The sequence below is a fragment of the Lygodium microphyllum genome, chromosome 9 (assembly GCF_053477565.2).
Source record: "Lygodium microphyllum isolate KBCC chromosome 9, Lygodium_microphyllum_v1.1.10, whole genome shotgun sequence".
In the NCBI taxonomy this organism is placed as follows: domain Eukaryota; kingdom Viridiplantae; phylum Streptophyta; class Polypodiopsida; order Schizaeales; family Lygodiaceae; genus Lygodium; species Lygodium microphyllum.
Window position 1 is genome coordinate 116,625,179 of NC_141143.1, and position 144,179 is coordinate 116,769,357.

The 144,179-nt window shown below is 40.3% G+C and overlaps 1 protein-coding gene across 1 annotated transcript; it reads right to left on the reverse strand.

The window, feature by feature from the left end:
- Nucleotides 1-23,181: 23,181 nt before the first annotated feature.
- LOC148031465 (ubiquitin carboxyl-terminal hydrolase 7-like) lies at nt 23,182-94,768 on the reverse strand. Its single transcript, XM_087685005.1, has 18 exons — nt 94,613-94,768; nt 93,966-94,111; nt 91,251-91,286; nt 91,051-91,161; nt 73,197-73,297; nt 72,519-72,642; nt 72,358-72,420; nt 72,196-72,266; nt 71,977-72,027; nt 44,984-45,092; nt 44,779-44,867; nt 44,296-44,365; nt 44,127-44,207; nt 43,930-44,022; nt 24,310-24,343; nt 24,060-24,182; nt 23,891-23,965; nt 23,182-23,803 (listed from the first exon to the last, which is right to left on the reverse strand). Exons 1-18 carry the CDS (start codon nt 94,620-94,622, stop codon nt 23,745-23,747), a joined length of 1,446 nt encoding a protein of 481 aa, XP_087541131.1. The 5' UTR covers nt 94,623-94,768; the 3' UTR covers nt 23,182-23,744.
- Between the last annotated feature and the right edge of the window lie 49,411 nt (nt 94,769-144,179).

The following is a 144,179-nucleotide window of genomic DNA, read 5'->3' on the forward strand; positions in this document are numbered from 1 at the left end:
TAAGTGCAAGGAGAAAGACCAAGGAGCCTTACAGTGCAGTGTACAAAACAGAGTGACGTGTCCTGTGCTGATGGCAGAAATCCATCCCATGCATGCAGATAGAAATAGGAACGTACCGGACTTCAATTGTCGTAACGTCCCTAAATCCTCACCTCTCAATAATTAATTGAAGAAACACCAGTCATACTCAGCCCACCCTTTGTCCACACTTTGTTGAAAGATTACAGAGGGCAACCCATTCCTGAAACCCATTGATGTAATCCTCACTATCACTTGTGCAAAGGGCGTTATGCCTTGTGCGCATTTGATGGTGCAACTGTGCATCCCACCCTGTGCCAACATACAGTGCAAGAATGAAGGCTAGGGAGCCTTATGGTGCAGTGCACATGAACACATCGTGCATTGTGCATTGAGAGGCCCATCCCGTGTGTGCAATACTCTGTTCATACATCTCACCTCTCATTTGATTTAAAGGGAAAGACTGGTCACTCACCCCACCCTCTGTCTCACTCTTTGATAGATACAGAGGGCATCCCATACGCACATCCCCATCCTGTTAAGATGAAAGCTCGCATCACTCAAGGGGTTGGTGATGAAAATCATGTCGGCTATTGTTATCATTAGGATTTTGAAGACGAGGTGTACCCAGGGAGGCAGCCTACGAATCTCATACTTCAATGATTACTAACAAAGATCGTCTGTTAAGAAGGGCAGATGGACTGATATTGCAGAGACAGTGTACCAAGGGAGGTGGCTTCAAATTACTTGCTGAAAAGGTTATGCTGGTAAGTCAGCTATCCTAAACTGTGGGGTGTCACCACCTTTTCCACAGTCAGCTTCCTGCCCAAGGGTATTTCCACATTTTCTTGGAACGAGGCCTGTTATGACAGGGAATTTCTTCCTTTTCTTCCATAACAGTTTTATTCTGGTTTTTTTTCCTCTCTTTTTTTCATTTTCCTTTTTTTTCGTTTAAGAAAGAAAATGGTAGAAATACCATGTGTCAGGACCAACCTCGCCAGCGTTGTTGGATTAGACAAGAAGAGAACAAGGTCGGGTTGAGAGGTATCTGTGAGGGGCTAGCAGAACGAGACGACCTCAAGAGGGGAATCATAAGGGCTATCAGAAGCACGACGAGTGCGCTACCCAAAAGGGAGAGGGTAGGTCGACTGTGATTGTCAAGATCCCCAAGGAAGGAAGTACATCTTCAGGCGATAGCCATTAATCAAGAAAGGATCATCAGAGGCATCAACGATCTGCACTTGAACAGAGCCGTTAGGATTGACAGCAAGTACCTTGTATGGGCCCATCCACTGTTGTTGAAGCTTGCTAGGAAACTTGCCAAATCTCAAATCATAGGCTAGGACAAGATCACATTCTTTGAACTCCTTGTGCTTGATGAAACTGTCATGATAGGCTCTGCATCGTGCTTGAGTGGTTTCCATGCACTGTAGGGCCATCTGCCGTATCTCATCCAAGCATTTCAAGTGCAAGAGACGGCATTGTAGTGACTCATTATCTCCCAAGCGTTCTTTAACTGCCACTCGCAAAGAGAGCAATTCCAATTCAACAAGGAAGACGGCTTCTGTACCATACACTAGCTGAAAAGGGGTCTATCCTGTAGCTGCCTTATGGGAGGTTCTGTATGCCCAGAGGGCCTCTATAAGTCGATCATCCCAGTCGTGACGATGTGATTGGTGACTTCAACTTGGTCGTTGGCTTTGGGGTAATAAGGAATGGACTTGTGATGGCGGATTTTATATAGCTTGGTCAGCTCCTCCATGATTTTGTTAAGGAAATGAGTACCTCTATCACTTACCAGCTCAAGGGGATTGCCAAAACGGGTGATAATATTCTCGTGCATGAACAGGCCTATGCTGTTGCCATCATCCCGTTTTAGAGCTTTAGCTTCACACCACTTTGTGATATAATCCGTACATACTAAGATGTATCTATTATGCTTCTGTCTGGTAGGTGGATCAATGGGACCCACAAAATCAATCCCCCACTTCTCGAATGGCTTTAGGGGAAGAATGGGTTGCAGTGGCATGGCACTTGTTTTGGTGGGTTTCCCCATTCGCTGACAAGCATCACATCTCTTGTAGTAATCATATGCATCCTTGTGGAGGGTCAGCCACACCAGTGTCCTGCTAACAGAGCCTTCCTGGCTGTCACTTCCCCTGCGAAGTGTCCACCACATAGTTCATCATGGCATGCTTTCAATATGATGCCGATTTCATCCCCTGCAACACATCTTCGCAATGCTTCATCTTTGCCTCTCTTGTACAGTGCACCGCCTAGCAAAGCGTAGGGGGTTGATTCTAATAGAAGCTTATTCTTCTCACAGCTTGAGATGCCAGGAGGATACTGTTGAGTTGCTAGGAGGTTGGCTATATCCGCATACCAGGGAGTAATTGTTTCAACTAGAAACAAGGAAGCATCAGGAAGGTCTGGATCATCCTGTTCTTCTTCTGCAATTTGAGGGATCCGACAGATGATCAGCTACTAGGACATGGGAACGGCTAGGCTTAGTGACCACTTCAAAATTGAACTCTTGGAAGAGGAGCAACCATCTCATCAATCGTCCTTTAACATCTGCTTTGTTCATCAGGAAGAAGAGGGCTTCATGATCCACATAGAACTTGAAATGTGTTGACAGTAGATAGTGTCAAAACTTCTCCAGTGCAAACACCATTGCCAAGCACTCAAGCTCTGTCACTGTGTAGTTCCGTTCCCTATCAGTGACCTTCCGGCTTGCATAATAAATTGGTTGATCTAATTTAGAAGGACCCTTTTGACAGAGGGCAACACCTAGCCCTTCAAGTGATGCATCTGTGTGCACATGGAACTCCTTCGTCCAGTCAGGAGGTTGTAAAATAGGTGCTTGGATCAGGCAGTGTTTTAGGGTATTAAAGGCCTCTTCACAGTCATCAATCCAAAGAAAATCTGCATCTTTCCTTTAGGAGCTTGTGCAGAGGGGCTGCCTTGGTTACAAAATGTGCAATAAATCTTTTGTAGTAGCCCACATGGCTAAGAAATCCTCTCAATTGCTTGAGGTTAGTTGGTGCTATTAAAGCGGCAATCTTTTCAATCTTTGCTGGGTCTGTTGCAATCCCTTGTGCAGAGACAATATGGCCCAAAAGAGCTCCTCATGAGACGCCAAAGACACATTTGTCAGGGTTGAGAGAAATCCCATACTATCGGCATCTGTCAAAACATTGCTCTAGGTGTCCCCAATGCTCAAGGATTAAGCTATAGACACAGAAGTCATCAAGATACACCTCAATGAAATCATGAAAAAAAATCTAGAAGGCAGCCATCATTACTCGTTGGAAGGTGGCAGGAGCATTACAGAGCCCAAATGACATTGCTCTATAGGCACAGGTCCCCCATTCTGTGGTGAAGGTTGTTTTGGATTGGTCCTCTTCTGCGATTTGGACTTGGTTATATCCGCTAAACCCATCCAAGAGGGAATAGAGCTCATGGCCTGCCACTGTGTCCAACAGTTGGATGGTAAAAGTGATAGGGAAATGATCCTTCATCGTCTTCGAATTGAGCTTCCGAAAGTCCACACATATTCAAAGTTTCCCGTTGTTCTTGGATACTACCACAATGGGCGAAACCCATTCACTGTTAGCCACGGGATAAATGAACTCTGCTTCAAGAAGTTTCAATAATTCAGCCTTCACCAGAGCAGAGTAATTAGAGTTCATATGCCTTTGTCTTTGCCTTACAGGTTTGGCATCAGGCTCTAGGTCAATGTGATGCTGGCATACTATGGGATCAATCCCCTTTAGATCTTTGTATAACCAAGCAAACATGTCTAAGTTCTCTTTGAGTAGGTCTCGCAGGACCACTAGTTCTTCTTTTGGAAGATTGAGACCCACCTTCAGGTGACGTTTAGTACCATCAGTATCCAAGAATGTTACTTGCCTTTCACCTTCCACTTCGCGGATAAATTTCCCACGGATGGCTTCTGGATAAAGATCTGACTCTTTCAAGAGAGTAGTGTCCTCGTCTGATGTTCCACTAGAACCAGTGTCCTCCTTCTGAACAGATGACTCATTCGTCTGTTGAGGTTGCTGGAAGGGTATTAGAGCTTTGTTTGCTTCTGTGTGAGTGGTGATTTCTTATGGACTTAGGGATTCATCTTCAGAGAATGCGTCCAAGAATGTTACATAGCACGGACCTTCTAGAGGCTGTGGCTTTGAGGGCTTTGGCTTCTGTTGAAAGGGGGTATCATCATCATCTTTTCTCTGGACTGAACGGTCAGGGCGACAGGAGCCACTGGTGAACTTAATTTTTATGCCTTTAATCCATTTCTTATACAGATTCTGCATACTTTGTGGTCCATTGGCCAACCCAAATGGAACCATAGTCATTCTATACAACACCCTGAGATCTTCGGCCTCTGAGGTCTGTGTAGGGACATCAACAAGATCATCCGTTATCAAAGAAAATTCTTCATCTGTACTTTCATAACCTGCTTCAGTTTCTTCCTCATCATTTTCATCCTCTTCCTCTAGAGGCTCTGTCTCTACTTCTGTAGAGGCTCTGTAAGAGAAGAACATATCTTTTGCCTCTGCATCTACTTCTGCTTCTATCACAACTTCTGACTCTGCTTCTACCTCTGTCTCTGGCTCTGTGTCTGTTACTGTCTCTGTGACTATCTCTGTATCCGCTCTGTCTCTATTCTGCCTCTACTTTGTCTCTGTATTTGTTACTGCTCTGTATTTGTTTTGCCTCTGCTCTGTCTCTGCGAGACTGTCATGTAACAGGGAGAACAGTACATCCATGCTTCTATTTCACTGTCAGAGGTGATTTCAAAAGTTAATTCTAGTTGAGACAGGAGGTATTCTCCCATTGACAAAGATTTTACTTCCCTTGGCAGTTGGCTTACAGTGCCCACTATTAGGGACAGTGCCTCTGTTTTCTTAGGAAAGATTTGTTTGACAGCCTCTTCGTCTCCTGATGTACCATGTGTTACATCATTGGAGGAGTCAGTTATGACTTCAATGGATGTGGATCCATTGCCTTTTTGCGATCCATACAGCTTCAACACCACTTTGTTGGGTCCTCTGCCTAGGGTTAAGATTCCTTTGAACCAGTCTCTCCTGGCTCTTGCTTCAAAAAGCCAAGGTCTTCCCAACAACAAAGGGTATGAGGTCCCATAAGAATTTGGTTTGACCACCAAATATGTCAGCCAATAGTCTCTTCCTGCAAGGGTTGTTTTGACGTATGGGAGGATGCCCAATGGTTTGATTCTGCTTTGGTCGGCCAATCTAATAAGCCACTGTGAAAGTTGAATTCCTTGCAACCCTAAGTCCTTCATTGTCACATCTATCATTATGTTCACTTATGAGCCTCTATCAACCAATGCATCTGAAATAAAGCATCCTTCAAACCATACACTAATCCCTGGGGTTCCAGGATTTAGGAAGGCGTTGGCCACATCGACTTCCTTTATAAGCTCCGAGGCCTTATTGGTCTTGTTCGCTGTTGAAGGAGCGATCCTTAGTCCACATCTTCTTGTCAATATGCTTTTAAATTTCTTTCGACAGCTGGGAGAGAACATTAGTAACTGTCGGAATGTAAAGTCTGGTTTAAAGGTGTCTAGGTCTTTGACCATGTCATATTCTTTGATAGGATTCACAGGCTTCTCCAGCCTATTGGGGAATGGGGCTACACTCATTTTCATCTTTCATTTTTCTTCTAGTAATTGGAGCATCGGCACTTCCTCTGTTTCTGGAGGTACTTCTGTATCATCTATCTCCTGGGCCTCTGGTCCTGTCTCTGTGACTCTCTGTGGCACTACAGTGCTCTGTACTGCACTATTTTGCTATATACTGCTATGTCCCCCTGTTGGCAGGTTGAATTTGTTAATGTCGGAGCAAATTTTACGTCTCCTTCCACTTGTTGGCATTGCTAGACCACTAAGGCTGAGATTGATTTTGACCATGCTCCGCTCATATATCCTATAGTCAAGCTCTCTTCTACCTTTGCATTGAAAGGTTTGATTTCTATTGAGCTTGAAGGAACCCTTGCATGCCTCTATTGTCTTTTGGGAGCCCTATGCTCCATAAAGATTTTCTACCTAGGATTGCCCACTACCTAGGACTGCCCTCTACCTAGACCCACTTCCATCACCATTTAGCAAGTGTATACCCCAAAGTAACTACCTACCTAGGCTTGCCTTCAACACAAGGTTAGAATCTATCTCTTTTAGAGTGGTATCTCATTGATAGCTTAGACCCCTTGGAAAGCAGCCTTCTTGACCTTCCACCTAAGCTATGTAAGAGGAGCCTAAAGGCAATCCCAAAGAATAATGAAGCTTCATAGGGTCCTTTTTTTGTTTTATTTAATCCATATTTTCATAAACATGTCCATTTCATAGACTCTTTCTTTGAGACAATGCCTAGATCGTTACACCTTCAATGTGGGTTGTAAGTTACCTAACAACAAATTTCTCTACCTTAGGATCCCTATAGGTTCATTGAGGCTTTGGTTATTTACTATCCCATTGCAAGGTTATAGACTTAAAATTTCAACACTAGGAGATATTAGGCATGCATCAATCCCCATATATGGACTTATGACTTTGTGGGGGCATAAATAATTATCTAGCATTGGTCACTAACCTCCTTTTTAGAAGTACTGATAGAGCTAACTACAATTACCCTTTTTATGCCTAACATAGTGCTAACTATAGTTGACATAATCTTTAACGGACAAGAATTAGTTTTAATTAAAAAACTCAATTCTTATGGTTGAACAGATAATGCTTACATCTCACTATTTTCTATTATTACTTTCTGTAAAAAATTTGGAAAAAATGTCTTATCATTATGCATAAAAGACACAATGTGATAGACCACATCAATTATGAGATATCAATCAATGTCTCATAAAAAACTATCCCAAACAGCATTGCATCACAACTTACACCAAAGGCTTAATTGTTCTCATGTATTAATCCAATAACTTGAAATTTCATGGGGGGCTATCACATGATGAAGCATTACCAAGAACTTTCATACCTCACCATTATTTTAGGCTTAAAGCACATCCATCTATATAACCATGCAAGTTGTCCGTTGGATAATTCATTGTATGTGGCTTGCTTTTGCTCTAACATGCCATGAAGAATGTTCAAGAGTCTAGCTCTATATGGTTAGAAAAGAGCTATCCTTGATTATTATCGGTATGAGAATATGAGCTAATGAGTGATGGTCTACTAATCAAAATGGTGTGTTTATTACTTAAAAATGAGCAAGAAGAAACCCCAAATCAATGCTTCATATTGCCTTTTTCATCCCAAGATGTGTCTCCATTATCATCAATATAAGTAACTTGCTCAAATTGTTTATCTTTTGTGTGCAAAGCTTGGGCAATCCTCTTTTGATCCTTAATGTTTTCATTTGGTATATTCTAGATTGTCAAGATCAAAGGGAGGACATTGAACTGATCTCAATAAACATAAAGATTTATGAAATGGCATATCTCAAAGTCATGATGGAAGTGCTCATTCCTTGGACCAACTCGCCCTAATGGAGCACTAATATTGAAAAGAATACTCTTAAACTATATCCTCATCTTGATGAAACATCCTCTTTCAAACAAAACTTATTGCACTTTTAATTCCATAAGCACCATGGCACTTGGGGCTATCACTACCTTGAATTGCAACCATAAAGTGCCTTGATGATGACTTGAATTCCTCTAATAAAATCATCTTGTGAGAAACAAAGACAATTAGTGCTTTAGATCCATAGCACCTCCCAAAGACTTTATTAACTATTTTTTCCACTATACATTACCCCTACATCATCTTACATGACCTCTCATTGTCCTTCGCATTGGCAAAACACAAGAACATAACAACAATTCTTCACATTCTAGGTAAAAGTTCTACTAGTCATCCAAGATGACATTGGAAGAGGTTTCCTAGTAAAAATATTCAAAAAATTAACTTCTTAATCCCTCAAGATCATGCCTACCTTAAGGCACAAAACTAGATCCTTTTATCCTTGTCATTACATGTGGAAGTGTCAACACATCTTTGTTAGCCCATTTCTAATCAACTTATAATGCTCCATAGCATGACTGCATAGAGAGGAGGGAGAGATGAGGTTTACTTAAATCATCAAACCTCACAATCACTTTCAAAAAACGCTTGTTTTAGAAAACCCTCTCTTTCTCTCTCTTTCATGTCATGTGCAAATGTTTGCTTAGCCTTGTTAGCCTATTTGTAACTAACTTATAATGCTCCATAACATGACTGCATAGAGAAGACAGAGAGAGAATGTTTAGTTAAATCTCCAAAACTCACTATCACTTTCAAAAGAACTTTTAGAAAGATCTCTCTCTCTCTCTCTCTCTCTCTCTCTCTCTCTCTCTCTCTCTCTCTCTCTCTCTCTCTCTCTCTCTCTCTCTCTCTCTCTCTCTCTCTCTCTCTCTCTCTCTCTCTCTCTCTCTCTCTCTCTCTCTCTCTCTCTCTCTCTCTCTCACGTGTTTGTGTGTGTATGTGCACACAATACAAAACATCAAACAAGTCAAGATTTGTTAAATTTATTTTGGGAATCTAAGTACAACTAAAGAGCAAATTTAAACGTCTAAAACCAAGATAAGGAAACTTAGAGAATAAAGTAACTTGCATAATGATTGTTTGGCTAAGGGGAACGCTACAAATATTTATTCATGGATAAAAAAATAAATAAGGTTTTAAGTTTTGCACTTATAACTCTATCTTACCATGAGAAGATTGATTGTATAGAAGTTAAGAATCTTGCTCTCTTTCCAAAATTTCTCTAGAATTGTTTAGATTCTAATAAATTTTGTAAACCTTATTTTGAGATAAATAAATGTTGCAAACTTGTCCTATCTTAATGTTTTTAATTTGGCATTTTCTAAATGCGTGTGAATCATGGGCTCCAATCAATTTCTTACATCAATGCTATGTAACGGCATCAATTTCTTGCATCACTGCTATGTAATGGCAGGTTCTTTGAGTTTCATTGAATCATGTAATCATTAATATCCATATGCATGGCATCTATTGATCATATGTACCAAAATTTAAAGTTTTTAATATTTCACCAATGGTCACAATGTTACAAAATTAAAAATATGGAACAGTATAATAGAAGATATTATGAAGAATTTGAATAAATAATATCACTACTTTGATATCATTGTCTTTCTTGATTACACAAGGTGATTACAAAGTCAAAGTTGCTTAATGGGAGACTGGTCTGAGCATTGAAAGAATGGGATTTTATCTTTCAAAAAATGTGATGTGGATTTGCTCATTTTAATTGAAGTAGTAGTCCAACATTTGTTTTTGCACAAATAAATCCACATTGATTACACATTAGTAATTCAAACTTCTAATAGGAAGTTCCCTTATAGCAATGATATATGGTCAAGATTGTTTTAAACGTTCCAACCCAAAATTATCAACATTACTTTTTTGCTCTTTATGATATATCTACCAAACATCATAGAATGGCAAGACAATAGTGCTTATCTAGTGAATTAAATATTTTTGAAGTGGAAATCGATCATCTACCACAATTTGGATGTACAACTTGTCTAATGCAAATCCATATTTTTTTTATAATGTATCTATTGAAAATTTCTAAAACCCTGCCATGAAGCCAAGCACATGCTCAAAAAATATATAGTCACATTGGTTCATCACAAAAATTAGAATATTGATGCACATGTTCAAGGGGTATAGTGACTATGGTGTACGAAGATATATGGAGGATCCAAAATAGACTATTTACACTAAAAGAACAAGATGTTTAGTGTATAATTACCCATGATAGTGGCTACTAAAGGTTGTACACCTTAATCTTAACTAGAACCAAATGTATATAATTACCCATGATATATGCTATTAAAGGTTGAACACCTTACTCTTGACTAGGACACTTGAGACAATAGAGCTATGGATGTCAAGGTTCAACACCATACTCTTGACCAGGACACTTGAGACCATAAAGTTTTGGACATCAATGCCCTTTTTCAAAAATGTGAGTCCCAAATAATGTGGATGGAGGATTAGATATCATCCAAAAGAGATGGTGTAGCAATGGACAACCCACTTCCTACTTTTTATTTAAGCAAGTTTATAGAAAGTTTTGAAACCAAGGTGGCAATACAATTACTACTCAAAAATGTCTAGCTCCATATATTCTTGAAACTTTGAAGTCATCGTAAACAATTATCAACATGTCTAGTTTTGATATCTCATGATTGTAGTATTTTTTTTAATTTGATTTGTTGAAGTAAATGCATTCTAGTGGTTCCCCTTGCTTCTAGAAATCTTCAAGTTCATTCTTCAATCATGGTTTAACGATTTATTCTTTTTCTTACTTAGGCACATGATATTTTATTGTAAAACCCATGCATGGATTGCATAAAAACAAAAGATAACTTATCCTTTTACATGTGAATGCAACCCCCATAGTTTAGAACTTATGATTTTGCATGTGAATGCATCCTTCAAGTTAAAGTTTGAAAGTTTCTATGTTAAAAACAATGAGTCTTTAGTTTATTGTTTCGCTTCATACTCGATCTTCAACCCCTTGTCACACATATAATTCTTCTTTCCCACCTTTAATGGATGGTTGTGAGCACTCGGATGACACATGGATTAATGAAAACCACCTTGCTAAATAAAGAGACACTATCTTCATGGTATTCTGATATGGCCTTTGTCCTACAAACATGTGCTTATACTCTTGGATCCTTAGTACCCACCAATGGAGTTCATGAGCACCTTTTGTTCTCAAAGTGATGAGAGAGACTAGGGGAAAGAGAGTACGTGTAAATCAAAGCATCTATTATCCTTTTAGTGAATAATGTTGTCTATACTAATGAAATCAAGATTGGTAAAATAAGAAACTACATTCATGTCTTGGTTGGATAGTATAAAACAACCATGCCATAGGTGGCACTTCAACTTAATATTTATAAAATAAGCACGATTCCTCATTTCAATCATTACCAAGAAGGTTCCAATGATACATGCCAACCAAAAGATTCTTCCAAAAAGAAAAACATACTTATTGAAGTAACATATTATTTCAAGTATGACCACACCTTGTTTGAAATAGAATAATGATCCCCCTTTGAGCACAATGTATCATATATACATACAATGTCTATGTAAGCATAAAATCTACAAGGAACATGCTTGTGAGATCTATGATTTTCCTTCCATATTAATGCATGCATCTTTATGAACAACTTGTTGGATACAAATATTACTAGGTGTTGTAATGCATTCAAGCTTGATTTATGATCACATTATGACACTAATGACAAATACGTTAGCAAAACATACATGCATGTAGAGATCTAAAAAAGTCAACAAATGAAGTAAGATGCACAATGACACATCCAAGATATGGTTCTTGAATTACATCATTTAAGGTGAAATTCATATCATGTACTTACACTTCCCTTTATAAAAGGACAACTTAATATCATTAGGATGGTTACATGTAGCAATATATGATGAAGGAAATTTGTAATAGCAAAGGTACATGGCTCCACCATTTTTGCTACTTGCTACTTTGGAAAGCAAGAGCTCCTATCCACATGGAAAGTATGCACACATCTCTTTATCAAAAAGCTCATGTATCATTAGACTTCAACCATCCACATTGCATGTAGGCAAAAAATTTTGTGAATAATATTGATTTGGTAGACATAGCAAGGCACAAACCTCTCCATTATGAGATATAGTTATAGAACGGACAAGATAACTAGAGCTCATGAGATTAAATTTTTAGAAGGATAAACTTTAGGATGTTTCTGTCACAACTCTATAGAAACAGAATTTGTATCCTTTTTCATTATTTTGTCTATATAATGATTTATTAAATTTATTTCCTTTGCACTAATTAGATATAAAGAAAAGTGCATTGGAGCTGGCCACTGATGAGTGGTCACAGGTTATGATGGACCAACACGGTGGGTTAGAGAAAAGATAGTTCACACTTCCACCTATATGACCCGATTGGGCGCCTGTGACTAGAACTCACGCATATCAGGGTTAGACTCGCACACAGAAAGGATTGATGCCTTGAAGTGTGGGCTAGATCCACCAGAACAGACAGTTACAATCAACAAGATGGCATGATCATGAAATGCTTGTATAATGTGCATGTGTGGGCTGAAAGCTTGAAATGCACATTTCTTTGCATAGGAAAGTCACATGAAGATTCGGATACCATTTTTGCAATGTACACGGAAAAAGCTTTCATATGATACCCATATTGGGGGGGTCCCTAAATTTTAGGAGGTCCCTAAATTTTAGGAGCCTCGAATTAGCCTAAAAATGCCAGTCCTAAAAAATAGGGATGTCATTCTAAAAATAGTAAGTTCTGTACTCTGACTGTGCTTACTAAATTTGGTTGTTTCTATTCTTGACAGTATTCAACCCAAAAAGGAAGGCCATAGAGAAGAGACAAGTGTCAAGACACTTGTCACACAAGTTTCCAAGTGTCCCACCACTTGTCACATCTCATGACATGTGGCTGGACACTTGTCTTGTGCTACTCCACTTTCCCCTTTTGTACTAGCTCTCCCCTCTCCTATAAATAAGAGCTCGTTTTTCTTCATTGATCATCATTTTTCTTTGCTGCAAACTCATGTACAGCACCCACAGATAGCCAGAAACTGGCCCCATCCATCCCATCATCATCCCCCACTTCTCCATTATCAAATTCCTCCATATTCCCTCTTCTATCACTATTGTTTTACAAGACAGCAAGCCTATAAATTCATTACAGCACCTCCTTCTTGAGCTCTTTCTTCCATTTTAACTACAAGAAGCAAACTCTATCCATGTACTGCTGATCAACGATGGAGAAAGGCTGAATTCCCCTTTTTCTTTTCTCATACTGTAAAGAAATCAGTTCTTATCATTGCATAATAGATAATGCATGTGTGTTTGTACATCTTTGCATGATCTTGTGAGAGTGAGAATTACTTCTTCTCACTCTCAGGTTGATTGTAACTGAGCTCTTCCCTAAGGGACTTGGGTTGAGCAAAAATACATTCCTTCGGGGGGGGGGGGTTGCCCATCTTCAACCCTCAATCTTGTCTTCATTACTTTTACATTTTCATGGCTGTCATTTTGTGAGTAATTTTCATTTTCAGCTTTAAGTGTTCATTCTCTTTTATATTAAATCTCGAAAACAAGCAAATATCATAATTGTTAAGCATACTACGTTGTTCGGGGCATTTACAATGGTATCAGAGCTTAGCCAGAAACTGGCCCCATCCATCCCATCATCATTCCCCACTTCTCCATTATCAAATTCCTCCATATTCCCTCTTCTATCACTGTTGTTTTACAAGACAGCAAGCCTGTAAATTCATTACAGCACCTCCTTCTTGAGCTCTTTCTTCCATTTTAACTACAAGAAGCAAACTCTATCCATGTACTGCTGATCAACGATGGAGAAAGGCTGAATTCCCCTTTTTCTTCTCTCATACTATAAAGAAATCAGTTCTTATCATTGCATAATAGATAATGCATGTGTGTTTGTACATCTTTGCATGATCTTGTGAGAGTGAGAATTACTCCTTCTCACTCTCAGGTTGATTGTAACTGAGCTCTTCCCTAAGGGACTTGGGTTGAACAGAAATACATTCCTTCGGGGGGGGGTTGCCCATCTTCAACCCTCAATCTTGTCTTCATTACTTTTACATTTTCATGGCTGTAATTTTGTGAGTAATTTTCATTTTCAGCTTTAAGTGTTCATTCTCTTTTATATTAAATCTCGAAAACAAGCAAATATCATAATTGTTAAGCATACTACGTTGTTCGGGGCGTTTACAGTGGTATCAGAGCCAGGGCTCGGTCCTCACCCCCAACACTGGTAGTGCTTACAACTATAAGTTTGTTTGTTTTCAGCCCTTGCATTGAGTGCTTGAGCATATTTTTTTTCTTTAGTCTCAATGGATCAATCGAGTGCTATCCTTCAAGCCATTCAAAGTCTTAGAGAGGAGAATCAGCAAATTCGTGAGCAACTTCTCAAATTAGAAAAAGTTGAGAATCCCAAAGAATTCAAGGAAAGAAGCCCATCTACTTCAAGGAGACAAAGCCATACCAATGAAAGGAGCCGATCAAGAAGTCCAACTACTTCTAAGAGGCAGTCCCATTCTACTTCAAGACAAAGAAAGAGATCGCGTCGAAGCTCATCCTCTTCTTCAAAGTCATCTGGCGCCTATTCTGATGGATCCTCTTCTAGTAATGAAGAGTCACACCCTTCTCGTGGAAGACCTCATCATCGTCAAAAGCGTCGACATTCTTCACCCTCGTCTCCATCTTCATCCCCATCAAGCACTTCATCATCTTCAACCTCAAGATCCGAGCATGGACGAAGGCATAAGAAGAATAAGAAGACTAAGTCACTATCTCAACTTGAAAAGAAGATCAAGTTCAGTATGTATGATGGTTCCCGAAATCCTGATCTTCTTCTGAAGTTTATTCGTCAATTTCAAATTTTGTATGGTCGTGACAAGTATAAAGAAAAAGAAAAGATTAAGTTTGTAGCTTTACATTTAACCGACTTAGCCCATACTTGGTGGACGGGGTTGGAATATGATCATGCTGCCCCAAAATCATGGTGGTCCTTTGTTCGCCTGATACAAAGCCAATTTCTTCATGTTCATTTCAAAAGAGATGTAAAAATGGAATGGGATCGGCTTTGGCAAAGGAAAAATGAGTCACTTGGTGACTATACCAAGAGATTTTGGGAGCTACTTTTGAAGGTCCAACATTTCAAGAAGATCAGCAGTTCGGAAAAGCTTAGGAAGTTTCAAGGAGGTTTGCATTTTAAACTTCGTACTGCTCTTAATCATTATCATTGTTCTAGTCTCAGGGAACTCATTGACCATGCTGAGACATGGGAAATGGAGCACAATGGCAACAAATCATTCCAAAAGAATGATAAGAAGAGAGTAGCTGATGATGAGGAGTATTCAGCCCCAAATGAAGGACAAAAACAGTGGCAAAAGCAGCCATCAAATCAAAAGAAGATGAAGCCCTATGCACCTCCTAATGCTCCTCAATTTCGCTCCAATCTATACCCACAAGCAAAGCAACTTTCAGAAGAAGAAAAGCAACGCTTCATGAAAGAAGGGAAGTGCTTTAAATGTGGACAAACAGGCCACATAGCGAAGCAATGTCCAAACAAGGGACAAAGCAAGGTTTCTGACAACAAGCCTAAGTCGCCAGTGAAAATCAATGCTATCAGTGATGTAGTTGCAAACACAACTCACACTCCAGAGACGCGCAAATTATTAAAAGCTTGGGGACAATTGCAAGGTAAGCAAGCACTATTCTTGATAGATCTTGGGGCGAATGAAAATATTATTTCCTTGCAATTAGCTAAAGAGCTTGGATTAAAGAATGAAGAGATGGACACTCCGGCAGAAGTTCGCCAAGATTTAAATGTTGATGAAGGTGACACAGTGAAGACTGTGATACCCTACATTGGTAAGCTCAAGTTTCAAATTCAAGGCTACAGTGACGAAGATACCTTCTGTATCGGAGACCTTGATGGTTGCGATGTGATTCTTGGCATGCCCTGGAATCATAGAGTAGATTCAACCATCTTCTCTCAGAAAAAGAAGGTAGAACTCACCAACAAAGGCAAGAAGTACGAGATCCAAGCTGGAGTTTCTGGAGACACCATACCTATGGTAAGCCATATGCAAGTCTCTAGAGCAATTAAGGATTGTGTTCAATGTTGTCTGCTTTATGTCACTGATGTAAAAGATAATATGAATGTTGAAAACCAAGAGCAACTTCAGCTCTTGGAAAAGTATAAAGATTGTTTTTTGGAAGATCTTCCTTATCAGCTTCCCCCAGAAAGGCCAGAAGACCATCATATTGATATTATCTCGGGCAGTTCTCCTCCTAATATAGCACCATACCGTGTGAGCCGTCCTCAACAAGAAGAAATTAGAAAGCAAGTCGAAGACCTACTCAACCGTGGGCTAATTAGGCCAAGTAGCTCACCATTTTGTTCAACGGTTCTTCTTGTTCAAAAGAAAGATGGCACATTCAGGATGTGCATTGATTATCGAGCCCTCAACAAAATCACTGTGAAGAATCGGTTTCCTATTCCCAGAATTGATGACATTTTGGATCGTCTAGGAGGCTCAAAGGTTTTCAGCCGTATTGATCTAAAGAGTAGTTATCATCAAATTAGGGTAATACCACAAGATGTACACAAAACTGCTTTCCGCACTTCATACGGTCTTTATGAATTCTTGGTGGTTCCTTTCGGATTAACCAATGCACCAGCCACCTTTAATCGAATGATGGAGCGCATCTTTAGAGAGCATCGACAATATGTCGGTACTTTCTTTGATGATATTCTTGTCTTTAGCAAGAATGAAGAGGAGCATCATCAACACTTGGAAATTGTTCTACAATTACTACAACAAAATCAACTCTTGGTAAATGGTAAAAAGAGTGAATTTTTCATGCATAAAATAAATTACCTTGGGCATGTCATCTCTTTTGAAGGGATTCAGATGGATCCTAAAAAGATCAGGATAATCCAAGAATGGCCTCATCTTCGTGATGTACATGAGGTGCGATCGTTTCTTAGCTTATGTTCTTATTACCGCCGCTTCATCAAGCATTTTGCACATATGGCTTCTCCACTTCATGACCTTACAAAGAAGAAGATCTCTTTCCAATGGAAGGAAAAAGAGAAGGCGGCCTTCACAAGGTTGAAAATAGCTCTTACTTCTGGACCTGTTCTTATCATTCCAGATCTGGTAAAACCATTTGTGCTGGAAGCAGATGCTTGCAATGATTGTATTGGTGCAGTGCTAAATCAAGAAGGCCATGCCGTAGCCTTTGAAAGCCGCCGTCTAAATGATGTGGAGAAAAGGTATGACATTTATGAAAAGGAGCTCTTAGCAGTGATTCATGCTTTAAAGATATGGAAACATTATCTTTTAGGCAATGAATTCCTTATTAAAACCGATCATCAAAGCTTGAAGTATTTCAAGACTCAAAAGCATTTGCAGGAGAAACATGCAAGATGGGAAAATTTCTTGTCTATGTTTCATTTTCAAATTATGTACACTCCAGGGAAACAAAATGTAGTTACTGATGCACTTTCTAGAGTGCCTCGCATTGCAACTATTACAGTGGCTCATCATGAAGATTTTCAAACGATGAAGAATACTTATGATGAAGATACTGATTTTGCAGCAGTTTTGTCAAATTTACAGCAAGGAGGTTCTCATCCAGATTATTCCATCAAAGACGGTTACCTTCTCATGAACAATCGCCTTTGTGTCACTCTTCCTGTTCGACAAAAGGTGCTTAAAGAAAGTCATGAACCCCCTTATGCAGGGCATAGAGGGAGGGCAGCCACTCTAAGTGCAATTGAGCGCTACTTTTATTGGCCAACATTACGAAAAGATACACATAACTTCATTGAGGCTTGTCTGGTATGCCAAAAATCCAAATATGATAGGCAGAAGATTCCAGGATTGTTGCAACCTCTTCCAGTGCCCAAAGATCTATGGGAATCTATCACAATGGATTTCATCTCAGGTATTCCAAGAACACCTCAAGGTCATGATATGATTTGGGTTATAATTGATAGATTCAGCAAACAATCACATTTTATTCCATGTCATAAAACATTGAAATCCGCACAAGCTGCAAGACTTTTCATTCAACATATCTTCAGATTACATGGTATGCCTTCTGAGATCATTTCAGATAGAGACTCCAAATTCACAAGTAACTTTTGGCGTGCTTTATTTGAGAATTTGGGAACCACTTTAAAGTTCTCCTCAGCTTTTCATCCTCAAACCGACGGCCAAACAGAGGTGATGAATCTCACTCTTTTGGATATGTTGAAAGCTTATGTTAGTGAACATAAGTCACAATGGGAGAAATATATTCCATTATTGGAGTTTGCTTACAACAATACAGTGCACTCATCCACAGGGAAAGCTCCAAATGAAATAGTACAGGGTAAAGTGATTCCCTCTCCAATTATTCGCACTAAAGATAAGATTTTTGCTGCTGATGAGTTTGCTTCAGATTTAAAAACCGCAGTGGATCAAGTTCCAGCCACTATCAAAGTTGCCCAAGAGCGACAAAAGAAGCAAGCAGATAAACGAAGAAGACATTTGGCTTTTGAAAAATGTCAATATGTCTTGCTAAAGTTTGATAAAAGCAGGCTCAAACAAGGTTTTGGTCAAAACTCATCTTTTCCAAAGCTCTCCAGTAGATACTTTGGACCCTTCAAAGTGATTGAGAAAATAAATGAAGTTTCTTATCGACTTGAGCTTCCTACTCATTGGAAAATACACAATGCTTTTCATGTAAGTTTGCTAAAACCTTACATAGGACCAGAACCAAAGGAACACATTACTGAAGATCCCCCAGAAGTTGAAGAAACAGAGCAACTCTTGGAACCTGAAAAGATTTTGTTTCTCAAGGATCGAACCACGAGAAGTGGCCTTGTGACACGAAAATTCTTGCTAAAATTCAAGAATCTACCCACAACAGATACACAGTGGGTAGATGAAAAATTCATGAAGGATTACCCAAATATTCTACAACAATATCAAGAAGCTTTTCAGCTGAGGACACCTGAATAAAAGCCAGAGGGCTGTCACAACTCTATAGAAATAGAATTTGTATCCTTTTTCATTATTTTGTCTATATAATGATTTATTAAATTTATTTCCTTTGCACTAATTAGATATAAAGAAAAGTGCATTGGAGCTGGCCACTGATGAGTGGTCACAGGTTATGGTGGACCCACACGATGGGTTAGAGAAAAGATAGTTCACACTTCCACCTATATGACCCGATTGGGCGCCTGTGACTAGAACTCACGCATATCAGGGTTAGACTCGCACACAGAAAGGATTGATGCCTTGAAGTGTGGGCTAGATCCACCAGAACAGACAGTTACAATCAACAAGATGGCATGATCATGAAATGCTTGTATAATGTGCATGTGTGGGCTGAAAGCTTGAAATGCACATTTCTTTGCATAGGAAAGTCACATGAAGATTCAGATACCATTTTTGCAATGTACACGGAAAAAGCTTTCATATGATACCCATATTGGGGGGGTCCCTAAATTTTAGGAGGTCCCTAAATTTTAGGAGCCTCGAATTAGCCTAAAAATGCCAGTCCTAAAAAATAGGGATGTCATTCTAAAAATAGTAAGTTCTGTACTCTGACTGTGCTTACTAAATTTGGTTGTTTCTATTCTTGACAGTATTCAACCCAAAAAGGAAGGCCATAGAGAAGAGACAAGTGTCAAGACACTTATCACACAAGTTTCCAAGTGTCCCACCACTTGTCACATCTCATGACATGTGGCTGGACACTTGTCTTGTGCTACTCCACTTTCCCCTTTTGTACTAGCTCTCCCCTCTCCTATAAATAAGAGCTCGTTTTTCTTCATTGATCATCATTTTTCTTTGCTGCAAACTCATGTACAGCACCCACAGATAGCCAGAAACTAGCCCCATCCATCCCATCATCATCCCCCACTTCTCCATTATCAAATTCCTCCATATTCCCTCTTCTATCACTATTGTTTTACAAGACAGCAAGCCTGTAAATTCATTACAGCACCTCCTTCTTGAGCTCTTTCTTCCATTTTAACTACAAGAAGCAAACTCTATCCATGTACTGCTGATCAACGATGGAGAAAGGCTGAATTCTCCTTTTTCTTTTCTCATACTGTAAAGAAATCAGTTCTTATCATTGCATAATAGATAATGCATGTGTGTTTGTACATCTTTGCATGATCTTGTGAGAGTGAGAATTACTTCTTCTCACTCTCAGGTTGATTGTAACTGAGCTCTTCCCTAAGGGACTTGGGTTGAGCAGAAATACATTCCTTCGGGGGGGGGGGGGGTTGCCCATCTTCAACCCTCAATCTTGTCTTCATTACTTTTACATTTTCATGGCTGTAATTTTGTGAGTAATTTTCATTTTCAGCTTTAAGTGTTCATTCTCTTTTATATTAAATCTCGAAAACAAGCAAATATCATAATTGTTAAGCATACTACGTTGTTCGGGGCGTTTACAGTTTCCCATTTGGTAGTTTATATTAAACTTCACTCTTTTTTTTTTCAAGTAGTAGTTTACCTTCATCTCCTTTATCTCTTTTCACAATACCCTCCCTTTATTCTAACACCATGTTTCACTCTCGTTATCTGGCCATGTTTACCTCATGCAATGTAGATATAAAAGGAGTAGATAAGAAGTTGAAGACAAAGGATTTGTTGCATTCTTACAACCCTTCCTAGCCCTTTTGATTCTCAAAAGTTTAGAGCAATCTCACAACCATGAACTTAAATTGTAGGCATCACGCATGCAAATAAGGGTGCATCTGATCAACCCCTCAAGTTATGGCAAGTAGGCAATTGAGATGAGGGTCATATTAATGCAAGACTACACAAATATTGGTCTTGATATCAACAAGTAAGAGGTATTGTGATAAGAGGGGTCAATGGCTAAATGATGTACTATATGAGTAAAGCTACATATATTGTTAGCAAATGATGAGATAATCTCTAATGGTTGTCCAAAATATATCTAAGATTGGGATACTAGCAAATACAAGGTGTAAGGAAGTCCACTATAGATTAAGTCAATAACCTCAACACCAAGGTATGATCACATACATAGTATTAACTCTTGAATCCTATATTATGAGGCCATCCACAAATGCAAGAACTTCAATATCAACTCACTTTCAAGCACTAGCATAATTAATTCACTTAATTTGGTTCTATCATATGCAAAGCAATCTCTTAGTTTGGACCTCTAGGCACTTTGGACATCCCAAAAGACGACTTTCCCTCTCTTTGATGGCAAGAATGAGAACTAGGGGCGAGCTTCCATTCATTGTTTATATTCATGGCCCTCGTACGCCTTAAAATTCAAGATCAAGATTGTATGGATAATCACACCTTATAAATGATTCAAAATTGATTAAATATTTGTTCAATTTGATGCATTTAGTAACCACGAGTTTTTGTTAATATTTAGTTGCTAAATATATTGCCTATGTTGTCATCTAGCATTGTTCAATAAGGTTTCTTGCTTTCAAATAATAGTTTGATTAAGCTTCCATTCATTGTTTTTATCAGTAGCCCTCATATGCCTTAAAATTCAAGATCGAGACTATATGACTATTCACATCTTATGAACAATTCTAAATTGATAAAATATTTAGTAATCATGAGATTCGATTAATATTTAATTGCTAAATGTATTGCCTATGTTGTCATTTGGCATTGTTGAATAGGGATTCTTGCCCTCTAGACTTTCAAAGAATAGTTTGATGGTCCCATTGCAAGCCTCTCGTACCTCATACAAAGTTTAGGAAGGTCCTTTAATTGGGCCTTCTTAAAACATGACAATACCCAATCACTCATCATAAACTCTAAATCTCTACAATAACAATTACTTGCTTTATGTCTTTGCTTTAGTGTCTCAATAAACTATTCACTTTAGCAAATGCTAGATCCATACTATCAACATCCATGTATGCAATACCCTTTGTATGCAAGGTGACTTATAAGATGAACCTATTCACTAGAAGGCTCCTAATGCTTTTCACATGCTTCTTATGCCTTTCCTTGGATAAGTACCAAAGAATATCATTGATGAGATACAACCAAAGATTAAGGAACTAGACGCTTGGTTCCTAAATTAGATACACACACAAGATTAAAGTCAAACAAGTTCCTAGTCACTATTTTGGGAAATTTCAAAACCATGCAACAATTCATCCCAAACATATGGAGGGTAATTTACCAAATTCACCTTGACTATTACACCTTGACATCAAAGTTCAAGTAGAATTTGATAATGGCCCGGTCATGCTCAACAAAGTTTAAGTCTAGAGCATCGCATGAGACTCACAAGGGAGACCATGCTTCTACTTTCTTGGTATAGACCAACTCCAATATATAGAATTCATGGATTTGTTTATTAAATTTCAACTGAGGTATTGTATGTTAGTTTAATGGTTTTGACTAGGAGTCTAGATCATCTATTTTAATTACAATCACCTATATTTTACGTTGTATATCTTATTAACAAAATAGCTTTTTCTTTAATGTGTACTCAAATCTTTACATCTATGGATTTTAAACTCTTAATTTTGAACTAGAAACACTAGCTTGTCTACAATAGACAACATAGGAGAACACATTAGTAAAACAAAAAATAACCCAAAAGAACAATCGATCAAAACACACACAAGCACATGCTACTAGCAACTCAAGCAAATGTAGAACCTTGATAAAACACAAAAGCAGCATACTCCAAAGCACCATGTGCAACATAGTTTGTGAAATATATGGTTTCTATTCTTGGAGATTGCACAAGCAGTGCTAAGGCCTTCCCGCCACTATTCAAAAAGGCTCACTAATTTTCTATGATTGATTAATATGACTAGTTCAATTCTTGCCACCATGCTCAACTCCTTCAAAATGTCACACCATCCCAAAGTCTAGGGTTTTTCCCAACACTATTTACAAACGTTCGCCAATTTAAGCATGACTAACTAATATAACTAGCTTAATTCTTGCCACCATACTGAGCTCCTCCAAAATACTACACCTTCATCCAAAAGGTCTAACTAGACCCAAGTAGCCGGGTGGTGTTTTCCAGATGTGTGTGCCAGAACACTTATCTCCTTAAGTTTTTTGAAGTTTCAGAAGCACCTAGCCAAAGCAATTAATGTGAAGTTTAGTGAGCCAAGAGCCCCTCGCCCAAAAGTTTTCAAAAGCCATGCCCATGCCTAAAGATTAAGCAATACTCTACCAAGCACCTGCCGACATTTGCATGAAAGAAGAGGTATAAAACATGCTTTCAGGTTGCTCCACAGACGTCGTGTCAAATTAGCCCTACACCATCTTGTATCCAATCATAAATCATATTCTTGGCATTCCAGACATCAAGACAAACAGTGACACATGGGTGTAGAGACATGATGACTGATATTTTGCTAGTTGAAAAATTCAACAGAGACGATAGAGTTACAAAACCTGTCATACTTTGTCCAGAAGTAAGCACACAAGGAAGGAGGAAGAAAAGCTTCAACTGTCCAAATTCCTTAAAATAATCAGGCAAAATTCAACTTTCAAATCATTTTCCGATCTGACTGAAAGTACATCAAAAATCAATAGGCGAACTGTTACTCGTTGCCTGCAAGTATTATGAGGCGATTGACCCCACATACATTCTGCAATGTTGATTGAGCAAATATCCCCCAACCCTTCACTTTCTCCACACATTGATCTGTTGAATATTCACTATGGCAGTTTAGAAAGTATTCTATTCGACCCCTGTTTGGGTGTGCTTTCCTAAAAAATTTACCTGTCGTTTGACATCCATAAAATATTCATACAGCATGTCAATGCTCTTCTTCAGAAACCTATCTGCTATGGAAACTCTTATTCCTCTTGAATGCACAGTCCCGACAATGTCCGTTGATACATGATTTGAAATCACAAAAGTGTTGTACCCCTTTCAAATCCAGCGGCCTTGGTAGCAAACATGTCCAGCTTCTCATTATAATGCCGGAAAACTTGTCAGAAATAATTAGAAAAATGTGCAAGAGCTATCCTCTGGGTGAGATAATAATGCACCATGTCATGTAAAGCAAGGGCGACCCAACTATGTGGTTTCCAGGTATCTAAGAAGACTCTACTGTCCTGGCTTTGTAAAGCAATATGTATGCCATATGCCAGTCACCTACAATGAATGAAAAGAAGACTCTTTCAACAACAAGGCTGCAATTGGGTGATTCAACTGCTTGACAAGACAAGACAATGAATTTACCTCCCCCTGAAAGCCTGGTAATATCCTCCTCTCGTTGAGCTATGGGCTGATGATCATCAAATTCAATCCACTTACCTGAAAACAATCCAGTTCCAGAGAAGAAGGAAAAAATGTAAAAGTGTTAATCAATTGAATGATACAAATACGAGGAGATAACTTTTGAGTTTACCATCCTCTCGCTTAACCCAAGCGACATAATGCCCTGAGTCTGCACTGCGGCCCTTGTGAGTCAATACAGCAACCAAGTCATAGTAACCTGTCAACTTTGCCTCAGATTGTGATTGCCCACTAGCTGTGTCAAAATAAACCAAGGATAAACTGAAAATAAGCTGTATACTTTGAAGATAGTGCATTACATGACATCTCATAATTTATCCTATTTTATTTCTCATCCTCTGGACTTAAGAATATCAGCAGACCTGTGGATTGTGAAGCACCGGTTTCATCAGTTTCCTGTAACACCAATGGTGAAACATAGTATTCAGTTAAGTGCTTTCAAAAATCCTAATATAGCATAACATCATTAAAACCAAATATTTGAGTGAAGGTAAATGTTCCTTTCAGCAAAAGGAATGATTTGACATGATGGACATGGGAGCACCACAAAACTGCTTGAAAGAAGTTACCAGACCTCTAAATTTCTGTATACTAGAAACTGTAGCATCTCCTGTGTTCAAGATGATCCGATGATCTCACAAAGGTGATGTTCCTGCATATTCTACTTTTGATAGGGAATATAAAGTGATGATCTAATGTTTGTGGTGGATAATCTTTTGGGAGAATCCTATGAACTTCAGAGAGTTAATCTATGGACAACCATTGGATATCTGTGTGCCCACAAATGCACATACCTGCACAACAGGCACATTTGCATATTCTTGCACACTTTGCATAGAAAGATTTAAGAATAACCAGTGACCAAGGTACAGTGACAGGAAAATACTTGGGTGACTTCCTTGGCAGAGTATGCAAGTCCACATACCCACACATGCCAACACAAGCACATGTATGTACTTCCGTAACAGTTTGCACAGCACAACAGAGATTAAGTAGTTGCACAATGTACAGGCACGGTTGTCAGGATTGAAAAGTATGATACAATACGGTATGATTAAATACAGTACTAAATGGCACCTTATGATTTTTTTAAGGTATGGTACGATAAAAATACATTAAGCTCTCCTAAGAGCTAACGAAGACCTTTTGTTTAAAAACAAAAAAGGTAGGAAAGTTGTTTACATCTCAAATAATATCATCCCATGAGAGCAGCCGGTGTAGCTCTATGAGATCAGCAAATCACTCAAGCAAAGAGATTATGCATGTCACAACTCCATAGAAACAGAAACATTGATTTTGACCAACCCAGTTAATATTGTCAAGTGATTGAGTTGTTTATAGAGGACTAGTGGGACCCACCTTGATAGTGGATCACAACAAAGCTAGTGCAAACTTCCACTTACATGATTAAGCTTCTATCAATGCATGCTGCATACAACTCTCAGCTACTAGCCAAGCCTTGTAACTCTGCAATATACCACCAGAGCCAAACCTCATTTCAAAGTCCCAATCCACTCCAAGCATTTGTCTAGACTCTATCCATCTTGGTGGACACTTCACACTACTCATCTATATAAAAGGGTCTCTCTACCAAAACCCATGTATGTTTCTGTCCAATCTGATCAGGCTCTTCCATGGCCTGTCTCGACTCATGCATACATAGGGCCTAATGAACAATAGATGGAATCATCTGTCAAGGAGAGTCCCTTAGATGTTGAAAGGATGCAAGTGATGCAAAAACCTCACAAAGTGCTCGCAAATAAACAAGTACATCACATATTGGAGCACAAATTTGTGCAATTAAAAGAAAAATGCCTCTCTAGGCCTCCTTTGATGTGATATCATTGAGTGTAAATGTAAAATTCCACCTGATAATGTTTACAACAATTACCTCCACGCAAAACTACATACATCTCACCTCTTTTAATGCTCACAAATAAACAAGTACATCGCATTTCAGAGCACAAAACTGTTAAATTGAAAGAAAAATGCCTACATAGGCCTCCTTTAATGTGATATCATTGAGTGAAAATGTAAAATTCCACCTGATAATATTCACAATGAACTACCTCCACATAAAACTACATGTATAACACAACAAAACAGTGATGCAGTTCTCCCACTTGACTACGCCATTTAGTAAGGGATATAGGAAACAAGGAACACACATGCACATGGTGCACACACACCTGTACACAAACTCTCTCCCTACCTCTCTAAGGATCACACCAACAGAAACCCTGAACTAACTTGCCAAAATAGCATTCCTTATCATGGCCCACATGAGAATGAATCAAACACGAATGGATGTGTGTCCACCAAATGTACCAAAGACTAATCCAACATAGATTACAAAAGAGACAGCTAGGTGCCAAGTATAAAGCGGCCATGAACAGCATCTTGCCCAAACGCCAACAATGGATGATTGTACATTGACATGTAATCGACATTCATACTCAAGAACTGAAACCCCAAACTTGTCTAGCAACTGGGCGAGAAATAAAAAGATGAGTAAGAGTCTCACCATATGTAGTACGAAAGACACATCTATCACTAGAGATCTTGCGATTGCACAACTTTATCCCATGTGGGGAGACCCCCAATAAGAAGCATATCCCCTATGGGAGACCCCCATATAAAAACTTTCCCATGGTAGGAAAGCTTAGACCTCCACAACTAAAGTGACTAGTCACACCACTTAGCTTTACTATCCCAAGAAATCCAAACTTTATTTACTTTCTCAATCACCCATCTCTTTCCTCAATCACCTTACGATAAAGCTAATTGGGTGATCATTTTAGGAAATCATATAGGTGCACAAAAGCCTACTCCAACCATGGGGATGAAGGCTGAAAAACAAGCAAAGAGGAATGTAACAATAGACCCGAGATTGGCCATGAATGACATCTCCTATAGTCCTCAAACCTTGTCATGACATCCTTTTAAACTTACAATGTTCCACGAGCTTATAAGGCCAGTCAACCAACCTTGATGTGACCAGAATCTCAGCTTCAGTGAGCTAGCCTCCAATCTAGAGTCGGGGGGATGCCAAGGTAGTAGGATATCTTGCCAAGAACCAATCAAGTGTGGAAGAAGAGACAATAGTGGCAATTTTTATTTCTTGAGTGGAGTTCAAGACATGCCAATAAGATACCTACATCCTAGTGTGACCATGTGAGATCACAATTTCCTCAATCAAAGCCAAAGCAATGTCTACCCAAGAATGTTGTTGCTAGCATAAAGAGTATAACAAGGCCCTCCACAAAGTGATAATACCAATCTTGACATCCAACACAACAGCACCATCCAAAGGCTTTGGCATAGTAAAATGTTGGCAATGGCTGACCCAAACAATTTCCTTGTATTATCCATAGCATAAAATGGGTGGGTTGCACCAACTTTTCTAATGGCATCTATTCCCAAGAAAGAGAAGGCAATCAACAGAAGATCGTACTTATCATCACCATTTGTGTAGCTTTAGGGCAGAAATATAAAGGCCAGCCTTGAGATTTCCAACACATAAACTTCTCATTAATGCATGAACACATCCAATTGAGAAATGCCCAAGGGACCACAACCACCCCAATGGGATATCCCAAGTATCTCGTGATCTCTCCCCAAGCACAATTGCACCCTAATCACCAAGGTATGCATCTCTCTCTCTCTCTCTCTCTCTCTCTCTCTCTCTCTCTCTCTCCACGCATGCCCCTTCCCCCCCCTCAAGTGTGTGTCAAAGTGCAGCAAATGCAGAAGCGTATGGACAAGGCTAAAAGAAAAGTGAACACGAGAAAAGGAGAGAGAAAAGAGACAAAAGAACACAAAAATCTGCAATCAATGAATGCTCAAATGAAGAGGGCAGATATACAGGGTTGTAGACGTATCTCCTCGATCCGTCTCTCTCCCACCAGCACCTAAAAAGCAAGTGAAGAGGGCAAGCCACCAACCAAGCCTAAATAGGAGGAAATAATGAAAAATAATAATGTGGTAGACTAGCAAAACTGGCTGACCTAGTCAAAAACTTGACAACTGCTGTACAAATTAATAAAATAATCAGTGATCAGTCCTCCAAGTGTGCCATGTGGCATCATCACTTCCCTGATAAATTGCTCGTACACTATGTCTGCTGAAAATGCCCACTGACTAATGGGAATAATGAATAATGCCCTTCAAGGGTACCTCCAAGAGAATTGATTGCACCAATGGTAACCAGAGAAATGCTAGTCCAAGGGATGACAAATCTCTAACACCCCCTCTCAGATCTTGGACACAGCATAAGGCTCAGGGATGTGGCTGAGAAAAAGCTAAGGAAGTGCCTTCATGAACAAATCTACGAGATTATCCTCCATCTTGCAATAAACTACATCAATGGTCTCATCTAGGATCTTCTCCTAAATAAAATGGTACTAAATCTTAATTGGTTCGATGATAATCTGCATGGGCCATAGCCTTCCAATTCTGATCCATTAGAGTAGAAATGGCCTTACTGTTGAAGTCGATGAGACACAGAGATAGAGGTAGACAGACCTTACGCTCTAAGAGAGAGACAGCGAGAGTGCGAGTAAGCAGAGTAGAGAGTGAACATGTTTTTGGATACAAGGACGAGTGTACCACTTTAGGTTTTAGATAGATATATGTATGAAAGTACAATGTGCTAAGGGTGCGTTCACACCTGTGCACATATAAAAGACACGATGGCCCTTTATTCCCAACAACCTCCCACCTAAAGGCAATGTGCCTTAAGAGGAGAAAAGAATCAGCTAAGTCTAAGTATGTACAAAGCTGAAATAAATATATCTATCCAACTCCCATCATCTGTCGACAATGAGCAAACCACTCTGCTAGAAGACCCTTCATGAGAAGGTCTGCAGGATTATCATCTATATGCACTTTGACAAGCTCAATGCTCTTGCTATCAAGTACATCTCTAATGAAGTGATATGTCACATGTATGTGCTTTGTCTTTGCATGAAAGACACGATTCCGTGATAGCATGATAGCACTCTGACTATCACAATGGAGAACAGGTAACTCTGTGATGCCAAGCTCTCCCACCAAATGTGAAAGCCATAAAGCCTCCTTGCATGCCTCAGTGGCAACTACATACTCCACCTCTGTAGTAGACAATGCAACACACTTTTGAAGCCTGGAGATCCAAGAGACTGCTCCTCTTGTGAAAGTAAACACATACCCAAAAGTGGACTTCCTGCAGTCCGCATGACCGGCATAGTCTGCATCCGTAAAGCCAACAACAGATACCTTTTGCTTTCCAAAGCAGATGCACAACTCATTTGTGCCTTTGAGGTATCTCATTATACCTTTCACTGCATCCCAATGCTTCTTGCCAAGGGTTGCCATGTATCTGCTAACCACTCCCACTACAAAAGCAATATCAGGACGTGTAGCAACGATAGCATACATCAAACTGCCAACAGCTAAAGCATATGGTATCTTGGCCATTTCAACCTTCTCATCATCAGATGTAGGACTGTCCTCTGCACTGAGTTTCACATATGGAGGCAATGGAACCCAAATTGTTTTCCCCCCTTCCATATTGAAACACTGCAAAACTTTGGAGATATACTCTTGCTAAGATAGATAGAGTAAACCTTTAGATCTATCTCTGAGTATTCGCATGCCAAGAATGTGATTTGCATCACCCAGATCCTTCATGTCAAAGCTGCCATGAAGACTTTGCTTCAATGAATCCAAGGCATGAGTATCCCTGCCAACAATCAGCATGTCATCAACATACAAAACCAAGATAATCAAGCTGTCATATGCTGCCTTCTTGGTGTACAAGCAGTGATCCACTTGACTTCTATGAAAGCCTTGGGACTGCATGAATGTATCAAACTTATGATACCATTCTCTTGGTGCTTGTTTCAGCCCATACAAACTCCTTTTGAGTTTACAGACCATTTGTTCTTTCCCTTGTTCAACAAACACTTCAGGCTGCTACATATATATGTTTTTATGCAAATCACAATGTAAAATTGCATTCTTTACATCCATCTGTATGAGCTTCATATCCTCAACTGCAACCAAGCCCAAAATGGTTCTCAATGTAGTCATCTTGACTGCAGGAGAGAAAATCTCATCAAAATCAATTCCATGCTCCTGCTTGTACCCCTTTGCAACCAATCTTGCTTTGTACTTTGGTGAGGAACCAGAAGTGACCTTCATTTTGTAAACCCATTTGCATGGAAGGGTTTTCTGTCCTTTAGGCAACTACACCAAGTCCCAAGTGCCATTTTTGTCAAGAGATTCCATTTCTGACAGCATGGCTTTATACCATTTCTTGTTATCCTGTTTGTCCATTGCTTCCTTGAAGCAAGACGGTTCATCACAGTCTGTTAACATGACATACTCGGCCACATTAATTGCACCAGGAACAAATCTGTCAGGTTGTCTAGTAGCCCTAGACGATCTTCTAACCCAACGGTCATTGTTTGCTGGCTGTTCCTGCAAATTTCCATTTTCAGCATGCTGTCCTGGCATTTCAGCCTACAAATCAGCATTAACAGCTTGCTGTCCAAGCTGTTCTTGCACATGTAATGGCTCATTTTCATGGGCAATAGCTGGCTGATCATTTCCAGCATCATTTCCTGCATTTACAGGCTCATTAACAGCAGGTATTTGCTGCTGTACAGCGGGCACATTTTGCTGTCTCTGGCTCAAGTTTGCTGTGTTTTTCTTTACGAATGTGCACAAAAGCCTCGCAGGCAAACACTTTCAGATGAGCATATGAAGGTGGCTTGCCTGACCACGCTTCTTGGAGAACTCCCCCCCCCCCCCCCCCAAAAGACCTGTTTGGTGATCGATTAATCAAGTGAACGGCTGTCATAACAGCCTCTGCCCAAAAACCATGGGGTAATGCAGCATAAGACAACATCGTACAGACCTTATCCTGTATGGTCCGATTCATACGCTCGGCAACTCCATTTTGGGGTGGATTATGAGGGGCAGTGAGCTCCCTCTTTATCCCTTTGCTGTCACAAAATACCTGAAAGGCTTTGGACACATATTCCCCACCATTGTCAGAGCAAAGACACTTAAGTGTCTTATCTGTCTGATTTTCAACCAATGCCAAGAATTTTTTAAACTTGTCAAGCACTTCATCCTTGCTACGAATAGAATAAACCCATACTTTCTGTGTAGCATCATCGACAAAGGTGACAAAATATTTCTTTTCCCCTAAAGATAATCCTGGCATTTGACATACATCTGAATGTACTAACTCTAGAGGAGAAGATTTCAAAGAAAGAGACTTTTTGTGAGAATTCTGTGCATGTTTGCCATAAATACAATGATCACAGTGCTCAAAATAAGCATAACGAAGACAAGGCAAGTAACCCAAACGAGAAAGCACTTTCATTCATGTTTGACTCATGTGTCCCAACCGGCCATGCCACAAAGAAACACTTGGCTGCTGGGTCACGGCAACAACATGGTCATGCACACTAGATACATGAAGTGAATACAATGTATCACTCTTGCAACCTTTGGCAATAACCCTAGATCACTTAAAGATCTTCCATTTTCCATCACCAAAGGTGGTATAAAAACCATCATCATCTAGCTGCCCTGTGCTGATCAAGCTCTTCTTGAGCTGAGGTACATGCAGTACATGTTGAAGTGTAAAGACAGAGCCATGCTGAAACTGTAACTGCACACTGTCAATACCTGCAATCTCACATGTATAGTTGTCCCCAAGATGGACAACACCATGTCGACCCCCTGTATATACGAAAAACCACTCACGATGAGGGGTGACATGAAAGGAGGCACCTGAATCAAGAATCTAGGTATGCATGTCATCATCTGTATCTGCAAGTAGAGCATGTGTACCAAAATGTGAAGAGACAAAGAGTACATCACTGCCACTGTCACTGTCATGAGTAACTACATTCACCTCTTCAATTTTTACATTGCTTTTCTTAGGCTGACTGTCATTCTTCTCTTCCTTACAATCATCTGTCTTATTGCCTTTTCCTATCTCTTTCTTCCATTTGTAGCAGTCATGTTTAAAGTGACCCTTCTTGCCACAATGATGGCATTCAACATCTTTGCCACGTGATTTACTGCGTCCCTTGCCATCATATTTGCCCTTTTGCTGTGATCTGCCCCTAGTATGCAAAGCACTGAAAGACTTGTTGGATGCATTGTTCTGCCGATTCATTTCTTCCATAAGTAGAGCATACTCGACATCAGCATACAAAAGAATCACATTAGAATTGCTCATGGAAGTCCTGAATGTATCCCAACTCTCTGGTAGAGTGCAAAGCAAGAAAGTAGCCTTAAATTCCTCATCAATCATGAACTTCAAGGCAACCAGCTCGCTGAAAATGGAGTTAAACTCACTCAAGTGAGTAGGCATTGCTGTACCTTCTTTCATACGCAAATCCATAAGCTTTTTCAGCCAATACACTTTACTTGCAGCGCTCTTCTGTGCATACAGTTCTTCCAGTCTAGTCCAAATAGCATATGCAGAATCCAACCTTCAATGTTGAAGAGCAAGGCATCAAAAATCGATAGCTCTATGGTTGAGCGTACAAGCTCATTCAACTCATCCCAGTCATCCTGATCCATGTCCACAAGCTTTGCACCTTTAGTTTTGATCGGCTTGGCCTGTTTCTTTTGTAACAAGATATTGTAGCACAGTTTTTGCCACACTGCAAAATTATGTGCGCCTTCAAGCTTCTTTATATGTATCAAATTACTGCTGTCATTGCTGCCAGCCATGGTTTTCAGCTCAAAAGTGACCAAAAAACCAGTAAATGCAGGCCCAAATTGTCACCCAAGTGACCAAGGTACAGACAAGTACCAATCAGCAATAAATGACCACGCAGAAGTACAGATTTTAGATCTGTAATTCAGTTTTCAGAAGCACCAAACCAAGTGCTACAGCATTATCCAACTGATTACAGCTGTTCCAAAGGGCATGTGCATCACATTACATGAGAAATCCCAAAATTTCAGCTGCAATTTCTGTTGTACGTGTACCCACGGGCCTAAAATTTGACACGAACGGTCAAAAGCCCCAAAATTTTGTGCTCAAAAGCCTCAAACACACATCTGCATTTCCTCTGTCATGCATAGGACTGTCCAATTTTGCCAAAATAAAGCAATTTCAGCAAAACCCCCAAATTTCACCAAGTGTTGATGTCCAAATTGCGCGGAATTCAACTCGCATGTACATAAAATGACCAAATGCTACACAAATTTTGCCCAAATTGCAAAAGCCCCAAATTGCATGGGGTCCAATGTGCCTCAATGTCGAGAAATTGGGTTAATTTCAGCCCAATTTGTACATGTAAATGAAAAGCCCCGAATGTCAGGAACAAAATGTCACAAATTCCTGCAATTTCTGAGACAAATTTGCTTGTCTTGCATCAAATTTCCCAAATCGGGAAAAAACCCCAAATTTTTGGGCTAAATGTTGAGAAATTTCACTCAAATGAGCAAAATTTCAACAATTTTGGCGAAATCCCCAATTCAAATGCGCACAATGTCTGCAATTCCGACGCAAATGCCTCAATTTTCCACGAACAGTGCTCAGTCTAGCAAAGCCCCAACTTTCTGGGCCAAAATTGCACAAACTTGATGTTTTGTGCTTGCACATGCGAGCCCCGGTTAGAGGAAGGAGTTTGAGAAAAAGATACGGTTTGAATGACGGGTCCATTGACCCATCAGGCCTCCCCATCGCGCGCTCGCCCGCTGGCTCTGTCACGCGTTGCACGCCCCATCAGCCTTGCCCGCTTGCCCGTTGGCATCGAGCGTTGACTACTGCCTACTATCGCCCGTCAGTTGCAGCCGTTTTGGTCCACGCTCTCGCAGCCCGTCACACTACTGCCCGTGCAGTCGACTGTTGCCCGCCGGTCTTGCTCGACTTCCCTGCAGACGTCGCTTATTGCTCGACTACTTGCTGGCGCCGTTGGTCTTCTACTCAACCTGCTCACTTCACTTGTCGATTGGACTTCTGTTAGTCCTGCGACCTAACACTCCTTGGAAACGCGAACCTTGTAACCACCGCTCTGATACCAGTTTGTTGAAGTCGATGAGGCACAGAGATAGAGGTAGACAGACCTTACGCTCTGAGAGAGAGACAGCGAGAGTGCAAGTAAGCAGAGTAGAGAGTGAACACGTTTTTCGGTACAAGGACAAGTGTACCACTTTAGGTTTTAGATAGATATATGTATGAAAATACAATGTGCTAAGGATGTGTTCACACCCGTGCACATATAAAAGGCACGATAGCCCTTTATTCCCAACACTTACATCCCTCCATCTCAAACATGGCCAAAAGCTCCTACACATACTGCTATTGAGAGAGAAAAATGTTTGATAAATTTTATGGCCTAAAAGAAATTAAGAAGGCCCATATCTGTCATCTCGAACACCTCGTGTAGTGCCCTGCCCCCTTAGTCTCCTTGACCTTCTAGGCATGGTCACCTGTCAAAATAAGATCATTCACATAAAGCACAAACAACGCATGCCCTCCAACTAAGGTGTGGACATGCAACTGGGGATCGAAAGGGGAACGTCGATATCCCAACTTCCCTTGGAGAGACAAGTCTATCTTCTTGTTCCAAGCACATGAAACCTGTTTGAAGCCGTAAAGGGCCTTCTTCAACCGGTACACCTATCCATCTAATGAAAAAAAAACATGAGACTACTCAACATAGATCTCCTCCTCCAAATCACCATTGAGAAAGACACACTTCACATCAAGCTGATAGATCGGCCATCTCCTATGGCTCGCTAAGGCCAAAACAGCTCTAACGGTAGCAATCCAAGCTATAGGTGCAAAGGTGTTATGGAAATCCACCCCTAACTATTGTGTGAAGCCCTTTGCAACAAGTCGTGCCTTGTGCTTATCCAAAGTACCATCACTGTGATATTTGGTCTCGAAGACCCATTTTACACCAATCACCTTCTTATAAAAGCGCCAAGGCACAAGATCCCAACTACCATTCCGCTCAAAAGCATCCAACTCTTGCTCCATAACCTTTTTTCAAGGATCTGACTGCAAAGCCTCTTGCACGAAGGTGGGCTCCCTATTCTGTTTCTTTATGGCACAAGTCATCAAACAATAGTTCGTACAAACAAGCTCAATAGCATATGTCTAGTTCATCCAAGACCACCACAAACCATCTTATAACTGCCACTACTCAAGGACTCCCTCAATCCCCAAATCACGGAGTATGTCTCATGCCTAATGAGGAGGTGACCGGATCTCTCCTCTGTGCGTACCATCTACCAAAGTCTCTGAAACATCCACTAGCAGTGCCTCAATCAAGGAAGCCGATGGGAAAGAAATATCCTCATCCGAAGAGGAAGCATCTCCACGAAGCCGAGCTCCAAAGGTACAGTTGTTGACGTCCAACTATCTCATGGATCTCCAAGCACAAGGTGCTCCTCACCCCCCTTTGAGGCTAAAACCTCCACGAACCGAACATCTTGACTCATATAGACTTCTTGCTTAACGAGGTCATAAAATCAATAACCTTAGGACAACGAGCTATAGCCCACAAACACTTGTCTTTGAGAAGACACTTCAAATTTATCACGCAGTGTCTTCAGGATATGGACGTAGTGTTGAGCTCCCTGGTGTGAGGATCGAGACACATAGTGCTTACACACAACAGCAGAGAGAGAGTGCAGAGTACAGAGTACAGAGTGAGTGAGCACGACTTGTGGGTACAATGATGAGTGTACCTCTTTAGGTTTTTAGATAGATATATATATAAAAGTACGTGTGCTAAGGTGTATTCACACCTAAGCACATATAAAACACATGAGGGCCCTTTATTCCCAACACATAGGCGTCACACCCAAAAACCCTGAAATAAGAAACATCAAGCTTAGACCCAAAATAAACCTCATAAGGTGTCATACCGACAAAGACCGAAGTGGAGGATCGATTAAGCATGTGGATTGTAGTAGCCACAACCTCGACCCAAAGACACTCAAGCGTCTATCTATGCTCCATCATGCTGCAAGCTATCTTAATTATACTTCAGTTCTTTTGCTCCAATATGCCATCTTCTTGAGGTGTGTTTGTGTTTGCAAACTCCTCATGGATACCACAATCTACACAAAACCTAACAAGCTCATGAGAAACAAATTCTCCTCCCTTATCCGATCATAATGTCTTCAATGTCCAGCCTAATCGATTCTTCTCAAAGAGTAACCAATCCTTTAAGTGGGAGAAAGCCTTCAAATTCAGCTGCAAAAAATAAGGCCATGTCATACTACTAAAATCATTCACAATCAGCATGAAATACAAGCTCCCCTTACAAGACTCCATCCTCATTGGGTCCACAAATCTATAGAATCAAGCTCCGAGGATGCTAATACCGCCTCGAAGCCTTACTAGGAATGGCATCACGATGTTTTCCACGAATGCAAGATACAACTGCTGGCTCACCACAATGTCCAACATACATAAACCAAGGTGTCCCCTAGACCCCTTCTAAAGGTAATCATAACTTAAGTGGCCAAACCGAGCATGCCAAAGTTCAAAGTGTGTCTAAGAGGTAAAAAGAAGAGAGGTCAAGGCAAAAGGAGACAGTAGCTTGTCGACTTCATTCTCCTCATAACTAGAAGTAAGCACATGTCTCGATCCACGATAAAGAATCCAAAAGAAATCCTCATCAAACTCAACCAAGAGACCGAGGGAACAAATCTTATATACCAAAAGCAAATGATAACCCAAGCTTGGCACATAAAGCACCTCTATAGTATGGACACCACCGACCCATCTGGAATAAGCTGCATATTACCCCTCCCCTAAATAGGGATAGAAGAGCTATCGTCGATAAGAATCTGCCCATGTGAAGGCCACAAATGTGCAACACCTGCTACAAAAGGGGTCATGCACTAAGAGGCACCACTGTTAACAATTCACTCACGAGGGTGTGGGGCCATCAATGCAACATCAGAAACCCTAGGGGTCAATGCCTCGATCACCTTTAAGTGGAGGAAGGCAGCTAACAAGGGAGCAATCACCACTCCTAAATCCTTTGAAGACTTCTCCTTCTTCTCATTGTCCTTCTCCTTCTCGTGGCAAACCTTCTTCCAATGACCTGTCTTGCCACAAATATAACAAGTGGAAACCTTCTATTTGTCCTTGAATTTTTCCTCCTCCTCCTTTTGGTCCTTCCACTTTTTTTGAGAGGACTAATTTGTCAATGCCTCCGATTTGGAAGAATTCTATCCTTTCAATTGCTTCTCCTAGTCCAAAACCAAACAAAGAGTCTTTGACTGCCCTAAAGAAGTCTCTGACCGCCCTGAAGGAGTCTCTGACTACCTTGAAGCAATTAAGGCGGAGTAAAATCCACTGAATCAAGGCGGTAACTGAGAAAAAAGAGTTATCGCCATGTCATCCAAGGTAATCAATTGCCATGCCTTCTGCAATTCAATCTACAACTGTCAAAGCTTATTGACATGCTCCCATATAAAAGAAGACTTGTTAGGACTCAAAGTCCTTATCTAAACCTCCAGAGACACCCCCTTCATCACAATCATCCAATTGTACATATATGATCAAGCTCCAACCATATGTCCCAAGCCATGGTCAAGTGCTCGATGTGAGCAATGACGGTTGGAGTGCAGGAGAGAAAGAGGAAAAAAGCAATGTGAGCATTCAATTTATCCCAATGCATTTGTACCTCTATCAACTCAGCTTTCTCATCTGAAGAAAGCTTGGAGGCATCACGAGCTATAGGACAGTCTATAGTCTCAATAGATTAAGAGGAAAAAAGCAATGTGAGCATTCAATTTATCCCAATGCATTTGTACCTCTATCAACTCAGCTTTCTCATTTGAAGAAAGATTGGAGGCATCACGAGCTATAGGACGGTCTATAGTCTCAATTATAAGCTTCATCAAATCATAAGACTCAAAGATGGCAAGCATAATTGTGCACCATATGCAATAATTCTCCCCATCAAGCTTTTGATCTGAAGGAAGAGCCGGCAACATGGAGACCTTACTGTCCATAATAGCCTGAAACTTCATGTCAATTTTGGTCAACATTGTAAATAGAATGACCTACACAAAAACAAGGGTAGCCCCCTCTGACTTTGTGCACGATGATGGTGCTTGCTAGGGCTTTCTCCACTCGTTCTCAAAGAGTTTAACCCGCTAGAGACAATGAAAACTCAAAATCTGCAGCAAAAGGCTGAAAACATGACCTTTCCTCCTTCACGAACAGCAAGGACCTGTAAAAAATAAAAAGGCAACTTCGCTCCTCCGCGCACAACCTGTTCACCGCAACCTCCAAAGAGGGAAAACTCAAATTTCTGTTGCAAAGAATCCTCTTGATCAAGTCTACCCACGATCAATCAACCCTTCTACACTGCTCCGATACCATATCAAAGTGCAACGAATGCAGAAGCGTATGGACAAGACTGAAAGAAAAGTAAATGCGATAGAGAGGACATGGAAATCTGCAATCATTGAATGCTCAAATGAAGGGGGTAGATATACAAGGTTGTAGTCGTATCTCCTTGAGCTCTATCTCTCCCACTAGCACTTCAAAAGAAAGTGAGGAGAGCAGACTGCCTAAATAGGAGAAAATAATTCACTCAATCAGCAAGACTGGCTAGCATAGTCAAAAGCCTGCCAACTGCTGCACAAATGAATGAAATAATAAGTGATCAGTCCTCCAGCTGCCACATGGCATCATCGCCTGCTTAATAAACTGCCCATACACTCTATTTGCTGAAAATGCCCACTGACTAACAAGAATAATAAAAAATTCCCTCCAAGAGGGCCTCCAAGAGAACTGACTGCACCAATGGTAACCTGAGAAATGCTAGTCCAAGGATGACTAATCTCTAAAAGTGTGATGGTAATTGAATGATGCTACTAGACTATCCCATGAGACTAAGGGATTGTCAGCAAGTGATGTTTTCAAAGGTCGTGTGACTAGACTAAAAAAGAAATAGATGATTCTCTGTTGAGTGAAATCTAACTTGGAAGTTGGTTTCGCTTCCATGGAAGCAGAAGGTTATTGGTGTGAAGTGGGCCTTTGAGACCAAGTATCTAGGTGATGAATCCTTGGACAAGCACAAAGCTAGGCTTGTCACCAAGGGATTTGCATAAAGGACAGGATTAGATTATTGTGAGACATTTGCACATGAGGCTCGGATGTCCACTACTCAAGCTGTCTTGGCCCTTGAAGCCCATCACCCTTGGCTTGTCTTTTAGATGGACGTCAAGTCTACCTTTCTAAACAATGTTCTAGAGGAAAGTATTCATGTTTAACAACCTCCTAGGATCAACGCACATTAATTATCTTAAATCCATGTTGTTTGGAAAAGAGAATACATCATCCAAGAACAAAGGCACAAGCACGATTCTTCTTACCGAGAGACTTCCATCGATCGAATCATGACTTCAACCTTTATTACAAGGTTGTGGGTGACATGTATTTTAGTCATCTTGTATGTGGATGACTTGATTATCACAAGAAGTGACTCATAGGAGGTTGATCGAACTCATGAGATCTTGTAGCAAGAGATTGATATGACGGCGTTAGCAGTCATGTTTGTCATGCCTTGTCATCTCCTGCCTATGAACCTCAGTTTGAGTTAGATGAGAACTTCAGGAGCTCTGACTTGTCTATCACTTGTTTTGACACAGGAGGTAGCTCATTCTAGAGCACTCAGTTTATTGCATTTCATTGCATTTTCTCCTCCAATTGGGATTTTATGTGCATTTCTCAAGGGGCAATTTCTACATTCTTCAGCCTACCTCACTTGTCGAACAATGTCAACCCTTTTCGTGATTTTTTCGAGCATGTCTGGCATTTTTACAAGCATTAAATGCTGGTAGAAATATTTTTGGCCCCAAATTTCAGGTCCGCCAGTTTTTGGGATTTTTAGCTATTTATAGCCATTTCCCACTTAGTAGTCAGTTAGGTTATTATCTTCCCTCCTTCCTTGGTAGGTGCACACTTCAACTCCACCATCTTCCTCTGTCTTAGGTGCTGCCATCATCATCAGCCTAATCTAGTGCCCTCACTAACATTGTGGGCTACGTGCAAGGACTGATCAATCCTCCTTCCATATTCAGCATTTGTTCCTTGTTCAATGCAAGTCGAGTTCCTTCTTCCCTTGCACTGGCATCTGAGAGCAACATAGAGTTCGTGAGGCCATCCACATCTGCGTTTGCTGAAAACACAAGCTCCTAGTAGCTCACGATTGCATCTAGTTCTCAAGCATCACCATCTGGGGCCTATTGGGTGGAGGTGACTGTCTGTTGACCAACCAAATAGCCAATACTGAGAAAAAATGAATGAGGCATCACCCCACTGACTAGCATCAAGAGAATAAGCTATCAAGATGTAATCATCGTCTGACTTAGGCTGCACTACATTTATCTCTTCAATCTTTATATTGGACTTAGTAGGGACAATGTTACAATCATCAAACCTATCCTACACTTTGCCCTTGCCTTTTTCCTCGCGCTTATCATCGCACTGTGACCTAATATGACCTTACTTCCCATAGTAATGATATGTAAAAGAGACTTTACGATTACAAGACTTACTGTGAGACTATCCGTGAGACTGAGATCTCTGTGAGTCTCTACCACGGTAGTCATTATCACTCTTACCATCACATCTATCCCTTACAATCAATACATGAGAAGTACAAGCTGCATCTACATTTCTTTTGTCTATCCCTTACAATGAATGCATGAGAAGTACAGGTTGCATCCACATTTCTTCCGCTTATCTCTTCTATGAGTAAGGCACCCTCAACATCCTGAAGTTTCAAACCATTCTATTAGCACACATGACACTACAAAAAGTGTCCCATGACTCGGGAAGTTTCACAAGCAAGAATAAGGGAGGAAGATTATCCTTAAAGTCAATGCCCTGCGAAGTCAACTAGCTAAATCGAGTGAAACTCATTCAAATGCATAGAGACACTAGTCCCCATGCGAAGGTCCATGAGCTATTTCAACCAATACATCTCTAAAGTAAGACTTTGCTTATCATAAAAAGTACATATCTTCTTCCATAACTACCAAGCATTATCCTCGGATATCACAACATTGAAATAAACATGTTCAATGACAATATAATAGTAGATTTACATAACTCATCCAATTCATCCCAAGTATCCTGATCAATGCCTTTGATCTTGATACTCTTGATTTTTAAAAGTCTGACCTACTTCTTTATGGCAAAACAAGAGGGAATACCAAAGTATTGAGCTAACCACCAAATACAAGCAACAGACTACCAAAGTACAATATCTGCTCTCCAAAACAATACTAAAATTTGTAATTACAGCAATGTCGAAATAAGGACAATAGTATATACCAATCCAACTATGGAAAAATAGCTAGAAAGCAAGCTCCCACTACCAAGGATATCCAAGTAGCAACCAGGATACAATGAATGTAACTAAAAGTGATTAAGCACAAACCACCAGTACCAAAGATTGTCACAAACTCAAATTTTCAGCACACCATACATCCCATAAGCATATGCATTACTAATAAACTATTGACAAAGATAAGTATCAGTGTTCAAAGCATGTGTAATCCAATTAGCCCACAAGCTAAGGTAATTGTGTCCGATAGTATACAAGAGAGCATATACATGAACCAAAGATCCCACCATCTCAAAGAACCAAGCTCTGCTAAATAAGTACAAGCGTGTCCCACTGGAAGTGAATCTGAAATACAATGTGAGCAAGCAAAGCTCAAGACATATACATCAAAGTATCTAAGAAGCCCAAGCGCATCACAAATACTTCCAAAAGCATAAGTGTCAAATGAAGCTTTAACACCCATAAGTGAGTAAGTATAAAAGCTCAAAGCAGCTAATCAAAGCCCAAGTATATCAAATATAGCTCAAATCCAAGTGCCAAGTCATATAATAACTGTATTGGAGCTCCTACATCAATGCTAGGCATCATCATAGACATGTAACATACCCAAAATACCATGTAGATACAATAGACATTCAAAGTATGAAACTTACTATTGTGAGCTAACTATTATGGCACCAATAAACCTCTACAAAACTAAGCTAACTAAGATCTAAATAATTTAAATAGCATCCCAAAAGAATAACCATACCATTCAGGCACCAAAATAGCATGAAACATGCATTATGAAATTTACTATTTACCATCCAAACCAAAACTGTTTTGTTTTGTGTGAAACAAAGAACCGTAAATAAAATTGAATCAACTCTATGAGTGCTCAGATCTGTAGGTCTCGTCACACTCTTTGTTTCTAGCTATAGAATGTCTGAATCTAATACCGTGTGCAAAAGTTACGGCCAAAATACGACAGTGCCGTCAAGCTGTCATAGTTATCCACAACTTCTACAGCATGCTCTATATCCACTCAAAACTGGATAGAATGTTGCTTCTCAGCTTAATAAGCACTCAACAAGGCTTAGCTAAGCCCTAGAAAGCTCATCGACAAGCCAGGAGCAAGCTGAAACAAGCCAGGAGAAGGGAAGACTCAATACATATCTTGGGAGGAAGAAACAATGGCTACCATGAAACCTTAAGCTGAAGCTTTAAATCCGAACTGAAACAAAGGATGAAAAAGCTCTCAAATGGTTAGCTCCAATACCAGTTGAAAGGTAGAGCTTAAGCAGAAACACACAAGTGGAAGCAAGAGTAAAGTAAGAGCTATGGCGGATGGAATAAGAGAGCAAGAGAGAGATACACCATATGTGAAAACTCCAATAGTCGCAATTTGTAATTGGCATTCCCTTATTCAATAGTCACTCAAAGAATAAAGAATAAAGTGACGGTGATGTACAACCTACAATGTACAGGTGTGCGGTCGCAGTGTGTGAAGTAAATACAGGGCGGCATAGGCACGGGCGCCTTAACCCCCAATAGTGTGTTCACACACCATCTGCAGCTATTTCTCATGTCCTGCCAAAGGCTAAGCAGGCCCTTTGTCAGCAATTTGCTACAAATGGCTGCAATCAGCCGCAGACCTGTCACGTTAGCATTTCATACTGCATTAAATGCAGTCAGCCAGTTTCAGCATTTTGTGGCTATTTAATAGCCACTGGATGGCTGATGTAGATCACTCTCTTCTGTCTTCTGCAGGTGCTCTCAGATTGCAGCATTCTTCTCCATCTCCTTGGAGGACTGCTGGCTACACACTCCATCTCCATCACCATCCCTGCTGCTGTCATCATTTTCCAGCCTGATCTGGTGCCCTCACTGACGCTTTGGCCTGCATGCAGGGACTGATAAGTCCGCCATTGCATTCAGCAGTCATTTCAGATTCAGTGCAGATTTCTCTTCTCTTCCTGCTGTCTTTTCTCTTCTCCTTTTCTCTCCATGTTTGTGTTCCTCTTCCACTGTGCACTCTTACAATATCAGTGTTGTATAATGTAGAACATCTCTTATGTATCCAATAATCCAACGTTCTCTTCTGTGTCTTGCCCATTCTCTGCAATGTCTACTGTTTTTCTATTTCCAAATAGAATTTGCAAAGATTGGTTACAATGATAATATAATGTATTAATGCTGATAATTACATATAGGATACTTGTTGACAATGTCAACCATCAACATGCCAACTACTGCAAATTTGAGAAACGTTGTCTTCAATGATTTTAAGTATGCCCACATGTTTCAACAGGGACACTAAAAAGACCTGATCTAGCATCATGTGGGATAATGCACATTCAAGCAATTAACAAACTATCCTAAAATATTCTGAGAACTTGGAGGCACAAGTGCAGCTGCTCCAACAACTTGCCGTCCTTTAACCTATGGAGTTATGAACGTCTTGTTTTTTCCCCCCTAATGTGGGTGAAGAGATCATAACATTGTCCCAAAATGAGAAACTTCAAAATATGAATAAAAATCATAGACTTAAATAAGAGAAGCCAATAGTGAATAGATGCCATATGCTGTCAATGTTTAGGATGTATTTCTAGCTTTCATCATAACTGCTTCATCAAAAATAAATTCTACCTTAACTTCTTGCACAACAGTATCACCACCTTTGCTGCTTTCACTTCCCTTCTTTGTTATACCTACTTTGGCATCATCTTTCTCCCTGAGAATCTGGAAAATTAAAGCATCAAGCCACCTGTTGTAAATTCATTCTTAACAGATGTTCACAAAAATAGATTAAACATCACTCTGGCAACATTAAGCACCAGAGTTACCTGGCGTGGTTCCTTGAGCTTACTTTGCAGATCCTGAGAACAGAGATCAAAAACATCCAGTAGCACAGGATATTCTACTTTCTGTTTCAGGAGTATACATCAATCATAATCCTGAACCCAAAACGTTATATAAGCTTTTTTCAGATCATTCAAAGAATCAAAGGTTTACCCGTAAAATTTTTGCTTTTTGATTAGACTCTCTCTTCCAGAAAAACCTAACAAAATGGACAGTCAGATACCTGCAAAATAAACAGTATTCTGATCAGAAATCCTAAACACAAAATACTACCCTGTACACTTTTGAAGTACCGTGTACTTGAACAAGTTGGGCAAAACATATAATGCTATAAAGCTAAAGAAGGTGACACGACATATTAAAAGTATCAATGTTGCAACGTCAACAAGACACTAATTCAGTGCTGTAATAAGGCCCACTGCTAAGTTTTATTGCATTGTGATACAATGGCTTTCCTTTCATTCAATGTCCTTAACAAGAACACGGTTTGACATTCTTCAGAAGAAAGAAAAACAACAGTTTTAAAAATGTGGGGCTTAATGCAATTCATGCAATGATGCCTGCAATTCAAGGTGATCATCTTGCATTGACAAGCTGAAGAAGGGCATTCTAAGTCAGCTGCACCACAGAACTTACTTCGGCAAGTCACTGATCTCTGATTCTTTTACATAAACAGCACTTCTTCCTAAAGCTGATGATACTTTTTCCAGCTCTGACTTCATCGCCTGCATTTGAAATAAGATTAACAATTATGAACAGCAATGAGCTGAAACTGAATGTTCTGGCTATCTTTAAACCAGTATTATACATATTAGGATGCATTGCATGAAAAGAACCTTACTATTTTCAGCCCATCATGTAAATGGTTGACATCCTGTGAAATGTGGCATTTCAAAGAGTACACTCTCTCTTTTTCTGTTTCCTGCTCTCCACTCTCAGCACAAGCAATCCTGCAAAGTATATTTGGAAGATCAAACCCAGCAAACATACTATTTAACTGAGACACAAGGACAAACTCGTAGCATGGTAGCTCTTAGGGGAATCGCATTGGAGTAGATCGACAAGCAGTTACTTCTGAACCAGAAAATTAGCAGCCAGCTAAGAAAAATTTATACGGGTGAGAACACTTTAATGTTGTGGATGCCCTTATTCTGTGGAAGCATTATTTGCAAGAGGCTTAATTTGTTAATTAAGAATGATCGTTGATATCCTAGAATCACAAAGAATACTTCAAAAAAGCATATGACATGGGCAAACCTTCTACCAATATTTCATTTTCTGATTGACCACAGTTCATTTGAAAAAGAATGAGATAGCATATGATTCATGTTGAAGATCAGAAAGTCAATGCCACAAGTATCAGTTATGATAGTTTCATTGTCTATGGCATGGATACTCCTTGCCATAGACATAGCAGCCAAAAACGTCAGAAACATTAAGAAACGAAACCTCAAAAACGTGTTTCATAAGTTTCTTTTAAGAGGGGGTAAAATGAAAAACGTGGGTTTTTAACCTAGGAATTTTTTATAGTTTTAACTAGGGAAAGAAGTTTTAAACCTCTGTGGAACTCTCTCTTAAACAAGAAAAAAGGCCAATCGAGCTTGAGTGATAATACATGAGAGTCAATTGAGAATAATACATCACATATCCATGGTCATTATTAAACTCATGTCAAAGTTAGTCTTTGGACAAGCAATACTATCATTCAGACCTCAATTGTTGTGATTCATGCATACCACACAAAGAAAATTGAAATAAACATGCAAATAACTCATAAATGAGACTAAAGTCATATAATAATCGACTCTTAAGACAAGAATAGATACTAAATTGACGGAGTCCAATAACTAAACATAATCCTAAAAAAGTAAATCTCATCCAAAATCTTGAGTCCTCACGAGTCATTACTCATCATCATCATGATGTTTAACATTAACCAACAATTTTTGTCAAAAGAGCCAATGTTTTTTGGTTTCCCAAACCCTCCCCAAAAAAAAATGTTTTTTACTATCAAAAACGTTTCTTACTTCAAGAAACATTTTGTCAAGTTTCGAACTCAAAGAAACGCGTTTCTTTGCTACTATGTTGCCCAAAACCAACAAAAGTGATGTGACAATGAGAATGGAGAGTTGATGCCCCTTTCATTGCAAGGACAGATATTTTCTTTGACAAAGAAGAAATGATGGATTTCCATCACATGGCCTGAGCCAATAGGTTGTCCTTTTTGAATGGCATCATGGACTATGTATTGTGAAGGGTTCAAGGTGAAAATTCATCTTGCAGTACCAAGTGTTGTTCAGAAAGGTATTCTTATTGGCCTCAGATGCAGAACGAGATAAAAAGCACATGCAAGGATATGCAGCCTGAAATTTGATCAATGCAAATGTCAAAAGCTTCACAAAGCCCTAAACAGCTATAGGACAGCATAGGCTTGAATTTCATCCCACATTTACACAAGCACTAAGGGCATAATGCCATTTGGACTATTACGGATACATCCAACAAAAGGGCACCTTTCAGTACTAAGAGTGGGGCTGAACAGTGGCTGAAAACTTCTAGATCCATTCTTTTAAGAAATACAATCTTCCAATTGCATTGCGGGACATATGTATTCTGGACAACTTTGTTTGAGAACTTAGGTACCAAGTTGAAATCAAAATTTTGGACTTAAGCAAGTGTTACAAGATTTTCCTCCAAAAGAGTTTCTATACAAATTTATACTGCACTCAGACAAACCCCATATGCTAATAGCAATATTTTTAAAAATGTTACCAAGTAACCAATGAGCTTGTCAAGGACATTGGTCCATATTTAGACAAGACGTGTTAACAAAGTAAAAAGGTGCATTACAAACTTTTGGAGACAACAAAGAACTCTGAAGGGAAGATGGCTTCCAACACATCCACACCATGTCAATCTCCTGAACAGCCTTTGTCGAAAACCAAACAAAAGTGTACTCACAACTAACTCCCAAAGATCCGAACACATGAGAATCATCTGACTACCATGGGCACTTCTATCCATGTGTGATCTCATAGGCCAAATACGACTTGCTTCTCATGTATCAAGCCCAACAAGCTATTGAAGGGTACCATTCTTGCAAGATCGTCAAAGCCTTCCGACTCGGATGGACCCCCCAATTGGAGATGGGACACCAGGAACATACCATCCTTCACCACCCCTTCTCCTAATCTAATGCCAAGTACACAAGTTTATACTTTTGTTTCCATTTCTATTGCTCCTACTTCTATGGAGGATTTTCAAAATAAAGAAAGTAACTCCCAATCTGTCCACATAACACTTAAAGTCCTAAAGTGGACAGATTCTTGTATGATACAAGAAGAGGTGCTTATAAAAAGCAATCTAGTATTTCTTTCTTTCGTTTTCCTTCAAGTTTTGCATCTTCTAGTTAGTTTGGTGATGTTTGTGTTTCATCTGCATTCATTCCATCTTTTACATTTCGATTTCCAACTGCAAATCAATCAAACTCATTCACTTCAATCCCGTCTACATCATAAAGTGAGCGATGCACAATGGCGATGAAATGTCCTACGATGAAAATGTCAAGTAGAGAGAAAAACGTGAGCAAGAGTAGAGCATGAGAGTCAAAGAGAGAGATGCACAATGTTCTTGGGTACAATCTTTTTGTATATGTACCTCTTTAGGTTTAAGATAGATATATATGAAAGTACAAATGTGCTAAAACATATAAAAGGCACGATAGCCCTTTATTCCCAACAACCTCCCACCTAAAGACAATGTGCCTTAAGAGGAGAAAAGGATCAACTAAGTCTAGGTACGTACAAAGCTGAAATACATAAACCTATCCAACTCCCATCATCTGTCAGGGATGAGCAAACTGCTCTGCTAGAAGACCCTTCGTGAGAAGATCTGCAAGATTATCATCTTTATGCACTTTGACAAGCTCAATGCTCTTGCTGTCAAGTACATCTCTAATGAAGTGATACTTCACCTCTATGTGCTTCGTCTTTCCAAGAAAGACGGGATTCCGTGCTAGCATGATAGCACTCTGACTATCACAATGGAGAACAAGTAACTCTGTAATGCCAAGCTCTCCCACCAGACGTGAAAGCCATAAAGCCTCCTTTCATGCCTCAGTGGCAGCCACATACTCTACCTTTGTAGTAGACAATGCAACACGCTTTTGTAGCCTGGAGATCCAAGAGATTGCTCCTCCTATGAAGGTAAACACATACCCAGAAGTGGACTTTCTGCAGTCCGCATGACCATCATGGTCTGCATCCATAAAGCCGATGACGGATGCCTTCTGCTTTCCAAAGCAAATGCACAAATCCTTTGTGCCTTTGAGGTATCTCATAATACCTTTCACTGCTACCCAATGCTTTTTAACAACGTTTGCCATGCATCTGCTAACCACTCCCACTGCAAAGCCAATGTCACGACCTATAGCAACCATAGCATACATCAAATTGCCAACAACTGAACCATATGGTTGGTATCTTGGCCATTTCAGCCTTCTCATCATCATCAGATGTAAGGCTCTCCTCTGCACTAAGTTTCACATATGGAGGCAATGAAACCCCAATTGTTGTCCCCCCCTCCATATTGAAACGCTGCAAAACCTTGGAGATATACTCTTGCTGAGATAGATAGAGTAATCCTTTTGACCTGTCTCTGAGTATTCGCATGCCAAGAATGTGATTTGCATCACCAAGGTCCTTCATGTCAAAGCTACCATGAAGACTTTGCTTCAGTGAGTCCAAGGTATGAGTATCCCTGCCAGTAATCAGCATGTCATCAACATATAGAACCAAGATAATCAGGCTGTCATATGCTGCCTTCTTGGTGTAGAAGCAGAGATCCACTTGACTTCTATGAAAACCTTAAGACTGCATCAATGTATCAAACTTATGATACCATTCTCTTGGTGCTTGTTTCAGCCCATACAAACTCCTTTGGAGTTTACATATCGTCTTCTCTTTCCCTTTTTCCATAAATCCTTCATGTTGCTGCATATATATGTCTTCATCCAGATCACCATGTAAGAATGCAGTCTTCACATCCATCTGTATGAGCTCCATATCTTCAACTGCAACCAAGCCCAAAATGGTTGTCAATGTAGTCATCTTGACTACAAGAGAGATCTCATCAAAGTCAACTTCATGGTCCTACATGTACCCCTTCGCAACCAATCTTGCTTTGTACTTTGGCGAGAAACCAGAAGTGACATTAATCTTGTAAACCCATTTGCATGGAAGAGTTTTATGCCCTTTAGGCAACTGCACCAAGTCCCAAGTGCCATTTTTCTCAAGAGATTCCATCTCTGACAACATGGCTTTATACCATTTCTTGTTGTCCTATCTATCCATTGCCTCCTTGAAGCAAGACGGTTCACCACAATCTATCAACATGACATAATCAGCCACATTGTTTGCATCAGGAATGAATCTATCAAGTTGTCTAGTAGCCCTAGATGATCTTCTAACCCAATGATCATTGTTTGCTGGATGTTGAGCCTGCAAATTTCCATTTTCAGCTTGCTATCCTAGCATTTCAGCCTGCAAATCAGCATTAACAACTTGATGTCCTGGCTGTCCCTGCACATCCAATGGCTCATCATTATGGGCAATGGCTGGCTGATCATTTTCAACATTATTTTATGCATTTGTAGGTTCATTTACCAATACCTGCAATGTCACATGTATAGTTGTCCCCAAGATGGACAACACCATGTCGACCCCCTGTATAGTCAGAAAACCACTCAAGATGAGGGGTGACATGAAAGGAAGCACATGAATCTAGAATCCAAGTGTGCATGTCATCATCCATATCTGCAAGTAAAGCATGTGTACTAAAGTGTGAACAGACAAAGAGTACGTCATTCCCACTATCACTGTCATAAGTGACTACATTCACCTCTTGAATTTTGACACTGCTCTTCTTAGGCTAACTCTCTTTCTTCTATTCCTTGCTATCATCTATCGTCTTGCCCTTTCCTTTCTCTTTCTTCCATTTGTAACAGTCACGTTTAAAGTGACCCTTCTTGCCACAATGATGGCATTCAACATCCTTACCATGTATGTTGTGATCTGCCCCTAGTATGCAAAGCACTGGAAGACTTACTAGATGCATTGTTCTGCCGATTCATTTCTTCCATGAGTAGAGCACTCTCTACATCAGCATACAGAAGGATCGCATTAGAATTACTCATAGCAGTCCTGAATGTATCCCAACTCTCTGGCAAAGTGCAAAGCAAGAATGTAGCCTTAAATTCTTCATCAATCAAAAACTTCAAGACAACCAACTGGCTGAAAATGGAGTTAAACTCACTCAAGTGAGTAGACATTGCTATACCCTCTTTCATACGCAAATCCATAAGCTTTTTCAGCCAGTAAACTTCGCTTAAGGCACTCTTCTGGACATAAGGTTCTTCCAATCGAGTCCAAATAGCATAGACAGAATCCAAACCTTCAATGTTAAACAACAAGGCATCAGAAATCGATAGCTCAATGGTTGAGTGTTTAAGCTTATTTAACTCATCCCAGTCTTCATGTTCCATGTCTACAGGCTTTGCCCCTTTGGTCCTAATCGGCCTTGCCTGCTTCTTTTGCAACAGGATGTTATAGCACTGTTTTTGCCAGACTACAAAGTTATGTGCTCCTTCAAGCTTCTTAATGTGCATGAGATAATTGTTGTCACTGCTGCCAACCATGATTTTCAGCCCGAATGTGACCAAAAATTCCAGCAAATGCAGGTCCAAAATGTCACACAAGTGACCAAGATATAAACAAGTACCAACCAGCAATAAATAACCATGTAAAAGCAGAAATTTCAGATTTGCAAATAAATTTTCAGAAGCACTAAACCTTGTGCTACAGCACTCCACAACTGATTACAGCTGTTCCAAGGACAAATACATCACATTACATGAGAAGTCCCAAATTTCAGCTGCAATTTATGTTTCACATGCACCCACGGACACAAAATTTGACATGCACAGTTAAAAGCCCCAAATTTTTTGTGCTCAAAGCATCAACCATACATCTGCACTGTCTTTGACATGCATAGAATAGGCCAACTTTGCCAAAATAGAGCAATTTCAGCAAAACCCCCAAATTTATTCAAGTGCTAAATGTCCAAATTGCATGGAATTAAACCCACATGTACATAAAATGACCAAATGGTGCGCAAATTTCACCCAAACAGCAAAAGCCCCAAATTGCACACATCCAATGTGCACGAATGTTGAGAAATTGGGTAAATTTCAGCCCAATTCTTGCATGTACATGAAAGCCTCAAATGTCGGAGGCAAAATGTCACAAATTCCTGCAATTTCTCAGACAAATATCACTGTTATGTCTTACTCGCATCAAATATGGACAAATCCCCATATTTGTGGCACAAATCTGCCCAAAATTCTGAACTGTGCTTACACGCGCGAACGCCCGTCAGTGAGCAAAGGGCTTGCTTGCAAGGAAGCTTTGAAAAAATTTAAAAAATTTGCAAAAGAAAAGTGGCAAATCTGCCCCGTTTACAGCCGCAAGCCCACCACTTGCTCACATGACCTGCTCGTGACCTGAAAAACGACGTTTTGACTTGTGCTTGAAGTGCATGACCTGCGCGTGACTGCGTCTGACCGAGAAATGACGATTTTTACCTGCATGCAACTTGGAATTGTCGCCTAACTATCCAATGAAAGAACAATGACGAGCTGACCTGAGCGGACTCCGAGACGTGCAAACAGCTTAGCCGCAGCTCTAATACCAGCTTGAAGTAAGAGAGGTGCAGTGGCAATGCAATGTCCTGCGATGAAAATGTCAAGTAGAGAGCAAAACGTGAGCAAGAGTAGAGAGTGAGAGTCAAAGAGAGAGATGCACGATGTTCTTGGGTACAATCTTTTTGTGTGTGTGTTTTAGATAGATATATATGAAAGTACAAATGTGCTAAGGGTGTGTTCACACCCGTGCACATATAAAAGGCACGATGACCCTTTATTCCCAACACACCACAACTTCTCATTCTACCCAGCCCACCCTTCTCTTCCAATGGCTCAACATCTTCATTCATATCCTCATTCACATCTCCATTCACACTTCCACCCCATTCAACTACACATCACACTCGGGGATCTTCACCCATAGGCATAACCTTTCCCTATAAGTCCTCTACTTTTGCACAACCAAGTAGTGGAGGTGCATCAATGGTGAGGGTTTATCTCCAAACCAAGCAGCATGGGGACCTACATTCAAGGGTATTTCACCCATGCATATCAAGCCCTTGCATTCTCTCCTATCTCCTAGGTAGCTACACAATTTGCAAATATGTTACTACCAAGTGGACCAACCTACACCTTTTCAGCATTTGGACCACACACCTAGAGTCACCGTGCCAAGCACTTTGATTCCTCATGTAGCACCTAGTCACACCAAGTTCTATCCCACGCTGCCCACTTATCCCCCATCTCACACAACCATACATCCATCTACATCAGCCAAGCATGTATTCACAATTAAGACTCATTTTAAACGGGTCTAGCTTTATGACTTGATCTAATTTGATGCGTCATGTCTTGGATTCCCAAGGCTTGTGGAAACTTGTTTAGGGGCAAGAATCCTTGCTAAGAAATGCAGCAGGTATTGTCAGGATGCAAGGTCTTACGCGTAAGCTTCATTCACAACTTCAACACTTTCACCTTGCATCAAAGTATTGGACACATCTAGTCAGCTGCAAAATGCATCTCATCATCGTACCCAAGAAATCAACCTCGACTACAAACTCCAAGATTTCAAAATCACTAAGAGAGATGATTCGATTGTCTAGTTGGTTGAGTATCACTAATTACTTGCTAAATTTGACACAAATAGCTTACCCAAGTCACCTAATAATCAAGTCACTTTGTTTACGAACAAAATGCCCCAAAAATATCTCAATTTGATCCAACTACTTATTGCACAACCCCAGTTACCCAGCTAAGAGTTTGAATGTCAACTTTTGTGTTTCACAAGGTCCTTTCAATTTCACAAGAAACCTTATCGTCCATATTCAAAGAGGGACTTAACTTTCCAGAAGGTAAAGCAAGGAGGTGAAAAGAGCAATACCAACATTGAGCCGAATAGTGAGGAGCAAAGAAGCTCCCATCCATGATTGAAACCAAGTTGGCTAGAAACCGGGTTCACAAGATATCCCTAAAAGGAATAGGTATTATCAACATTGCCAAAAGACGATCATTTTAAGAAGTGTTGCTCAAATGCCAAGGGCAATCCGGACCCTCTTCCCTACATAGAAACTTAAGAACATCAACTTCTACCCCATTGGTGACACTAGAGAAGTGACATTTAATGGTACCTAACGCCAATCTGATGGTCAAAAATGGCGCAGAGACACTCGGGAGTAAAAGATGCCTAGTCAATTTAATTATTTGCCAGTCTGATTATTTTCTAAGACACCGAAATAATTATTAGATTAATTTTCAGTATTTAAAGACTAATAATGCTGAAAAAACCATTTGGGAAGGTTACCACTTGTCAAACATGCCCATGCAAGACTGAAAAACGTCTTTAGAGGCTGAAGAGAGATATTTTTAGTGTATTCAGCTTGCAAGAGAGAGAGAGAAGATATTGCTGGTTTGATTTGCACCCATTGGAGGACCTTCTAAAGCAATCAGGAACAAGAGAATACCAATCAACAGCAGGTGACAGCATCTATAGGCTGTTGAGACAGGGCAACAACAGTAAAGAACTGATTTTCTTCAGTTCTTTGCATCTATAAGCTATTGTGGCAGGGCAATAACTGCATTTGACTAATTTTCAATCATTCTTCGCAACAAAACTCTAAATTTTCTCTCTCTATAGCTTTCTCTCTCATCTCCCCACCATTTCACAAACTTGCTCCGAAGATCTTAGCATTTGGACCCTTGGAGGCTGAGAAATTGCAAATTTCTCTACTATAAACCCTAATTTACAGCAGAAATTAGGGTTTAGCAACAGCCTCGAGAAGCGTGCCAAAAATTGGAAGCTCCAAGACTTGGATTCAACAAGACTCAAGATGAATTTCAACTAAATTCAGGTGCAAGACTAGCCAGCCATTGAATTTGGGGCATTTCCATCGTCAATGAAGTAGTTGAAGGCCAATTAAGTGCCCGAATCAAGGGGCAAAATAGATTAAAGACTTGCTGGTCACTTTGGACAGCAAGGGGAGTTTGGATTGCGAAGGGGATCGAGAGAATCCCATTGTAAATCAACTTCTTCTTCAATAAAGCTAAAGAAATACCAAAAGGGGCGCCAATTTTGGGGCCAATCAAGTGTGCATTGTCCAGGATCATTAGGTAAATTTGTATTTTCAGATTTGCATTTATTGTTTGCTACTCAAATTAAGTTGTAATCAGGGAATTACCACCCATCCACGGAAGGAAGGCTGGTTACACACACCCTATGGTCTATCCATGCCAAAACCATTCAATTCACTTATTTTTACTTTGAAGTCTCCCTCTTCATTATCCTCTACCTACACAAATGGGACATATTACATATTAGTAATAAGAAAAAGATAACAATGCTTAAAATTAGAAACACATATAAACATTAGAAAAACACAATCTCAAAGATTTCCACACTACAGTAAGAACCAACTTACACTAAAACTAAGAGTGTTTCTTCTATATCTTCAAGTGCTATACAAACTATAGCCATTGCTCTAGCTCTTAGAGAACAATGTAATCTTATGAAATAGTGATCTCTTAGTGCTATTTCTTAGATTAAGTCTTCATTAGGGACTAGCTAGTCATCAACATGTTCTTGTATCTTATCATCCAAGGAAGGGAGACAAGATTTAATAAAGTCTTTCTCTAGTTCAAATATCATTAACACTAACTACAATCCAACCATTCTTCTCACTTGCATATCCTTTGATTTTTGCAAGGCACATTCTAGCTTGTATTCTCTCTTTCATTGCACATTGGTACTCTTACTTTTCTACATATATAATGTGCCCACCTATTGGTAGGGAAATCCCTCCAAACCCAAGACATGTAACCCACAAGCATTTTTCGCTGAAGTTGAGTTATGTGTTTTTGATCGTTTCACATGGTAATTTTTACCCCTTACTTGTATTTTCAATTTGATACTAACCCCTATAAGACTACCAATTTAGTCAGAGTGAAGACGTGGATCGTTCAACAATCCCTATGTTGGTGCCCCTATTTGGTGAGGTGGCACCCTTTGGATCAGCATGGAGTCTTCTTCCCCCAAGGCCTAGTTTTTGCATTCCTTAAGGCTGCCTTGGAGGCCATTCGTTTCAAAGGTTTTCAACTAGACATGCATCTCATTCTTCTTCTTCGAGTGCTTCTCCTTTTTCCCCATAGATATCAACATCTTGGGGTGAGGGATGCTTGCTTCTCCTTTCATTTTCTCTGGTGCTTATAAGATTTTGGTCACCATTCTTTCAATGACATTTATACTTTGTATAATCATCCGTTTGCATCTTGATAATCATGATTGTAAAAGGGCGCTTCGGCAAGTGAACGAATTCCCCTATGTATAATCATTCGTTTGCATCTTGATGATCATGATTGTAAAAGGGTTGTTGAGAATAAAGGACCACCGTGCCTCTTATACATGCTCAGGTGTGAACACACCCTTGCACTTGTGCTTAAGTCCTTTACATATAACTATCAAAAACAAACCTAAAGAGTGGTACATCTTTAATACCCACACATTGTGCATCACTCTCTACTCCTGCTCTCTCTCTCTCTCTCTCTCTCTCTCTCTCTCTCTCTCTCTCTCTGTGTATCTATATTGAAGCATAAACTCAGTGAGTGGGCTGAAATGCAAGGCAAGAGAGCACAAGGACTATCATGATCGATCATACTTTGGCCAAGATATATGGATCTATATTGGAGCATGAACTCAGTGAGTGGGCTGAAATGCAAGGCAAGAGAGCACAAGGACAGGTAGGTTTCAGACGAGGATATACCACGCTGGACCATATTCTCACACTTAGAGCCATTATTGAGAAGGATCGAGCCCGAGACAAGAGGATCTATTGTTGCTTTGTAGACTTCCACAAAGCTTTTGATACAGTGCCTCATACACACATCATACAGAGATTGCAGAACATTGGAGTACCAAAGGGTATACAATGGAGTGTCTATGCATTATACGAGGCAGTGATAGGTCATGTACAAGCACCTGGGGGGCTATCAGAGAGGATTGACAGTACCATAGGAGTGAAACAAGAATGTCCACTTTCACCCACATTGTTTGGTCTATACATAGATGAAGTGTCTGATTGCATAGACCGACGAGGAGGAGCTGGAATCATCTAGATGCTTTGCACATCTTCTGTAGAGATAAAGACCTCACAATGAACCTTGGGAAGACCAAAACCATGGTTTTCAATACTTCAGCAGCATGGGTGACTAGATCTATGTACCAGTTCACATTTGGGGAAGACATACTGGAGCATGTGAGGGAATATGTCTATTTGGGAGTCGCCTTCTCTCGTCAACGTTTTTCGTTGAGAGGGGCATCAAAGGCACGTCTGGCACGTGGATACGCAACACTAGGGGCACTCGAGAGTCAATGTGCTCACATACAGTTCCAAGAGCCCCGCACTAAACTCTAGCTATTTAACACCCTAGTCGCACCTACATTACTATATGGAGCAGAGGTATGGGTTTGCAGCTTGTACCACAGGCGTCTTAGCCCACTCACTGATCAGATTGGAGTAGAGAGGGGTTATTATGATGGTTGGGATAGCATGGAAAGGCCATTGATGATGATGATAGCACGCATGATAAGAAGTAAGCCCTCCACCCCACATCCCATTGTCAAAGCAGCGCTAGGGGCAACATCTATAGTTACGGAGGCACCCTTCACGGCAGTGACCTTTTGGCACAGACTATGGGAACTTCCACGCCATAGATACTCTAGATTGGCACTAACCTCATCTAGACAACTAGCAGCAGGAGGCAAGAAGAACTGTTGGTTTTCACAGATGGCTATTTGGATGAGCCTACATAGTTTGGATATTGACCGTCTTCCACCTTTGGATTATAGCCTTGACTGCCCTACACTTTCTCTTAGCCGATCAGAGTTGAACCAGGTGATCAGAGCTGATATTTTGAGGATTGAGACAGCAAGGACATGGATCCATCCACTACTCCCTCTAGGATCAAGGATGGAGTTCTACAGGAGTCATTTCTTGTGTCTCTCTGATGATGGTTTCACTATTCGACCAGCATATATGGACACCCATCTCTCCCATAGCGTACGGATTGCTATTGGACAGACTCGCACATCCTCACATAAGCTTTAGATGGAGACTGGCAGATGGACAAATACCCTAACAGAGGATAGGACTTGCCAGCTTTGTGGTAGAGAGCCTGAGACGGAGGAGCACTACCTATGCAGATGCACAGTATACTATGACATACGAGGACGGTACCACTGCCTCTTCCATGATGGATTTAGACCCCTTCGTCGCATCATGGAGTACGAGGACCAGAGATGCCTAGGTCTTTTCCTCCTGGAGCTGGATAGACATCGAACTACACTACTGCGAGACAGGAGGCCAGCTCACCCAGAGGAACACACACAAAGAGCAGTGACAGACTTCTTCTATAGAGCCGACCCTACTAACACTACCAACCTAGCAGAGATAGAGCCACCCCGCCAAACACCTTACAGGCCACACCATGGAGTCACATTGGATGGAGTCATTTTCCTTCGTCTAGCACAGCAACCCCATCTACCAGGACCACGTTCGAGGAGGCCACACCATAGGCGGATTAGAGCCATTATCACGAGACACCATAGACTCACCACCAAGCATATCAGTGAAGCAGCTAGGGACCACATCATAGCTGAGATCATGTGCAAATCTTGAGATCAGCTATAGCCCATAGTCTCCACCACACTTTTGTACATGGTTCTATCAGATCTAGTTCTCCTTTCCTTTCCTATTCTTTTCTATCGATGGAACAACACTACACATGGTTCAACCCTAGTATAGTCCCATCGTATAGTTATTTTCAGTACTGTTTCATAGGCCACCCACTTATTTGTAATGTTATCTTTACCTTACTGATGAGATGGCATTAGACATGGATGTACTCAGGATTTTGTCTCATAGGCCACATTGGCCTTATGTAGACGTTAATCTCTCTCTCTCTCTCTCTCTCTCTCTCTCTCTCTCTCTCTCTCTCTCTCTCTCTCTCTCTCTCTCTCTCTCTCTCTCTCTCTCTCTCTCTCTCTCTCTCTCTCTCTCTCTCTCTCTCTCTCTCTCTCTCTCTCTCTCTCTCTCTCTCTCCCCGCAATCGCCATTGCCTAATATTGAACCTCCACTGCTCGTCCACCACCACAAACTAGTATCAAAGTTGAAGGTTGCAGATTGCTAAAGATTGCAAGTCGCAGTCAAGTTACAAGTCATCAATCCTAGTCAAGCATGCCGCAGCTGACAAGGCAGACAGGTCAGCGCAAGGCAAACAGGCCCTCGACAAGGCACAATGTGGCAAGTCGACCAAGTGGCGGTGCGACAACTCATTGACGGGCAAGTCAGTGCAGGACAGGTCGTCGATGGGCAAGTTAACGTAGGCATAGGATTCGACGAGCTGACAGCTGTCACGCCCTTCTTCTTTTTTAAGAAATCAATTATTTTCCATCAAAGGTTTATCCTTCGTTTAAAATTTGTGGGCCTTCACATCCACACAAGCACAATTCAACAAATCTCACAGATTGGACAAATGCTTTTAACCCCGAACTTTGGGAATTTTGGCACATGTAAGAAATTTTACTCGTTAGTAAAATTTGTGCATTCTTAAATACTCTTGGATCTGAAAAATTGGGGCTTTTCACGTATGTGGAGAAATTGCGACGGGACAAGTGCAATTCTTGGAATTTTGACAACATTGGACCTTGTACAATTTGAGTCTTTTGCAAAATTTGCAAATCTGGTATTGATATGTACTTGCAATGCAATTTCTATGCAAATTGAGCACATACGACCCCGGACAAAGTTAGGGATTTTGCAAAATTTGTGAAATTTTGGCAAAATTGGCTTGTGCAATCCATTCACGAGTTATGTTTGATGTCATTTGAGCAGTTTGAGCAGAGAAATTTTGGGGCTTTTGTTTAAGAGAGTCAAATTGGTGCCTGTGGATGCATTTAGAGTAAAAATTGCAGCTAAAATTTGGGGCTTTCTCATGTAACTGATGTATTAGCCCGTGATACAGCTGCAATTGCTTGCAGTGTGCTCTAACACACAATTCGTACCTCTCAAAATGAATTTGCAGATAAGAAATTTATACAATTACTTAAATTTTCATTGTTGGTTGATCCTTGCTTTGTACCTTGGTCATTTGTGTAACACTTGGGCTCGCATTCATTGACCTTTGAGTCACTCTTGAGCTATAAATCATGGCTGCCAGCAGTGATAGCAGCAATCTTTTGCACATTAAAAAGCTTGAGGGTGCACAGAACTTTGTTATATGGCAAAAGCACTACTATAATGTCTTGGTGCAGAAGAAACAAGTGAAGCCCATCAAAACAAAAGAAGTAAAACCAACAACCACGGATCAAGAGAAATGGGATGATTTAGATGAGCTTGCACACTCTACCATAGAGCTTTCAATGTCAGACACTTTTCTTTTCAACATCAAGAAACTGAAATCTGTCTATGATATGTGGCAAAGACTTGAGGAGTTATATACTCAAAAAAGTGCAGCCAGCAAGGTTTATTGGTTGAAATTTTTTATGGACCTTCATATGAAGAAAGGTACAGCCATGTCTGTACATTTGAATGTGTATAACTCTATTTTCAGCCAGCTGATTGCCTTGGAATTTCACATTGATGAGGAGTTCAAGTAACTTTGTTGCCATGCACCTTGCCTGAAAGTTGGGACACTTTTAGAACAACAATGAGTAACTCGAATACTATGCTGTTATATTCAGATGTGGAGTGCTCTTTACTCATGGAGAAGCTCAATAGGTAAAATATTTCAGCCAACAAGTCTTCCAATGCACTGCATAATAGAGGCAGATCCCAACAGAAGGGCAACTCTGACAACAAAGCACACAACAAGTCTCGTGAGAAAAATGTGGAGTACCATCATTGTGGCAAGAAAGGGCACTTCAAGCGGGATTGCTTTAAGTGGAAGAAAGGACAAGGCAAAGGCAAAAACATTGATGATAATAAAGATGAGAAAAAAGACAACCAACATGCAAAGAAGAGTAGTGTAAAGATAGAGGAAGTCAATGTACTCAATCACGAAAGTGATAGTGGCAACAATGTACACTTTGCTTCCTCTTTTAGTGCACAATCATTGATTGCAAAATCTAATGATGACATGCACAATTGGATTCTTGATTTGGGTGCCTCATTCCATGTAACACCACACTGGGAGTGGCTCTCTAACTACAGTGGTAGCAAACATAGTGTTGTCCACTTGGGGGACAATTATGCATGTGACATTGCAGGGATTGATAGTGTGCAATAGGCATTTCAATATGGTTCAATGTTCACTTTGCACAATGTGACGCATGTGTTGAGACTTCAAGCTCAACGGCTCATATATATGTGTCTGTGACTGACATTACCTACAGCTGTGTCCAACTGTACTCACGTGTGGGACATTAAATAAGTCAATGTTGACCTAACCATAGTTAGTCATGGTTAGTGGTAACCTAGTCGTATTATCTCTTTCATATTAGTAGAGATTGAATAATGAAGAAGAATGAGATGAGTTGATTGCTCACTCTTTGGCTCCACTCTGTCTCTCTTTTCTTTGAATATGGTGTCAAAGCCAACATGAATGGACTCTCTAGAGCATGGCATTGAAAGAGTCTAGATCTGGAGCTTGAAGATAAGAGTCTTTGCTGAAGAAGAAAGGCCGCCATTGTTCCTATCAAGGTATGCACCAGGGTTTATGCTCTGTGCTTGTGCAAGAGCTTATTGTGGCTTGTTTGGGAGCTTCATAAGGCTTCATTGAGCACCTGTAAGGGCCATTTGACATCAAAGACATCAAATCTGAAAAAACGTCATCAAGCGAGACTGTGTCTACAGCCCGTTTTTTCGCAAAAGCCATATCTTGCTACAGAAATGGATTTTGGAGAAATGGCCCATAATTCCTGACCGTTTCGACATTGTCTACAACTTTGTAGAAAAAAGCTTTTTCAAATTTTTCACAGATTTTGAGATATTTTGCACAAACCTATGCAGACTGGCTGTTTACTCCAATAAACAACACATGGTTCCAAGGCACTGGTGGCTTTCATCCTAACAATGTATATGCCCTTATTCTCATGCATTTGAGCATGGTTTTGGAGTGTCAAATGCTCAGCTTTGAAAGGTTTTAACAAACCGGATATCTGTCCTGAACTATGGACAACAAGCATCTATTACTTCTTAAAGCAATCTATAACATTGGATAGTATCTGTGGACCCTGATTATGGGCATATGTATGTTGGATGTTGTATGAACTGAAAAGAGCATTGAATGCTGCCTTTTGGAGCTGAAAATTAACTGCATTGACATGATTATTGGTTGTACATGAACAATACAGGAGTTATATGACATTGGTTCTTGAAGACAGGGCATGTAAGAATGTCGGTATGATCATGTCTAGGTCTCTACAAGTGTTGGCATATGTATGCTATGATTCGAGAAGCTTTTGAGCTTGGTTTGGTTGCGTGTTAGCTAACTGTTATTAGCCGGATATTTGGCATTTGTACTTGTTGTACATGTGCTACAGTGTGCCCGAAAGGTCATGTATGGACTCCCACAGTGGCAAATGTCTAAGATGTTTTGGGACATGCTTGACACATAAATATCTCTATTTTGACTAAGAAAAGGCTGCTAGTCATTTACTGGTTTTGCTGATTGTAGGCTGTATGTTTCTCTATTGTCAGTAAGATTGAATGTACACAAGGTATGCAACAACTACATTCTCTATAAATTGGTTGATGTACCTACATGTTGTGCCACTTGATTGTGGATGTATCTGACATTTGTGGGCTGAAATACTGTGATTTCAGCAAGGATTTTGTTGCAGAAAACTATCATAAAAGTTGAAGGCTGAAATTGGTTAGTAAGACATCTTGGTTTGCAGGGAGTCATGCATTGATTAAAAACTGTCTGCTGCAATATGGCAAATGCTCAAGGCATTGATAACATCACCCAAATAGTCAGTGATAAGCTTGATAACAAGAACTTCGCACTGTGGAAGTTTAGGATGCAGAATTTTTTGATTGGCAAAGGATACTGGGATTTATGCACGGGGACTGAAGCTGAACCCGAATTACCTAAGCGGAATCCAACACAGGATCAGCAAAGAGCTCACCGACAGTGGTCAGAAAGAGCTAGCAAAGTACTACATTGGTTCTCTTTGTGCATTTCTGATTCAATGGCTATGCAGATTACCAATTGTCGTTCCCCGAAATATGCTTGGGATACACTCATGAAAAATTATTGTAATGTCACGCATGCAAGGAAGATACAGCTTAAGCAGCAATTTAATAATATGTCCAAAAATGGCAAGAGCATTCAAGCATACACGACAGAGATAAAGACCATAGCGGACAAGCTGGCTACTATTGGGTCTAGTGTTTCAGAGGATGATATGATTGCAATGACATTGAATGGGCTTGGCAAGGAATACAAGGCATTTGATACTTCTATTTCTGTAAGAGTAGAACCCTGTGATTGGGATGAGCTGCTTGCATTACTGCTGCATGAAGAAGTAAAACTTGGTCTTAACACAGGTTCCAGTTCGTCTCTAGGCAGAGACACTGTTCTCTACTCTAGCTAGCATAGCAGAGGTGGCAGAGGCTGTGGTTCTTTTCGAGATTGAGGAGACACTCAAAATACATATGGACAACAACAACAGAAAGCATGGAATAGCTCAAATATACAAGGCCAGCGAGGATCTACTGGCGACTTTAGAGGCAAGGGGAGATCACCTAGAGGCAGAGATAGTGGATCCTGGCAGTCAAAAGATCAGTCTAACAAGGACAAAAACTGTCATTATTGTGGCAGATATGGACATATTGCCAAAGATTGCCATAAGAAGCAAGTTGACATGAAAGCAAAAGGCAGACAACATGGAAATTATGCATCTTTCAGTGGTCCTCAGGATGATCAGGGAGATAGGTTGTTTGCAATGCAACATGTATCAAAGAATGTGCCTAAGCAAGGCAGAGATGAGAAATGGTACATAGATTCAAAGGCCTCTAATCATATAACATCCCACGAAGAATGGTTTGATGAGTTGGTTGCAGGTTCGCATGGATATGTATCCAGCATGATATTTAGCATACAAGTGTGACCCCATTGCTTATGCCTGACGGCAAGAAAAAGTGTCTACATGATGTGCTTCATGTACCATTGATCACTAAAAATCTTTCGTTGGTTTGACAGATGGCAGAGCAAAATCTACAAGTCAAATTCAATAAGGATGGATGCTTTATCGAGAAATATGGTAATGGCTACAAATTGATTGCTAAAGGCAGAAGGGATGGCAAAATGTTTACGTTGGATGCATCTATTCCAGAATTGAAGGCAACCATGTTTGTCCATGATGATGGAGTTGTACGGGATATTGAAAATTGGCATAAACGTATTAGCCATGTAAATGTTTAGAAGCTGAAATCTATGCAACAAAAAGAGATTGTACTTGGGTTACCTAAGTTCAAATATAATGATCTTGGACATGTATGCTTTGCTTGTCAGTTTGGAAAACAAGGAAGGTTTCCTTTTATGAGACATGTCAAGAACAATTCTCGTCCATTGCAGTCAATACACTCGAATGTACGGGGTCCGTTTGATAATGCTTCTTTCGGTGGTGCTCGATATTATGTCTCTTTCATTGATGATTTCAACAGATACACATGGCTATACATTATGAAACACAAAGATGAGGTGTTTGATGCTTTTAAAGACTTCAAAAAGCATGTTGAAAATGAACTAGGTTGTTATATCTCATGTTTAAGATCAGATGGAGGCATAGCATATGTATCGAGAGAGTTTGACAGATATCTTGCCAAATATGGTATAAAAAGACAACTTACTTGTAGTTATACACCACAACAGAATGGTATAGTAGAGAGGAAAAATCATGTGCTTATGGAACCGGCAAGGGCAATGCTCAATAAAAAGAGTTTGCCAAATGCTTATTGGGTTGAAGCAGTGGTTGATGCTGTTTATGTGCTAAATAGAACTCCTACAATCGGGATTCATGATGTAACTCCCTGTGAGAAGTTGTATGGGCACAAGCCTGACATTAGGCATCTTAAGGTGTTTGGTTGCATTGCTTACTTGCATGTTCTTCATGAAAAGTGGAAATTTTTAAATCCAAAAGCTGTCGAGAGTGTTTTTCTGGGTTATGCACAAGACAGGAAGGCTTACAAATATTATGTACCGTTCACTCATGAGACCTTGATCAGTAGAGATGTAGTTTTTGACAAGCTGACTTCATGGTATGATAATCCTACTGCAGTGGTTTCTGATGGATCAACCAACACCACTAATGCTGAAAATTCTTATTCAACGAGTACTTCTATAATGGTCCTACAAGTGATGCTTCATCTACAATTAGTCCTTTGACAGGACGACTACGTAATCATACTTCTACATCCACTGACACGGATATGTCAGTGAGAGGGAGATCGGATAAAGGAAAGAAAAAGATGTTTGATGATGTGACTGGTCTGCTTACAGCATGAAATGAGTCACCTGACAATGACAGTTTGAACAGTAAGTTGGGAATATCTTCCATTATGACGCCTAGTATAAGGCATAGCAGGTATGTGCCGTCTCATGAGAGACAAGCTCAAAGTGAACCGTAGGTAAGAAGGTCTCAAAGAGTCAGAAAACAAGTTGACAGGTTGACATATAGTGGATATTCAGCCCGTCATTATGCTTACATGACTAGAGTAACAAATTTCAAAGAACTACAAAGTGTGACTGGTCCGCTTACACTAGGATATGAGTCACCTGACAGTGACAGTTTGAGCAATGAGTTGGGAATACCTTCAGCTATGAAGCCTAGTGTAAGGCATAGCAGGTATATGCCGTAGTTAAGAAGATCTAAAAGAGTCAGAAAACCAATTGACAGGTTGACATATAGTGGATATTCAGCCCGTCATTATGCTTACATGACTAGAGTAACAGGTTTCAAAGAACCTACAAAGTTTAATGATACAGTTGTAGATGAGAATCAGTGTGCTGCCATGGATGAAAAATATGCAGCACTAACTGAAAATGAAACATGGAATTTCGTCAAGTTGCCTGAAGGCAAAGTACCCATTGGCTGCAAATGGGTTTAAAAAGTAAAATGCAAGTCAAATGGTTCACTAGAACAATATTAAGCCAAGCTGGTTGCAAAGGGATATGCACAACAATACGGCTTGGATTATAAAGAGACTTTCAATCCAGCTGCCAAGATGGCAACAGTGAGAATGGTCATTGCATTGGTAACGTCTAAGGGCTGGAAATTATGGCAAATGGATGTTACAAATGCTTTTTTGAATGGTGAATTGCTTGAAGAAGTGTATATGGAGCAACCTGAAGGCTTATGTTCTACTTGATTTTCTGACATATGTGTGTAAGCTAAAAAAAGCTTTACATGGACTAAAACAGGCACCGAGAGCATGGAATGCTCGAATATGCAATTATTTACAATAGCATGGATTTCAGATAGCTCATGTAGATCACAATCTATTCACAAAGAAGACAAATCATGGTTATGTTTTTTTGGTGGTTTATGTAGATGATCTTATCATCACTGGAAATGATGATCGAGGGATTGCTGAAATTAAATCATTGCTACAAGCTGAATTTAAAGTTAAAGATCTTGGAGAGCTTAAGTATTTTATTAGGATTGAAGTTATACCTACACCATAGGGTACATGGCTGTTGCAAAAACAGTATGCTCATGATATGTTGCAGAAGTATGGCATGACGGAGTGTAAAGCTATGGAGACACCCTTGGATCAAAATGTCAAGCTAGCAATTGATGTTGGGACTGAAATAGAGAACTATGTATAGATAGATGGTGGGCAGCTTGATCTACCTTACTATCACTTGTCCTGACTTGAGTTATGCAGTGGGGTTGATCAATCAATTCATGCAGAAGCCTTGTAAGCCACATCTAGATACAGTCAGGAGGATTATGTTGTACGTGAAGAGTACTGCGGATTATGGGTTGTTTATGAGTATGGGAAATCCCTTGACTTAACAGGTTACACTAATGTTGATTGGATTGGTTGTGCCTATGACAGAAGGTCAACCAGCGGTTATGCATTTGGTTTGGGCAGTAGTATGATCAACTCAAGTAGTAAGAAACGGCCTATCATTGCTTTGTCTAGCACAAAAGCGGAATACAAGGGTGCAGCATTAGCGGCATGTGAAGCAATTTGGTTGATGAAACTGTCGAATGACTTGGGAATACAATTGGACAGCAAAGTCGGATTGCATTGTAATAATCTCAGTAGTATGATGTTAGCTAGCAATCCCGTCTATCATGCTAGATCCAAATATATTGAGGTTCATTACCATTTCATCAAGGAAATGGTACTTGCAAGGCAGATTGACTTATTGCATGTGAAGACCAAAGACCAGGTAGCAGATATCTTTACCAAATCACTTGGAAAAGAGAAGTTTATCTACTTTAGACAACTACTTGGAGTTCAGTAGTTAGTTTGAGCTTGAGGGGGAGTGTTGAGACTTCAAGCTCAACAGCTCATATGTATGTGTGTGTGACTGACATTACCTACAGCTGTGTCCAATTGTACTCATGTGTGAAACATTTAATAAGTCGGAGTTGACCTAACCATAGTTAATCATGGTTAGTAGTAACCTAGTTGTACTAACTCTTTCATGTTAGTAGAGATTGAATAATGAAGAAGAATGAGATGAGTTGACTGCTCAGTCTTTGGCTCTACTCTCTCTCTCTTTTCTTTGAATAGCATGTACCCCAACTTAAGAAGAGCTTGATAAGCACCAAACAGCTAGATGATGAAGACTATCATACCACTTTGGGGATAGCAAATGGAACATTTATAAGGACACTAGAATTGTTGCTAAAGGCTCTAAAAGTGATACTCTATATCCATTACATATATCTAGTGCGCGAGTTCACATTGTCACCATAATTGAGCAACCAAGTGTCTTTGTGGCATAGCCGGTTGGGACACATAAGTCAAACTGGAATGAAAGCGTTTTCTCATTTGGGTTATTTGCCGTGTTTGAGATATGTTGATTTTGACCATTGTGATCACTATATTTATAGCAAGCATGCTTAAACATCACATAAAAAGTCTCTTTCACTAAAATATTCAACCTTAGATTAGTACATTCACATATATGTGAGATACAAAGGTTCTCTCTGGGGGGGAAAGAAATATTTTATCACTTTTGTTGATAATGCTGAAAAAAGGAAAATTATACGCAGCAATGATGTAATCTTCCGAGAAGATCGCATCTATAAACAGCCCAAAAAGACAAAAGAAGTGAAAAGAATTGTGTTCCGAGAAGAAATACCTCTAGGACAGCAAAGAGTACCCACTGTACAGCAACAAATATCTGTCGTAAATGACCCTATAAATGCAAGGAATCATGTTGAAATTGATCAGCAAGAGGTTGCCCATGACATACCACAGTTTTGTAAGAAAATGTGCCTTTGGAACAACCAAAACAAGCAATCCAACATGCTGTACCTTTAGAATAGCAAGTTGTTAATGCAATGCAAATTTGCAAGCTGAACAACCAACAAACACTAATCATTGGGTTCGTACAACAACCAAAAATACCAAACAACCACATAGATTTGTTCACAGTGCAAATTATGTTACTGTTGACACATTCTGGTCGTCATGCTTCAAGGAAGCAATGGACAGAAAAGACAGCAAGAAATGGCATAAAGCTATGCTATCACTAATGGAATCTCTAAAGAAAAATGATACTTGGGATTTGGTGCATTTGCCTAAGAGGCAGAAAATCCTACCATGCAAATGGGTTTACAAAATGAATGTCACCTTTGGTTCCTTGCCAAAGTACAAAGTACCATTGGTTGCCAAATGGTACAAGCAGAAACATGGAATTGACTTTGATGAAATCTTTTCTCTTGTAGTCGAAATGATTACTTTACGAACATTATTGGGCTTGGTTGCATGTGAGGATATGGAACTCGTACATATGAGGACATATATATGCAACAGCCAAAAGGTTTTGTGGCTAAGGGGCAAGAAAAGATAGTATGTAAACTTAACAAAAGCTTGTATGGGCTAAAACAGAACCCCCCTTGCGTGAATGGTATCATAAGTTTGATATATTCATGCAATCTCAAGGTTTTCAAAGAAGTCAAGTATATCACTGCTTGTATACCAAGAAGGCAAAAGATGGCAGCCTTATTATACTGGATTTGTATATGGATGACATGTTGATCGGTAGTAGAAATGTTTACATGTTAGACACATTGAAGCAAAACCTACATAGCAGCTTTGATATGAAGAATCTTGGTGAAGCCAATCATATTCTTGGGATGCGTATACTCAAAGACAGATCAACAAGTCTTCTTTATCTATCACAGCAGGAGTATGTATCCAAGATTTTGCAATGTTTAAGTATGAAAGAGGGGAAGCAATTGGTGTGCCATTACCTCCATATGTGAAACTCAGTGCAGAGAGCAGCCCTACATCTGATGATGAAAAGGCTGAAATGGCTAAGATCCCATATGTGGGTAGCTTGATGTATACTATGGTTGCTACACTTCCTGACATAGCATTTACGATGGAAGTGGTTAGCAAATGCATAGCACATCCTAGTAGAAAGCATTGGGAAGCAATGAAAGGTATCATGAGATATCTTAAGGGCACAAAGGGTGTATACATTTGCTTTGGAAGGCAGAAAGCATCTATCATTGGCTTAACAAATGCAAACTATGCTACAAGAAGTCTATTTCAAGGTATGTATTCACCCTCACAAGGGGAGTAATCTCTTGGATCTCCAAGCTACAAAAGTGTGTTGCATTGTCTACTATGAAGGCAAAGTATGTGGCTGCCATTGAGACATGCAAGGAGGCTTTATGGCTTCCACATTTGGTGGGAGACTCATGTCCTCCACTATGATAGTCAAAGTGCTATTGTACTAGCATGGAATCCTGTCTTTCATGCAAAGACAAAGCACATATAGATGAAGTATCACTTTATCAAGGATGTACTTGACAGCAAAAGCATTGAGCTTGTCAAGGTACATACACATGATAATCCTATAGATCTACTCACGAAGGGACTTTCAACAAAGCGGTTTGTTCATTGCCAACACATGATGAGAGTTGGATAGCGTGTGTATTTCAGCCTTGTACATACTTAGACTTAGCTGATTCTTATCTCAACCTTCAAGCATATTGCCTTTAGATGGGAGGTTGTTGGGAATAAAGAGACACCATGCCTTTTATGTGTGCTCGGGTGTAAACACACCCTTGCACTTGTACTTTAGTCCTTTACAATTAAACCTCCACTACTCGTCCACCACCACAAGGGCTATTCATCAAGTGAAAGAATTCCCATATATGAGCATTGTCCAAGTGGCATCACTGCATATAATTTTGTTTGAGCATGATACTTTGCATTACCCCATGCATTGGCATTGTATTTTTGTGGACAAAGAGCTTTGGATGAGGGAAAAACTTGTGTCATTTGGCAAGCATCCATCCAAGGATGAAAATCACCATGCATCAATGAATATGTATCCCTTTTCCTTCATCAGCAAGTGGTCAACTTAGATCCACCACATTCATGGCAGTCCATATGGCGGCCTCTATGGCAACACCTCTTGTGGCAGCATACAACAAATATATATCTACCTTTTCCTCGTCAAGAACACCTTGGACGAGTGGTTGGGATAGCTTTCTATTTTGTGATGTTGGACCCGACCATCCCTTCTTTCCCCTATGGCCAAAGATACTTTCGAAGCAATTTCATCGCCTTTACAAGTCCTAGTGCACCATTCCACAACCAACAACCACCCTTTGTCCAATGCCTTGGACTCTCTAAGGTGGTCATTTTGGCTCCCCAGGTGAGATAACCATCACCTCTATAGTCATGGTAGGTTCATGGACAGCTCATGTGCGCCATCGGCCAATGCTCTCGCTACTTTCGGGTGGGGATCCATCAGCATATTATGGGTTGAGCTATGCTTGGCAATCCCTTTCTAGTTCCAATTTTGGGCCTAAGAGAGTGTCAAGTGTGCTGAGCTAAAAAACTCTATTAAAAATATTTGTGTCCCATAAGCAAACACCCAAACTTTGGGAGGATCCACATCTATAAATAGCCCAACTACTTGAGTACACTATGTTTTTGTTGATTCCTTCACTCCATTAGTTGGCACCCTGTTAGCAATTGTTGACCTTCTCTCTAGAGCTATCAAGTGATTCTTTACAATAGGGACAACGAGAAGCCCTAGGAAAATCATGAGGGGGCTGCAACTAAACAGTAAAATTTTGTCACTTAGAAAAGCCAACAAGCAAAAGACTTCCAACTTATAGCATGGACCTCTAAGATAAATAAAAGATCAAAAATCTAGCTCTACAACATACTTAATGCTCTTCATGTCCACTTGTTACAAGAGCTCCACAAGTAGTTCAACCAAACCAAGTAGTCTACCATACAATCATCAAGAGACATAGACAAGTGGATGTATGAAGATCAATGGATCTATTACTAAAGGTTTTTCCACGCCTACTACTATGTGTGTTCATTGAGGACAACTACCAGGACTAACGACCCCCAAGGAAGTGATAAAGCACTCCTATGAAAAAGTCAATTTGATTTTGCACAGCAAATGATCTCCACCAAATGCAGATCTCACATTGTAAAATATTTGAATATAAAAAGTCTCAATAGCACTACTCTATATACATTGTGACAGATCATGCAATCATTGCAGATTAATTATCCCTTTGATTTCAAGGATTTCCACCAAATGCAGATCGCACATTGTGATTTTCTTTTTGAAAGAGTCCGAGCTATGACTGTTTGGCTGCTACAATGAGATAGCCACGAAAAAACTGCTCCTTTTGTAAATGGGTGCTAGTTAGTCAACTGTGAATTCTGAAATAGTTTGCTTAGACAATGTTCTAAAAGTCTTGGATAGTTTTGTCTGCATCAAATGTCTTCAGAAATGGCAGCCTATTCCATTGACTACGACTAGCAACCTGAATTTCCTCAAGCTCCTGCAGGCCATCACCAATTTAATGGTGAACTGTAAGAAGGGGATTGATGAAGCCATCCAGATGTCTTACAAAATCAGTTCAAGATCAGGAGAAAATTTTCCATAACATATGCAACCAATTTCCTTGCAAAACACTAAGGCTGATTTTAAGGACAGAGACAATAGTCCTGAGCCCCTAATAGTCACCAGAAGCTATTGTGTGCAAAGACCTCACTGCTTGTTTCCAAACCATTTCTTAAAGAAACATCATAAAAAACAAAATCAGGCCCCAAGACCTAAGCATCCTCTTGTCAGATGGCTCGGGTGGCTCTCTCCATCTCTCTGTCAACTGGATTTTGCCACTTTACAACTGCAGTGTTAATGGAATCTACCAATCTGCAAGTTTCTCATAGATGCTTGTCTCAGGATTTATGAACCAGTTTTTCATGGATTACCAAAAGATCATAATAGAACTTACTAGCATGGATATTTAAAACATATTTTGAGACAGTTCGCAAGGAGCAACTCATCTAGTACTTTCATAAAAAAGTTACACCTATTGAAAGTTCTCAACTATATCACTATAGAAACATAAAGCTCCAACAGATTGCATGGAAATCTTTCGAGAAGAAGAGCGTATTAGAACAAACTTGCTGGTTAATTCAATGCTGAAGAGCTCCTTGACAACTGATGAAGATAACCTGCATATTAGACCAGCAATCCAACATCCAGAGCATCAGCTTCATCAGACAGGTTGTTTCACCTCAATTTGGCTTCTAATTTCTAAGTCCTATGACAGTTGGCTTAGACAGTTGCCATAGTTTATCATTATGCCTGTTAATTTAAGTATGCACATAGCTTGAAAGTACCTGCCATCACCCGTAGGCTGCAAACGCTGAGACAAAGTGTAAAGCAATTGTGTCCAGCATTCTTCAGCATCCTAATTTAAAACAAACACCATAAGAAACTTTCATCTATATTTGTTCCTGCATTTGATGCAAATCAAGATATCACTTGTTAATATTTGGAACCTGTTGCATGTATGCACCAGTATTTGTCTGCTGTGCAAATTGTGGATACTTTCCTCTCAGAACCTGTCTAGAAAAACACGCAAATAAAAGATATTTCAACGAGTAAATCACAGCAATGCAGAGCTTACTAAATCGAATAAGCAGTAAGGTAGAGCCAAGACCGTCCAAAACCGAATAGGAGCTACAGCCCTGTGACTTGTATCAAGTTCATTAAATAATTCACGGGTAGCAAGTGTTAAAAGATGAGATGAAGGATCCAGTTCATTGGCACCTCCCCCAGAATATCTGTCATCAGCCATATCTGCCATCAGGAAAATGTAACTTGACCAAGAAAAATGGGAAACAGACTTGTAAAATAAACATGCAGTAAACATTTTATTGCCAGTTGCAACTGCCATATATTTCAGGCACTTTCAATCCATCAAAGTTTCTCTAGCTTTGTTTTAAATTAAAAACTCAGTGATTTTGACATCCCCATCATTTTTACTGTGATGAGACTTGCCCATTCACAATACTTGGAGGCAAGCAGGACACATTCAGAGAAACCCAAACCATATCCACATCACTAGATGAAGGAAGCACTTGTGTCTCATGCACCTAACAAACTCTCAAATACAAATTTCCTTCAGTAACTACCTGTGAGGTCTGAAATCCACCAGCTACTGTTTACTTGTGTGTTCTAGTCATACTTTGGCACAAAGACAAAGACTTTGATTCAACTAATAGGGTCAAAAATGCAGTGCATGCTTAAGCCAAACCTTTAAAAGGAAAACGAAAATGGACTATCATATATGCAAGCAGCACAATACTAATCACAACATACAATTGTCAGCACTCACTTCTGCAAGGCATCCTTCAGTTCAGGAACAGCATGCAAACATTGTACAGTAGAGTTCATATAGCAAGTGTTCCCCAAGTTAAGCAGCCCTGCTGTATGACCCTGCAAAAGAGAAGTCAAACTGAGCAAGCTCTCTGGATGAACATTAGTCTATACACGTGGCAATTGCTATTGAAACCTAAACTCATGAATAGAAGTACCCCAAGGGGCATCACTCTAAATGATTATAAAAGAATGATACTTCAAAACTACTACTGAGGTCTTTCAAATTGAAGTGCTGGCATGTGGGTACATAAATGACAGTTGCAATACAGGACAAAAGAATGCATACATTATACAACATACAAAAACCTTGCTTTGCCACGAAAAGACGGGTGAGTTGTGAGGAATCGAATAGATAAACATGCACCCTCCCCCTATCGCTCTATGGCTAGCTTGCAGACTGCCCAGCCAGGCCAGTCAGTCTCTTCCTCCCTATCACGAGCTTCACATAGAGGCAGCTCCTCCTCATGCTCACTTTGTGCACCTATGGCTACAATGATTCCCCCCACAAAGCTTCACTAGTTTCCCAGAAAGCCATCCAACTTCAATGTATAAGCACCCTGCACAATATAATAGGCTTAAAACTGACAAGACAAACTCAATTGACTTGCAAACTTTTGCAGGATAGTAAGAAACAAGACAGATATAGACACGTGCAAAAGACAAATATAGACACAAGACAGTTAAAGACAAACTGAGCATTGAAGATGAGCACCCTGCCTCAGCACATGCACAGGAAGGAAATGTGTTTCTGCTAGTACATACTGCCTAATAGTGGAGGAAGAGAAGTAGAAATGCTTCAAAGAAGGGCATGAAAATGATTTTGCAGGTTAGTTGTTCAGAGAAACACAGAGTGAGAGAAGAGGGGTGTCAAATCGCAGTGTAGCCAGCATGCAAAAGGCATACACATAGCTTTTAAAGAGTCCCAAAAAACTGTATGGCTATTAGCACAAAAATGGACCTCATTAAAGTCCCATCCTGAACACTAAAAGCAGTATAAACCCGTACACATGAACAGCGATAGGAGTTGTATGAAGAACCTCAAGCCACAGAGGAGCCATATCGAGGATAACAACACCTAACCAATGTCATGAGAACATGAATTTTTATTGTTTTACTTTAACATTTTATTAAAAGTTAATCAAATGTGCTGACATGACTTGCACATGTGAGGTGTAAGTTAATTATTTCACAGTGTGGGACCCAAGACCCTAAAATATCAATCAATGTCAAAGGCAACAATTGTAATAAGTTATACCTGACACGTACTAGGTGGTACCTAGTCTTAGATTTTGGCCTAGACCAATTTATTGGCCACTAATGTCAATAGTGACATTAGAGACTAGGCATTAATTTATTAACTACTATCAGCCTAAGGGCTAATAATTGCTCAAGGATACTTGGAAAACAATTTGGCCTAGCGAATTTAATTATTGGCTGGTGGAATTAATTTTCTACGGACTAGAATAATTACTTAATTGATTTTTAAAAGTAATATTCTAAAATTAATTTCATAAGTTGAATAATGATGGAAAATGGAATTAGAAAACTGCCACTTGGCTATACTAGCCCATACAAGTAGGAAAAAAGTTTTTGGGGGCTGGGGGAAGTCTATTCTAGCCACTGTGAGAGAGGAGGTGTTTGTTAGAAAGCAAGGAGATGCTGTTGATGTGATTTGCAGCCACCAAGAAACATTCCTACAGCTGGTGACAGCAATTTGAAGCCCTCCAGGAGTAGGTGACAACAATCCAAGGTCCTTCTGGTATAAGTGATAGGGTACACCATACAAGAGGGACCAGCAGTCTTTTTGATGGTCCTAAACTGTAGGTGACAACTTCCATGGCCGTTTGAGCAAGGAGACAACAGTGTTTCAACATTTCTCGCAATGAAACTATGAGATTTGTCTCATCTCTCAAGTTATCTTAGCAACATCTGACCATTTGAGTCATCAACAGTGGAGATATAGAAAATCTATGCTATAAACCCTAATTTATAACAAAAATTAAGGTTTGACAACCACCTCGGGATGTGTGCTTAGAATTAAGAACCTAGAACTTGAATTCCAACAGATGAAATTGAGGAATTTCAAGAAGATTCAAAAGGCCAACCAGTCGATATCAGATTTGGGGCTGAATCTGTCTTTCGAGAAGCAAGGTGAAGGCCAATCCCTAAGCAAACTAAGGGGCAAATTGGTTTGGAGGCTTACTAGTTAGTTTTGACAGCAAGTGGCACTTGGATTAGCGGAGGAGATCAAAGGACCTCAATTATACTCTATCCATTTGAAAAAAAAGTTAAAGAAATGCCACAAGGGGCGGCAATTTTGGGGCCAATAGGCTATCCGTTATCTAAGATTCAAGTGGTAAAATTTGCATTTTCAGTTTATGTGAATTTTATGCTTGCTATAATTATTGTTAAATTAGGTCATTACCATCCCTCCACGAAAGGAAGACTGGTTTAATAATTCCATTGCCAGGATACCATCAACTCCCTCGAATTGGTGGACCTAAGGCACCTAATTGAAGGTCAAAAACTTTACTCTAGAGCTGAAGTTGTATTCAGTTGAGCATTACCGCAAGAATGTATTCAAATAGTGAGATAGGATTAAGCAAAGATGATGCCTCTCAATCTGAGAATTCACAAAGCGTTGGGGAAAATGCAATGTCTAATCCTAGACAAGGCACGTAGCATGGACAGCAAGCTGAGAATGAGGAAATTGGACAAGAGGTAGGTCCTTCTAGGTCTCTTGAAGATGATGACCAACAAGAGAAAGAGAATTTGATGACTAAATTAAAAATCAACTATTCAACTATTGAGAACAACAACTGAAATGTTTATGTAACTGGCAAATGATCCTTAGTTCATGCGCTTTTTGTACCCCTTAAAAGAGGGCAACAAAGGCAAGAAAAAGAAATCATCTTCGAGAGCTTCGAGACAGCAAGATGTACTGAAGGAAGAGCCAATACAATAGCATGATGTTCCAAATGTGGGTAGTGAGCATTAAGCAAATGATGCCAATGGGGTAACTGATACATATGCAAGGCTAACTTGGAAGTGTCAATCCAATGTTTTTTGGATAACAAGGCATGCATGCAATGATGGGGCAGCCATGGTACTTTGGTGATAGCATTAGTTTCCATGCTATGGTAGGTCCGAGACTGCATACAAGGATATATGGCACAACTTCTTATGGTAAGCAGCTAGTAACCAATGCATGGTATGCAAGGCCCAATGTATCCGAGTATGACTAGTAATATGCATAACCCCGTGTGTAGCAATGTTGGCATGATACCAAGGCAAAAGGCAAGTTTTTGCAATGCATATATATAGCCCACTATGTTTAGGAAAGAGATTTCAAAAAGTCATATCAAATAGAGAGTATTGATGTAAGCTTAAGCATGTGCTCAAAGCTCTATCGTAATGTATCTTGATATGGCTGGTAGTATGTAAATTCCCATATAGAATCACATTGCAATGATCCAAAGTATATAAATAAGAATATTGCCTAATGCATCTGGTGCTCCTAGCATGTCAAGTACACATGAGGAGCTAGTCAACTCAATATAATGTTGCATATTAGTTAAGTTGGAATTACAAAAATGTGAAAGTAAAAAGCATCGCAATGCTCAAGAGGAAAAAAGGCTTGGAACCTAGTGGAGGTTTTGAGGCAAATAAAGTTAGAGGTAAAGTTTCCATGTGCTTAGTGAAGTTTCAGCATTGTTTTACCTATAACAGAATGCAACTAGATGGAGGAGTGTGACATAGCAAATCATCCTCAATGATACACTTTATCTTGATATGTTTCTATTAGAGTCAATTTTGAATCAAGCTCTCTCAGGTTCCACAAAGCATTGAAGGTCCAAAGTATTACTTGATGCTCAAGGGGGAGGTTGCATCTCCACTCCCCTAGGGATGGACAATCGGGTTATGTGGTGGATCTAAGATGTACTTGGTTTGCATCCAAGATACTATGTGCTGAAAGTATTTCTACCATTGAGATCACTATTCAATGTACTAGTCACTCCGAGTCAATATACATATGGCATGGTTTGCACCTAGACTCTGAAGATTGAAACTATACATTTGCAAGGTCACTATCATGTACTGGATGTGATGTGCATTTGCAAGGCATGTATGGAATACAAAAATGGTATGCAATGTATATTTACAGGTCATGCAAAAAAAGGATAATTGCGTAAGTTACATGAGGTTTGCAACCGATGTACACTTTACATGACTATCATGTGGTGCATCATTGCTATGAGGTAATGTTTGTGTGCATTACAATGCCTTAGTGGTCAAAACAGTGTTGGGTTTTGGCATGTGGATACATCCCTTATGCTCTGACAGCAGTTATGATTCGTGTGTATGGTTTATAACTAATTTAAGTGTCACGAGGGTGTGAGATTTTGAGATGCTTTAATCTTGCCCAATAGCACTTGATTAAGTTGTTAATCAAATGTACACCGTCGATTAGCAATGCACATGGCAATTATTTCATGGTAACAAGCCAAGGACCATGAGAATGTTGTGGGTGCTAGAGTCGGAATCTGAGGAAGACAATGACTCAACAGAAGAGTTAGGACCCTGCTTATTTGTCTTCTCGTTCTTCCTTGAAGCCATCAACTCTCTACAATCCTTACACAAATGTCCCTTCTTACCACAGTGATAACCCTAGGCCTTCAACTTCTTCATTCTATCACTCCTCTCTGAAGCTATAAGCCCTTCATACAACTGGAAGAAGATGACCCTGTCCATGCCTTTGCCTTGGCCGAAGGACCCGAGTTGGAGTCTGAGAAAGAGAATAACCCAGCAGAAGAGTTAGGACCATGCTTTTCATCTTCTCCTTCTTCTTTCTCGAAGCCACTAACTATTTGCAATCCTTGCGCAAATGTCCCTTCTTACCACAGTGATAACACTGGGCCTTCAACTTCTTCATCCATAGGTGACGGCATGCATAGGTCAAGGAGATACCACATCTTGGCTGCGTAGCACCTTTTTCATGCTTGTAACCCAAACTCTGTAGCCCATTTCACCTTCATCTCCATAACCCATGAAGATGCCTTTATGAGATATCATGTCAAGTTTGGTTCTCCTATCAACAAGTATATGTACATAGCATTTGCAACCAAAGACTCTTAAGTGGTCATATGAAGCAAGTTGGCCAGACCAAACCTCTTTAGGGATGCCGCTTTCAAGTGCACGATATGGAGATCGGTTGCAAATATGTACCGCAATTTTAAGTGCCTCTCCCCAAAACAATTGCGAGAGATTAGCTGTGGACAACATGCATTGAATCTTCTCACATAACGTGCGATTCATTCGCTCAGCCACACCATTAGATAATGGATTGTAAAGAGCTGTAAGCTCTCGTTTAATCCCATTGTCATCACAAAACTTCTTGAATTCTTTAGATACATACTCTCCCGCATTATCTGTTCTTGTGCATTTTAACTTTAAGCCTTTTTTAGTATTAGCCAATGCATAAAACCTTTTAAAAGCATCCAATGTCTCACTTTTCTGCTTAAACAAGGAGACCCTTAGTTTTCTAGAATGGTCATCAATAAAAGACACAAAATAACGTAAACCACTATGAGTTTTTATTAGCATGGTGCAACCATCAAAATGAACTAAATCCAAGATACATGCCTTCCTAGAGGCTTCATGAGAGTATGGACTCTTTACATGTTTACCAAAAACACAATCATCACAAAAGTCAAGCTTAGAGTTTTTTCCATCTACTCTTCCAAGTGAAGAGAGTGACTGCATATCCTTTTGGCTCATATGTCCAAGAAGCTTGTGCCATAACTCCATGTGTGACTATACTTCAGCAACTGCAACAAACTTTCCATGAAGTGCCTTGCAATAGAGATAATACAAAGTCCCCTTTTTACCACCTCTAGTGACTAGCATAGATCCTTTCTGTATTTTCCACATACCACCACCAAAAGTAGTGAAGTAACCTTTGTTGTCTAGCTGCCCACCAAAAGCAAGCACTTCTTGATGCCAGGTACATACCTAGCATCATGAAGAATTAATTTCTAACCATTTTCTAGAGCCAAGTGTATGGTGCCCATGTGAGAGTGCGCAACGGTAGAAGAAACACAAGCACACACACACACAGAGAGAGAGAGAGAGAAAGCAAAAAGACAAGGAAGAAAATATGCACTGACTGAGATGAATGCTGAATACAAAGCTGTGGACTGATCAGTCCCTGCACGCAGCCCGGAGCATCAGTGAGGGCACCAGATCAGGCTGGAAACAGTGGCAACATCAATGCCGGAGTGGGAACGGAGGGAGAGTGCTGAAATCTGCACGACAGTGATAGGACTGATGGGAGGGCTGCTATATGTAGCCCCCAAGCCTCAAAACTGGCCGACCTAGCCTAAAACTGGCCGCCAGCCCATAAAGGGGCCAAAATAGGCAAGTAGCCACTTGAGAAGGGAATCAGCAACACATAAACTAACAGAGCTCCTCTGTCTCCTGCCAGATTCTGACAGGAGCTCACAACCAAGAGATGACAGACTGACAATGAAATAAGGCAGGCTAACAACCCCTCTCAGATCCTAGAAGGGTCTGAAGACCCAACAGCCGCATGTGATGAAGCAAAGAAGCTTGAGGCAAAGGCTTCGTAAAGAGATCAGCCGCATTGTCCGCCGTGGGATAGTAGGCCACTGCCAGCTCCGAATCCACGATCCGCTCGTGAAAATAGTGGCACTGAACCTCAATGTGCTTCGTGCAAGCATGATACACCGGGTTCTTCGCCAGAGCAAGGGCACTCTGGTTGTCCACGCGCAACTCCATAGGTCCTATCTGTGAAAAGCCAATCTCCGCGATCATACAACAAAGCCAAGCTGCCTCCATAGCAGTCAAGCATAAGGCCCGATACTCAGCCTCTCTAGAAGAAAGTGCCAAAGTAGGCTGCTTCTTGCTGCTCCAAGAGACAGCACCGGATCCAAGGATGAAAGCATAACTTGTAGTGGATCGTCATGAATCCACATCACCTGCCCAATCAGAATCACTCCATCCAGAAAGAGTGACCCCCTCTCCATACATGATCATGTAGGATCGAGACCCCTGCAAATACCGAAGGACATGCAAGGCTGCCCTCCAATAATCCTGTGTAGGAGTCTTCATGAAAGAAAACAACAAAGCTACCACAAAAGAAATATTCGACCGAGTGTGAACAAGCTAAATGAGAGAGCCAACAAGGCACCTGTAAGGGGTAGCATCTATAAGGGGAACTCCAGCTACGGCAAGCTTGGACTCAGGGTCCATGAGGCATGAAATAGGCTGACACTCGGCCATACAAAACTCCAAAAGAAGCTCGGAGATGTACCTGTGCTGCGAGATAAAGATGCCTTGGGCCAGCTGATAAATCTCCAGACCAATAAAGAAGTAAAGGATCCCTAGATCCGTCATGTCAAACTCCTGTCGAAGAATAGACCGAGTGTGATCCACCTCCTGAGTGTCATTCCCTGTAATGATAAGATCATCCACATACAAGATCAGTAAAACACAAAGGTCACTTGCAACTCGAAAGTAGAGGTTGGGGTCATGATCGGAGCGCTGAAAACCGCTCTATAGAAAGAAGCGGTCAATCCTCTGGTACCAAGCACGAGGAGTCTGCTTCACGCCGTAAAGGGCCTTCCGCAACCTGTAGACATGATCCTCCTTCCCCTGCACAAGAAAACCTGGAGACTGAGAAAGATAGATCTCCTCCTCAAGCATGCCATTCAGAAAGGCTGACTTGACATCCATCTGGTAGACAAGCCAACGATGGTGGCAGCAAGAGCCAAAATAGCTCGAATGGTGGACATCTGAGCTGTAGGAGCAAAAGTCTCAAAGTAATCCAATCCTGCCTGCTGTGCAAAACCCTTGGCAACAAGCCTAGCTTTATGCTTGTCCAAGGAACCATTTGCAAGATACTTGGTCTTAAAGATCCATTTCACACCTATCACCTTCCGTTTCTTGGGACGCGGTACAAGCTCCCAAGTTTGATTTCGCTCGATGGAATCGAGCTTTGCTTGCATAGCATGTCTCCAAACATCTTGTGCAAAGAGCCTCCTCAACAATGGAAGGCTCGGAATCCTGAAGAATCTGACATAAGAGCATAGTTCAGACAAAGTGAACTATCCCGTCGGGCTTGCAATTGGGTTGATATACATGGACCTATAGAAGAAACAGAAAAGTGAGTAACACCTTAACCTTGCATAAGCCGGCGATACCACAAAGGAGACTCCCCCTGCTGCGAGGGAGACAGAGTAGCCTGCGGAACCTGCAAAGCACCTGTCTGTGAGAGGGACTCCCCCTCACCAAGGGAGGGTAGGTCCTCCTGATATGAAGAAGGCTCCCCATCGAACGGCTGAGGTTCCCTAGAAAATACCTGAGTATAGGCGGAAGGGATGGAAGTACTCGATGAAGGAGTGGCATCCGCCACAAGGGGAGGGGAAGCCAAAGTAGAAGATACAGAGGAAGGAGGGGGAGGAGCCGAAGAAGGAGGGGTGCTTAGAGGCATCTTGGAAGGAAAAGAAGGGAGAGAAGGTGGGAGAGGGTCCGTCGATGACGAAGAAGCACCTGTAAGAGAACCATCAAGCAGATCCTTGGAGGCTGAAGCCTCGTCGAAAACCACATCCCGACTCACCTCAATCTTCCGTGTCGTCGGGTCGTAGAGCCAATATCTCTTCATAATCGTGCTATAGCCCACGAAGGTAAGCCGTCTCGACTTAGAGTCGAGCTTCGTCTACCTCTTCTTCTTGTCCACATGGACAAAAGCATCACATCCAAAGATGCAAAAGTGAGACACGCAAGGCTTCCTCCCAAAGAAAGCCTCAAAAGGAGTCATGTCCTGCAATGCCGAAGTCGAAGAACGGTTGCGTATATGCACCGCCGTAGCCACCGCCTCACTCCAAAGGGAATGAGGAAGACTCCTATGCTTCAGGATGGATCGGGCCATCTCCACGATGGTCCGATTCGCACGCTCCACCACACCATTCTCTGATGGTGTGTTCAGATGGGAATACTCCACCCGAATGCCATGATCCCTGCAAAACTGAGAGAAAAGGTGAGAAGTGAACTCATCACCATGATTAGCTCAAACGCCACGAACTTTGGAAGAAGTTTGTGTCTCCATAAACACCTTCCACTCGTAGAAACAGGAGTATGCCTCGCTCTTGTACTCAAAATAAGGCCACACATAACGACTTAAGTCGTCCACAATCAACATCAAATACTTGGCCTTCCCAAGGGAGGCCGTGTCCATCGGTCCGCAAAGGTTGGTGTGAACCAACTCAAGCGGTGAAGAAGCCGTCCTGGAAGCAACCTCTCGGTGAGGTTGCCTATGCTGCTTGCCCCTCAAGCAACTGGGGCATAAAGTGTGAAGAGGAGGGAAATTTGGAAGCCCCTCCACCATCTTTCTCCTCGAAACTCGCCGAATCACATCAAGGTTCAGATGCCTGTAACGAGCATGCCAAGTAGCCCAAGCTCGTGGGAAGCCCTCGCAGCCAAGGTTGTGAGCTTGTAGAGCCCACTCTCCTATGTACCTGTCCAAAGAGCATCACCTGTAGAATCATCCTCCATTGTGACTGCATCCGGGGTAAAAACGACTCGAGTACCTAGCTGAGTAAGACCATGCACAAACAAGAGATTAAAGCCCAAACCACGTACATAAAGCACTTTGGCGAAAGAAGACCGCCTGTCTGAAAACAAAGGTAAAGTCCATACACCTCAAATAGGAACGATAGAGTTGTCACCAATGGTGACAGTACCCCCGCTCGAACGAATGTCCTAAAGGTCATATGAGAAGATGCTCTGCTGTCCACAAGCCAAGGCTTCTCCTGAGTGGTAGAAGCTAGGGTTGTATCCTCCTCAATAAAGACATGCACAAAAGCAAACTCTGTCGTAGCTAGGGCCGCCGTCGAGTCCTTCTCCTTGGGCTTCAGATGGGGGTACTTATGCCAACACTTCTCCTTGGGATGAGTGCCCTTCCCACAATGTGGGCACTTGGGCTTCTTCTCCTTCACATCCTTCTTGTCCTCTTGTTTCTTATCCTTGGCCTTCTCCTTCAATTGCTTCTTCTTCTTGCCTCCGTCGGTACCTACAGTAAAAGCCTTGGTGGAGCCACTGGCACCCACCTCTCTGAGACGCTCGTCATGCTCTAAGACAAGCGGGGAAAGTTCCTCCCAACATAGGAGTTTCTCGCAGATCCTCGAAGTGATGAGGCAGCTATAGAAAACATCAAAATGGGGCCGATGGAACCTTCACGGTAGATGGAACCCTCTGAGATGAATGGACTGAAGAAGGACGAGTACGAGGAGACTCCTCCTGTCGTCGATCACGAAACTCCTGATAATCCCGTCTCCGCTCAGAGGAATGAGGAGAAAGAGGCTCATCCTCTGAGTCATCGAAGCTTGAAAACTGGTAAGATATCTTCCAAATCTACAAACACCAGAGGAGTAGTCGCTAGACACCAAATCTACTCTTCTTGATGCCAGGTACATACCTAACATCATGAAGAATCAATTTCTGACCATTTTCTAGAGCCAGGTGTATGGTGCCCATTCCTTCAATATCACATGCATGATTGTTGCCAAGGTAGACTTTTCCGAGATTACCTTCTGCATAAGTAGAAAAACACTCCACAGATAGAGTTACATGAAAAGAAGCACCGATGTCAACAATCTACGATTGTGGCAAACCATCATGAGGTGACAACAAAGCATCTATCACATATGTTTTAGTGATATACATGTCCTCCACTGTCATAGCAAGCGGATCCGAAAATGCAACCAGCAAATCAGCATCTTTATCCTCTTCTATTTCCTCAATAACAACACTAGATACCACATTTGCTTTTTCTGTCTTTAGGGATAGAGTTGCTATCCTTGTCATTCTTTTTGCCTTTTGCATTAGCCTACTTCTAGCGTTCTTGTTCCTTTTTAAATTACCTGCAATCGGACTTTTTATGCCCTTTGCGACCACATTGATAACAAGTTACATCTTGTTGTTTTTCCTTGCTTTTGCTGCGATTTTTATTTTTATTTGCAACATTATATCTTTTTTCAGTTTTTCCTCTTACATTATAGGCTGATCCATTGTTTTTCCCACTTGCCTTGCGTCTAATCTCTTCATTTAGAATAGAACCACGCACACCATCAAATGTCAAGGTGGGGTTATTGCTCAATGACACAACCAATGATTCCCATGAATCGGGCAAGGTCATGAGCAAGAAGATAGCCCTCAATTTAGGATCAAAAGTTCGCAAACCTGCATCCTGTAACTGACTCAAAATACCAGTGAAAGCATTCAAATGCTCTGAGACAGGCTTGGACTCATCAAGCTTCAAGTTGACCAACTTCCGCATGAGACGTATCTGATTAATAGGAGTTGTATTTTCATAAGTAGCCTTGAGTTTCTCCCAAACTACATAGGCAATATCAAGCCCCTTTATATCAACCAAGATATCATCTATAACGGCCATTTTAATGTAAGTAATGGCCTTTTTATTCATTTTAGCCCAATCCTCATCTGACAAAGTAACAGGCTTATGTTCTTCTAAAGCATCATCACAATCCTTTAGAAAGAGTATACCCTGCATACGATCTTTTCAAAGATCAAAACCATTGCCATCGAATTTACGAATCTCAAAGAGATTCTTTGTGTCAGACGTATATGCACTACCAGCCATCTTCAGCAATGCACAACTGCAATAAAGGACTGCTAGCTTTCAGCCAATAGCAAGGTTGATGAATTGTAACAACAAGTACACACTCTTGTACTTCCAAGGTGTCCAAGAAGCAGATGTTTAGCTGCAAATTTCAGTCTCAAGTACTGATTACAGCATATGCACGAATCAAATCTAATACATTTGCATTAAGGACAACTCCCACTTCAGTAATACATCACCAAAATTCCCAAATGCAATGACCCAAATGCTCTATTTACCACTATTTCACTGCATAGTGAGTATTCAGCAATACATGTACCAATAAAAGCTGCCCTTTTTCAACATTTGAAGCATCCAAAACTCAAAAGACTCCCACTCAGCAGTGAATCTGCTGCAAATTTCACTGTCCAGTCTCAAAACGACTCAAAATACATCACCAATGTGAAAAGCCCAAAATTTCTGCAGTGGATCTGCTCCAATTGCATAAATACATGTTCCTGAGCATCAAGTACGGGCTAATGTTGCAGAAATTTCACGATTTCTGCAAATGCCCCAAATTTCAGGGTCCAAGAATGCAGAATTTCCAAGAAATTGGCTCAACCAAGTAAAATTTTCACTTGCATTTGAAAATCCCCAAAATTTCCGACGCTTGTGCACTAATGTCTGCAATTTATGGTTTAGAAGTCACTGAAATATGTGTCAGGCCCCAAATCTGGAAAAAGCCCCAAATTTTATGGAGCAAATTGGCACAAATTCGTGCTCTGTGCTTGCTCGCATGAACACGCACATGAGGGGAAATAAATCAGACTGAAGATTTTTTATTTTAGGAAAGAAAAAAAAAGGAATATTGGGGCCGTTGACCTTCCCGTCCATCGTGCGGCCACGTGACTTGTCCGTTATCCGTGCAGTCCGACCTCCAGCCGCCCGACACGCCACAATCACCCATCACGTGGCAATCTTCAGTCGCGTAGCAGTCGCCTGTCGACAATTCGCTCACCTGCGCCTATCGCGAAGCTGTCACCTATCACTTATGACTGCTTCCCCTCACCTGCGACTGCTTCCTCTCACCTGTGGCTGCAGCTATCGCCTACACCTGTCAACTATGAGTTGAGTGTTGCCTGCACCTGTCGACTGTTGAGTGCTGCTTGTGCCTATCAACTACAAGTGTTGCATGTCACATCTACCAGCTTGGACTGTCAAGCTCTAATACCAAATTGTAGAGTTGAAGCGGAAGCAAATAGAGAAAGAGAGCAAAAAGCAGGCACATTAATCGAGGAGCTCAATGACCTTCAGCTGAACAATGTTGAACAGTGAGAGTGAGTCGACCAATAGGTGTGTACCAATGTGGTACACACAAAGAATAAAAGAATGTATTTATACTTGGGGTACAGTACACTTACACCCGCTAGGGTGAGTTCACATGTGTGAAGTAATATATACACGAGAGAGCGCGTAAAGGGCCTTTACACCCAACAAGCCCTAGCAGTCTGCATTCACATGATCAAAGGGGACAGCTTTTTGTGTTTTGTACAGGCATAGTAGATGAAGATGTCTTCTGAGACTGAGACTGAATTTCAAGTGATCATGGACAAGAAGGAGCCCATGTTACCAGCTCCTCCATTAGATCAAAAGCTTGAAGGCGAGAATTACAACATCTGGCGAGTTATGATGCTTGCTATTTTGCAGTCCTATGATTTGGCGCAGCTTGTTACAAAGGTGATTGATCGCCCTTCTTGGAATGACGAGTCTAGACTCTCTTCAAGTGATAAGTTGGAGTTAGTAAAGACTCAAGCACATTAGGACAAACTAAATGCTCGCATCCGCTCATTTTTATTTCTGTCATGCACTACAGCTGCTATCTCTCATATCAAGCATTTGACAATGGCCCAGCAAATATGGCTAGAGCTTGATCAGATGTATAATCGAATGACCATCATGAAACGAGTTTCTTTGGATGTGCTGATAAGGGCCATGAGTGTCAACAAGTCATCTTCTATGCGGAAGCATATTAACAAGCTAAGGCAGTTTCATATGCAGGTACAAAATGCAAGGAAGGTGATCACTTCTAAAGACATGGCGATGACTCTTATTTCACAATTGCCGCCCCGTTTTAGTGGCTTTTATTCCGCCTTGATTGCTTCAGGGCAATTTGAGACTCTTCAATGGGACAAGTTGGTTCCTATGGTCTTGGACCAAGAGGAGCAGTTGAAAGGAACAAATCAAAAGAGGAGCAATTCCTATGGCCTTGGTTGGTTAGTCCTCTCAAAAGAAGGGGAAGGACCAAAAGCAGGAGGAGGAGGACAAATCAAAGGACAAGGAAAAGGAGTCCACTTATCACATCTGTGGCAAGATAGGTCATTGGAAGAAGGGTTGCTCCCACAAGGAGAAGAAGGAGAAATCTTCAAAGGATTCCGAAGCGGTAGTTGCTCCCTCATCGGCTGTTTTCCTCCACTTGGAGGTGATTGACAGCCCCATACACTCGAGTGGATTGTTGAGAGTGGTGCCTCATGGGACACAACTCCTTCTTCAGCAAGTGTTGCTCATTTGCGGCCTTCGCATGGCCAAATTCTCACTGGTGAAAGTTCTTCTATCCCTATTCAAGAACACAGTAACATGCATCTTATTCCAAATGGGCAAGGTGGTGCCCATACATCTGAGGTGCTTTATGTGCTAACCTTGAGATACCATCTACTTTCGGCACACAAGGTTTGTGCCCTCCACCTCTTAGTCGAGTTTGATGTGGATTCTTTTCGAATTCTTGATCGTCGATCGAGACAAGTCCGTGCTTCACATTATGAGGAGAATGGAGTCTATAAATTGTGGTCTTCTTCTACCTTGACTTCTCTTCTTCTTACCTCTCAAACTCATTCCGAGCTTTGGCAAGCTCGATTTGGCCACCTCAACTACCTTTGGAAGGAATTTAAGGGACAGCTTGTTCAAGGTTTGCCATATATTGTGGTGAGTCATCAACCTTGTGTATCCTACATGCATGGGAAGCAATTTCGTGATGCTATTCCCAACAAGGCTTAGAGGCAATCTTCCTCACCCTTGGAGCTTGTTTCTACTTATCTTTGTGGGCTGATGAGGACGAAGTCCCTTAGAGGGAGCTTGTATTTCATGCTCATTGTGGATGATTACAACAAGATGACATGGGCTTATTTGTCAAAGCTAAAGTCAAAGGCTTTCTCCAACTTTACAGATTGGTTGCTCTTTGAGGAGAACCAATCAAGTCGAAAAATGAAGACCTTACGATCGAATAAGGGCGGCGAATTTGTTTCTAATGAGCTTGCTCGTTTTTGTGCAGATCATAAGAAGGTCAAGCAAACGAAGGCAACACTTCATGAGAAGTTTGAGATGACGAATATGGGACTTCTTCATTTCTTTCTCAATCACAAGATATATCAAACTCTAAGAGGGATCTTTAATTTCAAACAGCAGTATGTACAGGCGCTCTTGACAACATGTGAGATGGAGGGCTACAAGTCTCTTACGACTCCTATGGACCCGAATTGGAAGGCCACAACTCATTCCGATTCTCCTTTTGCGGATACTACCCGTTATAGGCGGTTGGTTAGCTCCTTGATCTTGCTTCTCAATACTCATGTTGACTTATGTTATGTTGTAGGTGCGTTGACTGGGTTCATGAGTAAACCCAAGATGGTGCATTGGCAAGCTGCTCAAAGGATTTTGCAGTTCCTACAAGGGACCCTGATCTTGGGATCTATTATCCAGCAAGTACAGATGCTACATACTTAATACTTACAAGTTGGAGTGATTCAGATTCGGCTGGCAATGTGGATCCATTATCCAACAAGTACAGGTGCTACAGACTTGATACTTACAAGTTGGAGTGATTCAAATTGGGCTCGCCATGTGGATCATCAAAGGTCCACGACAGGTTATTGCTTTACCTTGGGTGCTAGTGCTATTTCATGAAGCAGCAAGAAGCAACCCACGATTGCCCTATCTTCGACTCAAGCAGAGTATTGAGTGGTGTCTTCTACTACATACGAGACAGTGTGGCTTTGCAAGCTCTGGGAGGAGGATGGCTGCCCCTAGAGAGGTCCTATTGTTCTTTAGTGCAACAATGAGAGTTGCATTGCCTTGGCCACGAACCCTGTGTTTCATGCTTGGACAAAGCATATTGAGATCCAATATCATTTCATTCAGGAGAAGATCCTAATGAGACTATTACCCTAGTCTACTACAAGGCAGAGGACAACCTTGCAAACTTGTTTACAAAGGCGCTTCCTCGAGCTTTACTTCAACAGCACTCCAAATCCCTTAGCCTCTTGCCGTGTCCAAGATCTGAGAGGGGGTGAGCAACTGACATCAGCAGGCAACAGGGGACACGTGGCAAGTCAACCAATCTACAACAAGTTGCACTATGCAGGTCGGACAATTACTGTCCAATCAGCTACATTTAATGCAACGGGCTTGCATTATTTCATGTATTATTTGTGGCCTACTTACTAGCCCTAGTCTCCACACTCTTTTGCAATTGGGTTCTCAAATTTTCACGCTACTGACCGTGGAGATTGCCCTTGGGGTTCACCGAGTGTGAGATCTTCGAGGTGGAGACATGCGCAGAAATACTCTTTGTACCGGTATGCATGTCTGTATCCTTATACAACATTCTTCATTGCAGATTTTCTTTGTTTCACTCTCTCTCTCTCTCTTCTCTCTCTGTTCATTCTTTGTCTTTGTCATACGCTTCCGCACTGCTTCACTCTGACAAGAAAAAGCCATCCTCATCAACAATTCAGGAGCCGTTTTGAGCAACACATGGGAGGCAGATCGAAAATGCAAGTTGGCGCTGCATTAAATGCAGCAAACACAAATCTGTACCACTAAAAACAGAATGATTTGCAATGACAAACAATCGCCTGATCAGCAAAAGCAAGTGGAAGATCTGTAATCAGCAGCAATCAACACGCAAAACGAAGATCTTGAAATCTAGTACTATGTCAAAAGTGGATGCAACGATGGAAGCAAAAACACATGCTATAATAAACTGTTACACACAAAGAGAGGAGAAAAACATAGAAGAACACTACAAAGAAGAGAACTCAAAAGAATGCTCAAGAAATGGAATCCATATGAGAATGATGCGTACAACAATGAGTCAATGCCTTGTAGGCAAAGGCAACGGCTCCCCCCCTCCACCAGAACCTATAGGTGATGAATGAGAGTGTGGAGGGAACAGATGGCCATGCCATCAAAGCCACACACACAAAACCCACCCCCCCCCCCCCCCCAAAAAAAGGAAAAATCATAATTATCATCATCACCATGGGAGAGTCTTGTCAAGTTACCCAACCTTGCTACGCTAGATCACTTGCCACAACACTGGAGGAGAAAGATATTGGGATAAGTAAATACTACATCAAGCTTTCTTTCTTATTTCCTTTTCTAGTCGTGGGACTTTTATTATTTGTAGTATACTCTCTCTCTCTCTCTCTCTCTCTCTCTCTCTCTCTCTCAAAATTAAAAAAACGAAGATCTCAACCAATGCATCAAGTGACACATACATGGGAGGATATAGGAGATTATTGCTCAAGCTAGATGCTAGATGTTGCTAGAGCAGGGCCCCAAATTCTTCTCCACACAAGACAAGATTGAGACTACAAGACATCGATCAATGAGGGATTTCTAAGAATAATATTTATCTTCATGGTATCCCTTGCCCACTCCATGTATTTTTTGCTTAGTCTCTGGGAAACTAAGTGCATTTAACGCATGTGATTATATTAGTTAGGATTTGCTTTTTGTTTTTCCCAGACAATTGGATCAAGTTGTAGATGGTTATAACTCATGGTCTCCTAGGTCATCGATACACACATACAAACAACATGTAGACATTTGAAGCATAAATTGGCACTTGTTCATTATGTCATATGTACATGCCAAGAATATGGCAAGATGTGCAAGTACTATTGGCCTTGTCATCTTAATAACATTTTTTGTGAACCTTCCAACCTTGCATTCCCCCCGAGGCTCCCCCCTTCTACTTGCTTTCTGACCTTTTTTTGCTTTATAGAAAATAAATGTCCATGAAAAATGTCAAGACAAAACCCATTTCACACAAGACTACCAACAATGCCAATAATCAAGTCAAACATGAGAATGAAAAAGAAAAGTTAGATTGCACCTGGGCTGCATGATCTTGCTCCTCTGTTGGAAGATCTTCTACAAACATAGGGCCTTTTTCAGGTGCTTGAGGAATTTCACCAGCACTTCCCATCATCATTAGTCGTTGACCCTGAGGAGTTGGTTCAATAAGTTTTATAATTTTACTATTGATATCCTTGCAGCTTTTATAAAAAGAGTGATCAAAATATGCTAATGTACCTCTTTGATACCAAGTTTGGTCCAATCTGCATCATCCTGCATAAAAGCTTATTAGACTTGAAGTTGAACTTATACAAATCTACAAAATTGGCTACATGTTTATAGAAATTATAAACAAAGATAGAGCAGCCATGAAAATGTAAATATAATAAGTAGAAGGCATGAACTTAAAGCTCTACTTATACAAACTACAAAATTTGTTATCTATCTATAAAATTTACATACACAAATAGAGTAGCCACAAAAATAGAAAGAAAATAAATAAAAGATAAACTCATGGGATAGAGTAGCTTATTGCTAAGAGACACATACCCACTCACATGTGCACCCATGCACGCGTCCACACACAACACACACACGTGATAACCCACACATGCATATTTGTATAAAAGCCTTAATATTTTTATTGTAAGTCCACTATTGATTTCTATTGGAAAGACTTGATTTGCACACTAGATATTAGTTCTTAATCTTATACAATGCCAAGTTTGAAAGGGGCACCTAATACAACTTAGTTAATAAAAAAGGTGAGCTTGCTTAAGGGAAAAGTTTGATTTTTTCTATACTATATAAATTGATTCAAACTAGGAATTCCAATTTAAAAAATCACTCTTGCAGCTTGGCATGTTTGTACCATGGAAATTGTGGATTAAGCACTTTAGTAATATTGTTCCTATCAAAGACATGGTGAATATGCTCTACAATATGATTACAACCTTGCATAAAATGTTATGCTTACCCAATTCCCTCCTTATTAGTATTTATCCTTGAGTTTGTCTCTTCTTAAATTATCCTTCGTACACAGACACAAACTCATAGATCTTTACTAATGCCAGAGTTTACAACTTATAGTCTGCTTAAATGTAGCAATGAGCTTGTTTGTTAACAAGCTAATTAATACTTTTGACAAGTTTCAATAAGTTGTTAATTATTCATGTTAAGAGATATAAGGCTAAAGAGCTAAAAACGATAAAATGATGATGTCTTGGACTATGGCCCAAATCATGGTTGCCTCTTAATGTCTTAAAGTTAAGTTTGAACCCCTATATTTTACTACTTAGCCATTGAGCCAAAGTTTCCATCTATTAGTTTAACTTTCAGCTTCAAACATTTTTCACCTTTGATTTTTTAGAGCTAGCTCTTTATTGACACCTCAACTTTTCTAAAAAAGGAGGACTTAAATGAAATCAAATTCCAAAAGACAAAACCAAAAAAAAAAGCACACACAAAAACAAAAAGATATTTGGAACCTAAGATTGAGATGCTTCTTAAATCTTTGAAAGAATTAAATATCATTTGAGATTAGTCATTTTAAACTATTTAGAGGCTTCTAAAAGCTAGGTATCTCCTAAAATTTAGGAACCTACCATATGGATATCATATGAGACATCCTTTTGAGTACAAACGAAAAAATATCAAAATCCCAATCTAAGGCTTATTTACAAATATATATGCATTCTAAACTTTCTAATCTACAAAACTTTCCGTGATCAAGTCATCTTGTTAATTGCAATTGTTTGTTTTCACACGGATATAATCCAAACTTCAAGGCTTTTTTCTTTTGTATACAAAGATGTCCTTAATACGTTTGAATTTTGATTGCATGCACCCAATTGGATCATATAGGCGAAAGTGTGTACTATATTCGTTTAGTCCATTGCATGGGTCCACCATGGCCATCTTTAATCTACTATTCAAAAAAATATCTAAGTTTTAAAAGAAAAAACAAATTAGATTAATTAATATGTAAATTTTATCGAGATGATACATGTTCTTTATGTGAAGTATCAAGCTTGCCTTGGATCACAAACGGTGATTAGGCGACCTTGTTGTCCAACATTATATATTTCTATATTCTATTTCTTTGGCTTATGCCATATCATGTGTATAGTTTGTTCTACATGGGCATTTTACTTAGAGGAGAAGGATATAGGGCTCATTTGCCAATGTAATGGATCATGATTGGAAAAATGATCAATTTTGCCAACCAAACCCATAATGTTACTCTCAATATCACATGCTCTCTCCCTTTTCATGGTAATAGCTACAAGGAGCATCTAAAATCATCAATGACAAGTAGAAAGTTGCACCCAACCCCTTTATAGAACTCAATGTGGATGGTAAACTCATTAATCTAGTCAAGTTAGTATGGAAGATTCGCTTTTATTAACACATAAAGGAACCCAAGTCCTCCTCATGTGGGAAGGAATTATGAATAATGGCTACCAACCCAACTGCAGCAACAACACTTATTGTAAGGCACACTTACACCAAGCATCCATTTAGCTTAAAGCCTTGCCTATGTAAGAATACTAATATTCTGACAACTTGGAGCACTTGATTTGTGACATGCTCATGCATGCCCACATATAACTTTAAATTAATGGAATCGTACCCCGATCATATTCACTCAATAGAAATCATTTATGCAACCATTTTGGTTTCCGCTGATTCCTAGCATTTTTATTAGTATGGTGGTCAACCATTTTAAACCTGATACACCAAGTTTGCATGTGAACATCAAAAAAGAAAATCATTTCTAGATTCATTTGCATGGTGGTCTATTTCATCAAACGAAGTAATAAAATGAGCAGAGTTCCAAGTTTAGTCACCTGCTATAATACCCAGTCAATAAAGCAAGCCTATGTCGCTTTCTCTAGTAATCTAGCAATAGCATTTGCATTGGGGTTCTGCCCAAGCGGGAAAGGGAAGCACCTTAAGCAGGCCGCCTTTGACCATTATCTTTTGCCTCTCGGGAGGCACGCCTGTGAGATCGAAAAGCTGGCATTTGAAAACATAGGGAGACTGCGAAGTGTCGATTTCCACAGATGGAAAGACCTCTTTCTGCCATTTGACGCTCACTGCATTCAAAGATGACACGCTTGAGCTCAGAGTCATAAGCGGTATCACAATTTGACATAAAAGTGAAGCCAACGAGCAAGCTTAAATGAAGGGTTATCAGTAGAGCTCATATATGCATTTGACGGAAGGAACGTCAAAGGATGAATGGCCTGAATCTATGTATTCGGTCTCACATTTCGACATAAAACCGAAGCCAGCAAAAGCAAGATTGAATAAACAAACATCAGTGGAGCTCTGGTGAAAAGGTCAAGCTCGTGTATCCATTGAAGAAACAGATATCAAAGCATGGCCGGAATCTCTGTATGCATGTAAAGCTCACAGGCAATGGCAGAAAACAAGCTAGCGATTCAAACATTTTCAACCTCAGAGTCATGATTCGAGTCCGATTATCAGCGCAAGCTATCGGAGGCAGGGAAATGCACTAGCTTCATGATCTTCGGCAAACGCAGAGGCGGAACCCTAATTTCGATACCGGACAGGAAGAAAACGCAGGAGCTTACCGGTGATCATGGTGCCGCAAGATAGGATGCACACAGCCGAAGTAGCAAGCAACCCGGGACGAGTACACCTACAGAAGCGGTGTTGTATCCGCGGAAGTGTATTTGGAAAGAGAGACACATAAAGCACCAAATTTATGTTGACAATACCCGATTGCTTTTTTGCTTCCAAGTTCCCCACCCTTAACAAAATGCAGGTTTATTTTTTTATTTTCACATGCGGGCCTACAGAGTTTGATTGTTCTTGGGGTTGTTGAACTTTCTCAAAGCTCACACATGCCCCCCCCCCCCCCTCTTGCCTACATGCATGCAAGCTTCCATCGAGGCCAAAGCCCCCAACCTGAAGAGGATCATAGAGGCAAATGAACAATGACAAATGATGGAGCTTCGATGGAGATGGGCTATGCTTTTGTGGTGAGAGGGCCTAGAAAGATGTGGCAGAAGTTGAACAAGTGGTAAATGTGAGCAACAATGCATCACTGAGAGGAGAAAGCCCCAAGCAAATGCAGTAGGCAAGAAATGCTATCAAGCTAATGTGTCATCGTCACTGGAGTGCATCAAGCAATGGTTCTTTGACTTCCAATCTTCAAGCGCATAGTTTTACTTTATGAGAAAATGCTCGTTGCTTGCACCTTAATAGAGGTACTATTCTTTTATCTGGGATCAAGATCTAAGTCAAGTAGGTGCTTGAGCAAATTGAGGTTCAATTCGAGGGGGTTTCGTTGCCTGATTTGGTTTAATTTGGGCAACCATTAGAGTAAATCAAGTCAAATAGCTTAGCCTTGGATGCTCGAAAATAGATTTTGGTATATGGTTTTAATGTAAGCAAGCACAAGGCCTACTTAATCTGGGGACAACTCGTCTCTTAAAAGGAAGAGGCTTGCTTCTTGCAAGTAGAGGGTTTAAGCAAGGGGCTCAAGATGAGGCCTTAAGTAGAGACTCTAATTGTGTTTATTAGAAATAGAAAAGAGAAGAGAGTGATTTTTTCCCTTTTGGTTTGTATCCCATAAAAAGCACCAAATGGGTCCCGAAATGCACTCACCTAAAGTCTAATGGTATTCTAGAGCCAAACAACTCCATTTTGAGCAATCTCTGTCATTGTATGAAAAAAGAATGCCCTATTGCCAAAAGCTTTAAAAGCACCTCCCTTACTTATTACATTGAGGTTTAAATCTTAGCTAACTACCCACTGGATGACTCCCGTATTGTTTTCAGCTCTTGTTTGCATACTAATTTAAATAAATCTATTATATTGGAGGATTTTTCATGCAACATTATACTCAATTTAAAGTGATTATGTTGGCTAGGTTGGATTTGTAAATGCAACTTATATGCGTTTGGGCTCTAATGGCTATTTTATGCTTAAAATTTTGTGGGAATACTTAGAAAATATTAACAAATTTCATATGCCTTTGGGAGTGCTAAAATATCATTTTTTCAAGAATTTCAGGCTCCTTTGATATTTGGATACCATTGCTTGGAAATAAAGTATATATTTATATCTGGATACCATTGCTTAGAAAGAAACATATTTGAATACCTATATAAGAAAGAAAGTATAGCCTCATGTATTTATGCTAAAAAAAACTCGTTGATCTCTACATGGAGGAGGGAGCTTGGAGTTCAACACTATTTTCAAACAATTGACATCTCATAAAATTGTCTTTCATGTTTCAATGAAGGCCATGTTCTTGTTAGTCATTTTACTTGAGGCAAGTCGTGCATTAAAAAGAATATAGAATGCTTCTTTTGTAACGAGAAGGAACACATAAAGAAAGGATTGCTTCAAGTGCAAGAGTTTAGATCCATGTGCACAACCAAGGCCAATACCAAGCTTAAGGTAGTCATCTTGACCACATGAGAAAATATATCATCAAAGTCAACTCCCTTCTCCTACTTAAAACCCTATATGCTCGCTTAGGGTGACCAAGGATACTATTAAACTTGTACACCCATATGTTTGGCAATGCATATTTTCCATTGGGCAAAGGAACCAAATCCCACATATGGTTCTACATTAAATTATACTGGACAACATGGCCCTCTTCCAAGAGTGAATATCACCTTTGTGCATAAGTGAGAAGCTCACTAGCATATATCACCATGACATAATGCATAGAGGTCTCAACAAAATCGAGAGAATGTGAGGCTTGAGTGAAGCATCTCAAAGATGGCAGTGGGGCCAGTATGGCATGCACTCTCTATCCAACATCATGATCTTGCACAAGAAGTAGATCTTGGGCCACTACATCATCGGCACCAATTGTAGCAAGCTGTCTAATTGGTATTGGTTGCATTGTAATAGAAGGCTCCTCCTCAAAGATCACCTTGCCTATCTCAATTGCTTGCTTTGGTCTCATATGCATCTTTTTCTCATGGAATATAACATCATGGCTATGGATAAGCTTTTCGAGCTTTCGCATCCTAAATGTGATAGCCCATCTCACATGCATCACCATATCTAAGAAAGATGCATTTGATAGAATTCAAATCCAACTTATTGCGCTTATCTTTGGTAATATGGCAAAAAGCTTTGAATCCAAAGACTCGCAAGTATACATACGAAGAAGGTTTACCAAACCATACCTCCTCCGCAACTCTACCACCAAAATCACTACATGGGAATCTATTAATGAGATGCATGCAAATAATAACTACCTTGGCCCAAAAGTATCGTGGTAAGCCTGCATGACTGTTACAATGTTACAAGACATATCACAAACAAGGATCACACATCAAAAGGAAGTAGAGAAAAAGTGAGGAAGCCCAAGTCAAAAAGTGAATGAAGAAGCTCATTATGCACACCAGGCAGGAAAAGTGGAGGAGAAGGCAAGCTCGGAAAAAATGTGGGAGACCACTGAATATTCTAGCAAGGTGCTCTCAAGGATGAAAGAAAGCATCGAAGATTCTAGCAAGGTGCTCTCAAGGATGAAGGAGATCACCGAATATTCTAGCAAGATGCTAAAAAACAACGTGGGAAAGCATTGAATATTCTAGCAAGGCTCTCTCAAGGATGAAGGACGTCCTGTCAAGGATGAAGGAGGTCCTCTCAAAGATGAAGGATGCTCTCTCAAGGATAATGGAGAACCTTTGAGTGCTCTCACAACAAGGAAGGTGTGGGGTGCAATGTAATTCATTTTATGAGAGCATTAGGCTCCTCCTGTGCAAGTTGTAAGGTATATACAGACATGGGTGAAGGGATACAGCAACTAGAAGGGAATGGAGAAAGAGGACCTTGGCAAAGTGCCTGGTCATGTAAAAAAAGGGGATAGGTGCCCAAGGGATTTAGGGTTTTTTTATATAAACTCAAAAAGTGAATGAAAAGCTCATTCTTTGGTGTGTGGCAAAAGTGATATCTTCTTCTCTCCTTCTTGCTTGCTTGTGTGTGCTTGAGAGAGGGAGTGAGTGTGTGAGGGTGAGGGTGAGGGTGAGGGTGAGGGATTGTGGAGAAGAAGCTCTCCATCATCTCCTCTCTTCTTCTTCTCTTCTCTTCTCTTGCACGCGGCTATGGAGGATGGAGCTCAAAGGAGAAGGCTTGAGGTTGCTTGAGCTTGCATCTCGAATCGTGGAGCTACTAGCTTGCTTGAGGGAGGAGGCTACTCATTTGGGCATTAAGGTAAGCTCAAAATACTCGAAGCAATAAGCGGTCCGTGGGTCTTGGTGGTTAAGCTTGAGCTCCCACTACATTTTGGTTCCATTGCCGAGACCAATGAATTCAAGCTTGAGCTCCCACTACATTTTGGTTCCATTGCCGAGACCAACGGATTCAAGCTTGAGCACTTGCGCACCTCAAATCAAGCGTTGAAGTAGGGTTGCATGTGCTTGAGATAGGTAGGAGATTTGGGCTTTTTAATATTCAAAACAAGTTAGTATTTTGGGTTTTTGATGAGTAGACAAGTAGGAGGAATCATTTTAGTAATTGTATTTTGATTTTTGTTACATTTAGAATAGGGTAGGAGCAAGAAATTGAAGCAAAAAGCTTTAGGATTTCTGTTGTAAAACAGGGAAAAATGGGCTTTCACTCCATTGACAAGGCTTGAGCACTACTACCAACATAGCATTGGGACATTAGGACAAGGGTTTAAGTCCCAAGGAAGAGGGTGGAAGGTGCATTGCCAGTTTCTGCATGGCAGAGAGAGAGAGAGAGAGAGAGAGAGAGAGAGAGAGAGAGAGAGCTTGAGAGTGAGACTTGGAGCTTAGGGCGAATCAATTGACTACCACATGAGTTTTTCGTGCGTATCAGGTATCTAGAACCCTCCTTGTGTATGCATTCTTGTATTTTGGAGCTCATTGCTTATGGGCGTGGCCAAAATCATGGCTACGATTCAAATTTTTGTTATTGTTGGTTGCGTGCGACGGAATCGGACATGGTCCACAAAAGTCCGACTCCCAAAATCGGACACTCGGATGTCTGATTTTTAGAATTCAGACATTCGGACTAACTTGACTTATTCGATCGAACATTGTCCGTCTAATCCTAAAAATCAGACTATCCCTCACATGTCTGATCGGACATTCACCCCATTTGATTGGGACAATCTGACTCATTAGAATCAGACTCGAACACTCGACCATTGGCCTCCAACAAAATCAGACCCATCAAAATCGGACGGGTTGGCACTCGAACACACCATAATCAAATACTTCAAAATCAAACAGCGAAAATCGAACGTCCGACTCTAAAAATCGGACGTCCGACTCTAAGAATCGGACACTGGAAATCAGACACTATGAAATCGGACTAGAATTTTGACAAGGAGAGATTGACAAATCTAGCACATCCTGGGTGAGGCAAAACACCTCTTGCTACTATCGGCGAAGGCTCCAAAAGCCTTACAAACAAAACTGGCCCTAGAAATCGCAACCGGACGACTAGACACGACCATTGACAGTCACGTTAGCTTTTAGTTCCTATTAGAACCGTGAGACTAACCTCCACACCCCCATTTGACCCTAATTGAGTTGAATAGTGTAGCATAGACCCTAAAGACCAGAGAAAGTGTCCAGTGCGACTGAGTGTAAAGCCCTATTTGGCCAAGAACTTAGATCGAAGTGTGAAAGTTGCACACATTATCATGTGTTTGCACCACATTGTTTTCAACGCTTGAAGTGCACTTGGAAAAACTTAAAGCATAATTGTGCACAATGCACGGAAAACAGCAACATGTAAGCACTGAGTGAACTAAAATTGAGGGTTGGCTGTTAATAAAAAGGAACACACTCAGACCTAATTAATAGAATGAGTCCACCAATAAGAGGCAACACTCAAACCTAGACAAGGGATTAAGCAACCCCAATCGGTAGGGCCAAGTGATAGACACAACACAAAAGGCTAGACACATTAAGGAAGTAACACCATTGGGAGCGCAAAGCTACCCAACTTGATCAACCTCAGCGACAATCTAGTGGAGCAAGAGAGGCTGCAGACATGGCAAAGTCTAGTATAAGCCATGAACACGAAGAGCTTGACTTAGGAGATTTCCCTGTCGAAATCCAGCAGATGGTAAATGCATACAATGCACAGACCAGAGTAGACCACTATGGCAGGCCATCGGAAGACATCATAGCAGACCTTGAAGAGGAAAGAAAACTGGCACAGAAAGTCTTGGAAGACATAACAGATACAACTAGCAACAGCAGGCTAGGAGATTGTGACAGGACATAGAAATGCGAGAAGTCCAGTCCATGCTAGCCCTAGCAAATAGAAATCGAACAAGACCAAATGTAGAAAGGGAGAGAGCGCTAGAGGCAGCAAACTTCTCACAAAGCGACTGATAGATAACACGTTGGCAGAGCAAAGTGCTACAGTGCTAGCAACATCGTTGTTGGCAGGATTAGTAGTAACCAAGGGTCCAAGAGCCAATCAAGAATCCCTATAATTGCAAAACAACTAGACAAGTACCAGTTGAGCAACGACCCATATCATTTTGTAGAGCAGTTTGAATAGATCTGCGAGGCTAATGGCCTCACGAATCTTGCCTAGTGCTTGTAAGCTTTTGGCCTATGCTTAGGCAATAAAGGACGTATGTGGTACACCAATTTGGACAATGCTGAACGCAATGACTTTAACACCCTCAAGAGTCTCTTCATCAAGAGGTTCTTTGAGGCAGGATACTCTGACAATCTCATAGTTAGATTGATGAATGTTAAGAAGGACAAGGAGGATATTCGAGACTACGTCACCCATATGCAGAGTCTTTTCAACATAATCCTAGCCACAAAGAGACCTAGCGAGCAAGCAACCTCCATTGTGTTCATAAGTGGAATCTAGAGTGAAGAGCTTTACAAGGCCTTGGTGAGCAACTCAACTTTGGAAAGGGACATGCTAGCTAGGGTCTTTTAAGAAGCCATATGAGTGGATGATCTACTCAAAGAGAGAAGCTCAAGACCCACAACATGAGACATCATTGCTCTTGGAACCCCAAGAAGAACTGATCGCTAGTGACGTATCCAGCCAAGGTACCCAAGACAAAGGAAAGAATGTTGATCAGAGCCAAGAGTTGGCAGATGTGAAGCTAGAGTTGGCTAAGCTGCAGGAGATGATGAGAAGACCTACATGGTCCCATGTCCAATGTGTGTATTGCGGTGGAAATCACCTTCCCACTAAGTATTAGGATCCAAGGTCCCGACCGTCTGCCAACTATGATAGGTTTAGCCACAACGCCATGCACTGTAGACTACCGCAAAGACTCCCATATTTGCAACCTTCCAACCAGCCTTGCCTAGGGAATAGACATTCAAATTTCTTTGGGAGAGGAGTCTCATTGGCCCTCTCGGCACCTAACGATACAAAGCCAGCCATCCTTAGGATAGAGATCAATCCCATAGGCATACCTAGGCCACTTGGACCCTATATAACCCATCCACCGAGCGACACTCCAGTCCAGTACGTGGAGAAGCCTAATGATGAGGAGCCCTATGTGAACCCTTATGTCTCATAAGACAAAGAGGGCAATCCAGTCCTTATGGACTATCGACTAGTGCCAGTGATGGGATTAGGAAGGGGGAGAGGCAGAGGCTTAGGAGGGAGACCCAAGAACTGATGTCTTGTTGGAGTTGTGGTCTCACCCAAGACACATCTCTTTGTGCTACCCCGAGAGAGGGAGCAAGCTAATTGAGATAAGGCTAATCTCAGATGCACTGAGTGTGGAATCACTCACCTCTTTGGCAATTGCCCTAGGCAGAAGCCATCCTCTAGTTTGGCAATTGTGCCATCAGTACCACTCTGCATGATAGCTAGGAACTCTTATAATCAACCAACATTAGTGCACCTACCATAAGCTCCTCCGATGCTAGAACCCCATGCAAATGTAAGAGTAGCCACCATCACTGAGATTGAGGAAGAGGGTGAGGAAGTGGTGGCACTTGCCTACCTATGCATATCAGTGACTGCCCAGAAGACACACATCTTTGATGCACTCATTAACGAGGGGGCTGATTGTAACATAGTTATCATGATCATTGGACCCTCATTGGTTAACCCCCCAACTACAGCTGCAACTATAGCCGACCAACACTAAACTCAATCCATTTGGAGGATTGTCCTACTCACTTCTGGGAAAGTGCAAAATAGCAGTCTCTTTTGAGACTAAAAGCCTCCCTATGATCTTCTACGTGATGCTAACACCAAGGCCGTTGGTAAGGAGTCACTGCTAGGACACACGGTCAAGAAATAAGTACACTACTACAATGTCCACTATGACTCGTAGCGCATTCACCTTGCCATTGGCAATGTTTGGATAGTGACAGCTTTTCAGCAAAGGTGGCACAACTCCATCAAATCTTGCGATCTCATTGGTGGAGGAATCTAATGCAAGGTCTAAGGAGGGGGGTCGTAACTTAACCCATCTTGCAAATACAAGTCAGCTGCTGCAGCCGAAGAGAGACACACCAAAGATCAATGAGTAGGACTCAAATGAGTGCCTAAACAACAATCGTAGCCACCTAGAAGCCAACCTGCATGAATCCGTGACCACAGAATATCATGTCCTAGGCCTTGGAGGCAAAGTTGGTGCTACCGAAGTAGATGAACAGTCAGGCCCGCAATGGGTGCCCAAAGCCCTATTGCACGCTCAAGGCTACTACGAAGGCAACAACTGGATTTGGATGCCCAAATCTAGAAACGATATGTATGCTCCTCAATCTAAGCCCTCCATCCCATCTCCACAAAACAGTGAACCAACTAGGGATGATTAATCCATTGCCTCAAAAAGCACCAAATCCATAGAACCTCATGGAGCCTATCAACCAAAGCCGCAATCATTCGGCCCTAAACCAACTCAACCTAACACTTTCGGTATCCCAGTTGCTCCACAAGTCGGGAACAACATGTCAACCGAGTCGCAAGACCAAGCTATCGCACAAGCAGTCGACAGATACCCCATTGAACCACCCATGAGGCAGGCATCAGTAGTTGAGCTATCTAACTCAACCTCTCATAGGCCTTAGACCCTCCTATAGGCGTCAATCCATCCTTACATAGGCCATGGACCTAGCTACGAATACAAGGGACGACTTAGTCACCTGCATCAGGCATTTGGACGCCACATTCACTGTGCTAGCCAAGAACTATGAACGACTAGAGGCCTCCTTGATGAGACATTAGCTAGGGAAGTACGCTCCTTGCCATGCACTTGGAAGAATTATGAGTTTGTGTTCGTTAAGATTCCCAAGGTAGCCAAGGAATTGATTGACCATGAGATTTCTTGAGAGCAAGCTTGCACACAATGGCTGATCACATCATATCGCAATGGTAAAATCCCTGCAATAAGCTAAGAACTACAATAGTTGACAAAGCTAGCCGACTCTGACTCTTCCTTTCTGCAGAAGTGGTATGCTTGCACCTCTAATGGAAATAAGTGGCCTGCCAAATCATGACCAATGCCTATTGAGAGTACAGGCATATGAACCCTCCTTATGCATGAGTGGATAAGGGCATGCAAGTGTGAATGGTCCTGAGGGGAAAGGGAAACCCTAACCCTAGCTAGTTGGGGCTATATAAACAGCCCAAGGATCTACATCAACTTTTGAGTGAGAGTGGCCCAAGTTGTACTTTCATGAGCAACTGAATAAGCAAGACTTGTTCTTGTACTTGTGAGCTCTTCTCTCCCTCTTGTGCACACTTCAATTCTTGCTTCCACTCTGATTTTCCACAATTCCAAGCAGAGATACACAATCAAAATCACTGAGTACAACCCTACCTATGTGGCTCCTACCTCACTCCCCCGAGTCTTGGCAATCACATGCAAACGACCTCTAGAGGAATATGTCATGGCCCACCCCTATTTTGATCGAATCCTAACCGAGGAAGAACTGCATGTTTCTAGCGGGATGAACTCCGATGACTTCCTCATTGATGTCCTAATCTACATTATGCATGCAGACATTAGACCTCATGACATGGACTATTACGCCCACTTGGAGCATAACCCAAACTTCTATGATTGGCTCATGATGATGTAAAGCATAGCAAGCACTCACTTAAATGCCCTTAACCCTTCATCCTTCAATCCTAAAAGGATTCTTATCATTCCCTTGGGGGGGGGGGGGGGGGGGGGGTTTAAGACGGAAAAGAAAAAGGGAACATGACTTGAACTTCAAAACTTCAAACTAAATGCTGAAAGCATGTGTGAATGGTATGAAACATCATGGAACATAAAAGGTGAGGAACATAAAAACAAACCCTAAAACCTCAATCAATGTTCAAAAGCAGAAATGAATGCGTAAAAATCAACTCATGATTGAGTAAAAGTGCTAGAAAATTTTGAGGAATGCATGGACTGCTTAAAGGGAAAAAATTCTCTTCCTATTTAAGCATTTCAGTGTCCATAAGCAATTCTTCCATTGCCTACATGTCTTTTCGCAAAGATGATCTGAAGAATACTGATGGTGAGTTGTGGTGTTGCGACAGGAACCCATAATGGCAAGACAAGAGAAGAGCAATAAACTTTCATTCTCAAAAGAAGAACAAACTAAATATGGTCTCTCAGTAGAGACAAGGGCCTTCAACCAGTTTAGGTTTAGGTATATCCTGAACCTCGAGGCTGTGGCCATGGAGGAACCAGCCATAAAACAGATTGTAGAGCAATGCAATCGGTAGAAGTACTTGGACAATGTCAGCCAAGTTGTGGGCTACGAGAAATGTGTAGAATTCCTTTGAACTTTCCACAAGAATCACATCACGGTGCTATCCAAAATGAGTCCAAAATGCAAAGTCACACACATGTATTACGATTGTCCACAATACAAGGTGGGTGGTAGTAAGGAAATTATGCCTTCAATATCCTCAAGCCTATTTGCTATGGAAATGATTAATGACGAAGGTAGTATTCCCATTCTAGTGTAGGCTATCAATCATGATGTACAAAGCAAGGTGGGGAAAACGAGCATCAAGGGCCCCACAACAATGAATGGCTTAGTAACTAGCAAAAAGAGTGCCAAGAAAAGGAGAGAGAGCCCAACTCAAACTTAAGAGTGATGGCCTCTCCTCAATACCAAAAATTGCTCCCATCTCTAGTGTCAAGAGTGCTATAGTGGCACCTCAAACCATAAATGAAGCTATTGCCAAGGATAACTCATATCCTAACCCAATTCAATAGGTAGCTGTTATTGAGAAAGTCAAGAAATGGGTAAAGACAATGCATGAAGAGCTTTAGAAAGAGCAAGCTGATCAACCTCGCCAGTATGTCTCACATATCTGATGCATCTCTCCAAGCAAGGCTATGACCATAGATGAGATCACAACTGAGTCACCACACAACTTGCAACCCAAGGGGAACATAAGGTTTTTCTAGTTCATGATATAATCCACTCACAATGTATCTATGAAAACATCAAACCTTCCATCATTGCAACACTTGCATCAACTAAAGTTACCATTCCACTTGCCACTCTACTCAAAGATAGTCCATTGATTCTACACGGATTGAAAATATGGGCAAAAGGCACAAATCCTAATCGACCCACCTCGCTCCACAATTTGGCTTTAGTGTGCCTCGAACCCTAAGTTTCTTGGGGGTTAACACATTCTAGGAAGGATCGAGCGACACATAGTTCTTCTCATAGAAACCCTCGGAGAGACACTACACGATGAGGAATCATGGATACTCAAGCTACTTGAGTGACTCACAAAGCTAAAGGAAGGATTTTGGGTAGAATGGATGAGTACACTGAGCAAATCTGTTGTTCGCTGTATCTTCAAACAAAGTGACACAATAAGGTGAAAAAAAATATAGTGCAAAGATTAAGTTAAACAATAGCAACACGATCAATTCCTATGTTGATATCAAAGAATAAACTAGGTAGTTGATCCTCAAAAGAAGGTGGCAGTTGCTTGTAATATTCCTGCCATAACACTTCATATCAAGAAACGAATTTGGGCTTGAGGCGTTTTAAAAATTACTCGTTGAGCTATCACACAAGTGATCGCATGTAATTTTCTTGATATCGAGTCTCGCATTAAAATAATTCCGCAATCCGACATGAGAAGACAGCTCAATGCTCCCAGCCAACAAAAAGCAAAGACACCTTGTAAATAATATTGTGACGACTTGATCATATAATTTTTTCCGCATTATATTTGATTTGGCATTCGATTCCATTTAATGTGTCGAGGATCGCATTGATTTCATAACCGCAAGACAATTTGCAAAACCCTCAATCGGTAGATGAAGAACATGTAAGAACCCAAACATGATATCGAGTAAGTTAAGTGTCAAAGAGTATTACATGACTTTATATACTAGATAAGTCATGAAGTAACTAGGCCACCAAGAACCACCAGATGAAGTCGTTTTGAAGAGAAAAAGATGTTTTTTAAAAAATAGACCAAAATACATGACGTTTTTGATGCATGGAGAGAGAGAAAGTTTTAAAAAATCATCCCCATGCCACCATCTAATAGGTAAGCAATCAAAATGAATATTTAATAAAGCTCAATTGGCTCTTGACAAGTAGCCAAATGAATTAGTCGACTGCATAGATCTAATAGTCTATGAAGTGCTTAACAAAGCTATTAAAAGATAGTTGTAAATATCGTAACTAGACAAAAGATGAATTTTATTGGGATGTGCCCATTCATAGTGGGGATTTTTGGAAATTTGTGCTGGCCATATTGAACAAGTTGGACTGGATTTTCTAAGTGTGTAGGCTAGTCTTTGTTGTTGTCAACTACAAGAAGAAGATAAAGAAAAAGGCCTATAAATTTTGGAAAAATATTCATTTTTGTAAAACTTTGTGCTGTTACTTCTATTAGTCGGCTAGCTTTGACACCCTAGCCCTTGCCCTCATAAGAAAACCTCAAGGCACATCAAGGATAGGACATCCAAGGCTTGCTTGGATAATCTATCACCCTGAAATCTATACTGCACAATAAAAATTTATATTAATTCAATCCTCAAGTGTGGGACAACATTCTAAGTTTACCTAGAATTTGATACATCTTTCAATTGCACTTGTAGTAGTCATTCCACAAGTCAATTAGACACACACCACCTCAGGAAGAGCACAAGTTGGCTTGTAGGTCCAATGACTTATGTATGCAAGATTGGGTGATTAAAGTCCAAGTGAATGGATAGGTAGACTAGTCTATCATAAGCTTAAGCAACTTAGGAAACCAATCTTTAGAGAGCAAGCTCGCTCCGCAGTTTTCTTGATTGAGGAATGGGTAGTATAATAAACCTGGGCCAACCCAAGTATATTAGACTTATTGTCACAAAGGTAAGCTTGGGTAAGCTCTTGTCTAGGCAAGTTTTCTTAGTCTTATGCAAGCTCAAGTGTAGTCAAACTTATCTAGGCATAGGCAAGCTTGAGTATATGCAATATTGGTTAGTTAAAGTAGGATAGACAAATGCCACCAAGATATAGGGTAGGCTAAGTGTAGGAAAGCTTATTCAATATTGGGCTTTGTTTATCATGTTTAATCTTACATGTGGGTAAGCTTGATGATAGGTGTAATGTCCCCACTTAGTTTATTTTAATGTGCATATACATTCCAAAGAAAATTGATTTATGTTTATGAAACTGACTCTCATTATAAAGATAATTGTTATTATTAATGAGGTCTTATATACCAATTCATGGAAGAAAGAATTGGAAGACCCTCCCAAGATTACCTTATTAAGATTATGTTTGTAGTATAGAACAACAAAAAGAACTAGCCTAGTGGATAGTCACTTGGCAGTTAAGTACACTTGGGTGATGACACTACTGGGATGGGTGACCTCTCAGGAAGATTTTCCTACAAGCTAGTGGGAGCTTCTCACGTGCAGCCAACTGTGCTAACGAAGCCTTCATAGCCCATTGCCAAGTATGCGAGGGCCAAGATGTCAATGTCTATGCCTTGGTCGCTGCCTTGATCATGAACCTTGGAGTGACACCGCTCGACGACGAGATGTGCAGTGCTCGCCCATTATCGATGAGGTCATTAAAAAAAAACTAAAAGAAAGCGTTCCCTCTTTATCATCGATAATGTCATAAAAAACGCTAAATAGCAAACACCCTCTTTTCAACTCCCCCGGTTACTATATAAACAGGGGTAGAGCGTCACGTCAGGAACACACACAGACACAACAACGACCCACCGTGCAGAAGTCCCTCTGTTGGTTGATGCGATGAAACTCTACTACAACCAGCCGAACCTCTCTCTCTCTCTCTCTCTCTATCCACACCTACGCGGGAGCATTGCTCGAATCCCTCAACTTCTCCCATGGCTCCCAAGAGACGTCGAGATGTTGAGCGAGGTCACACTCAGAGAGCTCCCCAACACGAAGAAGTGGCTGTTGTTGAGGGAACTCAACATAATATTGAAGTGCAAGCAGAAATTAACCCCAAACCCATTCAAACTGAAGAACCAATCGTCCCACAACAAATCAAGGATGCGGCCATAAATCGTAATCATGATGGATGGACGAATAGAGATAATCAGGTTTAGTACATAAAAGAAGGATTACTTTTTAAGCTATTAATTCTACAATTTCCTAATGAGAGATAAGATAGTCTGTTACATAGATTACGATTAGTTAAATTATACTTAAATTTACAAAAACATGTTAGTAATATCGATTGCTTTTTAGGAAGGAACATGAAAATTGATGGAGGGGATAGATTGCATGCATTGCATTGACAATTGTGTTAAAATGTCTTATGGTTATGGCCGATTTTGAATTTGTGAATGATGAATTATGGTTCTTATGATTCCGTGCTTGCACAGACGGACAAGTTGAGGATTATGGTGGTTTGGGACGTTGGGTTCCCCAACCCAATGCTCCTTAACACTCTGTGGAGTGTGGAATAACTCGCCTGCTTGGGGGGGGGGGGGTCCTATGCTCCTAAGGAAGACATGTGTCTTTGCTTTTTGATCACTCGAGCACCTGAGAGGGCAAAGGGCCGAGTGATAAGTGCCCCTGTTACGTAGAACGGCTATGGAGGCTCAGGGAAGCTTAGAGGGGCTCTAAGCTAGTAAATTCCTTGTTGACTGCGGATGGAGTGCGGTTGCATACAACCCAAACTCGAGGGATTGGAAGGTCCTATCCTAGGCTGGACGGTGGCTTTTTGCGGAAAGATGGTTTTGTACCACTCTACGGAGTGATGATTCTGGATGTTATTATGAAATAAAGTATTTGATTTTTCGAATTGTTTGTTATGTGCTAAAGATTGAGTTTAACAGAATAATAAAAGGAAGTTGATTTTATATGTCCAAACAGTGTGGTAGTATGCTTACTAATTAGAAAACTAAGCAAACCCCATCAACGAAAGTGGAAGGCTTTGATCTTGACGATTGGATGCCTATGGCTTGGTGGATCCAATAAGTCGAGTAAATTTTAATCGACACTAGATAGAGCTGATTAAATCGTGGCCCTCCTAATATCGGTAGGATTAGTGACAGGGTTTAATACAATTTTAGGGGGCGGGAGCTGAGATTTTACCTTATGGGTAGGGGGATTGAGTTACACTCTCCCCCATCTCTCACTCTCTTTGAACCAAGTGCAGTGTTAACCTCACTCTTGCCTTTGATTGATTACAAAGTGGTCTTTCTTAGGTGGGTGTTAGATTGCTGTTAGGGGTGACTTGTCCACGCTTCCCCTGTGAAGTAGAACTGAAATTCCCATGTTCAACTAAGTCCAAGGTTTCCATTGGGGAGACGAGATGGTGATGTGCATGGATATGAATTTTAGTCGACTAGTAGGAGGACTCCTCCGGGTCTGTTGGAGGAGGCACCTCACAATAGGTAATCTTATTCAATTGTAAGTAAGCTTAAGGATGGGTAAGCTTGTTGTTGATGTGGAAAAGTAGCGAAGGATACCACAAATAGAATGGGATAGACTTCGAACTTATTATTCGTAGTAGGCAAGCCCAATTAGGATAGACTTAGTCCAAGTGAAGTAAGCTTGAGTCTATGTGGATAGAAGTAAGTTTAAGTGAGGTAGGATTAAGCTAGAGTGGATAGAAGTCCATGAGAGTCAATGTAAACAACTCAAACATGTGATTCAAGACCAAGTGGATAGGGTAAGCTTAGGTTGAAATGGAGTAGACTTAAGTCTAAGTGGTGCTTAGCTTAAGTGGGTATGCTTGGACATGGCAGGTATATCCTCTCATTGATTTGAGACTTATTCTAGCTTATTTTAAGTTAATTGGAAAAGTAAGCTTGGTGATAGGCAAGCTTAGTCTAATATGCAAAGCTTAGGATAAGTAGACTATAAGATAGGCATGTCTAGGTAAACTTAGATAAGATTAAGTCAAGAAAGTTTGATAAGCACTCCTAAGCATCGGAGTTGTTAGTATGCACTCTTAGCCAAGCTTTGATATAGGCAATCCTAGCTATGGGCAAGGTTAAGGACAAGTAAACTTGTATGGGTAGGCTCTCCTAGGAAGGTCTAGGTGCAAGAAACTATGGGTAGACAATCCTATGTGTAGAAAAGCTTAAGTAAGCTTCAATCACACACTCTTCGGAAAACAAGGTAGGTAAGCTTGATGTATGTAGGGTTAACATCAAGGTAGGTAAGCTTGAATAGGATAGACTTAAGATCATAAGATTGGGTGTAGTAAACTTGATGAGATGTAGACTTAGACAAGTAGAGCTAGCAAGCACACTCAAGAATCTTTAATTGCAACCATTAGAATGCTAATTTTACGGTTTTTGCTCTACTTACTACCTTTCATCCTCGAATAAAAAATCCAATAAAACCCAACAACAAAACTCAAACAAAAGAAGAGTTTAGGAGTGCCTTTTGACTCAAGTTGTGTTGGTTTGCTTTTGATGGCACCTTGTGAATGTAGATGGATCTTCCCTTCTTGCTCCTGCACCTTTTGTGCTTCTCTTTCTCTTTCTTGCTTCTCTCTTACCTAAAATTGAGAAGCACCTAGAAGTAAACATGCTTTTTCCTCTATCCCTCTTGCAATCATGGGATATGTGCATCCATGGAAGAGAAGGACATGAGTGTTAAAGTAGCATCCCTAGTTAGGTATCCTCGAGATGAGTTACAATAGCATCCCTAAGTAGGTAGCCTCGAGATGAGTAGTAGCCTTGGCTAGGCGGCTTGGAGATTATTATGTCATAAATGCTAAGGATGGTGATGGTGGAAGAGAAGAAGATGCATCAAGCTTGCATATTAGCAATCGTAGATGCTCTTGTCCTTGGCAAACCTAAACGTTGTCCCAATTCTAAGATAGATAGAGGAAAACCTAGTGTAGGTAGTGATGAATGAAAGCAGCTTCAAGGCGGTGAGGACAATTGTTAGAGGTGTAGGAAATCGTGTTGTATGCAATGAAGTCCTACTTTAGTGCTTTGACTTCGGAGGATAAAGGTAGGCATGCCTCAAAGGATGAGGAAGCAAGTTGTGGGCTCACAAGGGACACATAAAGGCTTGATCTTTATTTGAGCAGGTGTCTAGCATGCAACAAGGTTGCTAATTATGGCAATAAGCTATTTTTCTGGAGTCACGGGGATCAAAAAGCACTTTGTGAACTATGAAAATCTATTCATGGATCAATATGCTCCTATGCTAGTGGAAAGCAAACAATTCCATGCTAGTGGAATCTATTGTATGAAGGTTTATATGAGATTTCTACAAATTGTGGGTGAGACAAGGTAATTGTGAAGTGAGTAATCTTCATTGAATTATGGGCTTCATTTTAATCATGGTTGATTGCTCTTCTAGTGATTATGGTTTGAGCTATTGTACTAGTGAGATCATGGCATAGCTTCTTGGCAAGCATTGGAGAAGATTGTAGGGTTGATTGCATATATGAGCAGTTGTACTAATTGTTGAATTGATAGCTCTTCTAGTGATTGTATTGACCAATCATGGCTTTCCAAATTTCTTTCAACATTTTTAAAAATTTGGGCTAGGGTAGGATAGTTTGGAGAAAAAACAAGTAGTAAGCTTGCTACTTGTGCAAGGAAGCTTACCTCTTAAGAAGGTAAGCCTATAAGGTGCAAAAGTAAGTTTGACTATGGTGGTGAGGAGGCTTTACTTGTTGTGTGCTAAGACTCCTTAGTAGTGGCTAAGCTTGGGCTTGTATGATTGAGTTTCGGTGGGTTGAGCTTAAGTGAGGCAGACTTAAGCTTAATAAGGCAATGTAAGCTTACCTACTAGTAGACTAGACTTATCTAAATCTTCTTACAAGATTTGAGTGCATTAGGTAAATTTATATCCAAGTATAGGCAGATTGGAAAGCTTAAGTCCAAGGGTATGGCATCTTTAGTCCAAGTGAGGTGGTGCTAAAAGCAAGCTTGAGTTGTCTAGCTTAAATTTTAGGATGAGTAGTGTCTATTCCAAGTGGGGTGGATTTAGGCTCAAGTAAGTATGCTTGAATCTAGGTACACTTGAGTCCAAGTCAGGTAGCTTTAGTCCAAGTGAGTAAGTTAAGCCCAAGTGAAGTAGTCTTGGGCTTAAGAATGGGTAATCTAATCAATGTGTGTTTGTACAAGCTTGATTTTAGCAAACTTAATCTAATTGAGTTGGATTAGGCAAGTGTAAGCAAGTAGATCAAACAAGCAAGATTAATGGGTGGGACATGTAAACTTAATTTTGCAATTCTATGCCACTCAATACAAGGAAATCCCAAGTCTACTTGAACCAATATTGGCATGTAGGCAAGTCAAGGTATATGAAAATTAGCTCAAAGGTAAGCAAGCTAATTTGTTGTACTTCACGACCTCAATGTTGAGACCAATGGACACACTCCTATTATTTTAGGAGTTTTGACCTATGAAGCACTTAGGCTAGCTCTCACCTACTCAAATGATGTACAAACACAACAATTTGCTTGTAGTGAGCTTGCTAGACATTCCATCAAGCATGATCAAAGTGCATGGCAAACTCCATGATCCAAGTGAGTGCCCCTTGGTTCTCAATCCTCTATGTCCTCCACATGCATAAGAGAATAGATATGATAAGTGAGAGCTTGGAGAGGAAATGGAAGAGCTTCACTTAGTTCCTCACACACACACACACACACACACACACACTCTCTCTCTCTCTCTCTCTCTCTCTCTCTCTCTCTCTCTCTCTCTCTCTCTCTCTCTCTCTCTCTCTCTCTCTCTCTCTCTCTCTCTCTCTCTCTCTCTCTCTCTCTCAATCTCCCACTCTCTCCCTCACTCACTCTCTCTCGCAATGGAAAGTAAGAAGACAAGTGCAAAAAGTTTGCACACAAGTGAATAGCCTTTTCCATTAGCTATCATCCTTTTTATACAAAGAGTCCTGGGTTAGGGTTTTGCCATGTCCCGTGGGCATCCTACCCTTTTACTAGCCTTTTTGATTGATCATGGCTTTTCTTCATGCTTCTAGACCTCAGATTTGAACTAGAAATTGACTAATATAATTGGCAGCTTCAAGATATCACTGGTTATTACAACTTTTATGAGTCATCTCTCAATAGAATAATAACATAAGTTGTTACAAAACTGTTCAATAACATTATTTATGGGCCTATTTTTCTCTTTTTTCTACTTGTAATTAACATTATCCCCCCTCCTAGAGGGGTACTAGTCCCATGGTATTATGCCAAATATACGATGGTGCTACTAGTGTGAGAGGTTTTAGGAGATTTGATGAGGAGTTTTGGTAGGGAAGGATGGTGTCTTGTGGCAAAAAAAGTGTGGAGTGGGTTCAAGATAGTGGTGCAAAGAACTAGGTTGTCTTGAAGATAGAAGGAGAAGTGATAAAAGATGCTAGAGGGATCGTGATGGTTACCAGCCACTGATGCTGAGGGGTCTTGAGGAGCTCCATTGTGCCTATTAAGTCACTCATGCTCTTCCTATAGGGTGTCTCTAGCTTACTTGTCGAGTGCTCTTATGTGTACAAGTGCAGCTAGGAGTTAGATCAAATTCCAAGCACGATTGGAATGTTGTCCCACACTTAAGGACCCAATTAGTGAGAGATTGTGGTGGTGTGCTATTCTCAAACTGATAGGTTATTTTCTTAAGATATCATAGCATTTATTTCCCTAAGGTTTTGATGTGGGAAGGATGCTACGATGTTGCCCTAGGTGCAGCGAGGTTGTTACGTGCTTTTCTACTTTTTCCTCCTTTACCTTTTCTTTTCTTTTCTTTCTCTCTTTTTTTATAAGTACAATACACAACAAGGCACAATTGATGAATGAGGAGAAACGAATCACCCAAGGAGTGGCCTAAGCATCAACCCTTGCTAAGAAGTTATCCTTTGACAAACTCATGTAGCTGTAGTGATGACTATGAGTAGAAAGGATGGATGCACATGGCAAACTTATTGCTCACCATGTCCTCTAATAATTGGCTACAAAAGTTTGGTAGTAGTAGGGCTTGAAGGTGTAGGTAAACAATCACCACTCAGCCGATTCCAACATTGACATAAAAAACTAGTGGTGGTAGTGTGTCTTTGTAAGGTGTTATTGGTTGATATGGGAGATTAATGAGGAGTGAAGGTGACTGTAAGTGATGAAGGAAGGAATATGATAATTGGTAAATTCTTTTATAAAAGGGCAAAAGGAAGGGACTAGGTCAATGGATTGAAATAAATAGGTCTCGTTGGCATGGGTCACCCTGTTAGGGATCTTTGGAAAGTTGTATCTACCATGCTCTTTCTCATGGTACTCCTAGCTATGCCTTGGGTAGGGACAAGATAGTGGATTTTCTCGCTCTTCTTTCTAGGAGTAGATGAAGGCTTTCCAAGCCCTCTTGTTGCCTTCCAAAATGGGATAGTTCCATTTTGGTAAACCTAGCCACACTTTTCTTGGATTCATCTTCAAGTATGTTTGAATTCTTCCTTGACACTACAAGATTTTTGATATGCCTCAACATCCAATGGATCTAGCAACTTAATTATAATATATTCAACTATTTGTATGAGCAACCATACTGTGTGTGAAGGGAGAAACATTATGAATCTACTCTCTTCATTGACCTTGAAATCAAACGTTATGGAAGAGCTAAACTCTTGCTTTTCTTAGGATGACATGGGCATGTTTAGCTATATGAAACTTGCAACTTTCAGCTCATGCTCCTCATAACCTTTCTTCCTAAGATGATGAAGTGAATGTTCCTTAGTTAGCTCTTCATTCATTAGGGTAATCTCTTTAATTCTCTCTAGTCATTCTAATGGATTTGAGTAACAAAAATATACTTGCAAAAAATAAGATTGACTAATCAACACTAATTGAGCTTTGAGCTCTTCTAGGTCATCAATGTGTGGGGTACAGGCCATTAATGGTGCTTCTTTGAAAAGCTCTTACTACTTAGCCATCACAAAGTTATAAGCCTCTAATTGCATTTTGTGACAACTTTCACTATACAATGATACACCTAGGTTATCGAAAAACTTCATCAAATATGTTTCATATAGCCTTTGTGTTTCACTCTCTATCTAGCATGTAGCTCCTATTAGATTATTAGAGATTGTTTCATGTAATTCTACATAAGCAGCCTTCCATTGGCCTTGTGCATGTTGATGTTGTAATGTATGTGTTTCATACAATCTTGTCTTAGCTTTATCTTGGTCCAATTCAAGAGAAATTTCCATAAATTTTGGTTAATGTATGAATTTTGCTCTCATAGTTTTTTAATGTCTTGCTCCTTGACCTTGAGTATCTCATCTTTTTGTTGGATATCAAGATCCTTCTCTAGCAACTCTATGTCTTTTTTCCTTGATTTGTGATTTTCTATCGCTCGCATGCTCATCACCACAACCAAAAACTTCCTATAGGCTTCCTAATTTTTCTTGAGTCTTTTTTGTAGGTCATATCTAGTTGCTATGGCTTCAAACTTATCTCTTTTGAGTTGTTCACATAATCATTCCAAAGTTTGCACCCTACTTGTTGCACTTTGTTGTCATGTAGGTGGTTCATGAGTGATTTTGGATGATTCTTCCAAGCATGATTTGTCATCTAGACTTGACATTGTAGTTTCATTTGCCTTTATGGGCTCTTTGATTTGTGCTTTCATACTTTCCAATGGAGTCATTAATTTGCAAATAGTCAATTCCTCAGATGATGATGACTGTTATGAGGCCCTTCTCTTTCCCTTTGAGTGACTTTCCTTTCTTGGCCAAGATTTGTGCTATCTATTAAGAGATGGATTGATCCTTTTGTTGCTACCTATTAAGAGATGGATTGATGATTTGTGTGCAAGTCCTCCTCAAGAGAAGCCTTAAGTGCCATGTCATTTTCCTCTTGGATCTATTTCATTCTGGCTTTTAGCTTTTTCCACTCCTTTTTTGATCCCCTCCTTGTAACTCTTATGATTATTCATTGTTCTTTTGTTTCTTCTTTGTTTGATTCTCTAGATGAAGTTGATGAGCTGAGTTCAATCTCCTATCTCTGTTTTCTCTTTCTTCTCTCTAGCTTATCAACAAAATTTGGATTTTTTGCTTCCTCCCTCTAGCACTTCTCCTTTTCTTGGGTGCTCTCCTCTCCTATAGTCTCTTGAATTGGTGGTCATTGTGGCTGGAGACTCTCCTCTCCTATAGTCTCTTGAATTGGTGGTCATTGTGGCTAGGGCTAGAAACTTGGGTGGCATAATATTCTACAAGGGCACACCCATACTAACTATGATGACTTATGTCAATGCACTATCATAGTTGATAATGCTATCATGCACCTCTATTTGATGGAATCTTTTAGGAGGAACTTATTTGCCTTGGTTTGGGACTCAATCAACATTCCAATAAGAGGGCATTTAAATCCTAATTGATAATATTCCCCATTGTGATGTCTTCCAATAACCACTCGAGGACTCTAGTGAGACTGGAGGCAGCTTTATTGTAGGTGAAGAAGTCACGGAACACTTGTGCGATGACTAGAAGGTAATCATCTATAGTAGTTTTTAGTATCACCCCTTTGCTGTTTATGACTATGTCATCCCACCTTTGTATAGCTTGTGGTATTTTCTATGCTCTAACATATTTGCCTATTTGGCTTTTATGCCAAAAGTATCTTTTATTAATTGTGGATTAAGTTCAAGATTTACTATATTCTCCATAAACCTGTCACCCTATCTTATTGCATGGCAGAACCTACAAGATTTAGTGTCTACATGATCGAGCATGCCATAAAAAAAACATTGGTACCCAGGGCTTGGACATAGTTGGCTAGGCCACACTTAGCTATCAGTTCCTTTGGGGTTTGGTATGTGCCAAATCAAAATTTCTTGATTGTTAGGAGGCATAGCCATTCATTGAGGGGGACTTCCATCTACAAAAAGAGTTAATATTAATTAGAATTATCTAAAAAGGAGAAAAAATAAAGTACAATTCATTTACTAGTATTTTACCTAGTTAACCCTTTTGCCACGAAAATTGAATGTAGGTTGATTCGCTTGGTGGTTAGCTCATTGTTAGGAGGAGTTGGTCTTAAGGGAATAGCTTGTTCTCTCCCCTATAGAAAAGAGTACAAGCTTCTAAACTTTTGGACTCAGTTCAATGTGCACACCATTTTAATTGTTTTTTTAGTCAATGGTTACAAGTTTGTTAATATGTAAAACAAGAATGGTTTTATTTATTTACAACAAGAGCTTTGAGTATCCACTAGTCGTAAAAATATGGATTACAATTGAGCTCGGCAAGTGCATCCAAATCAGCTAATCAAACTATAACAACACATAGGTAAGATGTGAGATTACTAATCAATGAGGGTCCATTAAAGTGACTAGCAATATGAAGCTCTTCTTTGATCAAAATCTTGTCCACCAGTGGTGGATGATGGAGAAACTCTTTAGGGACATTGAGTTTTTGGGCCTTAAAAGGATCAATTGTAAGGACGTTGAATTGTAGTAAGCTAGGTTCTTACTCAACAAAGTGAGTACACATCAACCAAATAAAAAGGCATTTGCCTTAACTAGCCCTTTTTAGGTGTTGTCATGATCAATTCTACGTGAAGAGATTGGACAAGGAATGAGAGCAGATTTTTGAAGCCTATTTAAAGCAAAAAAGACCCTCAGAGGTGTAAAATAACAAATTTTCATGAAAAATAAAATGGTTGTGGATCAAGAAGCTAGAGTTTTCTTAGATGCATTTTGACGCCAAGAACCCAACGCAAGTCTTTGTTTGTCAATCGAAGGTTGTTTGACCCCCCATTTAATCCATGCAAGGTTTGGCGTTATGAAGTAGCTACCGGATCTGGGAGCTGCAAAGTGCATGGTGGAGGCTAGGTTGATAGATTTCGATACCACAAAGCCAGCCATCTAGTCCTTTCACTATTTCAAGCTCGTTTGGCCCTTTGACTAGGCTGGAACCACTTTTGGACAGTGCAAACATGTAAAAATTGAACATGTTAACTTCTAAGTTTAATAATTAAGCTAAGGGCTGAAACAAAAAACGTTTTTTTAGTGTGGAAGAGGGGGGGGGGGGTATAGTTTTTTGATGCCCCTTCGATTCATCAAGTGTGGGTTTTCGATTCGGGCAAGATCATTAGAAATGGAATGCGTATACCTAATCTATGTGGGTTGAAGCTTCAATATGACTATATGCATGCACAATATGATGCAAGGAATGAAAATCTCTGATTTCAGTCTTTCTCTCTTCTCTTTCTCTCTCCTCTTTGCACCTTATTCCCATGGCTTAATTCATGTGAGAGAGGGGTGGGCTGAAGTGATAGATTTTGGGCATGTGATGATGCTAAAGGAGGAGCATAAATTGAAGGTTCAGGATGTGTTAGTGGCCATAGAAGAGCATCAACGACTTTGTGACTTTGAAATACATTTGGATTTGTATTAAATTAAACGCACAAGTGCTCAATTTTACAATTTTATGATGAATCTTTTGCGCATATTATGGGAAATGGTCTAGAATGTTTAAATATGATTTCTAGTGTCTAAAAAATCAGAATTCTCAATTGATTCTTGCTATTCATATAAGTAAAATGAAAATCGAGAAAATCTACAATGAGAGAATTGCGGGATTTTGGAAAAATTGGGGATTGTACGCATTTTTATGGTTCTTTTGGTGTTCACATGGGATCATATGAAGGTCTCCATGTATGAAAATAAAAAATACCAATAATAAATAATAACATAAATCAATAAAAGTTAGGAAAAATGATAAAACAAGGATTTTATGCATGGAAAAATTATAAAAAAATTATGTGTTTGCGAATGTATGGTCGGGCTAGGGCATGAGGTTTAGCCTAAGTTTATCCCCATTTTTTATGTTAAAGTGTATAGTTATTGCTTTTTATATACAAAAAACACATGAAAAATACTCTTTATACCTATGCAAAACCATAAATGATAGGGGGAAAGGGTTGCGAGGAGTTAAGAATCCATTGAAATCTAATTTTATGCATACCTTGACATATAGGATTTGTTTGTTTTAAGTCTTTTAAGAAGATTAGTAGCACGAATTACTTCTGTGCTACCTTAGCAACGACGCATCATGTTAGGGTGAAATCATGAAAAGTTGCTAGCGCACAATCCACACTATTTGATCTATAAGGTTACATGTTTGTGCACTTAAGGGCACTCACTTTTGCATTGCATTACATAAACATGGTATCATAAAAAAAAATCCTGGATGCATTACATATACATGATATCAGAAAAGTAAATCCTAGATGCATTGCACTTGATTGTTACAATCATTGACCCAGGTTGAAAGTGTAAGTTGTCCCATGCTATGGGATAGTACGTTTGTTCCCTTTGGGACATGATTTGGTAAGGATCATATTATCCTCTAGGACGCTCTATAAAAAAATCGAGAGAACTATGTTGCGTATGTGCTATATGTTTGGATGGTGCATCTTGGGGCTAATCCTCGAGGTGTAGGAGAGTGTTGTAGATTCACAACGCTAAGCTGGGGGGACTTGGGAAGGGATTCGTTAAACTATGAACAATACAAATGCGTGTCTAGGTTAGATCAGTGTGAGTACCTCCAAATGCTCCTAGCTGCGAGGTTGTGGGGTGTTTTGATTGATCATAGAGGTTTGATTGGAGTCTTAGAGCCAGTGCCAGGCCCATTTTTTGGTTCCAACACTAGGTGGTGCATTTGTTGAGAGTTGCTAATAAGTGGCAGTTTGCGAATCTTGGTTTATAGGGACCAATTGTTCAGTGTATGCTAAAGGACATTGAAATAGATTCGTTATTTCTTGATAGACACCATCAATCCGAGATCCAAAAGCAAGAAAGAGCCAAAAGAGCTAGATGGCAGGCTGAAATCCTCAGGGGTATTTCCCTCAATGGAGCAGCCCAATATCCCTATGAGGGAGGGGTCTTAGCAATTCTAGTGCTACAAGCAATTCTTTAGGAGGAGGAGGAAGCTCTAGTACTTCTCCTCTCCCAATAGGTCAACCCACTTTGAGTGGGGTAGTAGTTCCACTAGTTCAGATCCCCTTAACAAATTTGATTGTCGTCATAGCACAATCTATTGCAATTCCTACTGTAGGGATGTTAGATCTGCCAGCCTTAGGATTCCATGTACCCATTTTTAATGGGTTAATAGAGAAAAGATACATAGCTCCACATTGGTGAGTTCCAAAAGTTAATGTTCAATTGCCAAATTCAAGATGAGGGACATCTGATGATGTTCTTTAATATGAATCTAAAAGGGAGAGATACAATATTGTATCATAGCATAGAAACTGGAACTATAATTATAACTACAATTGATCTATTTTTCGTAGCCTTCCAAAGAGAGTTTGCCCCTAAGAGAGGCGGTCAGTATTGGCTATGTGTTCTCAATGTAACATGTCAAGAAACTCATGAGAATATTCAAGTGTATTCCAAGAAAGTGAAAGAAGTGTTTCACAAATTGCAAACATATATCCCCATTCTAGTTGCTGCTCAAATGTGGTGCTTTTTATATGGGTTGGAATTTTATATTCAAGTGCAATTGAGTAGTGTTGCTCTTGCTGCTATTACATGAGCAGAGGAGGTAGAGTTGCGATTACAAGTAGCCTACACATCTAGGGAAAACTTGAATTTATTATAGGGCTTGGAAATAATTTGGCATTGACCAATGGAACTCAAGGGACACCCATAATCATTTCAAATGGGAGAGGAAGCATAATGCAAAGTGTGCCCCAACTCCTTCTACTGTGACCATGCCGATAGCTACCAAATGGCTTCACTAAATAATGGAATTTGAATGAAAAACCCTAATGTTGTTCCAATTAATCAGCAGCAGTTGATCCCTAATCAACTGATTAGACCAACTGAACAACAAGTAGATGATCGTGGGGCTATGAGTCTAGTGCATCAAATGTTCTTGATGAAGTCAAGGACATGATGAAGCATTATATCGATATGATAGCAGAATAGTATAGACGAATAGCTATAGATGTTAATTTCCTAAAGAAGCAGTAAAACTTAATAGTAGGAAGCCAACACCTTGAAGAGGGTGGTCCATCAAGATTAAGCTATAAGTGGTGTGGTGGTTAGCACTTTTTGAGAATTTTTCCTAATGTCAAATACAACATATGTGGAAAGTCTTGCCATCTAGCTAGTACTTGTTGGGGTAAGATCAGTTCTCTTCAACTAGGGAGTAAGCAGCCAGGTCCATTAAATCATCAAGCACAAGGGAATAACCTTCAGTAGGATGAGGGACCAAAATAAATACTACAAAAAGGAAAAGCTATAGTAGAGGAGCTACCCAGTGGTAGTGGTGTCAAGCTTATTGAAGTAATGACGCCACTTAGGCTTCCAATTTGCGAGCTATTACAAGAGGACAAAAGGTTAAAGAAGGTGATACAGATAATGAAAAACCTATTTTTTTTGAGACAAACCCTAAACATGATGATAAGGGGACACAAATTCTTAACCTCGATGTGGAAGCCAGTCCTCTAAAAGTTGCTAATGACAAAGCTGACCCCAATAAGGTGCTGCCAAGGAAGAAGGTAAAAGCTAAGAAAGAGGCACCAAAGCCTGTTCAACGACCAACAGAAAGAATGGTCTAGTGGGAGAAGAGAACGATTGCTAATTATCATGAATTTGATTTAGTGAGTTCTCTTTGCAAGGTACAACATGATGTTAATATCTTGTAGTTAATCAATTTATCTCCAAGAGTGTATAAATAGTTCAAGAAGATTCTTCACATTGGGTATATCGTTGAGCCCTTGGGAATAGCTCGGGTGGGAGATGATTGGTTTGAACATGTTGAAAAGCATTGCCCAAGGGTAGCAACATACATTGACGGCATATTAGTGGAACATGCCATTGTGGACATGGGATCCTTCATCAACATTATGAGTTCAAAATTGATAGAAAGTCTGGGATTGGAAATCCAAAAGGATGCCTCCACAATTCTTTGAATGGCTGATGAAAGTTTAATGCAACTTGAAGGTTGCACTATCAAAGTCCATGTGATTGTTGCTAATGTGAAATGCATTGTGGACTTTAGAGTTATCACATTTGCAAGGCAACCAAGCTATCAAGTATTGCTAGAAAGGCCGTGGATCTTGCAATCTGATTGTCAAGTTGATATATCCACTAGTTCTCTGATTTTGCCAGAGGTGCCAGACATTGTGATAATGGATGCATATCTTGAATCTTCTCAAAGTGAGAGAGTACCTTTATCTTCATCATAATTAGATGCATTAGAGGATCTATCTGGCAGTGAGACTTCATATCAAGTGATGAATCAAAAGAGGGGTCCACTTTAGAGGATGTTTATCGAGTGACTCTAAATGAGCTGATAGAAGCTCAAGATAGAATAAGAGATGTGGATGTGATTGAGTTGGATCTCGATACGTTGAACAATCCATGACTAATTAAATTAGGGTCTATGCTCAGTTTGGAAGAAAGAAAGGACTATACATAGCCCCGAGAACGTAGTTGCCCTCTGTTGGTTTATTCCATTTTCATTGTTTGCGCATTTGTTTGGTTCATGTGAGGTTCAGAAGAAAATGAAGATTACTTATCAATGCAAGGGTCCGTCTGAGGAATGGATGATTTTGCTATCGGGTGAGTCATGGCAAATCAAAAGAACACATTTTGATGAGACGATTGAGTGTAGGATCAACCAATCAGATCTTACATTCAGGTAAATCTTTTTTAGTGAATTGTATACCTTGATTTAATTGATATAGGTATTTCTTAGATGAATTATTGTGTTGGTCACTTTTACTTATCATATTTTCTGTTTTAATTACAAGCATTTCATTGCTAGACAAACTCTGTGCATTCACTTCTTTTGATATAGAAGATGGAGACTTTTGCGAGGGGAGTGGATAATTTTGGATCAAGATACTCAAGATGAGACACATATAGTCCTCGTAGATGTGGTTATGACTTTGCTAGGTGATCAAGTGGTTGCAACTTGTTTAACAATAATCTTAGCCCCTCTTTCTTTGTATAAAATACTACTTTCTTATATAGGATATAGTACACGAATTTCTTCGTAGCAAAGACCATTGCTAGGCACAATTTTTCCATAGACCTATAATTAACTTCAGACATACCTAATTTATGACTAGTGAACGCAATAGGATGGTACCATTTCTCCTCCCATATTTGAGCTAAGCAATAGTAGGTAGCTGATACAACACATCATGGCTACTGAAAACACATAGAACATCTCATCTCTTTTGGGTGCTTTTAGGACTAGCGCTTGAGTTAGTTCTCGCTTCACATCCGCGAAGGATACTATACACGTATGATTCCAAATAAATGAATAGTTGAATAATAATATATTTGTCAATGGCAACATCCTTTTAGCAAGTGCATTAATGAATCGATGGTAATATCTAATTGACAATAGGAAACTATGCACATCCTTGGGGTTTCTTAGTGGACTCATAGTGACAATGACATTGATCTTTTCTAGATCAATCACAATTCCAATCGAACTAATGACATGTTCCAATAATAATCTATAGGGCACTCCAAAGACAGGCTTTCTCAGGTTTAGAGCAATGCAAAGTTGCTTGTAATGCTCATTTTTTTTTTTTGCAAAATTATAAACTGTATTTTCCTACTGGTGGATGCCCCCAGATTATCAATGAAGACTTTTAGCTCTTCTGGAAAAATGTCACCAAAGGTTTTATCAATTGTATGTTACCAAGAAGCGGGTGTTCTACATAATCCAAAGGCCATGACATGATACGAAAAGGTTCCAAACACGGTTAAGAATATTGTCTCTAGCTTGTCCTCCTCTACGATGGCCATTTTTTATTGTAGCTAGTGAAACAATCCATAAAAGAGTATATTTCTCTACATACTAAATTGATCTAAGATTTGATTAATGAATGGCAACATATAATAGTCCTTAACTATTTGTTTGTTGAGTTCTCTAAAATCAACACAAAACAAGATTTGATTACTATTCTTCTTCTTGATAACTATGGGTGAATACCACTCCGTGTGTTGCATAGGAAATATTAGGCCAATCTTACGTAATTTTTGTAACTCCTCAAATAGCTCATCCCTTAACTCAAAAGGCATATACCTCACTTTCTATCAAACATGCCGACTTTTCTCTTTTCAGAGGAATAGTATGCATGGCTAAACTATGGGAATACCCCTCAATTCATCATAACTCCATGTGAATATATCACAGAAATCTTGGATTAAGGACACATAGTCCTTCATTCAATGTACCAAGGTGTATCTCTATCACATCCGCATCTCAGATTCTATACTAAGCTTCTATAGGCATGTTTAGAGTTACATGGTAAATATCCTCCGTAGTAGACTCCTCTCTTTATTCATCACTTGATGAAGTCTCACTACCAAAAGGCCCCTCTAACACATCCAAATCTCTTTGAGGATATGGATTCTCTCTTGCTTTGAGGTGATTCCAAGTAAGCATGGATTATAACTTGTTTGGTACCTCTACCAAAGATCAAATGACTAATCTATATATCATCTTGGTAGTTGGATTGTAAGATCCATGGCCTTCCTAATAGAACTTGGTACCTTGGCCTCCCTGCAAATCTAATGACCCTAAAGTCGAGAATATATTCAATGTTAGCAATGATTACAAGGACTTTGGCAAACCTTTTGGTTGTCTCTAATTGTCCTTAGCCATCCTTAGAATCATGGAGGCATCTTTTTGGATGTCAAATCCTAGGCTCTTTATCAATTCTGAGCTCATCATGTTGTGATAGAGGATACTATATCCACAATGGCATGGTCTATCAATATACAATTGACATAAGCTTTGACATAAGCTAGTGCCCTTGGGCAATGTTTTTTGGCATGCTTAAACAAGTCATCACCGACACAAGCTATACCCAAGGGTTTGATAATATATCTAGTGTGAAAGATCTTTTTAAACACCTTATGTACTCTCATGGAGAACAATTTAAATAACTATAGGAGGTTGATATCGAGCTTGACCTCACAAAGAGAACTTGCTAAATTAAATTCCTAAAATTTAACAATAGTCCTCTTCTCCTGCCAAACCATCCGCTCTCTTGGTTTCTCATAGGCTTTTTGCAAACAAGTTTCTTAACTTATCTTCAAGTTAATCTTTATCTCCTACCCATACATGAGAAATTATATATCCCTTTTGCCTTGCAGAAGTACTTCACATGGCACCATAATTTCCATCCTTTATCTAGAATAGGATCTTCCAACGCCATAGATGTTGGATCACAACAGTCTTCAACTCCGTTCCAGACTAGGCAAAGGGTGTCCACCTAACCCACAAGCGGCCTAGGAGTGAAACATCATTTCCATGGTGGGCCTTTTCACCACTCGACCTTTGGCCCATGAACTGATTAGTGCTCTTCTCAGGTTAATCCGCGGTGTGATCTTGGAGATGATCCACTCGTGCAAAATATCATTTCCTTAATTAAATCTTTTAAGAATCAAGCATAAACAAGGCATTCAGCCCTAATATCACTTTTCAGAAAACATTCCTTTATTCCCATGGCAACTTACCATCAGAGACCCTTGCCATGCATTTACCATCAATTCACAAGCACTTGGAATAATCACCCAAACCACAATCCAACAATCGGTTGAATGTAAAAGCATTTAGGGTGTTGTTCGATCAACCAACAAAAACCAATTGCATTTTTCCAAACAATGCAAGAATAGATGCGATAACATTTTCATCCGCCACTAAGGTGTAGATGTGTTTACCATACATGGATGAGTGCAATTTTCTTTTTCATAGTCTTAGCACTTGAACTTGAATATGCATCCTACAATTATAAAAATGGAATTTATCCCTTCCAATGACCTATTCTCATGCGACATAGTATGGGACCTAATGTATCTCATGTGGGAATCAAAACAAGCAACTAACTGAAAGGTGAGAAGGATGGTAGCTTGCTTGGAGGTGAGCTATGGCGGAGAGCAAGAGCAAGAAGAGAGAGAGACACAAATGGGAACTCCAATTGTCACAATTTGTGACATGGCCTTCCTTTATTTAAACTGTCACTAAAAGAATAAAGAATAAAGTGATGGTGATGGGTGGTCGCAACCTGCAGTGTGCAGTGGTAGGTACTGTCAGTGTAGTAATACACGAGCAGCTAGGCAAAGGTGCCTTTACCCCCAACAACCTCCTAGGGAGGAGTGAAAAGAAAAAGAAAAGATAGTACAATGTACACATGTATAGTAGGATGAGGAAAAACGTTATCTCATCCAACGCCCATCAATCTTCTAAGGAAGGCAAAGCACTCAGTAGTGAGGCTTTTCGTGAGCGGATTTGCAAGATTTTCGTCAGTGGAGATCTTGACAAGGTCAACTGACTTGTTCTCTATGACTCCATGTATGAAGTGATACCTCACCTCAATGTGTTTTGTCATTGCATGGAAGACCGGATTCTTGGCTAGTTGAATAGCACTCATAGAATCCGAATGCAACGTAGGTGTAGCATCAATCCCAAGGTCATGAACCAAACAACCCAACCATTGTTAGATACGCTCAATGCCCCACCCAAGTGCCACCAATGATCCATGGTGCTCAAAGTTATAAGGCCCCCATTATGAGGAGAAGCCATATGTGATCCTGAACATTGGTTGAGTCCTGACTTGTATGTCAGATGAGGTATATGTGACCGGATGGCAAAAAGGTGACCATTGTGGGTCTAATCTTTGGGTTAGATAGAGTAGTTAAGTTGGTGCCAACTCGAGGCACATTGCATCGAGTTGTGGGGTAAGAGAGTTGTCAGGGGCCCTAGCCAATGGTAAAGGGAATATTCCCTAGAATATTCCTTGGCCAACTAGTGGAGGTGCACATGGACACATGGAAGGTCAACAAACACATGTGCATATGGAAGGTCAACAGACACATGGGCACATGGAAGGTCAACAGACACAGGTGCATATGGAAGGTCATCCATCATGATCCTCTTCACAAGCTATAAAAGCTAAACCCCTTCACAACCATCTATTATCCATCTTTCACCCAGTCAGAGTTGTTCTAGCTAGCCTTAAACTCTTCACCTATATTCTATCTAGATCGCCATCTAAGCTTCACAGTGGAAGCACAAGGGTAGACAGAGCCATCTTTGTATCAGTTGTTCGGAGATAAAGAAATTTTGTTATTCTCCTCTTATCTGTTGTGTACTCTCTATCTCTTTCTCAGATTCTGTTCGTCGCTGCGCCGTGTAATTTTTTACATGGTATCAAAGCCCAGGGGACTCTAGGGATCGAAGAGTGCGAAAGAGAAAAAGGATTCAACAGTAAAGAGGAATGATGTCATCTTTCGGAAGCGGTTCTGGCGCATCAGGAAGTGGTGCACGAGGTGGTGCTGCTGTACCAGCTATTCAAACACTGAGGATTTGTCCACTAACCTTCAACGAAGGCAAGTTAGATGGTACAAACTACACCTTGTGGAAGTTCAAAATTACAACTAGCCTTGATTCTTATGAGCTTTTGGAGACCGTGTTGGGGATTGACGCAGAACCACAGCCTACCCTCCCCTGACCCATCAAATTCTAGTGTGATCATTCCTCAACACCATATTGGGGAATATGGGAGTTTCCCATAAGTTTGGGACACATGGTCAAATCTTTGGATTTGTCATAACTTGAACATTGTAACTCCAAATCGAGTGCTCTATAGCTCAATAGATTCCATTTTTCAAGCGCTTTCCAATGATAGGTCACAACATATGGTTTTGAGAAACTTATGGGCATGTTATCTGTGTGCCACCTTTCTAGTATTCAAAAAATGGAAATTGGGAGATTCCCAAACTCACTAATATTGTGTTCCTTCAAATGCAAATCTTCTACGAGCTTGGAAATGAAAGAATGCAGATGCATTGTATGTCTTAGTTACAAGCTGTTTTCATAGTGTTTTGACTTTGATTCAGCATACAACCAAAGCATCAGAGGCTTGGAATGTATTGAGGAGTTAGTATGAAATATGAAACCAAACAAGGATCCAAAACTTGGAGAATTAACTAGCAACGGAGAAGTTTGCTGAAGGATACAAAAGACTAGCAAAGAGCTAGCTTGGAGGTGTCTTCATATTTGTCCACAAAAGTTTTATGGACTAGTAATTGCCCTTAATACTCAGGTGAGACCTCAAGCTTTGACTTTTGAGGAGTTTTATGCATTATTGATGAGGAGGAGTTAAGGTTGAAAGCCCGAGAAGGAAGCAACAATGGAGATGCTGCATTCTTTGCCAATGCAAAAGGCAAAGGTGGTTCCTCCACCGAAAATGATGGGCACAAAAAGAAGAAGGGCAGTAAGAAGAAGTTTCAAGGAGAGTGCTTCTATTGCAAGAAGAAAGGACATGCAATCGCAGATTGTCGTGTCAAGAAGGCAGATGAAAAGAATGGTACCCTTAAAAGTAAAGGGAAAGAGACAGCCAATATGACTGAAGCAGAGTTGGAGTTATTGATGGCGACCATTGAGGAAGTGTGCTCCTCAGCGCAAGAAGAATCTACCACTGAATCATGAGTATTGGATAGTGGGGCCTCCTTTCACATGACGAACAAGAAAGGTCTATATAGTTCTATGTAGCCTCTACAAGAATCCATCACTGTGACAGTTGGAAATGATGCAAAATGCCCTGCTGCAGGCACATGTACTATTTCTTTTGTTGCTGCAAATGGTGAAGTCAAAAAGCTTTTAGATGTGTTGTACATTCTTGAAACTAGGAGAAATCTATTATCAGTTGGCTGCCATAACTGATGTTGGTCATGAAGTGAGATTCAAGAAGACAGGTGCAGAAAATCTTGACATTGCTGGCAAAATTGTTGGCAAAGGAGAAAGAAAGAACAACCTGTATGAGCTAAGTGCTCTTATAGCCACCGCTGAAGTGGGCACAAGTAAGCTTTGGCATGAAAGGTTTGGACACATCAGATTTGCAGTGTTGAAGGAGATGCAAAAGCAAGGTATGGTTGCTCACCTACCTACAGTTGTGAAGCTTGTATGATGGGCAAGCAACAGAGAAAGGCATTTCCACAGGAAAGCAAGAATAGAGCATAGGCTCCTCTAGAGTTGGCGCATGCTGACTTGTGCAGTAAGATGCCTACACAGGCCTTGGGGGGATCTTCTTATTTTATGTTAATTGTCGACAACTATAGTAGGAAGATGTGGGTGTACTTCCTTTGTGATAAGGCTCAAGCTTTTGGTAAGTTTAAAGAATGGCTAAAACTTGTTGAGAATGAAACAGGAAAAAGTGTGAAGAAATTTAGAACAGATGGTGGTGGTGAGTTCAACTCAAAGGAGTTTGAAGACTTTTGCAAGAGCAAAGGGATCAAGCGTCAATTGACGACGCCTCACACACCTCAGTAGAACGGTGTTGTGGAACGCAGGAATTGCACCATTGTGAATATGGCAAGATGGATGCTAAAGGACAAGGGATTGCCCAATCATTTTTGGGCTGAAGCTATTAATACTGCAGTCTACATTCTAAATCAGAGCTACAGAAAGGCTCTCAAGGAAAAAACACCTCATGAGGCTTACACTGGTAAGAAACCATCTATCTCACATTTCAGAATTTTTGGATGTAAATGTTATGCACATGTTCCAGATGAGAAGAGAAACAAGTTAAAACCAAAAAGCAGAAAATGTATATTCTTGGGTTATAGTGATGAGCAGAAGGCTTACAAATTATATGACCAAGAGGCAAAGAAGATCATCACGAGTCGTGATGTGGTGTTCAAGGAGGAGCCACATACAGTGGAGGAGGAGAAGGCAAGCTCTTCCACTTTATCATCAAGCGAAGAAGTAGTCCACTATGAACCTGTCACGAGAGCTGTCCCTATCCTTAAGGAGGAGGAAGCATCATCTTTAGATGATGAGGAAAAAGTTCACCAACCTGACATCACCCCACTGGAAAAGCCATTGCCGCGTTGGGTGAAGCAGCTCTATGACCACAATAATCCTATGCATGCATCTATTGAGGAGAAGGCAGACTAACTTGGAAGAAGCACTTGTAGATCCAACATGGAAGGTAGCTATGCAAGCCGAGTATGACAGCATAATGAAGAATGACACTTGGGAGCTAGTGGATCGGCCAGCAAAGTGGAAGGTTAGTGGCACCAAGTGGATCTTGAAGGTAAAGTACAAGGCTGATGGTACCTTAGAAAATTACAAAGCCAGATTGGTTGCCCAAGGATTTTCACAGGTTGAAGGGTTTGATTTTCAAGAGTCATTTGCTCCAACTGCCAAAATGACCACTATTTGCACAGTACTTGCAGTGGCCGCCTACAAGCAGTGGTCAATTTACCAAATGGATGTTAAATCAACGTTCTTAAATGGTGATTTTAAATGTATTACTTTGATTGAAAAAGCTGAACTTTATAAAAAATATTGGAGAAAAAAAAGTTAGTCGTACTAAACTGTATCGGAATGTGACGAAACTTCACATGCGCACTCGTTAGGTGGCCAAGAGTCCTTTTTTTTTTGAAAAAAAAGTGACTGCAGATCCTTGGTCCACAATCTGGCGTGTCTGGAGCCACTTTCAAAAAACAATTTTGGGCTCTTGGCCACCTAACGAGTGCGCATGTGAAGTTTCGTCACATTCCGATAAAAGGTTATGGATTTACGATCACACGATGGAAAATGCATATGAAGCTGCATTAACCCGGTTTTGGGGTTTAAATGGGTTAAAAGTTCATTCTTCTTCTCATTTTCACATCTTGATTTCTTTGCTTCCTCTATTTTCACATCGCCAACCTTTGTCTCTTCTCCTTCTTGCCCTCCTTGAGCTTGCATGGCATGCACCAAGCAAGCATGTCATTGTTTTGGCCCTGGGAAGACATCACACCAAGGCCCGCCACCTGGAGCACAAGGTGGAGCCTCCTCTAGTGCAGCAATAGGTGCTCCCTGTAGAGCACAAGGACCACCACTGAAGAAGAGGAGATGGAAACCGGGCACTATCGCCCTTTGAGAGATAAGGAGAATCGCGGATACGAGCTTCTCATCTTGAAAAGTTCTTTTCATAAGGTTGTTCGAGAAGTCATGCAAGACTTGGAGCTAAAAGGGATGGGAAGATTTTGGGCACAAGAAGTCATGCAAGACTTGGAGCTGAAAGGGATGGGAAGATTTTGGGCATGAGTGTGGGATGGCCCACCAACAGGAAGGTGGACTGCTGCAGCTATGGAGGCCCTACAAATAGCTGCAGAGGGGTTTCTCATCGACTTGTTCGATGATACATAGCTTTCATCCATCCATGCAAAGCGTGTCACAATCACAAATAAAGACATGAACTTTATCATTTGGCTTCGACACGGCAAGGGGACTCTGCCATAGTTTACTAGATTAATGATGCAAGGTTTGTAATGAGTGTTACAATGCCATAGCATCTTGGAAGCCCAAAAAATTTTGTATACTCTGCCACATTGGAATATTTATTTATACATACATAATATCTCATGCGATGTGTACTGAATTCAAATAATTGAGTAAAGTTTTTTTTTTGGTTTCTTGAAACACATGACTCTTAATTTTTGTTTAACGTACGAATGCATCAAAATTAGTAATACGTGTGGATACAAGTTACGTTATTGCTTATGCACAATCGCAAGTGCAGTACTACGTGTTGAATTATGTTAATATATGCAGATGCGTCATTCACGTACCACACATTATCGTCACACTTACACAATCGCAAGTGCAGTACTACAAGCTAAATTATGTTAACGTATGCGAATGCATCATTCACGTACCACACATTATCATCACACTTATACAAATCACACATTTATTTAATAAATATTTATTTATAGGAACAAAGTAAAGTATCTTATATTCATCAAGAAAAATACACGTGATGACTATTAGTGATGGTAGATACAAAAATCTGATAGCCAACAAGAACTCTCAATTGTTCTTTGGCTTTTTCATCGGTGGAGAGGAGGGGCCAGCTTCCGATGAAAATATAAGTTCCTTCTTTGCTTCAAAAATGATACGCTCCACCTTTAGCTCTTTCTCCAGGAGAAGCGGATCTAACATTTTAGAGAGGTCGCCTAATGTAGCAAGCACACACATTGCTCCACCATGCATTTGGTCAAACAAGTAAAGAAGATTTGACCTCTTGATTAGCACCACCTTCTCCAAGCTAGATGTCACATGTATCACTCGAAAAGGTCCAAACTTGGTGAAAGCTCAAATTTTCATGATTATTTCTTGCCCTCCTGGTGAGCACTTCTTATGGAAGACCACCAAATTGGCAACAAGGTCACCAATATACTCCTTTAGAGCTTAATCCTTGCATCGATCAGCATGTCGAGCTCCTCCTTCCCTTGATGCAAACTCATCTATATATAGTATGTCCTGAATGACAAAATCAAATCAAACAATATATTTAGCGACTAACCTAGAGTTATCACAAAGCAATGAATCTTGATGTAGGGTGTGTCGGCTCCCCCGAAGTCCACCGATGAAATCTTGGCCAAAAATGATGCCTGCAGCTGCCCTATCCAAAGTCTGGCGTTTGGGGCCACTTTCTCATAAAAAATGATGCCTGCAGTTGCTTTGTCCGAAGTTTGGCATCTAGGGCCACTTTCTGGGCCACCCAGAAAGTGGCCCCAGACACTAGACTTCAGACAGGGCAACTGCAAGCATCACTTTTGGCCAAGATTTCACCGGTGGACTCCCGGGGACCCGACGCACCCTACCATCAAGTTTCATTGCATAAAAATATATGGTAGTTAGAAATCTCACCTTCTCTAGATCATCTTGTATCTTCATTTCCTCGTGTGTCAAGGAGGCACCTCTTTGGGCAGAGGAATCTACAAACTCCTTGGTAGGAAGATGGGGCCTTGATCCGAACAATTCATGCTGTAATGCTTCAAATTCAGCATCTGGCACAAGGTAATCTTCTTCAACCGAGGTAATATGCTCCTGTGTTGCTATGATCGCACTCATAGTATCTAAGCTTGTGCCATCATTTCTTCCAATCTCTGCCATTGTTGGATGCACATCCATATAATCATAATCGATCAGGTCTTCCATTGAATCCCTGAATAGGATAGAAAACAACTCTTCTTTCTTCATTTTCAAGTATTGCAGTACATCTGATAGAAGCAAGTATTGTCCACCATCTACTTCAATGGGTGTCAAGGAGACAAGGTTGGGTTTGTCGACTTGTGGCTGTTCTGAAGAAGATGGCACCATGAGAGCCAACCCTTGCTCTGCCACCACTTGATGTTCCTCTTCAACATTTATGAGCTCTTCAATCGATTCTTCTCCTGTGTATGTGATAGAAACTACCTGTGGAGTTGCATCTTCATCACTCTCCTCCTCTAGGGGTGTATCCAATGCAAGGAGGTAAATTGCCAATGTGCAATCACACTCCATGAGATCCAAAGGTGATGTACTTGGTGCACTTCCCATGGGAACAATGCATACTCTATGCGAAGCATCCACATGGGCCAGACACCTATTCACCACTTTTTGGTGATTCTTCCCTACCTAAAATACCATGAGCTGTTCTAGAGGCACCCAAGTCATGTTGGATCCCTCGATGGAGTCTGTGCATGTAGCAATGGTGCTCACAAACTCTTCCAAAACCTGAAGGGGGGATCCAGGGATGAGAGCACGCTTTCAAGGTTGAAGTTCTTAGAGAAAACCTGGAATATCTCGTCACCCTAGTTGGCAAAGATAGTCTCGTAGAGCACACTTTCAAGGTTGAAGTTCTTAGAGAAAACCTGGAATATCTCGTCACCCTAGTTGGTAAAGATAGTCTCGTGTATCCACTCATCAAAGTGTGCACGAGCATCCATCGTATCAGGTAGGAGGGATGTGGTGGATATAAAGAGATGAAGAGAGAAAGTGTGAAATGAAACAATGAAATAAGAACTAAACTAGTTCTACCTTAAAAACCTTAAGTTTTAAACCATTAAGGGTTGTTCGCATATGATATTTAGTTATGGCTTTACTTACATCTTTGTAAAGTTTACATGCATATGTAAATGTGTTGATGTGGAAAGTATATAACAAGTGTATGATTTTGCATAAATACCATAATTTTTAAAAATTACAAGTTTGTAAGCGACAATATTCTATTGGCCAAAAAAATCCAAAAATTTATAGGTGTTGGATATTACAACTTGTGGTGTTGGGATTTTTAGGGAGACTCTACAATTTCTAAAATATGTGGAGTCATACACTTTCCGCTGGTAACAGTATCCTCGGATCGGCTTCGAATTTTCCTACCATCTAGTTTAAAATAGAAGCTAACAGGTGGATTTTGTATTAACATTGTAATTTCCTGGTGCATTATACTCAAGGGCCAATCATCCTCCATTTGCAACACTTGGGGCTTGCAGCCCCCACAAATGACAGTAACATCCATAGCTACACTTTCACGCATGTCTTGATCAAGGCACAACCATTTACCCTTGAGCATCCTCCATCTACGATACTTGAACACTAGGCATAAAGTTTGTCGTGCGACAAAGTATCTATAATTGGAAAGAAAAGTTAGTTGATTCATCCAAAAGTAAGATAATAGTCAACTAAGAGAGAGAATTTTTACCTAAAAGCCATCTCCCTTGTTGTGACTCGACACTCCACTGTGTCAAGACTGTGAGTTATTTTTTATGTCTAAGTTTTGCCTAGAATCCTTGTTACATAATCCTTTGATGTATTTTTTATGACGTACGTGCTTTTGATACGTCTCAAACCCTTACATTCCTTAAACATGTGTGCAAAAATTACCATCAATATGAACGAGCTTAGATGTACATTCTTTGAGCCCGTGCTTGGCTTCATAGAATTCAATATATCTGCTGGAATTTTTGTGCTACACATGTGCAAAATGTCGCTACTACACAATGGCCATTCTATGCTATTGAGATTCAATATATGCATAGACTCAAGGGTTCCATATTCTTGACTCCCCTTGGGTAATATGTACTTGGAGTCATAGAAAAAAAAGGTCCTCTGCGAGTTGCTTAGCTATACGCCCCTCAAAGAGCAATCTACCAATTTCAAGGTGGTAACACTTAAAAGAACCATTGAAACTCTCAACATTTTTCCACTCATAGCAATCCGAAGGGTATACTTCTATAAATATGAGACAAGTTGTTACATAGGTATCATGAAATTTCTCATTCTCAATGAGTTGCAAATACTTACTGTTTGCAATGTTCCATTGAAAGGGCACAATGGGTGCAATATGTATTTGTTTTTACATGAATACATGTTGTACAAATGCCTCTGTTACAAGGTGAGAATCAACATTCCTTTGTCTGAGAGCTAAAATTTTACCCTTCGAGTGCTTTGATACATATGCAATTGCAGATGCTTTCACCTTGAAAGCTCCCTTCATACTTGGATGCATATGTACCCCAAGACAAGCAATGATATGTATCAGTGATTCAATTCCCTTCTTTATCTTTTCTGTTATGTACTTCTATTGAGAGAATGCTTGTTCTTCTCTCAGGAATTATAACCTATGCATTAGATGTAAAGAAGTATGTATTAACCCCTAAATAATAAGCATTTTAAGTCTGTCTAGTAATCACCAATATGCCATACAAATCAACATGGCATTCAAAGATGTTTACACTTTTGTAAATAGACATAAACATCGATATCGAAACACATGTGGATATATACATCAACACAAAGTATAGATTTAATTTCAAGGCATCACTTTAATCATACCATTTACATAAAATATAATGAAAAGAATAGCACAAGAATACTCAGAGAATTTTGCCAAAATAATTTTTATTATAATGAAGAGGAATCTGATGTGACTCAATACATTGTATGAAATGTAGGTATTATAGAGTAGTTGTTACAAGGATAGCAGCCACATGGCATGCAAATCTTAATAGGCACATTGGACTGACACCTTAGATATTCTAAGACTCAACACATCATGTGTTATATGGATGATATGATACAAGAGTTTCATGGGTCATTGCCAATTGGCATGGAGATCCAAATGGACACATAGGACCAATAAAGCAGAGGATTTTTGAACCATCGACTTCCAGCAGATCCATATCATCCAACACAAAGGAATCACTCACCACATCAAAATAGTTGATCGAGAATTATATGCTTCACCTAAACCTTGCACAATAGCTGCATGTACAAAAAAAACACCTGCATGAATCCCTTTTAACAAAAATACTTGCATGAATCCCTTTTAGCAAAAAATATCTAGATAACTGCATGAATAGAAGCAATACAAAACAGGGCCAATTTACCTATAAGCCAATCTGCTAAAGATAAGATTGAATCATTGCACGAGAGGCATCCAAGTTTTTATGGTTGATCTCTTCCTGTAGAAGAGCACTCTCTACATCAGGCAAGTTCAAAATAGTAGCAAGAGCACATAAGGCAGTGCAGAATACATCCCATGACTCACTTAGAGTCCCAAGCAAAAACAATGGAGTAACATCATCATTAAAGGTAATACCCTACAAAGTCAAGTTTTTGAGAATAGCATGGAGCTAGCTCTAATGAGCAGACATTGTCATATTCTCCTTCATGCACATGTCCATAAGCTGCTTCAGCCAATACATCAGACTTGATGGAGTTTTCTTGTCATAGAGATTCTTAATTTTATCCCAAAGCTGCCAAGCACTCTGTGCTTCCTCAACCACATTGTAATGCACCTGTTCAGTGAGAGACAAGATGAGGGTGGACTTGCATAACTCATCAAGCTCATCCCATTCATCATGAATCATAGTTTCAGGCAGCTCACCATGCATCCTTAGTGGCTTTATCTGCGATTTTTGCACCAATACTTGCCAAACTTGGTCTTCCAATAGGCATAATTCGTACCATCAAGCTTAGTGATGTTGAAGATAGCACTGTCAGTGAAAGAAGAACCCATAATGTAGTCCAAAATAGTGCAGACAGTTCAAAACTGCTTGCTATTTTCTATTGTAAACAGTGAAAATACCAGGAAAACCAAGAAGCTCAAGCCAAGAAGCTCAAGAAAGGCATATGAGAACACCCATGATGAAAGATCCAAGACCAAACATCAATAAGACATCATGAGCATATAAGCTTTGTAGCCTCTAATTAGAGCATCCATAGACATTAATGGTATCCCAAATACAACTCTGGCAAGCCAAGAAATATCCCAAGTAAGTTTCGGGAAGCCAGATGCAAGCCAAGAAAAGGTACTAGTAGCAATCGGCTCCAAACAATGTAACTAGCATGTAGTAGTGGCATAGGCCAAGCATGTCAAGAGCGGTCAGACATAGGTAACATACATGCCATATGTACATCCAAGATGGAGCATCAAATGCATTCCAAAGCTGAGCTCAAGCTCAAATGAATATCTGAAACCAAAGACAAGCTCGATGTCGTACCTTGAAGGTCAATATTTCATTGCATATCCCAAAGACATTGCCCAAAACCAATAGGCATAACCAAACATGAAGTAATAGGCTTCAGCCCATTGTTGTACATCAGTGATTTACTATTCAAAACTAAGTATTTTCAGCAAGAAAATTAGTCCAAAATGGTGGCATAGCATTAGCCCAACATCCACCAAGCATAGGCATCAATGGTAAAGCATACGGGCATGGATTGTGTATGTAGATGAGCTCCGCAACTTGTACACTTCTGCTGGCAGACTTGGATAGACCTGTTGCTGTATACTATAGCAAATGTGTGCTCAAACCAGAGTTCCAGAGCTCAAGCAAAGCATCAATACATTGTTTATAGCATTGTCAAGCATTGCTTTAGTGCCCAATGCAGAGAGTAATGATCTAGGAGCCAAAACCTTGTAGTGGAGATGCAGTCCAGACCTGCAAGAAAATAGGTGCAAACTGGCGTGGCTGGAAAATAGTACTTTTGTGCTCCAATGTGGCTGATGGGGTGCTTGGCATGATGGTAAAACTGGCCTACAATTGGCCCAAGCTAGCCCTAAAGAGCTCCAGGGAAGGCATGAGGCATAGGAGCTCCAATGAGCATGAGATATGGCTGCCCCCTTCTTGTGAATACCCTATGTAACCTATAAACCAATAAAAACTAAAATAAAATGGAGAAAAAACTCTGATGTAATGCCCTGAGGGTGTCCAAGGGGGGCTGACTAGGTGCTTGGGAAGCTAGGGAGTAACGGAAGCTCAAGAGAGTCGACTATGGCTGCCGGGAAGGAGACCCAATGCTGTAGGTATTTGAATGGAAGCTAAGAATGCCATGAATCAAGCTTGGGAAGTCGGGAAGCCTTGCTTTGATACCAGTTCAAAGGTGAGAAGGATCGAAGCTTGCTTGGAAGTGAGTTATGGCGGAGAGCAAGACCAAGAAGAGAGCAAGACACAAATGTGAACTCCAACCGTCGCAATGTGTGACTGGGCCTTCCTTTATTCAAACTATCACTAAAAGAATAAAGAATAAAGTGATGGTGATGGGCACCCCGCCACCTGCAGTGTGCAGTGGCGGGTACTATCAGTGTAGTAATGCACAGGCGGTAAGATAGAGGCACCTTTACCCCCAACACTAACCATTTGGAAATGTATTACTTATGGCTGGTATTGTAGTTGTATTGACAGTGATACTCTCACTCGAAGATTTGTTGCTAGTTACATGATTACCATCCGCACGTGACATCCTTCTCTTGGGGGCCATCGTTTGCAACTAGATTCGAGAGATAAAGAAGGAGGAATGAATTTGAGATGGGAGAGCGTAAGAGAAGATGGCTTAGTCAAAGCCCGAGATAGGGGGAATTGAACTAACTCTCTCCCTTGCAGCCTCTTGGGGTAACTCCTCTCTCTCTCTCTCTCTCTCTCTCTCTCTCGCTCATAGCCTCTCGGGGTCTCCTTGTGCTTCCTTGTGTCTCCCTAACTGCTCCCCATGCCTCATATTTATAGCTAAACAAGAGAAGAAGGGTTGTGGCTGAGAAGAAGAGCTCTTTGTGAATGGGATCTTGAAAAAAATAGTGATTTGATGCTCAAATCATAAATTTGATGGTTCCATTGACTCCGAAAGGGGGGTAAAACTCCAACACACTCAAGACACTTGCTTAGAAATCTTTCAAATCAATCCTTCTTTTTCTCCCTGTTCGAAGTGCTATTTACTGCCTGTAAACTGCGATCGCGACACACGTGATTTCACCAATCCTTTTTTTTGTATTAAATTTCCAAAAATAGCTTAAAAATCACTTGTTTTTTTACATGAGATCCGTTTCTAGAAATTTCCATATCTCTTTAGGATATTTACAATAAATAATATCTAAAATATGCTAGTTTTGCCCAAAATTCTAATATTTTTGGACCATCCATACTATACACATTAACACTAGTGATTAATATGGCTCATAACTCTCGTTCATGTTGTAACTTTCGTGAAGGGTGGTTACGGTCCATGTCAATCCAAGAAAAATGTTGGATTATGACTCTCGATTTGTTAAAATATATTTTAATTAAATAAAAATGATTAATTATTAATGTTAGTTTTTACTTTAGTTAGCCTTTAGTTAGTAACCTTACTAACTTATTAATTGATTTACTAACTTCTGAACTAACCAACTAACTTTTAATGGCGTGGAAATATTACATTAGTCCTTTCTCTGTCTCTTATAAACAACCATATGAATAAGGAACAAAGAGGAGAGAGAAACATGAGAGAGAAAGGGTGAATTTTGATCTTGCTGATTACTACATCATTCTACACGAGGAAGGGAAGAAGGATGATGATTGTAGTTGAGAAAAACCAAAATTTTATGGGAAAGAAAGGGCGCAAAAAGCACTCCCATCTCCTAAGATTTTCATGAATTTTGGCTCTTATTTATGGGTTAAAACTAACCCTCCCAACTTATTTAGTTCAAGTCTTGTCTTTTCACACATGCCCAAAGTGGTTTTGACCTGGTTGGAGGGGCAAATGGCCTCCAAATTGTGATCCGACTAGATGGGCAGCTTTTTGACATTGAAATCTATCACCTTGACCACTATCACATGCTTTTTTGGCTTTTGGATCTAGTAGCTGCTTCATAATGCCAAACCGTGTGGCCATTAAATGGGGGGTCAAATGGAGTTTGATTGACAAACGGATACTTGTGTTGGATTCTTGGAGTCGAAATGCATCTAGGAAAACTCTAGCTCCTTGATTTGTATTTTGCACTAGCCTGTCGAATCCACAAATTGATATGTACAAACACAAACTGTAAAGAGCATCAAGTTGCTACAAAGAAAATATACAACAAAGCACAAACATAGTTTTGACCCCACCCTGACAAAATCAAGGCATGAAGTCCATGAGGGATAGACCAAGCATAGTCTGATATAGATCTAGAGCTAGTTGCTAACCAAGTGTTGCAATGTAGAACGTCTAAAAAGAAATATCAAAGGAGTCATTCTAAGTGGTGGTTTGACCTACCTAATTGACCTAGGACAAATAGATTAGAAACTCCTACTAAGCACATATTCCTATAGCCTGGTCTATAACAAGTCACTTATTTTTTCCATTTAACCACATTCTTTCTTCAAATTTTTATACTTGCACATGTAAAAAGGAGAGAGCTGAGCATATTGTGACCCAAGGAGAATAAGGCATTGACCTAAGGTCTTCACTTGATACCCAAGAACCTACCAAGCTCTCGTAAGATGACACTAAATCCTTTTATTTTGATCACTTTTGTTTTTGCTCCAACCATCCTTATTGATGTTTAAGCTAAATGCTATCCCTAAGAAGACAAGTCATCGATGACTCATCCCCAGGAACCTACTAGGTCTCCTAAGGCAATAATATTTTTATTTTTAGGGGTTAGAACCCCTTATACACAACTTCGTATATATTTTGAGATATATTCATTGGTGCTTATTTTTTATTTGGCAGGCTTCCTTAACTACCCCATAACTAATAGGGATCTCTAGAAACAGTTGCCTAGTAGGCTAGCAAAACAGGGTCACCAGGACTACTCTCAAAAATAGCTTTTAGAGTACTTGAAAATGTCTTTGTAAGAGGCGAATGATTGCTCAAACCTCCCTAGACACACCTAACCTAACCCTAGGACTTTATGCCTTGAATGTCGATCCCAAAAAAAAAAGAAAAATTCCCCACATACATATACATACATAGCATAGAGGGAAAGAACTTATAAAGGAAGGATATCACCTAGACTTTGCCATAGAAGCTTTTGTGCAGCAAGAGGCCATCTCCATGTGCTCCATCGAATTTGGTTAGTGCAACACTAAAACAAAAAATCATTAACAACACTTGCACCAAACAAAAAAATGGACCTCTTGGCCTAACAAGATCAACCATTTTACTGCAAAACAAAGGCCAAATACACAGTCCTCTTGGCCTAATGAAATCAAACAACTCTCTACAAGCATACCATTGAGCATCTTATGCTGAAAACAAACCCCTGGCCCCCACATAAACTATACAAAATCACAAAACTAGACCAAGGGGATGGGCTGCTTAGGCCCTATACTAAATGCATCAAATTAAAATCCTCTTGCATAAATAGTGAGGGGTATTTGACGAATTTGCCGTTGAATGATCTGATGCATCCATGAGAGAATAAGAAGATGGTCAATCACTACTTGGCTCATAACCCATACTAACCGCAATCCCCATAGTAGCCTTAGACTAACATCAAGAGGCAATGGTAAAAACCCCTTAGGACCATAGTTAAGAAAGACATCTTCAACAAAGGCATAATTAGCCAAGGAGTTTGCAAAACAATTCCACTATCGGGGAATCATCTGGCAAGTCATTGCCTCAAAGATCTCAAGGGCATCCAAGGTTGCACGATGGTACATTCTTAGAATGGGATCTCTCACACTATAGATTCCATTCAATTGGTTGATCATCAATTGCAAATTGCCTTTCCCCAATAATTGGTGAATACCACCACGTTTGGCTAAATTCAATTCCATAAGCAAAGCCTTGTATTCTACCATGTTGTTCGTAAAAGAAGTGCCCAAATACACTTCTATTTTTAAAACTACTCGACACATGGATCTTTTATGACAACCCCAACACTCGCATGCTTAGCAAGTCCTCAAGAAGCTCCATCAAAATATAAAGCTCCATCAAAATATAATGTGTAAACCTAGGCTTCATTTATGTAAGCTACCATGGTAATCAATCTACTCATACTTATGATAATCAAAGTCTAATAGAGAGAGAGGGTGTAAGACATGTATAATCCCTCCAATCATGCTTACTTTCGGACACAGTGTTGGATAAAATTCCGACAAGTTGCCTATTGTTACTCTCTACTTGCCCATTAGCTTGGGGATTGTAAGGCATAGTCTTATTATGTTTAATCTTTAGAGAATCAAAGCCTTAATCACTTTATTTAAAAAATGTATCCCATGATCAAACACAAGCTCCTTAGGTGGACCAAAATGATAGATAATTTGTGCTAGAATAAAACTAGATGTTTCCTTGGCATTGTCCTTTCATTGTAGCATGGGCTTTAGACCACTTTGTGAAATAGGGTATTTCCACAATGATATAACACTTTTGTGTAGACGAAGGATGTATAGGTCCTACAAAGTCAATACCCTACTTCACGAATGGTAGTATGGCCATGATAGGACTCAATGGGTGCTTCATATTCTCCCTATTGTTGTGTCTTTGAACATGTATCACATCTCTTGACATATGCAAATGTAGCTTGGAAAATGGATGGCCATCAATATCTGGCTCTCAAAGTTTTTTATGCAGTCAAAACCATTTAGCAAAGTGTCCTCTACAAGCAAAATCATGACACTCTTCAAGATAAATGGAACCTCATCACATATAATACATAAGTGATAAACATCATCCAACCCTTCTCGATATAGTGTTTTTGTAATCAAGGAAAATTTCAAGGCTTACTACCTAGTTTTTCTCTTTTCAACCTTCAACAAAGTAGCCCCAGCCTCTCTTGTAGATAAATAGTGCATTATAGTAGTATATCAGGATGGAATGGAGGCTACATCTATTTTGAATGGACCCTCGAGGTCACTACATTCACCCAAGACTTCCTTTGGCTCCACGAAATCTACAAGTCATTCAATGATGCCTTGTAACTTTGGCGGCTTGCTCCTAGTTTCATAATCAAACTTTTGCAAAGTGATTAGCCACTTCGTTAGGTGGTCAGGTGGCTGTAACTTATTCAACAATAGCCTCAGTCCCTTTGCCTTCATATTAAATACTACCTTTTCATACAGGATGTAGTGCTTAAATTTCTTCATTGCAAAGACCATCCCAAGGCATAGTTTCTCCATGTAAGTATAATTAACCTTGGACACTCACAATTTGCGACTACCAAATACAATCGGATGATATGACTTCTCCTCCCAAATCTGGTCTAAAAAGTAGAGCTGACACTATACATCGTAGCCAGTGAAAATATATAAAATATCTCATTCCTTTTAGGACTAGCACTTTTGTCAATTCTTGCTTTACATCCTCGAAATATACTTGACATGGATCACTCTAAATAGACATAGAGTTAAAGGACAATAGATTCATCAATGGCAATGTCCTCTCAGCCAATGTATTAATGAATCATCAATAATATTTGACTAACGATAAAAAGTTATGTACTTCTTTAGGAGTATGTGATGGACTCATAGCAATGATGACCCTTATCTTTTCAGGATCAATCGCAATATAGCTAAGCTAACCACATGGCCCAACAACAATCCATAGGGCCCTCCTGCAAAGATGTACTTTCTTGGATTGAGAGAAATATAGAACTACCTACACCACTAAAAAACAATTCCTTAGAATAATCAGCTGTCTCTCCCTTGTAGTGGCTGCCCCTGCGATATCACCAAAAGTTTGATAAGCTGCACATTTCTATGACCCTGACGCATTACATAATCCAAAAGCCATAACATGAT

Excerpts from the sequence above, each read along its gene's own strand:
- LOC148031465 (XM_087685005.1), bottom strand. Across the intron at positions 91,162-91,250 it reads CCAAACTTGGTATCAAAGAG|GGTCAACGACTAATGATGAT; the intron begins GTACATTAGCAT and ends CCAACTCCTCAG. Across the intron at positions 44,366-44,778 it reads GAGATCAGTGACTTGCCGAA|GTATCTGACTGTCCATTTTG; the intron begins GTAAGTTCTGTG and ends TTTATTTTGCAG.